Below are 124,727 nucleotides of genomic sequence, written 5' to 3'. Positions count from 1 at the left end.
ACACACACACACACACACACACACACACACACATTGTCTCTCACGTTGTCTCCTAGCCTTTATGTAACAGCTTGCTAGTATGTTCCAGGTTATCAGATTACGATCAGATGGGCCAAGAAAGGTGTCGCTCCCTTTTCCTCCTTCTTCTGTCCTGTGAGGCTTTTCATCAGAGTCGAGTGTGTGAAACAGCAGGATGGACGGAGAGCGTGAGTCAGTTTGCAGAGGTGAAGAGGCAAGACGGGGAAGAATTATCAGGACGGTGATTTGAGACGCATGTATGTAGAACGAGGGCTTTACGGCCGGCCTGTGACCAAGAGTCTCCTTAAAAGGCAATCCAGTCCAGGTGATTACCTGCGTCCCTCAGCCAATGACTGTGCAGCGAACACCTAATCTCTCTCTCGTCTACTTTCACACACACACACACACACACACACACACACACACACACACACACACACACACACACACGATCACGCAATGAACACTTTCACATATACGTGTAGGGCTGTGGCTCTTCAGGGAGCACCTGCAGCTGAATCCTCCATGAAGAGCTTTTTACAGTCGGTTACACTGGACGTCCTCGCAGCACATCAGCACACACACTGCAAGTTGTGTGTCTTCGTTCTACACATTTGTGCATGTGTGTGCATAGTTATGTAACAGCGTAAGGAAAACGCAGTGCCTCTCGACCTACATTTTTTGGGGAGTTGACTCTATTCCACTGCTTAGGGAATCCCAGATCATTAGCTGTAACACACACACACACACACGCACACACACACACACAAACGCACACACACACACACACACAAACGTACACGCGCACACACGCGCACACACATGCACGCCGTGTCCTCATGGCTCCATCCTTATTTATTTTCTTTCCTCCTATCTTCTGCTCATGAAACGTACCTTGAGCTTGCCCTTTAAAAGCAAGCGTTTCCACTTTAATCCAGTCGACAGAAAGACTGTGCGCGCACACACACACACCCACACCCACACACACACACAGTGGATAGGAGGGAAATGAGAGTGCAACCATAGGCCCTAAAGCTTTGTGCAAATCTCGTGGTCAATGCAACAACATCGAGGAAGAGGAGAAGGTCTGGAGAGAGGGAGCGACGCACTGCTGCCAAACAAGCTTGTTAACCACAAACACACACATACACACACACACACATACACACACTGGTGGAGTAAATGACCATGCTAGAGAAACACACCAGAATCTAGGAGATGAAGGAAAGAGTAAAGGACAAAATTAGTAAAGAGAGACAAAAGAGGTGACTCCGGCCGACAGTCGGCCATTACATCACCTCCTCCTGTTTCCTCTGGTCTAGTGTGTGTGTGTGTGTGTGTGTGTGTGTGTGTGTGTGTGTGTGTGTGTGTGTGTGTGTGTGTGTGTGTGTGTGTCCGGCTGGTGGAGGGAGGAGGGGGGCCAGGCAGAGAGGCCTCTGGGTGGTTGGTGGGAGGTGGAGGAGGAGCGGTGGGGGTGATTGTTGAGTCACAAGAGGATCCTGTATGAATCCACCTGATATCCCGGCCTGTCCTCCTCTAACTCTGCTCTTTCTCCTTCTCAGCTCCACCTCATTATTCTCCCATATTCTCCTCCCTTCTCTCTGTCTCCTTCTCTTTTTTTTCTCCTTCCCCTGACTATAAGCCTGAGGGTGGAGGTGAGGAGGTGGGAATGTAGTCGGTGGAGGTCACGAACAGATAAACAAGCTGCCAGGAATGACTGATGCCCGAGTTAGAATCTGTTGAGCTATTTCCTGTGTTGTGGGACCGCACATTCCCCAGATGATACCGGGACAAAGATCAGCAGACGAACAATTATAGTTTCATTCACAGGCTCATGTCGCACCTCTTTTTTTCCGTGTAACTCATCCTTGTGATTGCGTTTTTCCCCCACCACTTTGTTCCATAGTTCCTACATTAAATGCATCTTTGTACATTTGGTACGAATATGCATGTTATGACTGTTATAAGTTCAGTCTTCAACCTTTCATTGAGCGTCACCGTTCGGTCAAAATAGAATTCTGTCAAACATGTTCGAACAAATACGAACCTGCGCTACTACTGACTGTAGAAGCAAAAGCTGCGAAGCATCAACACGTTGGCATTGTGTTAAGCATTACTGTGTGTCTGTGTGTGTGTGTGTGTGTGTGTACAGCCTTGTGGAGTCAGGCGTGGCTGTAGAAAATACATAGTTGTGTTTGGGCCTTGAAACTTCGAGATTAAATGCAGCCAACAACAGCACGTTACTGACGACACAGTTTGCGAAGGATTTTTTGAGGGTGGATCAACGACATTAATGCAGCGCTGATGCGAAAGGCTAATTGAAGCTAAAACAGGAACTCGTTCATTCTGTTGGTTCATTTCAAGGAGAGAAATAAACAGAAATGGTCTGCTGGTGGCAGCGAAACAGCTTCAACTGAACGTTGTCCGAAGTGTCCTCTTGACCAACATGAAACACACAATGTAACGTGGTAGCAGCTTCAGTCCTTCCTGCACCGGCCCTGTCTGAGCCTGTAAAGTGGTTTCTGTGTCGATACCTACCTTATATGGTGCGTGCCCCACAGTGAGTTTAGAGGAAGTCCCTCTCTGTGACAGAAAGTGACAATGTTGAGGTCTTGGTGGACGGTCGGCAGCTGTAGGAGGCAGCACAGAGCAGCAGCCGCTGCAGCCCACACAGCAGTTAGCCTTAGGAAGTGGTGTGGAGCGCTGATTTTCATTTCTCCTCTGTCATTACGCGTGTTTAAACACATGCACACACACACACAAAAGGTATTATTTCACGCCTCGTTCCTCGCAGGGCCATGAGACGGTATGAGCAGGAAGTGAGGGCTTTTATTTTGACGTTTTTAATCATTCAAAGACACATCTCAGATCCTGAATTTGACAAAGTCGAAGGCGCCCACCTTTGTACACTTCTGACTAACACTCAAGACAGGCCACACATGAAGTACACACACACACACACACACACACATACACACACACACACACACATTTCTTCTCCTTCTGTCTGAGGAGGAAATTGGAACGTCCTCCTCTGCAGTTTCCACTTACTGAAACATTACTGAAAGAGAAGTGAAATCTCTCGAGTTGTGAATTCCCCTGTAACCACACACACACACACACACACACACACACACACACACACACACACACACACACACACACACACACACACACACACACACATACAATCATAGGAAGGCACATGCACTTAAAAAAAAAAGACACAGAGATGCACTGTTCATCGCTGACTCATTGATATACTCGTGGGGTTACTGTGGTTGCTTGCAAATGGGAATCTAATGGGGCAAACACACACATATTTACACAAACACAAACACATATCTACACAAACACATATCTACACAAACACACACACACACACATAATTTCACAGTCCTTAGGGGGGGAAGCTGCTTTCCTTGAAACAGCATCCCATGTGACCGGTCTTACATTCCTCAGATTGTTGTCATGTGACAAACTTAAAGATTTCCTTTTATGGACGTCAATGTTAACAAGGTGGGGGGGGGGCGTGGCCTCACTAATACACACCCAGGTCAACAAACACACAAAAACAAAGAATGCACATAATTACACATACACAAAGACACATACTGCTGCCAACTCAAACACCAACAAACCCACAAAGACAGAGAGACACACAAGCGGTGAAGCAGCACTGTCATCTTCCTCTCAGTCAGAGCCCCTTTACTGGAACAACTCAGACCAACTGCTCGGGTACAATACTGTATCTGTAGTGACTGACAGACCGTTAAACCAACATGCATGTAGACATATACAACGTGACTCCTGGGAACAAGGCTGTAGACGGAACGATAAGTCTCCAAATGCAAGACCAAAGTGATCCAATTCTTCTTCTTTTTTTGACATTTGGATTTTCCATATCTCAATTATTCTGTCAAAGGACTAGTTCAAGATCTCAGGAAACGTGTCGACGCTCTTTCTTGCTGAGTTGGGAGAAGAGGAGATGGACAGCGATCTAAATGTGTTCTGTGGCATCAGTCTCCTCCTCTTCTTCTGGTCTGCTTTGTGATGGCAGCAGACAAAGCAGCTCGTCCTTCTCCCTGAACCCGTCCCCAAGGTCTTTCTGGGCCAGATGGGCTATATGACCTCCCCAGTGTGTTGACCCCGTGGTCTCCCTCCAGCTGAATGTACTTTGAGCACCTCCACAGGGAGTGATCACCTGTCATAGGAGCGTTGACCTCGCCACTTTCTCCCTACTGCCAGGGCACAACATTTCAGCGAGATATTTATTTGCTTAAAAGTGGTCAAATTTGCATTTATTGAGTCGGAGAATAATGGAATTAACTCATCAAATACTCAGCACGTGTACATTTCTGATCATAAACCCCTGGCTAAAGCCCCATTCCAGGTCTCACACTGACGCATTACATCATGCTCTTAGCGATCGGCTGCACGACACCATGTTCTGCTGCTGCATAGCTGCGAGTGGACTTTGTCCGACCCTGGGCTGTAAAGCAGTGTGCTGCTGTAAGCTGAAAGATCGCTGCCATGAGTGATTAAGAGGCTTCCAGTCACACACTCTGAGCACACTTATAAGCACAGCAGGTAATACCAATGAGTGAGTGGCTTTTGAATGCACTAATGAGGAGAGGACGCTAAATCAGGGAGTGGAGGAAAACAGGGGAGGAGAGCAGAAAGGAAGAGAGGATCAAGAATGAGGATTGTACAGAGAACAAGAAAAAAAATGAAGCGATGACATGTTGTACATTGAGAAGAAGCGATGGAGACGGACCGGAGGGAAGGTGTGGCACTTTCTTCTGAATTCTCTATAGGCTGCACATTCTGCTGCCGGTCTGCGAGAGCCGGCTCTCCACTTCCTCTTTACCCCACTTCCTGTCTCTGCTGCTGGCCTATGCCCTTATATGGCAGCCACCGGCAGCCAATCGGCGCAGAGCAGGCAGCTCATTCAAACAGCGTGTGTGTGAGAGAGGAGCGGGGTGGGAACTGCAAACAGAAAATGAACACCATTGCACCATGCAAAACAATATAGCCCACGAACACACACACACACACACACACAGACACACACACACAAAAACACAAACCTGCCACCGGCTTAAAACAACAACGAGGGGCTACAATACAACAAAGTAAAGCAACGCATGCAAACTATACCCAGTGATTTAGGGGCACTGGGTGCACACTGCAGCACTGCATTGAAGGTGCTTTTTGGGTGGCAAACAGAGAGGGTGGGCTCTCGGTTACCATGCAGAGGAGAGTAGGGGGGGATAGAGGTGCTGAAATTCCTCTGAATACCCTTTAATCAGTGGTTGACACTGTGAATGATGTTCATCTAGACGGACACAGGAAGAGAGTGATGCAGCGATATGAAATGAGAGAGAAAGCCGGGAGGCTTCGACCGGCTGCAACGTTACGTAAGGAACGTCCAAACAGAGCCGAGTGCCAAGGACTGCGGTGCAAAGTGTATGGGCGTGTGCAGGTCGCTGACCTCTCTCAGTGCGTTGGAGCCGCAGCTGAGGGGGCAGCGATGGGATGAGGAAGACCGGGAAGTAAGAGCAGGGCCAGTCAGGAGGCTAAAAAATGTCCCGATGCGAGCCAATCGGAGGGCTGGCGGCTGGTGAAATGAGCCAATCTGAGAGGAGCAGCCCTCCCACCAGACAGAGACAGATGGTAGAGGTAGATAAGCCTTCATGGGTTCACCAGCATGCAAGGGGTGAATAAGGAATGTGTACGTCTGTGTGTGTTTGTGCGTCAGTGGGAGATAGAATTAGATACAGAGATAGATAAGTCCATCGCCCTTCTTAGATGGAGCCGTAAAGATAAAGATTTATGGTATATTTTGCACAAACTTCATAGGAAAACGTGTTCTGCTCCTTTTCCCTTGTGTGGACCTTGTTGTATGTGGAGGGCTCGATGGTCGTGTATACATTTTGTGTCTTTGCATGCAGTAAACACAGCAGGCTGTTTGTACATGGGTTCAGTTGTGACATTTCTCCGTTAATGGTTGAGGCGATGGAGGCTGTCATCAGTCCCTGGTTTACACGACACCTGAATGAAAGCTCACAACCTTAAAAGGCACCTCAGCCACTACTTTGGGCCAATAGGAGCACTGAACAGCAGGAGGAAGTGAGGTAGGTGCACAGGAAGGGGAAGAGGAGACGAGAGGACAGAGGGCCTGGTGTGTGGAACAGAAAAAACAAAAACATTTCAGAGAAGCCGCACAGCATGTGGTTATTACATTAGTTGGGCCATTACAGAGAAGCACCTTTTGTCTGACAAGACGTAGTGGGAGAACTGGGTTAGCACTTCAAACTATACATCACATTCATCTATAATAATCACACAAGTTTTTATTGATCAATTATTAGGGGCTGATGTTTAGCATTAGTACGTAGCCAGCGCACAATACACACTTTGTCATTTAAACTAACGAATTTCAAAGAATTTGATGTCAATTTTGATGAATGACATAAGATACTGGTCAGGAAGCCATGATGGGGTGTCACTAATACAATATGTGTGTGGTGTGTGTGTGTGTGTGTGTGTGTGTGTGGTGTGTGTGTGTGTGTGCGTGTGTGTGTGTGTGTGTGTGTGTGTGTGGTGTGTGTGTGTGTGTGTGTGTGCGTGTGTGTGTGTGTGTGTGTGTGTGGTGTGTGTGTGTGTGTGCGTGTGTGTGTGTGGTGTGTGTGTGTGTGTGTGTGTGTGTGTGTGTTAGAAGTGGGGGTTGGCGTTAAGGATCCATTTGGGCCGTAAATGGGAAGCTAATCCAATCGGAGCACAAACAGGCCAGCTGGCAGGCACAACACGCATGTTCTCGTGCACACACAAACACACACACACACACACACACACACACACAGCTGGTAACTGGCCTGTGCCTTGGAGTCAGACCGTCACCACGGTGACCCCAGGATCAATGACGCTGCAGACGACCAATCCATTGGCTGTATCACGGTAGACAGGGAACAAGGGGTGCAGAGAGGAAGGAGGGAGTGAGGCAGGAAGGGGGTGAGGGAAGAGTGGTGAATAGGGCTTCCCCTCTCCGAAACTCTGACCAGTCACAGATGGCAAACAATTGGTCACTTTTTAACAGGCTGCAAAGACAAGAGAGAAAGAAAGGGCATGTGGGATTAATGAATGAATGAAGAAAGAAAGAAAGAAAGAAAGAAAGGAAGGAAGGAAGGGAAGGAGAGAAATATTCAGCAGCAAAGCTTTGAGTCACTACGTCAAAAGTGTCGCCATTTTGGGAAGTATGCTTGTTTGCTTTCGTGCCAGAAGTTATGTGAAAAGATTGACACCACTCTCATAACTGTTCTGCTCCGGCCAAGAGCTGGTTAGCTTAGCTTCGCACAAAGACTGGAAGCACGGAAAAAAAGCTAGCTTGGCCTCTGTACACATAACAACATTTAACGTGTTTATTGATTGGCTTTAGAGGTGCTGGAAGGCAGATTGAATGACCTCCGTATGCTACCGAGCCGGCTCCCGAGCTGTTTCCTTTGTGCTCAGCGAATCAAAGCTAAGCTAAGCTGCAGTCTTAAATCCACTGGATGGATATAATATGGATATGAGAGCGGTATCAATATCGTCACCTGAATCTGAATCTCCTCAAGACAGTGAGTCAGTGCTTTGCTCTGCACCTTTCAACATCTCAAGGAGAAAATCCCGACATTGCTACATGCAGCTTGGCCTCACGTGACTCCGATTTGACTTATTACACAGACACACACACACATGTCCAAAGATGCAGTGAAGCAAGAGCGGCGCTCCTGTAAGTGACAAACAATGTGCATTTCCAACGTGATGTGTACTTCACCACCATCTTCCCCTTCTCCCTCCGTCTACGTCTTTCGCTTCACTCAGATTGCATTTGATGGGTTTTATCTCTCGCTCCCATTTCCCTCTTTAGATGTCCACATTTCCAGCCCTAGCTTTCAACCTCACTCAAGGCTAATTGCAACTAATGTTTTTTGTATTGAGCTGCAGCCTTGCAGTCTAGTAGCAGTAAGACTCAGGGCAGCAGATGTTTAACTCTGTCAGTGTGTGTGTGTGTGAGTGGATAATAGATATAGTATTCATGTCCACCCCCTATGGCCGGCTTTAACCATTAGCAACAGGCCTTTCATGGTTCCTCTCCCCTCCCCCGCAGACACACGTACACACCAAAAAATGCCCTTGTTTTTTAGCCTCGGCTGCCCAGTGCCATGAGCAGAAAGAGTCAAATTCTCCTTATGAAAGGAGCGGCAGAAAGAGGCAGAGGAGGAGACGCCCTAAATGGAGATGGAGAGGAGACAAGATAGCAGTGAATTAATCAATGATGGCCTTCTCAGGTCGAGAGCAAAGAGAAACTTGCAGCATCTTTACTTACTAGAGGAACAGGAAGCCACGGTGGGAGGGGTTTAGTAAGGCAAGGGAGTGGCAGCGCTGCAGAGCAGACAGTTTCTTCTGTGGTGCTGCCGGCCGGCTGGTTACCATATTTGAAGAGAAAAACCTGAGCTAATGACGTCACGCGTGGGTGTCACAACCGCTTCAATTCACTGGTAAACATCACGACTACTCAGGCACATATGCCTGGTAAAATGAGAATACTTGATAAGGCCTGTGTGTGTGTGTGTGTGTGTGTGTGTGTGTGTGTGTGTGTGTGTGTGTGTGTGTGTGTGTGTGTGTGTGTGTGTGTGTGTGTGTGTGCTTTATATAGTTGCGAGGTCAAGGTGGTTAGAAGTCAACAGAGACTGTAGTGTGACTCGGATCATGTATCCATATAAAGTGTTTCCATGAGCTCGCCTTGTCCTCGAAGATAGCATTTGTTTATGATTAGCTGTTGTCATTTTAATTTATTTCACCTTTGAACGACACACACACATGTAGACACACGTGCTACAGTAGTCAGTGGGTTACTAATTGACTTATCACATGGTAATGGGGATGCCTGACTTCAGCAGGCAAACAGCAGATAGTCAATGTGATCGCCTGTCATTCACTCGTATGATATAAATCAAGGCTGCTGCATGTGCTAAACACACAATGGACTTAATAATAATGAGGAGTCATACTGTATTTTTACAACGAGGCAGCCACAGATAGATTGAAAGAAGCCATTTATTGAAATAGTTTGACACCCCCTGGTTCGAGGCCTCGGCCTCTTGCATCCAGTACAGAAAACAGACAAGAGGTCACAACGAGCATTGAAAGGCCCACGGCGAAACAATGCACCTGGCTGAAAAAACCTTTGTACCAGCCGACTATGGCCCCACGATGGCTTCCGCTGGCGGCCGCTCGGTCAACGTGATTTTTCTGCAGGGGAGCATACAGACGAGGTGTTTTCGCCTCGGGCACAGGACTTTTCCAGTGAAATGACATGTCATTTACAGGAGCCCCATAACTCTCCCCGACTCCTAATGACAGGTTTAAGCCCGGAGCTTCCACTTGTTGCTCTCGTTAAAGTGTCACTTACTTTGATAAGTGTTCTATTTAGACAACCGGCACTCGTGGTAAGAGTCACTATACACAACACCTTGAGTGTCCGTGTATGAGATCCTCAGAAAAAATTCACGATGGCTCGATTGCATTCGGGACCTTGGCAGCGAGATACAGGTTCACAGTATTTCACCGGCCATAAACACACACACACACATACACACACACGCGCACGCACACACACACAGGCTGTTATGACACATGAGAGGAGTCTTCGCGGGACGGTATTCCAAGCGCTAAGATAGTAGAAATTCCCACCCAAGAGTGTTGACAAGACACCACTTAACCAGAGACCTCTCCTTTATTACCAGTAAGCTGTACACACACACACACACATAAGCTAACACATATCCTGTGTGCTGTTCACCTCAGATGACTGACAGCTGATTTAACACTGTAATACAGAAAAACAATGGGATCTCTAGTTTCATTTATTTTTATTCAGAAGAAGAATACGTCAGAATGCGTCATGGCATTAAATGTTTTTCACCTGTAGGCTGGGTCAGAACGGACTCAGTCATGCATGTGCAAACATATCACACACACACACACACACACACACACACACACACACACACACACACACACACACACACACACACACAAACACTGTCAGCTCGAAACAGTCCAGAGGCACTCCCTGTAGGTTAAGTATTCCCTAGTCAATCCCTGTTTATGCAAACAGCATCAATATGGAGGAGGAACCTCCCTCAGCACAGAAATGCAACTTTATCGCCAGTAAAACAAATATTAATGAAGAAACACGATTCAGGATCACATGGGTCACGCAGGGATGAACAAGCTTTGAGGATAATATGCAAGGCCTGTAAATCAATAAGCGAGCCCAGTAGACCTTTGATCACCTTGAACGGGCTTCCTTTCCTCTATAAACCCTCAAACATCTGTAAAAGACTCACCAGAGAGTCTGACTCAGCGTGGATGAATTGACAGGTTATCTCTTGATTGTTCGCTTTTATTGAATGTGTATCACCACCAAATGATAATTATTTTTGGAAAAGCGCAAATAGATTTTTTTTTACAACAGCCACCTTCATCTTTGCAGCCTATTGGAAGTGTTGAGCTGTGGTTGATTTAAAGGGATCGTTCGAAGCACGTGAAGGCGACAATAATGTCCATTTAAAGCCAAATTAACAACACGAATGGGGACAAGGTAGAGAAGACGTGAACAACAAACAGCTCAGGCGTTGCTGCAACCGAGAGAGGGGAAAGGGAAGTGGTAAAGGAGGAAGAGGAGAAGTGGCTGCATGTCTTAGCAGCCACTGTCATAGTGTTAAATGGCAAACGTGTGCACTCGTGGGTGGAGAAGCACCAAATGAAGAAAACTGTGTGCCAGATGTTATGTATTTATGTATTGAGGAAAAGATAGTTGGGAGAAGGACAGAGGAGAGAGAGAGAAAGAGAGAGAGAGAGAGAGAGAGAGAGAGAGAGAGAGAGAGAGAGAGAGAGAGAGAGAGGAGGGAGACACACACTGAAAAAAAGGGAAAGTGCTTAAAAATGGGGCGTCAGAATGTATGATAAGAAAAATGGTCGGATGGTGTGTGGAGACTTAATCTGGCAGTGACTCAGGAATGGAAATTTTACTAGCCTACAGGCCTGTGGCTAGCCTTCAAAAAAAGTCTGAGATTGTGTCACATGGGCCTCATTAGTCATGATGTGAATAAGGCAGAGGGTGAAAGGCAGCAATATATATTTTTAAAGCCCACCCTTACAGCAATGCAGAGGTCCAGGAAGTGGACCTCGTGCCAGGGTGTGTGTGTCTGTGTTTTATTTGATAGAGATGAATAAGAACAAGTAAAAAGGGTACTATATTACACTACAATAAACCTATATGTGTAACTCCTGCATCCAGCACACTACAAGCAGCGTTGGAGTCTGAGAAAGCCAGACCACCTTTTGTCCCACTGCTGGACCTCACTGCTAGCCAGCAAGCAGTTGCTGGAAGAAGAGGAAGAGCCCACGGCCATGTGGCCACGGAGCACACACACTGGATCAATAAATGAACATTAGCAACCAAGTTGAGTGGCCTGCGTGAGTGGGGACAGATCAGCTCCAACGCCATGCTCCTGTGTGTTATGTGTGTGTTTGACCTGGTGATGCTGTGACTTCCACTAAGCTCACAGCTGTTTTTGAAAGTGGACAGAAACATCAGCATCCCCCCCCCCTCTTTATCGTCTCGAATGACCAAATGTTGTCATGTTAATCTGAGAAAAAAATAAGTAAGAACGAGGGCAGTCTTTTGGGTAAAGGTCTCGGGCCTTTGCAGCCTTCGCAGGGAGGAGTCGCTGCTGTTGCGGAGCTTTTACCGTTATCCCATAATAACTGGGCTCTATGCGGCCAACGGCTGAGAGCAGGTGCAGGGACGACATTGTCCGTCTGATAAAAGTGTATACCCGTAGTTTAACTTCTATATAAAACTGTTTATCAAGAGATTAGCTTTACTAGGCCGCACAGCATCAATCCCTTCCCTTTTATTTTCTCCAATCCTTCGCTAATATCGCCTCCCTCTCTCTTTCTCTCTCCCTGTCTCTCTCTCTCGCTCTCTCAAATCGCGAGCGCCCAGTGCACCACAGTGTGCACGCGACGTGCCCCAGTGCATGACGCTGGACCAATCAGAGGGCGCCATTCCGAAAGTTTACCTTTTATGGAGAGAGCCGGGCAACTGACGCAGTATAAAGTACGTGTGCCCACAGCTAGCGGATTCACTCTGAGCGCCGTCACACGCAGCTTGTGCGGGATATCATTTGCCTGAAACCGGTTCCCTTAAAGCGAAAAGCCCCCCCACCCAAAAAGGTAAGGAGACAAAAACTATTACTATCACATTTCTAATTTAAGACTGGCGTTTTGTGTAAACAGTGAGTGGATTTGCGTGTTTAAAAAACAAAAAATGTAATTGTGAATTGTGTCTTCTTAAATGCGAAAGCTGACGGACCACGAGGCTCTTTGTCCCGTCAAACTCCAACGTACTGATGATTTCACCTTGCTTTTCAGAAAGCAATCACGATAGTTACTGCTTTTTTTGTTGCGTTAAAGTGCGCATTGGTATTTCCCGGAGACCGTTAGACTTGAGCTAATGCGACTCACAGGTGCTTTCTGCTGCAGTTGATTAACGGAAACCGTTACTCAAAAGATAACGGTCCTTTGGCTGCGTTTTTCATCGTAGTTAAGCAACATTTGTGCAATATTCCTGTGTCGGCTCGTGTGTCCACCCCCTCCCCCTTCTAACAGGGTACTCTGGGAGGCTTCTGAGTCGAGGTCGTCTGGATTCTGGTCCCTTTGTGCGCCCGATGCGGCGGGGTGTGACCTACTTTAGCACATTAGCTGAGCCATGCTAGCGCCGCCCTTCAGACCGGCTACTGTGGCACTTTGTTTCATCGAGATGATTTAATTTTTTATTAAGTCACTCACGTCTACCTCCTTGGGCGTGTTTAGATTTCACTATCATAGTGATTTATATTTCTTAGTATCACTCTAAATTGGGAAAGAAAATTTAAAAAAAATTGTAGGCCTGCAAAATGCATAAATTAGTGGCTTAATTGAATAACTGTTAAGGTTCTAAATGATTTCGGGTCTGGCCAACTTGCACATGAAAAAAGGGGCAATTGCGAATGACTAATCATCCACCCTATGAAAAGGCGTGGCTTTCTGGAAATGAGCATCAGTCGAGGACTTGTGACCCATTCATGAGTCAACGTATGAGTTAATTATGCAAGGAATTATTGTTCGCATTTTTATTGCTAGTGCTTCGGGGTTGATATGGGGCTTTTAATTAAAATGCGGAATTGATAGTAACGTACCCAGTCGTGTCACGATGGGCCGTTTCAAACTAGTAGGGCGGTTGAGTGACGCAGTCATATTGAAGCCAGGATTTCTGGTGGATGTTTAAAAACGGTTATAATTCAGCAACAGTGGAGCGGAGGAAGTTGACGGGTGAGCCCGGGTGGGGAGTGGTCGCGCGGGTCTGGTAATGTCGAACGTTCTTTTTTTCTATGCTGTCTCTCTGGCCGCGCGCCATGGCGCCGGTCGCTGCAAAGCTGCTCAAAACCGAACCATGTCCTTATATGGTAACAGAATGCAGCGCCACTTCCTTTTGTCTGGCTCGGTCGGAATGTGGGGCGCGAGCTCCACCCAGCGGCCAATCTCGTGAACTGTCGCTATTTGCCAACAGGAAGTTGGGAGTTTAAAGTGTTGGTGGTTGTTGGTAGGCGTGCGTGAGACTTGTCTTTTTTAACGGCATTTTCTTTTCTTCTCTCCCCCTCAACAGTTCAGCCATGGAAGATGAAATCGCCGCACTGGTTGTTGACAACGGATCCGGTATGTGCAAAGCCGGATTCGCTGGAGACGACGCCCCTCGTGCTGTCTTTCCCTCCATCGTGGGTCGCCCCAGACATCAGGTGAGGGATTGACGTCCAACCGGAAATAAAGCCTTATTACTAGACTAATTATTGATTTGAATACACTTGTGTAAATTTATTTTAAGAATGCATTATAAGAAATTCCAGTTTTATAATTTATTTTATGCCAGTTTAAAGTGGCTTCAGTTTTTCTACAATGCTATGAACTCAATTGAGATTCAGCTAGGCAATCTTTAAATAATATAAATATAATAATCACTAATCCAGTAGAACGCTATGTGCTATAATTATTGGTTCATAGTAAATGAAGTAAAGTAGTTTGTCTGGCGGAAGGCCCCGACAATTATGCATATTTGACAAACTGTATGATCTCTTTTTCAGGGAGTGATGGTGGGTATGGGCCAGAAGGACAGCTACGTTGGTGATGAAGCCCAGAGCAAGAGAGGTATCCTGACTCTGAAGTACCCCATTGAGCACGGTATTGTGACCAACTGGGATGACATGGAGAAGATCTGGCATCACACCTTCTACAACGAGCTGAGAGTTGCACCTGAGGAGCACCCAGTCCTGCTCACAGAGGCCCCCCTGAACCCCAAAGCCAACAGGGAGAAGATGACCCAGGTACAAACCCTTACTTGTGCACATCTTGATTAGCCAAAATAATATGTTAATGTGTTCACTGTTACAAACTAGTAGCCTCATTTCCTCTTTGGTTTCCCCTCCATTCCATTCTCACTTGCTCCTTCCGCCCCTCTCCTCCAGGACTTCTCTCCTATACGATGATCTATCATCAACAGGTCTCTCTTGACTGTGTGCCTTTTCTGCACTTGTGGCTATGTTTAGCTGAGTCAGTAGATCGGCACCAATAGACTCTGACATGCACAAGTGTGAAGGAATGTTTACTTTCTGCACTTTGTGTTTCTCTACTAACTTCAATCTTAGCCCCACACTAATGCATGTAGTGAGTGCAGTGGCCACAGAAGAAAATATTTCAGCTGTGATTTGTAAATACTAACGTGTTTTCTTCTCCCTTGCAGATCATGTTCGAGACCTTCAACACCCCCGCCATGTACGTTGCCATCCAGGCTGTACTGTCCCTGTACGCCTCTGGTCGTACCACTGGTATCGTCATGGATTCCGGTGATGGTGTGACCCACACAGTGCCCATCTATGAGGGCTATGCCCTGCCCCACGCCATCCTGCGTCTGGACTTGGCTGGCCGCGACCTCACAGACTACCTCATGAAGATCCTGACGGAGCGTGGTTACTCCTTCACCACCACTGCTGAGAGGGAAATCGTGCGTGACATCAAGGAGAAGCTGTGCTATGTCGCCCTGGACTTCGAGCAGGAGATGGGCACCGCTGCCTCCTCTTCCTCCCTGGAGAAGAGCTACGAGCTGCCCGACGGACAGGTCATCACCATCGGCAATGAGAGGTTCCGTTGCCCAGAGGCCCTCTTCCAGCCTTCCTTCCTCGGTATGTTTCTCAGCTTGAGCCTAACCTGCACTTGATGCAAAAAACACAATGTGTAACCCTTATTGTTGCCCTGCATTTAAACCTGCTAACATGTGTGTATCTGCTCACAGGAATGGAGTCCTGCGGAATCCACGAGACCACTTACAACAGCATCATGAAGTGCGACGTCGACATCCGTAAGGACCTGTACGCCAACACCGTGCTGTCTGGAGGTACCACCATGTACCCTGGCATCGCCGACAGGATGCAGAAGGAGATCACAGCCCTGGCCCCATCCACCATGAAGATCAAGGTGAGCTGATGTGCTACAGAGCTGGCAGACTGATTCTTTGTTGATGGCATGTCTGATGCTGCAGACCAATGCTTTGGTATCCTCACACTTTTCTTCTCTTCCTGCAGATCATTGCCCCACCAGAGCGTAAATACTCTGTCTGGATCGGAGGCTCCATCCTGGCCTCTCTGTCCACCTTCCAGCAGATGTGGATCAGCAAGCAGGAGTACGATGAGTCCGGCCCCTCCATCGTCCACCGCAAATGCTTCTAAACAGACTGTTCCTCCTCCCCCTCCCCAACCAAACGCCCAACAACTTCAGCTCTGTGCAAAACAACCACACACCACACATTTCTCATACACACTCAGGCGCAGAGCCTAGATGACCAACTCATTGGCATGGCTTCAGTTATTTTTGGCGCTTGACTCAGGATTTTAAACTGGAACGATATGAAGGAGACCGTAATGTTTTTGGCTAGGTTAAAAAAAAAGCACCCCAGGGTTCTGCAGTTGCATCTGGGGACTTAAAAAATGTACATTTTGTTTTCTTTTGAGTCATTCCAAATGTTTGTTAACTGCATTGTTCAGACACATGATTCCAAATGTTAACTGCATTGTTCAGACACGTATTCGCCTCTGTGAAGGCTGCCCAGTGGTTGGCGCATACTTAAACATGGTTGTAGTATCGCTTGTATGTAAATTATGTCTGGGTTTTTTGTACTTTCAGCCTTAAAAATATCTTGGTCCTGTTAATTTTTTTTTGTTTTTGTTATGCAAAACCCAATCGTGACCTCTTCTTCCCCCTGTTGGAGGTGTCATCCCCGGGGTGGTGGGGCTAGGGGTCTCGAAGTGATGGGGTAACATGGGGTGCCAGACCGGTGGGGCCAACCTGTACACTGACTAAACGATCCCAATAAAGTGCACATGTGTTCCGACATGACGTCTGACTCTTGTCTTCCATGTACTTCAGATTGTTAGCCTGTGAAAGGTTTTTGCACATAATGAAACTCGTAGTATATCTTTCCTTCACATGACTACATGCTGAAAGAGGTTATGTTGTAAAGATCCAGCTCATTGAAGTGATATTTTCACTGCTAGCATCTAGTCGAGGTCTCAATACAAATGTCCATGTAAGCCTCTAAACCGCTACTATATGAGTCTCAATACTGAGTTTTAAAGGATAATTAACTGAAAGTCCTTTTGCAAGGGTTATGTCTATATTGACCAAGGTGTGAACCACTGTTTAAGATTCATTTTCTTCCACTAAATGATACAATGTAGACTGACCTCGCTCCAGGCAGTGACTTGGGTTCATTGCCCACATAGCCTCCAGTTTTCCAGAGACCGTTGAGTTCCCGGTGAAAGATCGGTTAAAAGGACACGTCTCTCGAGGGAAACTAAAAATCATGATTCACTCATGTTCACATGTCTGCAACTGCTTTTGTCAGACAGAAAAAATACAAATACAGAACTGCACCTCACAGTCCTTTCAGTAACTACGAAGGGAACATGAATGAAATGCAGGCAGCAGAGATAAATACATGAAATGGGATGTGGCTGCTGCTTCACGGCTTCATGTTGTCCTCTTCGCTGCAGTGTTCAGCTCACTGGGCGTGAGGTGATGAATAAAGAATCATTTCTTGGCCATGAACGTTGCACAAGGAATGTGACTCGGTTAAAGGTGCATAACAATACATAGACACAAGGACACACCCAACTCACTCAGTCAGTCAAACTCGTGAAAAGGAAAGAGTCACTCACTTATTGTCACACTTAAGTCTTTCCCTCTCTCCTTAAGCCTCTCCTCATTACATCATTTGCAATCATGCTCTCTTTGTGGGACCAGCAGATTGTTTGTGAGCCAGAAACGTTCTGATGGAAAAGCGACTGCGGATGTTGGCAAAGTGGAAAAATGCTCCCAGAGGACAATCAAACTACAGTGATCACGCAGAGTGTGACAGCACCTATGTTACCTGCCTCAGGCCCTGCAAAACAAAACCACATCAGAGAACCACCGAATGACATTCTTGAACTCTGTATTCAGGACCTGAGTGTGAATTCACTGCAGTTGCGCAGTTTAGACGGCAGATGGCAGTGGAGCTCCATTTTATGTTTCCAAAAGAGGCGTGACTGTGCAGCGTACACATAAACTCATATTAAAGCTTCTGCATTGTGCTACAGCTGAGCACAAGCTGAGTTTTTGTTTGGTTTTATGAAATTGCTTCTTTGGATATCAAGTTAAATTGGATTGATAAGAAATGTAGTATTGGGGATGGTGTAATGAACAGAAATGACAATGAATACAGAAAGGAGTGCGTGCGTGCGTGCGTGCGTGCGTGCGTGCGTGCGTGTGTGTGTGTCCAGTACAGCAGTGAAAGAATGGATGAACGAGAAGATGATGCCGTTAAAATAACCGTGCGTGTGTGTTTTAAAACCAGCTCGAGCTCCACTACTGACACGTGCCCATTCCCTGTCCGCAGATAACAAGCGGATGGGCAACATTTGCATGTTACTGAGGGGAAAGAGGCTGAGATGGATGGCGCGGCCCCGCCCTCGTGCGCTGTGCATCATATTTTTCGGTGCATGACACCACAGATTCGGCAAAGTCACGCTGCACCCATCCGTCACGCTGTCCCACTTTCATACAGTAGTCCCGAGCGCGCGGTGGCACATGCTGATGTATGAGATGGCCGGTGCGCGTGCACGCAGAGGCGTTTGATCCGAATTCATATATGCATGCATTACATCCAGGCCGCCTGCTTCTCTCTCTCTCTCTCTCTCTCTCTCTCTCTCTCTCTCTCTCTCTCTCTCTCTCTCTCTCTCTCTCTCTCTCCCACACACACACACCCACGCCCACTCACGCGCGTGCGCACACTGAAGATGTGTGTTTGGTATTGGAAATGTATTCCATCTCTCCGCAGCCCCCCTGCCTGTGATTCTGCTGAGACTGCTTCCCTCTTCCCTTTTATTGCCACGCCAGCAGAACACTCACTGGCAGGGAAGCAGAGCTTGGCATGCATGCATGCGCGCGCGCGCGCGCGCGTGTGTGTGTATGTGTGTTGGGGGCGGGGGTTATCGTGCACGTGTGCTGGGCGCGCTGCCTGTGCAGGTGTGCGCGCTGCAGGTGTTTGCTCCAGACGCGGCACAGAGGGGGACCAATTTGTCAGAAAATGAGGCTTGCTGTGTTCCTCCATTTACTACAGCTGTGTTGCTTTACAGCGGATCCATCGGTCGGGTCACTGATTCTCCTCTCCTCCCGCACACACAAACACGCACGCACGCAGTTCCCGTCTTCCTCCAACAGATGGGGCCGCTGCGCTGACAGAGAAACTGCGTGAAACGCGAAGAGAAGGCTACTACTGCTGACAGAAGCAGGCCAGCAGGAATAATTGATCATATTGAAATACAGTAGCTGCTGGTTCTTGATTGCCTCAGAGTGATGTGCACTCCAGCGAGGGTGACGTGTTCACTGAAGGCAACGCAACGCCCCGCCCCCTCCTACCCCCGCCCCCTGTGCAGCTATCCCACCGTTTCATTTCGTTTAGTGTGGCAGTCTGATAGGGATGGAGTCTGACAGCAGATGTATTTGTGTACTGTTTCTGTCAGTGAGCTGCTGACTGATACAAGGCTTTTGTTTAATCTTTTGTTTTGTGTGATTTTTTCACGTCACAGACATATTGTGGAGGGTGAAGGCTCCCCGAAGCCTTCTATTATCCAGAATAGGTAATAACGGATTTGCAGCCGACTTGTAAGCAGATATTAAAAGAGCTAAAATAGAGAGGGAGCGGGTTGAATAGAGGAGTGGAGGCCCCTGCAGGCATTCTTCTATTATTTCTTTCTCATGAGGCATCAGCGGCCCTGACGCATCACTGCCACATATTTACTCAGCAGGAGATGTGTCTGCCTGCATCAGTGTTTCCTGACGGTTGTGGTGAGGATGGGTGGTTTTCCCCCCCAGAATAAAAAACCCCAACGATTCCTCAGAGCTCTAACCGCACGACTCAGGCACCAAAAATACACACCCAGCACCGCTCCAGCACCCTGCATGTCGACAACCCCCGCCCCTCCATCCCCCAGCCTGGGTTGAAGCAGCAGATGGGAATCACTTTGCTTTGACTCCTGTGCGTGTCCTCGTCTTGGTACCCGCTCTCCAGATAGAAAAGAGTGTTTGTTTCTGATTGCATTCAAATAGGATTCAAACGGCAGGCTTCTGGCTGTGTGTTAATGATGTGTTGACTGGGACAGCGTGCATCAATTAGGCATAGTAAGATGTTTTATGGGATTCCTAACCACAGGTCTCGAACTTGGTTGGATGCAGAAAGAAATGTAGGCCAATGTGTATCTATTTTGTGTGTGTTATAACAAGCTCGACGAACGTGTGGTGCCTCAGTCTTGCTGGAATAAAAAACTGCCATATATGCCATGTCTGGGTATACATGACCATAAACATGCATGCGTCCAATCGCATGCATGTTACTGCCATCGTAACTGCCATCATCCGATTGCAAAGTCATGGAAATGAGTCATATTTGTGAAGACAAATGTGTGAACCACAGATTTCCTTTGTACACACCCATGTCATACGACTACCGCTACACATTCAGATGAGTGACTGCCAGATTCTGCTGTTGGTCCCTCAGCATAGCCCCCCGCCCCCAGCTCACTATAAAACCCTGCAAGGCCCACCGTCTGATGATTGGCAGGTACCCCATGAGAGATGCATGTGTGTGTCGGTGTGTGTGCTTGAAGTGGGGGTCGGCGTGTGTGTGGTGATGTCAAGGAATATTGTATGAAATATGTTTAACTTGGAATTGATCGGGAATCCAGGCTTTGTCAGCCCATCCCCCTTCACCCCCCCTCCAGATGTGAAAACTGAAGTGCATGGTGCTGACGGGTGGATGCTTATGCAGGGGGACATCTCCCTGTTTATTTATTTATGTATTGCTGTGAGAGAGAGAGAGAGGGACTGAGCCCACAGCTGAATAAATCAATGCTGTCTGTGTGCTTCGGTCCCCTGTGGGTTAATGCAGCCACACGCCTGGAGACAAATCAGATGGTCTGGCCCCTTGAATTAAATCATGTATACCTGATCCTTCAGCTGACAGGACTGGATGACCCCCCCCCCCCTCCAACGATGATGTTTGGGGCTGGATGCTACGTGCGATCTGGTGTTCAGACCACGATAAACAACCAGAGGAAGAGAGACGCACACAGTGAGCCGCGAACACGGCTCTGGGATAACACATGTTCCCGTTCTGTAATCTCTGGTCGGCAGAGCAACAATGCTCTCTCGCGGCATGACAAATCGTCTGAGGTATTGCGTTGACTCAGCGGGGTTTCGTGCCGTAAATCACGGCTGTTGGTACTTTTCCATTGCAGCTGTAAAAATATATAATCTACCAAACAATCCCATCTGATCTGCAGTAACAGAGAGCCGAACCCAAACACACAGATCCGTTATCACCGTCAAACGAGGGAGGTTATAAACCACACAGTGCCTACTTAGATAGCTGCTGCAGGGAGTGCAATAAAGAATTATCAATATGTTTTTATTGGATTATTTGGGTTAAACAAATTATATTAATTCCAGCACCACGTTGCACAATAATAATTAAGGACAGTCACATGGCCGTAATAAAAATAAAAAATTACATTAAGATAATATCCTTAACCTTTCTCTTGTGTTAGCTTTCTGTTAGCATCTCTTGTGTTAGCTTTCTGTTAGCATCTCTTGTGGTAACAGGTCAGTTTTGATTCATGTCTTAAATCAGCTTTAAAATACACTAAGAACAATTATCTATCATCCAATGTGTTTCTCATCTCTTGGTTACCTCGTTAGGCTTCCTTATGCATGGAAATATTGGTTTTAATATTTTTGGTGGGGGTCTCTGGGCCTTTTCTTTGTCAGCATAAACATCGATTTCAATAAAATAAATGGTAAAATAAACCTCAAGAGAATCATATGAATAAATAAAAGGTTGTTGTGTTACCTGACTGTTACTGAGGGGTATTACAACACATATCCTAAATAAATGTGTTTAATATTATTTATTATTTACTATCGAAACATCTATGGTGCTGCAGGTCAATTTCAACCCATGTATATTTACTTCAAGAAAAAGGCTAAAAAGCATTTTTTTTCATTAAGGGGTCAAACTTTAATACCAACACAAAATGAAAAGCAGAACACCAAATGTGGATTTGAATGGTCAAACAAACAACAACCAATCGAACAAATCAAACAATCAGAAATCAATTACTAGTTCCAAAACTAATAATGAAATCAGAGTAAAAGTCTCTGTGTGCAAGAACTTGCATGTGTGTGTGTGTGTGTGTTGTGTGTGTGTGTGTTTTTTAGATGCATGTGTGGCAAAAAGTGACACTTTTAGTGTGTTCTTTGCAGAGATATTTCTTGCAGTTGAAGCACAAGAAGTTTGTCTTTCGGTCCTTACTGCTCGGGCAGACCTGACACCTCTTTCTTTTAGAATCCGGTGGCCTGAGTCGCGTTGGGTCGGTTCTGGTTGGCGTTGAGGCACGGCTGGCAGAGGAGGATGCGGGCGCCGATGCTCTTTGTGTTGCTGATGGCGTGGACGGAGCGCAAGGTGAGCTCTGCAGCTGTCTGACCAAGGATGCAGCGTCTGGGTCGTGGGGCACCCGCCCCCTTCGCTCGATGTGTGGCTTGACAAGGGAATTCCCCAGCTCCTCAAGAAACATCCTCCGCTTGCTTTTTTTGGTTGCGTTCCAGCCTTGGTGGATGTGGGTCCACAACACAAATGCATTACATGCAGACACATCGAGGATGTTGTAAAACACAACCATTGGCCATCTCCTGCTCGTCTGCTGGCATGTGTAGGTGGCAGTCAGCTTGTCCAGGTTGTCCACTCCTCCTTTGTTTTTGTAATAGTCGAGGATCATTGTGGGCTTTTTGTCACTTCCTGGTGACACGGCTGCATCTTTGTGAAGAGTCGACATAAGGATCACGTTCCGGGTTTTTTTTGGACAATATGAGACCACAGTGGTGGTGTCTGTGAAAGCAAACTTTGAGGAAAGTGGAGCCCTGTCCTTCTCCTGTAAGATTTCAGCAGGCAGCTCGGGTTTATTTTTCTTCACCGTGCCCACCATGGTAAGTTTCCTCCTGAGAAGCTCTTGCCCAAGGTCATAGCTGGTAAAGAAATGGTCACAAGTGATATTGTGACCCTCCAGTCCAGTCGTCATATCGAGGACCACGCGTTTTCCTTGGTTTTTCTCTGGGATGCCACTCGCAGCTTTGCCTGTGTAAATCTGTAGATTCCAGGCGTAGCTGGTTTTTGCATCACAGGCTGCCCAGATTTTTATGCCGTCCTTCCCTGGCTCACTGGGTATGCATTGCCGGAAGGGGCATTTTCCTGAGAAAGGGACAAGGCGTTCATGCACTGTCACCTCTGGCCCTGGGTTGAACATCAGTGGAAGGAGCTGCACCCATCTCTCCCAGACATCCCTGATGGGGGCAAGCTTGTCAGATCTTTCTCTGGTATCTCTGTTGTCGAATCGGAGGACTCTTGATATCATTTGAAAGGTCTGAAGTGACATTGTTGCCCGGAAAATATTTCTGCCTGTCGATGCGTCCCAGAGACTGTCAGTGGCCTCATTGCAGGATCTGTACACTCCAGAAATAAGGAGAACACCTAAGTAAGCATCCAGGTATACCTCGTCAATGTCTTTCCACTTGTCGCCATAGACCTTTTTCCCTTCAAGGTTTGTCATAGCAATGATGACTCTTTTTAGCGACGATGGCATGAATAGCTCAAAACATGTCCGGATGTCACTGACTCTGGTCACAGCAAACCTTGTGATTCCAGGGGTCATTTTGATGACATTTGCAGCAGCTGCCCTGTCCTGTACGACATGAGGAACTGAGCTCCAACAGATCTTACCATTTTTGGACTTGAATCTTTCAGCGGGAGCGGCTTCCCCAGCGGTGCCCTCCTCATCAGACATGTCGGTGTCTTCTGGATGATGCTCCACATTGTCTTCCTCCTCAGAAACCTGCTCATCCGTATCGCTCTGCTGCTCCATGTCCTCGTCCTCATTTCCCCCAAAAATATGATCCAGACCTTGTGTCTCTGAAAATCTTCTTGTCATTTTTGCATGCTGCAAAATGAAGATGTGCAATCTGGAAGTCACCAACTCTAAGTGACTTCAAATGTCTGGACGTGCGCGTCTTTGTTTGTTTTGTTTTTGTGCAGGTACACTGGAAAACAAGGCACAACGACAATCCCCTAAAGCTCACATGGTGGGAGAGGAGCTGGCTGTCAGTGTGTTGGCACTTATGATTTCACTTTTGGCTGTAATTATTGCTTTATAATCTTATGTTTAGTACTGGGTCGAAACCGACACTAACAACACAAAGGTCACAATTTCAACCAGTGTATTTTATAATTTAGTTTTATTTTGTTGAATAGAGGTTTCTGACACTGTCAAAAAGCCTTGATGCAATACACATATTTTATGTGGTTCTTTTATGCATTTAAAACCTAAAAACGGCCCCTAACACAAGAGGATGGTTACATTTGAGTTAAAGGAATGATGACGACGTTGTGAAAACACAACTGTGTGAGTTTACACAACCCGAAGAACAGCCAAACCCACCTCGAAGCGGAGATAAACCCCCACGACCGCTGCGGCACTTAACGAGGAGAAACCAACAGGAGAAGCAGAAGCCTCCTCCTCCTCCTGCCGGTGAGGAGGCAGCAACAATGGGGGCCTAATCTAGAGGCATTGTCTGAATCCCCAGTCGGAGCGATTTGGAGAACAAAGGGCCGGCTTGGTCCCCTCGGACGGCTCAGGACGGGACATCGCTCTGATCTCCGCCCGGTCTCTCCCTCCCCGGGTCCCGTCAGAGGCGACGGGCGCTGCGAGCCGACAGGTGGGGGCCCGGGACGCCGTGCGCGCGCGGAGCCCGGTGGTTAGGCGGATTTGCAACGAAAAAAACACCGGTGGCGTCGCGACTTTTACCGGCGGAGCCCAGTCCTGTAGCCGCTGCCGCCGCCAGCAAGCGTCCGCCCGCGCCTCCGCCGTCTCTCTCTCTCTCTCTCTCTCTCTCTCTCTCTCTCTCTCTCTCTCTCTTTCTCTCTCCCTCTCTCTCTTGGTGTCCGCTGCAGCGCTTCTCTCCCCTGAAGGGAGGGGGCGCCTTGAAACCAAGTCCACCCGCAAAGGGGGCGTGGCTGGACGAGTGTACAGGAGGGAGGGGGCGGGGCATGGGCAGCTTGAAACCGCCTCCGACTTTTTTTTATCAACATTTCTGCAACTATGTAACGTGGAGTGGTTCACCTCAGAGAAAATTATTGATGATACAATCCCGTAGGAGCAAGGCAGTAGCGTGCACGCGGATGGGTGGAGAGTGACAACTTTTATAGTTCAACCACCACCACCCCAATCCTGCATTTAGTATTATAGCATTAAATGAGTGCGCAACACTTGTTTTTCTCCCTCCTCTTCTAATGCAAATGTGTGTGAGTGTGTGTGTGTGTGTGTGTGTGTGTGTGTGTGTGTGTGTGTGTGTGTGTGTGTGTGTGTGTGTGTGTGTGTGTCCGCTACGCCTCGACTATACACAGATTACACACAGGGAGACATTCAGCGTTGCTTCAACGACAGACTGCTATGTGCATTTGCATATAGGCCCGCTGAAAGCCCGGCATTATTCCCGGGTGAGAAACGGTGTGGAGAATCACAGATACAGTGACCATGAATGACAAAACAATGATAAGTTTTGAACGCGTTCCTGGCTGACATGATAAAGACCCGGGGTGCTTTTGACCTGTTAAATTTGCCCCGCAGACCCACCAGAGCGCGTCGGTGAGCCCGTTTAACACGTAATTAATGACGTCTGATGAAAGTAAAGACGATGCATCCAGAGCCCCAAACGGCATGTCATGTTATTCATTTGTAGATGCAAATAAAACATGTCACTGTATAGACTTCTTCGCCTCCATGGATGTCTTGGGCATGCATCAACAGGCCTAATTGCTGCGCTATTCTATGTTATTGGCTTGTAACGCGTTCACTTTTCTCTCTGCCCCCTAAACCACACATCCATAATTACTGGCATGTTTCGGGTTGTCTTGGGGCTGCCAATGGGGGAAAGCAACGCCCCAACATTGTGGCCACCCAAAATGACATTGAATAGTGCAATATAAGAGGGATCTTAAGAAACGGTGAGACTGTCACCTCAAGTGTTTGCATTTCTTTCCTTTTGAGAGCATAATGGGAAAGTAACACACCGACTATTGGAAAATGATCAGCTGCTTCCGAGTGAGCTGAAGTGTAAACTGGGTCTGGCACTACATTAAAATTACAATATTGTTCAGGTTTTAGGGTAACAATGCGTACTTTCAGTTTCCCAATCTTTGAGCGTCTATTATAATTAGCGTGAAATGGGTGAGGGGGGGGGTGGCGGGTGGGGGTGGAGGGGGCTTGAAACTGGCCCCCACCTCTAGCAAAATGGAAGAAGAAGAAAAAGAAGCCCACTGCTTGTTTTGATCACTCAGTCTTGAAGGGAGAGGGGACCTTGAAACGGCTCAACCTCCTTGCTCCATAATTGGTTTTATACTGCTGGCGAGCGGCCAGCGTGTTTTTTTCAGTGTTTTTTTTTTTATTTTTTACGCCGAGGCTTTGATTGACACCTGGCACAGCCAATCCGGCAGACGCTTCGCACCACGTACTGGGCTGGTCCGGGGTTGGGTGGTAGGAAAGGGATGGGCGGGGCGTGCAAAAACAATGCTGTGTTTCATTGCTGAGGAGTTTACGGACGCGTCAGGGGCTCGCGCTCCCCCCCAAGTTATCCCCCAGTTTACCTTCGGACGAGCCTGTAATGGACTACTCCAGTTCTCCCAGCAACCTGGACGGATTTTGAGAAACGTTTTTTTTTTTTTTTTTACCTCCTCTCCACGGATTTTTCACATTCAAGTAAGCGTTTGGCATTCAGTTTTTTTTCTTCTCTTGCTTGTTTTTCGTCCCTCCAGCTGAAGTGTCCTGAGTTCTCGGCGTTTTAAAACAGTTTGGACCGTAAATGTGAGCGAAAAGGGCGCGGAGGTTGTTTTTTTTTGCATACGACATTTTTCTCTTTTTCTTCCCCTCCGCGGCGGTCGCCGGTGTGAAAGCGCCGCTTTCGAGACGTTTCCGCCGAGAAAGTTTTGCGTGTCGTTCAAAGGAACCGTGAAAAGTTTGAAACGTGGCTGAAACGCAGAGCCGCTGCGCCGCCGTGCCGCATGGATGACAACGGCGGAGGACGACTCTTCCCTCCCGTGTGCCTTTCAGAGGGCTTAGAGGCGACGTTTGTGTCCGTCTGCTGTGTTTCTCTGTCGATTAAAAAGAAGAAGCAGCTTTGCTGTGACCCATGAACGAGCATTCTTCAGATCCCGCCCGTCTGGATATCACGAGTCGCTGCTGTGATGTGTTTGCTTGCCTTTGAAAGGTTAACGAGACTTTCGCCTTTTTGTTTTTTTTTAACGACTAAAAATGCATTTAAGTCACATAGTTTCACTAGTGTTTATTTTTTTCGGCAATATGTGTTTAAAATATGGCTCCACGAGAGTCCTCGTCTTCCTCCCCTCGTTGCCTTCGGATGAAGTCACAAATGCTGCTTGTTGTTCTCCCTTAAAGTAACTTTTATTCTATTTTTTTCATTTTTAAAAAATAAATATATTCATACAAGACGTCTGTGGAGATTGTGCTTCATGACCCGTTTTGCCAAAAACGATTCAAATCGACGCTTTATTATGTTTTAAACGCATTTTGCTGGAGTCAGCGCTGATTAAACGGAATAAACCGCGGATTTATCACGTGAATCGCATTATTGCATCCTAACACCAGGAGCTCAAACTGAGCTCCAGAAGGTAGACGGTCGACGAGGCTGACATGCAACGAGGAATTAGTTTATTTTATTTTTTTAGACGGCGGACCGAAAGTGTTTACGGGCTGCGTTTTGATTTTCTTTCCTCGGGCAGCACCCGCGTCCACGCGCGAAGCAGCCCGGGACTCAGCGGCGCATACGCGGGGCGGGGGGCAACAAAACACCGCTCACCCCGCTGATTAATGATGCAGGCGTTTTGCGACCTTATTTATTTTTAACCCGTTTGAAATTTATATTTGATGCGCCTCCAGTATTTATGGTGTATTGGTTTACAGGGCGACGCGGCGACCGCAGCTATTGCTGGTTTACGGTTCAGGAGAACAGCTGGGCAATCGGGGAAAAAAAAGGTAAAATAGGGGCTGTTTTTAAATTTAAAAATGAAAAACGTGTGTGTGCGGTTTCCATCGCGTGGTCGCTGGGTGTTTGCAGAGCAGCTGGCCGCCTCCTCTCCCGGTAGGAGCGGAGCCCCGCAGCGGCGCTGCCTGCTCGGTGTGCAGCAGTGAGGCGGTGCGGGGAGCGCGCTGCTCGTCCGCGTCCTTTACATTAGATCATACTGTTGTGGATTTAAGTTAAAGCTGCGCGCAGAGACCCGCCGTTAGGATTACATCCGTATTTCTGTGTCGACCAGCGCGTTCGGCGTCCAGTTTTTTTGAAGTGGTTTTCCAAACTGCGTCATCGCACGCATTGACCCGCCTGCTCGCTGGAAAGAGGAGAAAAATACTCAAAACTAACAGTTCTCAATAGTTTGTTCAGTGTGCCTTTTTTCTTGGATTGTGTGTGTGTCAAGCGAGTGTTTTCTTGTGTTTTTATAGGTCAGCAGGATGGCTGAAAGGGAGCCCGAATCGCCTGGAAAACTAAAGACATTATTATATCCAGCTTTGGCTTTTTCCCCTTCAGAATAGGGGGGCTTTCCGAACGGACTATTTCTTTTCACAACTTTCCCCACTGTGGATAATGGATGGCAGAGATTTTGGACCTCCCCGATCCGTCCACGTACCACCCCCGATGTTGGCGGGGCTCGCAATGGAGTCTCACCGACTCGGAGCCGCGGCCGCAGCCGGGAGGATCCCTCCCTCGCCCGGACACTTGGGCGCGAGTCATCCGCCGCCTCTCCACTCCGGAAAATTCCTGCCATCGGCCATTAACCTACATCCACACCACAGTAAGTGTACGACGTTTGACTGCGCGAAGTCCGCAACGTGACTCGCACACACCCCCTCAAAAAGCACAAACCCTCAAATAATCAAATATTAACTTGAAATAACGCTGCGCAAAAAAAAGAGAGAGAGCGCCGTTTGCCCGTGGCATCATGTGCGGTAATCGCTTGGATGCCGCTACGCTCTTCTGTCGGGGAGAATGTACCCAGCCGTGGGTTTCTTAAGGAGGTGTGGCTGTTATAGAGCTGTGACAAGTTTCAGATGTGAAAGTCTTGGGATCGCGCCGAGTGCGCTCAGCCGCTGCGATGGCCGAGGCGCAGAAACGACTTGTGTGCAACAACACGGCGGCGGTTTGAAGGCTCACAGGGGCCGACTGTGCAGGCTGCGGTGTGGGTGTTGTTGCAGCAGTATGCAGGTCAGGGTGCAATGGTCTTGGATTGCATGTGGACCGTTACACCGTGTGTGTGTGTGTGTGTGTGGGTGGCAAAATTGTGACCTCAGAGGGATGACAGACCACCTCTATCTACAATGTTGAAGGGAAATGTCTGGAGTGTTTGTGAGAGGTAAATAAAAATGGCTGTGGTTCAGTCTTCTGTATTTGGAGTAAAAGCCACTCTCATGGAACATTTGGCAAATGGCTGATTCTGCTTTTACCTGCGTGCGTACCATTTCTGTTGGAGATCCTTTGGTGGTGCTTTAAGTACACCGGGGAGTCTGTGTGAGGGGAAAGAGATCAAGTGTGTGTGTGTGTATGTGGCAGGGGGGGGGGGGGTATGTATGTGCTTTTTTAATGAGCATACGTTGCGTTCAAACTGGATGGTTTTGATGTGTTTGGCCAGCAAACCTCCATGTTTTTGTTTACATCATGTAGGGGGGGGTGTGTCTATCCTTAGTCAGTAGATCATATCATGTATGTTATTCCCTGCTGAGCCGGTGATTTCCTCTTCACGTCCACTGCCCGCACAGCGGCTCCTGCTATTATTAATAGTAGGCAGGAAATAACACCGTGCAAAGAAAAAAAAGATAACGCTGCGTGTTTGCGTATGTTTTTTTGTGGTCAGTCAAAGGGAAAGTCAGAGGTGTGTGTGGGTGAAAGATAGGTCGGCTGTGTCTTTTTTTGCATGGAAAATGGAAAGTCTGACAAATGCTCATTGAGTTACTTACATCCCCCTGAAGTCATGACGCTGCCGACGGATACAATTACAGTTTCTCTGGTTTCTTTTCAGAGGCAAACCCAGGAGATAATAATATTCCTGTTTTGTGTGCGTGTCCCCGTTCCTCGTCGTTTGCGAGCGTGGGTTCAATGGATGCACTTCTTGTCACCCGGAGTGTGTGAGGTACCAGAGGTCTAGTAAAGCGAGGCGGTGCTCCCAGGGCAGGGCTCCGATGAAACGTTAATTTGACACACCGACAGAACACACATACCCACACACACACACGCACACGCACACACATACCCACTCACCTTGCACACGCGCACATGAGAGAGGCTGTCAGAGATGAAATCAACTCGCAGCGGGGAGCGTCGGGATGATTGATGGGTGCACCGTGGCAGAGAGACGGGCCGGGGCGCACCTCAATGCAGCGAGTTGAACTGATGCCGCTTCAGAATTATACGGAAATATTTGCAGGTTAAAATGATCGTGAAGTGTGTGTTTGCTGTGATCCACGCCATTACATTACTGGGTAAAGTGTGTCTTTGTAGCGTGTGTTTCAGTTGGGATGATGACACCTCCCACCTAGGCTCTGAAACAAGTTGGAAATGGTGTGTGTGTGTGTGTGTGTGTGTGTGTGTGTGTGTGCGCGCGCGCGCGCGCAAGCTTGCTGGGTTTGCAGCTACGGTGGTGGTGGGTTGTGAAGTAGAATTGACCCGACCGCCGGTCCATCCCAGATTGGCAGTTTAAACACTCCTTTTTAAAGCGAGATACATTTTATTCTGCCCACACACTGACCTCCCCCTCCCCCCCCCCCCTGGCTCTCCTCTCTCTTACGCACGCTCGCAGCCTCCGCCCACTGAAACACGCCACCGGAGGACGCAGGTCATTTAGCTTTATGGCGCCCCTCCATATCAAAAGTCCCCCACACTTTCCATTAACCGAGCCCGCTTGAGATCCGGGCCCCGTGCTTGTCATAACACCGCACGGCCCCACGGTCACGCGATAATTACCCGCTCGTCGCGAATGGCCATAATGCCCTTGTTTAATTGCAATAAACAGCGTGACTCCGGGGCTGAAGGAACCGGCTGCGCATCCACGAGGAGCCAAGGTCACCCTGCTTCTGTCTCTGTTTACATGCGTTTCGTGGGATTCAGTGCGTTTGTTTTGCTCCGTTGTCTTTGGCTGACCTCTCGCCAGCAGGGTTGACTGTTTATTGCTGCTAACGCGCCCTTATTTCCCAGGAGCCTCCCCTTATTGTCTGTTTCAGTTCACTTTTAAGAGGATTTCCACCTGACTTACCGGAGTAGAGTGTCTCCTCTTTTCCACAACTCAAGGTTGATGTGTGTGTGTGTGGGGGGGGGGGGGGGGGGGCTCAACATTTGGTTTAAAATGCATTGTGAACCTGCAAAGACTTTGTTGACACATTTGAGCTAGTGCGCTCTGTGTAGACGCTCTTTTCCTTCAGCAAATACCAGCAGCGTTCGTCTTCATTCACACTGGCTTTTATCTAAACACGGTGGGGTCTGAGTCACTGTTTATAGATGTGAAATGGCTGTAAATGGTCCTCTGTCTCGAGGAGGTTTGCCGGAGCCCCCCCTACCCTCCTCCCACCACCACCACCACCAGATTGAGGCCATCTGGCCCCTTCCCTCCCTCTGGCTCAGAGGTATAGGACCTGCACTCTACTGTCAACGTGAAAGGTTGCAGATTATTTCATTGTGACTCCAGATTCTGCACCTGGTTGTTGTGCGGATGAGGAGATTGAAGATTGCTTTCCGTTTGATCCACTTGCCCGGAGATCACTCGACAATCAAACGGCAACGTGAGATGGTTTCCCCGTGGGTTTGATCCGCTTATGAAGACTCTGTTCTTTGGAACCAGCAACACACAATGTTGCTGCAAACGCGTCACTTCCTGTTATCGGCAGCTTTTTCCCCGGTCATTGAGAGTGATGGAAATGAGGGACAAGACAATTTGACACGGATATCAGGCCGAAAGCCGGATAGGCAACCGATGAAAACTGTGCCAAGATATTAAATTCCTTGTTTACGCAAAAAAAACTCTTTCCGTTGATCAAGCACCCCAGAAGCATCGAGGCAAAGACATTCGATGAATTCAGAAGTCGCAGATGCCCGATTTATTTTAATAATGGTTAACAGTTCAGTAGATTTGCATGTACGTATTTAATTGTTGCATTTAGTTTCACAGTGTTTAGAAAAGCTAACGTTTAAGTTCAGTCCAATGTCGATCAAGCACAGGACGCCGACGCAGCTCATGAATTAATTCCATTAATTCATGAATTAATTCCAGGCATCGGCTCGGCGCCCAGGTGTCGGCACTGGGACTGGAAAAGTAAACCGTGTAGCCATGCGTGCACAGGCGGGATTTAGATTTAATCTCGGTTTTGTAGAAACGGGCTGCCGTATGGAATGACCTTACACGTTCTGGAGTACGGAGGAACAAATGTGTGTTTAATGAGGCAAAAATGTCGTTCAGGGCGCCGTCAGTCATCGGCCAAATTTAGGGGATAACTCGCCTGAACCAGCAACTTTTCGCCTCATTTCTTTCTCTCTCTCTCTCTCTCTCTCTCTCTCTCTCTCTCTCTCTCTCTCTTACACTCACACATTTTCAGTGTTCACCAGGGAGAAGCAGGAGATAGGAGGGCGACGTAGAAGCAAATGAAGGTGTTGCAGCGAGTGCAGAGAAGGGAAGTCAATAGATGAGGATGAAAACAGCTGAAGACAAATGGGAGAAGGAGTACTAAGTGAGCACAGTCCCTAAGGTGGAAAGCAGAGTTTTGCTTTCAAGGGATAAGAGCTGAGGTTGTTGTTTTTGTGTGTGTGTGTGTGTGTGTGAGAGGGGGCACGGTGTAGATGAGAGGATTGAGGTCTTGATGGGAATGGGAGCATGTGATTGTGCTTAGTGCAGTTAGAGCCGGGGTTTCCCCCTGGGACTCTGTGCAGAGAGAAAGGAAGAGATTTATCCTGACCACAACACATTCATACACGGTTAGATAAATGTGGTAGCCCTTCAGATGTTCTCTCGTTCCGTCGCACGCACGTGCGCGCTAGTGTGAGCGCAACTCATGCAGCGTGCGGGGCAGAGCTGGGTTGTCTTGGCCAATACCAATTTGTCTTCCACGCCCCTTGGTTAGTGGGTCCATTTACGTTAAAATTAATGCGCCGAGTGTGTGTTTATATATATATTCAAGACACAGACCCTTGTGTGCGCGTGCGTGTGCGCGCACATGTGCGAGAGAGATGTGGCTCGGACACGTCCCCTCTCAGATTAATTGAATCCTTCAGGAGAGAAAACAGGCCCCTTAAGAGAAAGCACAAGGCACAGTTGCCCTGCCACAATAAACCTGTCGGAGGCAGACAAACGAGAGAGAGACACACACACACACGCATATGACGCACACACACAGCTGTCAAATATAAGAATGATAGGCCCGTGTGTGTGTGTGTGTGTGTGTGTCAGTAAACGAGCGTGCTGCGGCATGTCGAAATACCCGAAGCATTAGCGAAGTCATTCACTTTGCCAGAACCCTCCCTTTAACTCAAACAACAGCCTTCACGCACACACACACACACACACACACACACACACACACACACACACACACACACACACAAAGGTCACACACTGCGCTCTGTCCGTCTGCGTGTTGAGTCTCTACTCGTCTCATTACATAAGGTTTATTATATTCCTCCCGGCAGACGTGGTGAAGATTCAAACTGTGTAGTGACACGTTAAGATGCGCACGGAGCAGGTTTGACATGCGCGCGTTGCATTAGCCGGCGCGGTATGTGCTTGAGCAGGTTCCGCCTCAAAGACGACCCGCTCGCTCCGCCGTTTACCGCCCGGCCGCCTTCTGCTCTCAAACGTCGCTGAGATTCACTGACAGTTGGTGAAGACGGTAAAACGATTGACTGAATGGCACGCCCGCTCTGTTTTTTTTTATGTCACAGGGACAATCTGGATTAATCGTAATCTTATCCATCGTGAGAAATGTCCCGATAACATTCATGCCGTGCTTCAGGAAATAATCAGATTGTTTCCTGTCTGTCAGCACCTCGGAGGTTTTGTCCCTGAGTTCATGATGAAAGTCCACCAAACCCAAGAGGCTGGTGTGGCTGGAGAAGGCATTTGCTCTCGGTTGTGTGCGTTTCATTGCAACTGTGCATGCCATTCTGCCTGTGTGCAACACTGCATAATTGTGCGTTTGTGTGTGCACGCGCACGCCTGTTTCCATTTGCTGGTACCGAGGAGTGTGTCAACATAACACCTGCCGTCTTCACAGGAGATGTCTGAGTGCAACAGCTTGACACACACACACACACACACACACACACACACACACACACACACACACACACACACACACGGTGTGTTTCCATTCAACTGTTGGAACAACTTTGCAAGAAAAAGACCAACAACCCCAAAGTGTGTCTGTTGTTGGTTCAGGTGAACTCTTTGCTGCTCTGGTTCGACTTGCGAGCGCTACATTTGTGTTCTTGAGTTGTGCGTGTTGGCTCACCGGTGTGTCTCACTGGGACAAAGAACGGAGCCTTTGTTATCAATGTTGTTGGTGACACTTGTGCTGTAACCACAAGGAAAGGCTTAACATAGTTTCCGGTTCATCTGTGCTTTGAAGGGATAATTAGTATAGCGGCTGTTTTTTAACCAGGGACCGGTTTCCCGGGCGGTTGGGTTCAGGATTTTCTTCATCTTGACTCGTGCTCCAGTGAACAATAGCCCGGTTTCCTGTAGAGTTCACTAAAATCGGCTGACTGGTTGGATGGCTTTTACCAAGCAGAAACGGTGAAATCAGTGCACACAAAGGGGGCGGAGCGTGAACCGGGCCGACGACGCCGCTTCGTTGGTTTTGTACGTTCACTCCAAGAAACTAATGAAGACATCGGATTGTGCACCGTTGTGTTAATACATTTGCAACATTGGATCACGAGTCACAAAAAAAGCACTTTCATTTGTTCACGTTTTGTGATCCGTGAAGTCTTCCCACAGTTCCTCTTAGCAGCTTTTGAAGTTGTCTCTTAGATATCAGGTTAGTGGCATACGTTTGTACCAGATCAGTTTTTGTTGTTTTGCCAACCTGTTGTCAGTTCTTTGTCAACAAACAATGGCGCAAAGTGAAACCACATTGCCTACTGACACACACCGCTAAGTGGTGTGTCGAGCTCAAGGGTCGTAACTCGAACAGAGACATTTTTAAATGAGGCGGAGAAACTGTTTGTGTTCAGCTTGAGCTCCCGAACGAACCCCCCTCTGACAAACAAGGCAGAAGGCAGAAAAACCAGACGTTGACATTTTGAAAGAATTAACGCACACACACAGATATGTGACGCTAGACATGTGTGCAAATCCTGCGACCTCTTTTTCTGCTTCCCTGTCAGGATTCATGTTACCAGTGTCGTTGAGCCAGTTAGCTGCAGCAGACTTTTACAGTTTGAATGTTTTCCTTGCAGGGAATAAAAACCAGAGATCAATAATAGAGATACCCTCCTCCCCCCCAGCTAACCCTGCTCTGAGTACCACTGATGGATAACAGATGGGTTCACAGAGTGAGTGAGTGTGCGTTTGTGTGTCTGTGTTTGTGGCAAAGACTTATCTTTCACATTTCTAAGGCTTTTGTACACCATCCAGTATTATTTTAGTTTTTTTCCCGGGATTCTGTTTGGTTTCAATGCATCGATTTGCGATCAAGACTCCTGCGTTGGAGTTTGAATCCTCCTGATTTATTTCCACCGCGTGGGCGGCTGTGTGTTTGAGCCCGTCCAGATTTGCCGCTCTGTCAGAATTGATCACCTGCAGGCCGCCTGCTCTCCAACATGGAGACGTACGATCTGAAAAATGGAGGCTGGAGAAGGTGTTGGGTGTCGCAGGGAGCGCGTTTCTTGGCAAACTGCTTTTCCCAATATGGCCAACTGACTCTTATGAAGTGGGAGTGAGTGTGTGTGTGTGTGTGTGTGGGGGGGGGAGAATCGAGGTTTGAATGGAGAGAGAGTAAGGGAGGAAGGAAGGAAAGGGCTGAAGTAATGAAAGAGTAATTCTAAAACATTTAAAGAAACATTTCCCCCTCAGCTACCCTTTGGATGTTGTTTCTGGAACGAGGGGAGCAAATGTTTTCCCTCGTTCGACCCCTCCCTCTTCTTCCCTTGAACTGTTCAGCAAGGGGAAAAATGTAATTTGGGATTGTTTTTTTGGGTCTTTTTTTTTTTCTGATCCCTGGCACGAAGAGTAACTCTGGACTGTATGTAGCTGTGTGTGTCTGTGTGTAGCACTCACTGCACTAACACATGGACAAAGGGCCTGTAGGCGGCTGTGATGCTGAGATTGATCCGCGTGTGTGTGTGTGTGTGTGCGTGTGTGTGTGCGTGTGTGTGTGTGTGTGTGTGTGTGTGTGTGTGTGTGGCCTGAAGGAATCTGGAGCGGCTGACATCCCAGCAGGACCTCCACATCCTTGACAGGCGGTGGTTGTGAGTGTGTTCATTGAGGTTTTGTTCCACTCACACACCAGGTATCAATTAGAAAAGGAAGAATAATTTGTTAAAGCAACATTGTCGGCACGTACCGTGACACACACTTGAGGAGGTGATGGAAAGGTGGCGGTGAAAATGAGTTTCCTAGCATGTTTAATGTTGGTCGTATTTTAACTCACATTATCGAATTACATAGCAAAAGTCTGAGCTGATGCCTCATCTCACACGTTGCACTCGTAATAAAAATCCCTTTTCACCGTTGCACCGCAAACTATAACAATACTTAAAATAACTGGAGATATTATGTTCAGTTTAATATAATATGTTGACGTCATCCTGTAAAAATAATGTATCACTAAAATGTATTTTTCATGAGCTACGCAGCAGCTTCAGCTGCATGGCAGTGATTAAAAAAAATAAATTAATAGTTTTTCCATTACCAGCATAATTGTATAAAGACTATTTTTCAATTTAAATTTAGCATATCTTTGAGACTTTTTTCTCATATCTTGTATTGTGTGTAACGTTTGCATTCTGTAGTTATCTCTCTTCAAAGTAGTTTTCATTTTCCCGTCCAAATTGGCGTCTCGTGTCGTGGGAGTGACGGGAAACAACGCGTGAATCCAGTATTGCTGTTTGTGTTTCTGTCTCATTGGCAACCGCCTCCTCTTCGCTCGGCTGCAGCTGCATCGGAGCCGAAGTTGTTGGTGATGTGAAGCAAAACGCTCCAGCTGCTGCTCCCACGACGAGCATCCAGCCGGCGTGACGCGGTGAAGCCGTACGAGAGACGCAGGAGGTTGGCGCCGACCGCCGCCATTAATCCAAAAATGCATCTTCAGAGCGGGACAGACGTCACTTCTGGTTTTGAATTTTGACTTGATGGAGAAAAGCCAAATTATTGATTGACATCCTGATTAAAACTGCGCACCAGGTGGTGGCTGAATGCGCTTGCTGCTGTAGTATTAAACCACGCCCACTCGTCACCAGCAACCACACTCGTCGACAATAAGAAATGTTCTCAATGCGCCAGTTGTAATAAATCACCAAATGTGTGGATGTGTGATTTTCCTCTGGATGCTGTTCGTGTTTGGAAGAACCAGAGCGAGTAGTTTAATCCCTTTCTGTGTGTGAAAACGTCTCCTATGATGAATAATACATCTTATTAGGCGACAGAGGCAGTAAAGTGTCTCCTTTTTGGAGGTAAAACCTCATTCAGTGTGAGTTTCCAGAAGCGTTAATGTACCGAGAATGAAGGGTATTCACTGTGTGTTTGTGTGTCTGTAGAGTCACAGTGATTGTGTGTATTCTTATGTGCACGCCTGTGGTGTTTCTGCCCATTTTCACACGTGCGCGTCTGCAGCTCCTGCAGGGTCTCTGACTCAAAGGGCAGTCACTGCGAAAGTGTTTGCACATGTCGCCTCACATGAAACTGCTCCCGACGACGTCTGTGGGTTGTCTTCAGGAACCGGGTCGGGATTTCTGGGAAGAGACGTGGCCGTTGAGTCTTTCAAATGTGTTTATTCTGTATTTTTTGGGAGCTTTTAGCACCACACACAGAGTGCCACACAGGCCCATTATATTGTAGAGAAGGCAGGACACCTCAACGGCCGATATCTCCACAACTACACAACTGATGCCGCAATAATCTATGTTTCTGAACAGAGCTACAGGTGAGAGAAAGAATGTGTATTTTAGGGCGATCCCCTTTTAAGCTACGCACACAGAGCTGTATAGAGCTCTGTGTGTGTGTGTGTGTGTGTGTGTGTGTGTGCCGCCTCTTGTGATTAATTGGAAAGCTGCATTTGCTATTGATTTTAAAATACTGTGTGCACAGGCGCTGACGGACTGCGTTTTTAATGTACTGATTTAGATGCAGGGGAAACTCGGTGAGCACAGCATGTCTCTCTCAGATTCCCACGGGACTAATACAGAATCTCTCTCACACTCACACACACACACACACACACACACATACAGTCCCTTCCCCCTCGGCCATATACAGACAGCACCCTTTCCCCTACACACATGGTTAGTTTTATCAGGGTAATGGCAGTGCGGGGGGGGGGAGACCTTTGCTTAACATGAAACCCTCTCCAGCTCTAAGGAGGTTGTGATTGGAGGAGGCAGTGATGGTTCAAAGGGTCAAAGTTCACCAGTGGTCACACACGCTGGGGGGTGGAGTCTAACAAAAACAACCGATAACCGTATCAGGCAGAGATGGGAAAGGGTTTGAAACTGGTTTTGATGGTGAAGTGTGACGTCAACGTGCATGATGACACATCTGTACACACATCCCTGTGTGCAGAAGGAGTGAAGCCAGGTTTCTGCATAATCTGAAATGAATGAACGTTTTGATTCAAACTGATTTTTTTGTTTAATCTGTGATTCACAAGAAAAACAAAAACCTCTAAACAGACTTGCTGCTACACAGTAGAAAGTATAAGTTTTAATTTCTCCCTGAAGGTTGACGAAGGGAACGCTGTGTGACTGAGTCACGGACCAACAATTAGAGCTGGAACAACAACTCAATCAATCAGCCCGTCGACAGAAACATAATCTGCAGCCACCTTGAAAATCGATTAATAGTTTTCCATTTTTCAAGCAGAAGCAGTTTTGCAGGAAAAATCCTCCAAAAGTCGCTGCCTCTCTTCGTCATACATCATCGCAAAATGAATATCTTCGGACAACTTGAGAAAATTGAGTGCGTCGACTCGGGCTCTGGGACGTCGTGATTGGCGTCTTGCGCTAGTTCTTTTGACGCGCCGTGGACCAAACCATTAATCGAGGAAATCATGAGCGGAGTGCCGAGCTCTCTCCTCTCGGTCTGTGTCTTCAGGAGAATTCAGAATTGAATAAATTAGTTTTTACTGTCGGTAAAACCTTCCTCACTTCCGCGGTGACCTCTGTGGGTTGCAGCCGTCCGTTACAGTGACTGTCCCCGTCCCCGTCCCGCGGTCTGTCCTGTGGACGCAGAGCGCATGTTGGCTCGGCGATAATGGGATTACAACCGACTGCTTCGGCACGGAAGCATCAGCGCGCATCGATTGTGGGAATCGGTGTGACTCGGCTGCCATTCATCAGTTCGGTCCTTGTGGTTGCCAGGGTGACTGACGGTCTCCATTCTCCTCCTCCAGGCGACGCCTTCCCGGCAGGCTCCAGTCCCTTCCTGGCAGGTTACCCCGGCCACGCCCCCTTGACCTCTGACCCCGCGTACAGATCGGCCAATCCCAGCGGTCTGCAGATGGCCCAGCTCTGGGCGTCGCACGCTCATGAAGGTAAATCGCCTGCGCAAACATTTTCTCTCTCTCTCGCTCTCTTTGTCTCTCTCTCTCTCTCTCTCCCTCTCTCTTCCTCTCTCTCTCCTGTCCGGCTGTCGGACTCAAAAAAAGAGCCTTGTGGTATTTTTTCACGACATTTCTCGCAGTGCACTCCTGCCCAAAGCCCAGGAGGCTCCTTCTCCTGCTCCTCATTGCTCACGCCAGTGGGCTCCTGCTCCATTTCTGTCTCCGGGCTGCCGGCGGCGCTCCTGGCTCCGTCCTATATGCGTCCCGCTTTCCTCCCGTCCTCCACCTGTCTCTTACTTTCTGCTGTCATGCGTTACTGTAATCCATCTTCCTGTCTCTTGTTCCTTTTATTTTTATTTTTTTTGCTTTATTTTTGTCCGCCGTGCACTTTGTCTCTCCCTCTCTGTCGCTCTCCCGTCCCACTTTCCTCCTGCGTGTCCCTCCTGACCGAGCCTCTGAACACAGAGACGCAGAATACCCTTGTGTGTCTAAAGCTGTGTGTCTGGGCCTCCCCGTGGACGCCTCTTGTCTCTGTGCTCTTCTTAAGACTTGTTTCAGTAAGTGATTGAATCTATGTTCCCTGCTGTCCTTCTGTGTCTCCTTATCAAATCTCGCTGGAGAAGAAGGTCAGATAGGAGGGAACGTATCCCGCAGTGCATTTTGGTAAAGGGAGAAGGACGAATTGATTCTATTTCGGGTTCATTTTTAAAACCGATCGCAGCCCGCGTGACACGGATCGTGTCCGGTGCTTCCCAAACGCAGCAAATCAGAGAGTGTGTGTGTGATTAGTTATTGAAGGTTAGGTCTCTATCTCACTGTCTTTGATTCAGGGGCGGTTCAAAGGAGGACTGCTCTGTGATTACAGGCAATTACTTTGTGACCCCTCAGCTGGTTCTTCAGCAGCTGCTCAGAGTCCAGAGTAGTTCGCCACGTAACCCGCTTTAAAAAGGGAAATTTGTGTTTTTACACTTCAGCTTCTGTGCTGATTAAACAATCCGGATATAATGTGTGAAGCAGTGAGCTCAAGAGGTGCTGATTGGGGTATCCGGTTGCCTTCACGCAGATCCAGGCTAGCTGTAGTGTCGTCTTTATGCTAAGCTAAACGGCAACTTGCTTCACTATTCCTTTGCTGGTCGATAACATGCGTCCCACGTCTGCTGTGACTTCAAACTGAGTCCAGCGTGGGAGAGGCGGACCCCGCCGCCAACGATGTCACATCCTCAACAGAGGCGTCCTTAAAGAAGGAGACGACAAAATATGGCTGTTGCAGAAAAAATGCCGACCATTAATAACACCAAAAATTTAAAGGACTTTTTTCTTTTTTTTTTTAATTCTGCTTTTGACTATAAAAAAATCTGATGAAATAAAATCATTTTCAAAAAGTCGATCGCCTGTTCATCCGCTCTGACTTTCAGGCCCATGCCCAGACACGCCCCGGCAGACTTTATACTCAGCCAGAAGACGCGGGGATGAAGGCTGGATGGACCTTTTGATGCTCGTCTTAAAGTTTAGCCTCAATTGAGGCTGAAGTTTCAGACGCTAAATAAGCTAAAAACCTCCCGCTGGCTGATGAAGCCTCAGAACCGACTTGCTCTGATAAGAGCGGAGTCTTTCACGGCCTACCAGAGTCTTAGTACCTGGTGGCTGGCTTTCACAGCAGCTAAAGTTACTAAAAGCCGGAGACGGTTCAGGGCAGCAGCTGAGAGGCCGACTCTGGATGCACCGGAGCTGCTCGGTATCAAAGCTGTTAAGAGATCAAGGTTAGCTGTTGGGGAAACTTGTCCCGCTCGCCGGCAGTCCCGTCACATCATTCTTCTTATATTTCCGTCTCCCTGTGCCTTCCCCCTTCACCGCTGACACCCCTGCCACACGCCTCCTCCCGCGTCTCCATTTCTGCCTCTTGGAACGGAGAGCAGACAGATTATACTTCTGCTGCCCCGCCGCTTCATGCTGGTAGCGGCGGCGGCGTCTTTGATATTTCTTGGAGTGGCCGGAGTGTGGGAACAGGGAATGTCTCACCCTCTCTGGGTGGCGGTCCTTTCTTTCTTTTTTTTCCCCCTTCACATGGTGACACCAGCCAGCGTCGGAGTGGCAGGCAGCTCGGTCCTTACACAGAAATCCAGAGCACTGCAGCCGGCGCGAGGCTTTGTCTATATTAAGACCTGGTCTCTGGGAGCAGCAGCTGGCTGTCGGGCAGAACATCTCGCTCAACATCCACCCCGAGCTGAAACAACAACACAAATTGTTGCGGGTGACGCGGGGTCGACTGTGACCCTGTCATTAAAAACCGGGAGTTCGGGCACGAGGTGGAACATGATTTAAAAGTCCTCAACTCTGGTGACGAGTCTGAGCCGTAGCTGAAAGTACGAATCCACACCGCTCTCTAACGGTTTCAGTCAAGACTGCCGTCCTAACCTTTCATTAGGGCGGGATTTAAATCATCGTGTCAACCATTGTTCATATTCATAATTAAGTCAATTCAGGTGGCTTTTTGCGTGCAATTAAAGATCATTTTCATTATCAATTAACCTTTCCAATTTTTTTCTGAATGAATCATTTGGGCATATATATATATATATATATATATATATATAGATAGATAGATAGATAGATATAGGGCTATAAATAAAGTATACATGAAACTAAATCCGAACATGTCTGGCATTTCTGTGGACGTTTCCAACATGGCTGACAGTCGGCTCCGCTGCTCTAGAAGCACTAATGTTCGGTTTGTTGCGTAACAGCGGGAGAGGCTTTTAAAACCGCGTGCGTCACATCTCCAGGGGGTCGTCCGGTAGCTCCTAATGGTCCTCGTAAGAATTTCAAGGAATAGAAGTTGTTGCATCGTCTCAGTATTTCTATAAACGACGTTGTCTGTGTGTTTGTGTCTTCAGGCTACCCTCCGCTGCCCAGCAGCCTGTACTCCAGCCCCTACCTGTCCCTGGGGCACCTGGACCCTCCCTCGCTCTCCCAGCACCCTCTCTACGACTCGCATAAAGGTCAGTCGCTGTCGACGGCAAATTTAGTGCACAGACTCTCTCGTATCCTGACGACGCACGAGTAGACGGTAAAGTCAAGCTTCCCCTTTTGGTGAGAAGACTTGTTGTTTGTCGTGGATCAGAGCCAGGAAAGGGCCACGTTTAAGCTGCTTTCATTCCTGTTTTGTTTTCACGCTAACATGTAGAGTTTGTCCTGGATATGACGGTTGCGGGTCAACCGCTACTCCGTTAAATATTTATCCTGCTGACCTCGGCCCGCGTGATGCTTTTTGGGCTCTTAATCTTCATCTGTTCATACCAGTTGGTGTTCATGGAGTGTGTGTCTGTCTTTTTCTAGGCTCATGTTTCTTGCGTTGTGTGTTTTTTAGAGGGCTTTTACCTGCCAGCCCCTTTGAGCCAGTTGCCTCTCCACCCTCCGTCTGCCCCTCCGGCCGCCCCCTCCAGCTCCACGCCGCCCCAGAGGACGTCCCGGGACTCGGGGGTTAGGGACCGCCCCTATCGGGTGGAGCGGGAGCGGTCCAGAGAGGAGCAGAGGCCGCACAGCGTGGTGGACCTGACGCAGGATGGGAGGAGCGAGGAGGACCGCCGGGCGAGGAGCGGCGACCGGGACCGAGAGAAAGAAAGAGACCGGGACACCGAGAGAGACCGGGAGAGCTGGCCCTTTCACCCCCACCCCCACGAGCAGAAGCCCCACCCGCAGCCCTCCGCGGTGCGGCCCAGATCCAGGCCGTCACCTCCACGCCACCCCTTCCCCTCAGGCGGGGGTGGGAGGTTTCACGGACCAGAAACAGACAGAGGGGGTCGGGAGGAAGAGGGGGGCTTGCGGCCCCACCACAACCATAACTCTAACGCGAACTCTAATAACTCAAACTCCCACTCGGACAGGCAACGGAGGAATGACTCCGTGGCCACGGCGGCCGGCAACCTCCACGTCTCCTACGCCCTTCCTCCGGCGCTTCAGCCCTCCGGCGCTGGCCCGCCTCACCCCTCCACGCCCAGGGAGTCCATGAGAGAGCAGCGGGTCAGCGCGCCGACATATGTGCCTTCTGTGGAGGTTTACGACGAGCGCGTTGGGCCCATCCAGATCGCCTCGCAGGCTCGCGACAACAAACACCGGGAGAGGGAGAGGGAGCGGGAGCGAGAGGGCGACAGAGACAGGGAGCGCGAACGGGAGAGAAACAGGGAGAGGGAGAGCTACAGGTTTCCTGAGAGGAGCCTGATGGAGCATCCTCGACTCTCACAATCCGGCGATTCAAGCAATCAAAGAGAGGAAGGTTCTGTCATCTGTTCCAACGGTTCGATCGGTAAACGAGGTCAGGACGCGTCTTACCCCTCGAGTCAATCACGGTTCAGTCCAGAAACCAGGGACGTCTCTAAACACTCGATCCGATTGGGCATCGAGCGGGCAGGGGCGGAGCCTAAGTGGAACGCCATCAGCCCGTTGGCCAACTACGCCACAAGTCACATGGCTGCGCTGGCAGCCCAACACGCACACACGCACTCCTCCCCCCACGGCCAGCCCAAACGCACACAAATGTCCCATTCCCCTCACACAGCGCACCGGCCCGCCAGCAACACACACTCCGCCCACAGCCACTCCCCCCAGACACACCCCTCCCAACACGGACACGGGCGTGCCGGGGAGGAGGGGGGTCAGAGACGCTACCTGGACCCATCGGCGCTCTACCGACCCGGGGGGTCGCTGGCCGGAGAGCGAGCGGGCGGAGCCGGGTCGGATCCCACAGAGGTGTCAGCCATGCAGAGTCTGATTAAATACAGCGGGAACTTTGCCGCGGAAGGTCCGGGGTCGGCCAGGCACGCCGCGGACGGCCGAGGGCCCTTCGGGGGTCTGGCTAACGTCGGGATGGACGCGGAAAGGGAGAGGGAGAAAGAAAGAGAGCGGGAGAGGGAGAAAGAAAGGGAGCGGGAGAGGGAGCGAGACAGGGGGGAAAGAGAGCGAGAGAGAGACAGGGAGCGGGTGTCCGGAGGTCCGGGGTCGTTGAGGATGCCTCCCCAGCTGAAGCGAGAGCAGGAGCGGCCGGACAGCGCCCGCTCGTTCGGCCGGGAGGCGGAGGGGGAGGTGCGCCACCCTCCGGTGGGCATCGCCGTGGCCGTGGCCCGGCAGAGAGACAGCGGCAGCGGCAGCAAACAGACCAGCGGACCCTCGGACACGCAGAGAGGCCTGCTGCAAACCGCTATCAAAGGTAAGCATGTCTCTCGTGTCATTGTGTAGGAAACCACCTCGTCACTGGTCTACCGCTAAAAGAACTTTCTTGCATGTGAAAGATAGCGGCGCAAAAGGAAGTGAGCCATGAATGACTTCTGCAGTTTCACACTGGAATACACTGGAAAATTTATTTTTCCAGTGTATTTCCTGCTTCTGCTGTCAACTCTCTCCCAGCAGGAGCACTGCGGGGAGCAGAGATCCCCTTAGTTAAATGAACCAGGAGCAAATGATTCCTCACTTTGCTCCCCATGAATAATGGAGGATTCATTTTCTTTTGGATCAGAGTCATGTTTCCTCAGCCCCCTTGTTTGACTTTGAGCTCTTCATCCACGATTGGAATCGTAGAAAAACGACCCCCTCGCCCTCCTCAAATCACTAATTATGTCATGGGTTGCATTTAGTGTGAAAGGCTCCCTTTTTGGCGAGTCTTTGGACTCTCTGTGGTGCATAGCAATGCCTGCCGTACAGCGCGCTCTATTATTGTACGCCAAGGTCATTCAGCGACAGTGCTCCCTCTCCATCTCGCTGTCTTTCTCCTGGTTTCTGTTTCTCTCTCGGCTCCATGTTCTCTCCGTCTCTTGCTCTTTTCAGTGCGTTTGAATGCCTCTCTCCTTCCCCGCCCTTCCTTCCTCTCTGAGAAGGCCTTTTGTGGCGGCGCTCCCTCCCCGTCCCACCTCGGGCCCCCTGCTCTTTCTCCACTCTTTTCTTCAGCGCTCTCCTCTCCCACCACCCTCTCTGCATTAAACATGTCATTACAGAGAGCTGCTAAAAGCTACAAACAAGCCTTGAATTACAATAAGACCATGGGTGCGTTGCTAAGCAATGGAGCACTCTTGTGTGTGTGCGTGTGTGTGTGTGTGTGTGTGTGTGTGTGTGTGTGTGTGTGTGTGCGACAGCGTGCGCAAGTGTATATGAGGAGCCGCGTATGCCTGTTGTGGGCGTTTATTCGTTTTCTTGCCTGAGCAGAGCGATTGGTCTAAGAGCGTCACTCCCTCAGTCTGAGAAGAGCTCTAAATAAACAGGACGATTCACACAGAAACCACAATTAGATGGAGGGATGGATGGAGGGAAGCGTGGGGGGGGCGGGAGGAGGAGGAGGAGAAGAAGAAAGGGGGAACGGCTAATGATAAGAAATGGAGAGATGGATTTAGATCAATAGGTTGATAGACGGGAAGAGAGAGAGAGAGAGAGAGAGAGAGAGAGAGAGAGGGAGTAAATAAGTGAACAGAGTGAGAAATAGAGGGGGAGAGGGGGAGAGAGAAGGAGAGAGAGGGAGAGAGATGGAGAGAGACAGAGACAGAGAGAGAGTAAATAAGTGAACAGAGTGAGAAATAGAGGGAGAGAGAGAGGGAGAGAGAGAGAGACAGAGAGAGGGAGAGAGAGGGAGAGAGAGAGAGAGAGGGGTGTGCAGCGCTAATCGCTGGCTTACTGATGCAGAGAGGATAGCATGTGGGACAGGCTCCCCGTAACCTTGGTAACAGTCTTGAAACCTTTCCCGCGGAGCATGTCAGGGATTGTTAAAGTCCCTTGTCCCTTTACGGGCCACACACACACACACTCACACTCACACACACACTCACACACTCACACACACACTCAGAGCAGAACTGACGGGTTCAGCTCACTCGTATAAAAGCCTCTCTGCTGCTCGGGGGACCGTCCGTCAGCGTGGACGAGATGGAGGAGGTTAACGGCAGAGAGCGCGAGGAGGAGACCCTCATGTTTATTCTGGACTGCTTGGTTGAGTGCGGCTGCTCTCCATTTTTCTTTTCTTTTTTTTACTCTCCATCTCTGTCTTTTTGCCGTCAGCCTTCATAGGCAGCGCAGTGTGTTTAGGGCTGCGAGTGTAGTGACACAGTACTGGTATGTTGACTCCTGTGGCACCAGACTATTAACTGATGAGGGCTGACACTCGGGAGTGAGAGCTGTCACTCAGGGTGTGTGTCTTTGTGCAGTGTGTGTGCACACACTGGCCCAACATTGTATTTTTAGCTTCCACTCTCTTGTTTTGACACGCTGTGTCGTGTCACCATTATGCAGCCAGCACACCTTGTCTCCCCCGCTCCTGTGCTGTCACCCTCTCGCTCCTCTTTCCCCCCTCGCCACATTATTGCCTCCTCTTGCCTCGGCCCTCCTGTCCATCTCCTTTCACGGTCTGCATTCGTCTCTTTGATGCACATTACATGTGGGATCAGGGTTTAAGCGCTCAAGGAGCCTCAGCGATGCAGCCGCTAAACATCTTTATCTCTGCCCCGAACCCATTACAGATGAGGAGCGAGGAGAGGAGCGCGGCCGTCACCACGATGACAGACTGCTGGCCAGCCGGCTGGAGCGCGAGCAGGAGAAAGTGCTCAGGTAAAAAGACGTCGACCGTGGCCCCAAAAAAACAAACAATGCACTCTTAGTTTTCAATCGCACGCCTTTTTTGTTCATTAAAATCTAAATGTTCACACAAAGTGTCTTGTTTTCCGCCCAGAGAGTCCAAGGAGCTGTCGGAGTTCACTCAGATGCATCCTGGCCCGATGTCCAGCGGCCTGACGCCCAGTATGATGACCCCCAGCCTCATGACCCCCAACCTCATGGTCACCGGAGGGGCTGGCCTGGCAGGGGCGGGACGATGGCCCCCCGACCCCTCAGCGATGACCTCTCACCCCTGGATGCCCCGACCTGGAGCCCCCCCAGTCTGGCTGTCCAGCTCCCCGTACAGTACGTGGACCGACATGTGACTCGAGACACTCGCCGACTGCGACGAGCTCGTGTTTCGTTGTTCCCGAAATCCCCCCTGTCGTTCCTTGTGACACCGTTTGTGTCGAGGCTGAGGTCAGGCACGGTTTGTGATTTCAGTTTAAAAAAAAGAAGACGATTTCAAAGAAGGAATCGGCACTGATTCTTTATAAACAATTAATCTCCAAGTCATTCTCAAGCTAAATGACGAACATTTTGATTCTTGCTGCTTTTTAGTTGTCTCATAATCTGAATATCCGTCTTGGCTTTTGGGGTGTGAGCGGACCCTTTTATGTTTCCACTCGGGTCGACTGAGCGATGTGGACGAGCCGCACAAAGCGGTCGTACCCGCAGCTCCTGCCCTTTTCAGAGAGCATTCATGTCTGGCTCTCTTGTCAACAGCGTTATCTAACTTGGTGCTTAAGACTGAAGAGTCTAAACCAGTTCAACACCAGAGCGTGGCATGCTTATAAAAATTCTACATGCGCCTGTGTAGCCTCTCGTGATTGGCGTAGCAGGAGAGGGCGGCTCCGTCTGTCTCTCGGTCGGGCCGGAGGCTCTTCCAGCAGCGGCCTGCAGGGGTCAAGGCCCACGGACATTCTTGATCTTTGCAGGACATTCCTGCTTCTCCAACGCTCCAGAAATAACAGTGTTGAAACCCACACACACACACACATACACACAAACTCTCACACTTGCATACTTGTGTGCGTTTAAACGCAACTATACGCACTTTATCTGAAAATACGGGAACACAAACATAAATGTGGAGTTCCCCAAAGGTTTCTGTCTAGACACGGCAACAAAAAAACACTCAAAAGGCCACTAAATGTGTTGTGTACTCACTGATGTAAGTGTCTATGGCTTCAACGTGGGTAAATACTGATGAGTAATGATGCTGAGCTGAAGTTAGTCTTAGCTGAGCTGTGAAAATGTCCCCACCTATTCTCAGTTTCCAACATATTTCTACTTTTTCCTCCCATTCAGGCCTAGGTCCTTCCTCACTCCACCAAAGCCTCCCCCCAAGATACCCCCCCTCTCTGCAAGGCTCCATACCCCCCCACTACCAGTTTGCCAGGGACCCACAGTCTGGACAGCTAATAGTCATCCCCACTGAACACCTGCAACACTACGGTATGAACGCCCTTCTCTCTGTACATGCGGGTGTATATTTTATTGATTATCAAATGACTATTTATTGCATTTTTTGCAAGAAGACATGATTGCCATGTTCATTTTGAAACAGATGTTCGTGCAGGTAATTCCTGAAAACAAATGAGCTCTCCAACGAGATTGACAGCCTCCATATGTTATCGTGGACGGTGTCACAGTAGTTTTTGCTTTCTGCTGCTTTTACAGCACAAACGAGAGAGACCGTCTTGACGTGCTCGAAACATGATTATCCTCTTCTGCAAAGAGAAAACAAACTTAATAGGAAGTCTAAACGGAGACCAGGGACACTTGTGCAAGGAGTCTCTATGTGAATGGATCTGTTCATCCAATAGCTTCGTTAAAGATATTGGATGCATTGTTGAAATAGTTGGCTAAAGGTAATGGTCCAACACCGGCTACAATTCTTCATCTTCAATGTGACGCCACTGACACAGCTTACCTCCCCATGCCCTGCTCCATCGCCCCGCAGGAGGTGATGTACTGGAGCGTGGAGCCCCGGTGTGGTCGGGGGTGTACGGTACAGGCAGCTCGCTGCAGCATGCAGCCCAGCTCCAGCTCCTCTCCCAGCAGCAGATGCTCCGGCAACAGGAGCTGCTCATGATCCAGCAGCACACGGCGCAGGTCCTGGAGCTGCAGAGGAACGCACAGCTCGTGGTGAGTGGACTTCACGCTGCGCACGCATCAATAACTGCACATCATTCAAACCCCATGTTCAAAACCATCTACATACCTGTGCGTGTATATGGGACATATCCAGCTACGTACCCAGACGCGGACATAAAACACTGCGGCCCTGTAGCCGCAGGAGACTTTTATGGGCATCACAAACACACGTCACATCAACAATAAACACAAAAACATCCTGGAGACGAATGGAGGGCTAGAAGTGAGACAAATGATATTGCACACTCTCATAAACCCATTCTACGACCTGGTGAAGAGTTACAGCAATACTATAATAAATAAAGTACAGGGCGGATATTCTGTCTTCTGCTTGTCGTCGACTAATCCCATGCGATACTCTGACTTCCCTACATTCCCTGTCAGTGTCCCTCAAACCCACTGCTTCATACTGAACACTTCAATCTTTAAAAACTAGGTCACGAGTATGTTTTTCATTGGGAAAGAAGGAAGCTGATGCACACCTGCCACACATTTTATAGTCATCGTAAAGTTGTGTAACGCATTCGATAAACGGATCACACGGCACATCCTGCAGCTGCAGGAGAAGACAGGCCAGGAAGTCTAAACAATGCAACCGCTCGCTCATGTTTATGCCCCGAAGCAAACGTGTGACACGTCCTCCCCCCCTGTGTTTCAGGAGCGCTTAAAGGCCAGCGAGCACCGGCCGGAGATGGAAGACAAGGCGGACAAGCGGAGCGCCGACCCCAAACCTCGGCCCTCCTCCATATCGTCCCCGTCTCCCTCGCCCATCTCGCACCCCCGCAAGCCCCCGCTTCTCTGTCGCTCGCCGACTCCGTCTACCTCCTCCCTCGCCCCTCTGCCGCCGCTGCCCTCGCCAGTCACCTCCCTCAAGTCGGAGGAAGGCGGGCTGAGGGCGTTGTCCCACCCGCCGACGCCCCTGCCTCACCCGCCGTCGCCCCGCTCGGCCTCGCCACCCCCGTCCTCGCCGCGGCGGCCGAAACTGGAGGTGGGGCGGCGGGAGCAGAGAGAGGGACAGAAGGCGGCCTCTGCTCCTTTTCAAGGCATCTACTCCGGTGAGTCTGGAGGAATCTAACGACTGAACATTGAGCCACGGGCCGCTCGGCCGCAAGCGAGATAGACTTGTTGTCGTTACAGGTTGTTTCTCAGCTCGATTATTGCCCTCTGCAGGGAAGTGTCTCGTTGGCTCGTTGGGCTTCAGACCGCTTGTATTCTGCAGGAATGAGATGGACCGTGCGTCTGATAGTTTAAACTATGGAGGAATGTTTCATCTATTTATGACTCCTAACTTTTATTTCTGCTTTCACATTCATGACAGATCACCCTCACGGTTACCCGTACCAGTCCATCACTGCCCCATTTGGCTCACCTTTCCCCCCCTATCACATCCCAGCTCCCATGGCGGCAAACACAGAAGTTGTCCCGCCCCACCGCTCCCGCTCGCCCGCCTCCGCCGCCCTCTTGCCCTCAGCCCACCTCTCAAGGCTGCTGGACGCAGACGTCAAGCCGCAGAAACTCGAGTCGTCCAAAACGGGCTCTTTCCTCAAGCAGGAACCCGATGTGGAGCGGCCTCACGACATGACGCCAGAACACCGGGGTCCTCTTCGCCGCATCTGCAGCCCCGCGCTAGCTCGCCTGGACCCGGAGGACGACGGGGAAGCCCCGAAGCCCCAGTCTCAACCGCTACCTCTGCTTGTCCCCAGCCCTCCACGGCTCCTCAGTGAGAGACCGGAGGAAGTCGGGCCGGAGGAGAAGGAAGGAGGGCCGATCAAAATGGAGGCGTTGACTTATTCCTGCCAGGCAGCTTATCCCCCGCCTCCTCCACTCTTGGAAGCAGAGATCATCCGAGATCCAGAACAATATCCGCCGCGCGTCGCCGCAAATTTGGACAGCCGGGGCTCGCCTCAGATGTGTCCGACGCTGGAACAATTCACCAGCGCCGCCTGTGAGCGTGAGCAGCCAGACGCAATCCACTCGCACACTCCCAGTCCAACAGAACGCGTCAAAGAAACTCCCGCTTACCCTCCTCCAGCCTCCAACTCGCCGCTCCCTCTGGTCATCGGACCCGAGGACCCCATGGCTGGGATGTTTGCTCTGCTGGCGGCCAGTGAAATGGCCCAGGCCCGCCCCAACACCCTCCCCACCCTGACACTCTTACCGCGGCTCGGCATCTCTTCCATCGGTTCGGACTGCAGCAGCACGGGGGCTCTGGAGATGGTGGCGCTGGAGGGGATGGCCCTGCTTAGCCAAATGGCCCAGCGAGAGATGGAGCACATTCGCCTGGAGCAAGGTGAGTGCGGAGGAGGGCGAGAAGGAAATATAGGAGAGGAGTTGATATTATACATTAGAATAAACATCAACAAAACTTTGTTATGTTTTTTGTTTTGTTTTATATCCTCTGTCGCATTCAGATATGACATTGGAAGGTCTGGACTATCTCCTGAAGGCAAGCAGACAGATTTTGTTGGAGGCCATCGAGAAGCAGTCCCACATTGATCTGCCCAGAACGCTGGACCCCAACAAGAAGTACAGCTGGAGGCAGAGGAAGGAAGAGCCGGTAACCTGGAGACACACACACGGGTCACCCTGAGGTGGTAAACAGTCTTTGAAAAATCATGACACCTTTTTTTTGTTTCCCCTCTTTTCTCTGCAGCTGTTCGGTAAAATGTCTCTGGACGTGCTGGACGCGGTGGAAGTGGAATACCGCGTCCACCTGGCCGAGCTGCAGAGGACGTACAAGGAGAAGCAGAGAGATCTGAGCAAGCTGCAGCGGCGCAGAGACAAGCGGTGAGCTCACACGCTTCCTGCAATCACCACAATGATCACACTCGCCGCTGTGGCTGCACGCACAAAAACGTGTTCCCACGACTCCGCGCCCAGACAAAACGCACGCCTATAACTATTTTTATGTACATGTCAGTGAGCGGCAGGAGGATGAGAGGTGGAATCTGACCAGGCGGGGCAGAGGGCGGCCCAGGAAGAGGAAACACTTGGCTACACCTCCCAAACTGGACAGCAGGCCTGGAAAGTGAGTGAAATCTCCACCTTAATCCAGCTGTCTATTTTTCTTTTTTTTTCTTTTGTGTTTTGGTTTTCCTTGTTTAGTTTTTGGTTGTGCAAAAACAGTGCAAATATCCCAATGTGGCAGGGTGGGTCGGGCGGTGCAATACTCTGAGGACTCTGAAGCTGGCGACGGACAGAAGAAGAAGTTCAGAGTGTCTCTAGAAGATGAGGAGATGGAGGCAGGAAGTGGGGTAGTAAAGACTAACAAGAAGAAGAAGAAGAAGAGCTGGAATGATCAGGAGCCATCCACCAGTCACGGTCTGGAGGTAGGCGTCTTGCAGGTGCACGTTTTAGGCTTTAAGGCTCTCAGTGTGACGCCGGTGTACCGAGTGCTTAACAAAGCGGTCCTTGTGGTGTTGTCAGTTGTTGAAGGTGAAGCGCGCCCACGTGTGTGAGCAGGAGCAGCTGGCGTCGGACCTCGACAGAGCGCTCTCGCTCTCGCAGCTCGGCTCGCTCGGCGCACCTCGAAAGCTCTCCAACCCCAAGTCGGACAAGCCGAAGGGCAAGTCTGCGGAGGGTCGGATGAAGGAGCGCGGCATCCACCCGTCCGTCAAAGCAGAGAATCGCAAGATGGACGCCAAGGCCTCCGCTTCGGAGACCGTCCGGAGGGCGAAAGGTCAGAAGAGCGCCGCTTTGTTCTCGCCAATGAGATCAGAGCTCAGCAGCTGCTCCAACAGTGAGTACCTGAACCCAGCGGCTTCGTACGAGTCAAGCCGCTAGAGAGGAACCGGTTGGTCCAAGTGATGTTTCACCATCAAAACACAGTTTCACGTCGGTTCGATCACGCCACACTCGTCCGTTTAAAACCGATTTATTGGTTCGTTCCACGGTAAAAGTATTCTACCGTACACATCTTGTCGTATGGAGAATATTCCTTGAGTGACCTGGTTTTAAAGGTAGAATATCAGGTCATCTAGTGGGTCTGACCGTAGCCGAGTCCAGGATTTAGAATATTCTGATACAGATCCAGGTTTAGATTGACGATTGCAGAGTCCCGATGGTGCTGGGAAGTGGCCTTGGTGTCTGACTCTTTCACGTCATGAATCATTAACCGTCCTCTCTCTGCACCAGACTCAGACTCAGAGGAGCACAGTTCTGCTCGAGGGGGCTGGCCCCCTCTCTCAGGGACGCCGCGCTCTCACGGCAACCCGGCCAGGAAGAGGCGATCGCCGGCGTCGCCGACCTCCCCGACCTCCCCGCCGTCCGGCCAGAAGGCTCAGAAGAAGAAACACAAGCACTTATCGCTGCTGCTGGAGGAAGCGGGCCTCAGCTCCTCTGACGACTCCTTCGACCAAGGTTACTGACCAAATCTTACAGCTCGCCGTAGAGTCCCACAGAAATGTGTCTTTGAGCCTCGTCACAGCTTGTGTCTTTGTTTGCGTTTCACTGCGACAGCTGTTGTCAGACTGTGCTTCAGCTCGACGATCCCTACCTCTCTTTGCTGCTGGCTTCTCTATGAAGTTGCCTTTTTAACAAACAAAAATCTATTTCTATGGTGTTTTTTTTTTTTTTTTTTTGTATTGCCTGGATTGCGAACCGTTTTTTGTAGCATTTGTACATTGAAAAATTGTGTGAATTGTGAGATTCTTTCATAAAGTTGTATTGCAGTTTGGTACCTATAAGCTTTATTAAAGGTGTTGATTTGATTGGCACAGAAAGCAAAGCGCTGTGGTCCTTGTGTCTGCTTCATCTGTCTGTCCGTCTGTCAGTCTGTCCAGCTGCACCGCACACATCCTTTAGACTGCTCTGTTCCTCAAATATCCCGTTTGACCTTCTGGCAAAGGTTGGAAAAACACTGTTCTCTATGCTTTACATTTGGGGAATCATCTAACATGTATGTATATATATGATTATATATATATATATCATGCGTAGAAGATCAGTTCAGAGCACACAAAGCCGATTCTGATAGGACGGATAAGACGTTTGTTTCCTGGTCAGTTTAAACGGTTGTAAAGCAAAGAAATAGTTGGATCTTTGGAAATTTACTCATCGTGTACAGCTGATGTGGTCTAGTGTTGTGGGGGAAATAAATGCATCACGACTCACTCCAAACGTCTTGACGGCACCAATCCTATTAATATGCTGGGGATATTTGGACAATAGAGCCCCTCTGTGTCTACTAAACCTTCAAATAACCCTTTTTACGTTACTCTCTCAGACATCTTGCTTTGTCCTCTCACCTTTCCCTCCCTCCTTGTCCTCCCTCCCATGATGCGTTGAGTGTCTCTCAGCCTGTTCCATGTGCTTGTGCTGCCGCCGCTGCTGCGTTACAGAAGCTTGGCAAGGACTAGCGCAGCCTTGAGCCGCGCTACCGCTCTGCAGCTAGTGGCTCGAGCCTTGCTTAAGCTTGACTGTGCTAAAGGCCCCGCCCCGCCCCGCCTGAGGCCACACCCCTGTCACCTGCTCTGTAAGTAGGAAGTGCCCCTTCCTCTATTCTTTATTAACTGCTAACATGGACCGTGCTGAAATTAAACCACACACACACACAGAATATTAACTTTTTTTCCTTTTTCTTTCCTTTTTAATTTTTTTCTTGTCCTCCAAAAAATAAACCTCTTTGAGAGCCGTGGTTGCCTCCACTTCCCCAACTTTACGGCTTGCAAAAGTTCACACGGAGACTTTTGGTGCTGCGCTGGGAAAGAGGATGTAGCCATGGTTACTCGAAGCTCATACCAGCATTACGAACCGAAGGGGCCTCACAGGGCTGTCCTCTCAGCGCCTGCTTGCTGTATCGTCTGCCTGCTTCAGTTAACACGCAGTGGATTCACAGGACAACGTGTACGATTCGGCTCCTAAAAGGAGTCCTCGTTTTGTAAATATGTATTTCAGTCTCGTCTGGAGCCTCAGCAGAAGTGAGCAGTTTCATAAAAATAAAAAAAAGCCTTGTAGATCAAATCAAGGTTTATTGTTTTAGCTGACGAGGACTCATCCCCTAAAGATCTTTTAGTTTCTGCTGGCCTCTGCACGCTCACAGAGACGAAAACTACTCTGACCTTCAGCCGAGTGTTAAAGGATGTCTAATTTTACGGCTGCTGTTTTACTCTTTGATGTCGTTAAGACAACAACAACAAGGAAAGACGGTCTGTTGTGCTGTGAATCCGCCCTCAATGTTAACACTCTAACCCGTGAGGAGATGCTTCTCTGTTGCCACGAACCTAACTGCTAACAACTCGACAAACAGCTCACCAGCCGAGTGCGCGCCTCAGTGTGTGTGTGTGTGTGTGTGTGTGTGTGTGTGCTGGCCTGTCAGACTTGGAGGAAGAAGGAAGCGGTCTTTTCACTTCTCCCTGTGTCACTTTCCCCTGAGGTTTTCCATTTTTGTAAATAATTAATGGTGTGTGTCCTTTATGGCTCAGATGCATGTATGTGGTAAATCCCATATTTTCCTGCTGTATGTAGCTCACACAGCATTACAGTGTGAGAGCAGGCTGCAGGGGTTTGGACTGTTGGCTTCATTTAGTCTTTGTGTTTAGAGTGTTGTCTTAAAGATGTCTCTCCTCAGAAGTGTTTGTGTCCAGTCAGTAGGAAGTGATTTGACCTTTGGTCCGGACCGAAGCTGCAGCCACAGTCGTCTCTGAGCTCATCGTCTTTTCTCTGAAACAGAAACGTCCGAGGATGAAGACGACTACGACAACGAGGAGGAGGAGGAGGAGTCTGACTCGGACGAGGACGGCGGCTGCGAGGAGAGCGGCCTCGGTCTGCTGGCCAGGTTTGCGGCGAGCGCGCTCCCCGTCAGCTCCACTCCATCCAGCGCGTTCCATGACGGCAAACAACGCAGCAGGCAAAGCACTCTGGGTAAAAAAAATACGTCATTTTGTAAAGTAGCAAGAGATGAGTGGATAGAAACGGTGAAGTGTCTTTTTCCTCGTCTTGAAACCAGAGCAGCTCGTTCTGAACAAACGCTTCGTCTTCTACGACGTCCACACCTTCCAGTCTGATCGTGATCATTTCTTTTTGTGCTTGAGCAGGTTTACCGCCTGAGCGATTGTTGAGCATTATATTATTGATCGTTGGTTAAATATTAATTTATTTCTAATTGTCACATCAGGCTGCAAGTAATGATTCAGTCTTCAATTATGTATTAGTTTTAAATTGATCAATACTCCTATTCACAGTTATTGATTTAAGAAAATCCAACACCCGAGTTTATTACTGTGTGTGTGTGTGTGTGTGTGTGTGTGTGTGTGTGTGTGTGACAATAAGAGTGTTTCCACCCTGTGACCCTGTCCTCTGCTCCATCAGGGTCATCAGAGTGCGAGTGGTCTGACTCGGGCTCGGACCTCCGCCTGAGGAAGTTTCCCTCTCTGCTTCACGGCAAACGCTCCGCCCCCGAGCTCCCGCTGTTGCCCCCGGCAACCCGCCGCATCGACCAGACCAGCCCCTCCAAGCGGGACGACGCGCTGCCGGCCAAACGCAAGCCTCCGCCCAAACCGCCGACGCTGCTCTCGCCGCGGCAATTCAGCTTCGACCTCGCCTCCCCCGGGTTCGGGGGCTTCAGCGAGGACGAAGGCTGGACCCGGCGCCGCAGCGAGAGGATCTTCCTCCACGACGCCACCGCCTCGGCCAATCAGACGCCGGCGGCGGTGGCCTCTTCCGCCAGTCAGAGCTCCTCCTCCAGCTCCGCCCCGCCCCTCACCCCGAAGCCAGCCTCCAGACCCAAACCCTCTCCGCCCGCCAGGGAGGGGAAAGACGTGGTGAAGGTGCGTCAATAATTCATCGGGTTGTTAATCCCCAACTGAGAGGAGCCTGAAGCACAAAGACACTCGTGTCCTTCCTTCCCACCTCTCCTTGCTCCTCTTCCGTTTCTTCTGTGTTAGTTTCACTCGCCGCCTCCCTCAAACTCTGGTTCCCTCACATCCTTTTGTCTCCCTCGACACCTGTGTGTGTGTGTGTGTGTGTGTGTGTGTGTGTGTGTGTGAGTGTGAGAGAGAGCATGTGTTTAAGTGTGTGTGTCATAGTGCCAGCAGGGTTTCCTAGTACTTCAGTCACTGCAGCACTCCCCTGCTGTCTGTGTCGTGTTGCTGACAAGAAAGGACAACTGCAGGCAGCATCCCACCCTCAGTGTGTGTGTGTGTGTGTGTGTGTGTGTGTGTGTGTGTGTGTGTGTGTGTGTGTGTGTATAGACCTGTCCACTACGTCCTCAGTGCAGTCACTCGTATGCATGGTTTTAACTCTGTGTGTTGTGACTTTTGCAAACCAGAAAAAGAGGCCGAAGGACTCTCCTCTGCCGGTGAGCCCGTCCGCTCTGTGCAGCCCAATCACAGACGTCCCTGCGCCTCTGAGCCTCAGCCCGGCACGCAAGAGCCAACCGAAAGCTAAGCCAAAGGCCAGAGAGGTCAGTGGGATGATGGAGCAGCTGTCTGTACGGGTGTGAACTTAATTATCCTGGCAAGGACAAAACCATAACGTTTAAGTCGTCAGATTGAAGTGTGTTTCATTTCTTTTCACACGTGCACACACAGTAACGTTAACGGATAGCTTGTGTTCTTCTGTTGGTGAGAAGAAGAAGAAGAAAAAAAAAGTAAACCTCTTGCAATGTGTGATTTCTTCCAAAGTGTTGCATTACTCTCCATCTGCCACCAGCCACAACTAGAGTTTGTTTTGGAAACAACTAAAGGCAGCTGAAGTGTGTGCATAGCTCTTTGTGGTGGTGGAACAGCAGAGAAAAGATTGTGTATTCAACAGCATAAGTGTTGTAATATGTTACTGCTTCACTTTGAAAAGTTAATTTATGGTGCGTCAGCCTGCTAGTTTGGGGGAGGGGAGGAGAGGCCGCCTCGAGTGCATCCGCTGCAGCAGGAACACCGTACAAAATAGTTTAATTTAATTAAATTGTATTTTATTTCATAGAGCCCAAAATCATAAATCTTCCTCAGAGGGCTTTGCCGTCTCGGGACCTTCGCATCGGCACAGGAAGAACTCCCCAAACCCGATCTTCCTGTTTGACTTCTTGGATATTTAGTGCTGTTAAATTAAAGCTCCGTTGTGTTTTTTTTGCAGCCCTCCAGAGGCGCGGTGAGCCGGCTGATGGAGAGCATGGCGGCGGACGAAGACTTCGAGCCCAACCAGGACAGCAGCTTCAGCGAGGATGAACTCGTCCCACCGTGCGGCGGCGGCGTATCAGAGAAGTCCTCCCCGCCTGGTGAGTACACACAATAACAGCACCCACCGCTGCTTCCACACACAGCCGTACAACCGCTAACGGAGCCGGTGTCGCCGTTGTGTTCAGCTCCAGTGCAGTGTGTGCTGGATAAGGACTCTCTGGTGGACGGACTCCGAGTTTTGATCCCGATGGACGACCAGCTCCTGTACGCGGGACACGTGAACACTGTCCACTCCCCCGACATGTGAGTACGCCTTTTAAAAAAGCCTGCAGCCCAGTGATGGATGTGCTGACTTTTTCATAGTGGAAACGCACACATCTGTTTGCACTATTACGAGCGCCGAATCAATCAGTGCTCTCCAATTTTTGTCCCCGCGGACGTTTGTTGTCCTTGATTCCAGAAGCACCTGATTCAGCAGCACTTTGCTGGAGGACGAGCGGAGAACCACCAGACGTTTAAACTAAAGGATGTTGTGAGGAAGCGTCTGCCGGTGCAAACCACTCATCTTACTTAGAAGTTGTTTCAATAGAAAGCTAGAGCCTGCTGCTGGGCGGCTCAGCTTGGCGTGAAACGGCTCGCCCAACTCAATTGTTGTTTTCACGTTTTTGGTTTTTGCACCGATTAAACAAACTATTCCTCCGAATACATCAAAAGTTGCACGCACACAAACTAATTTTGGTCATTTAGCTGCCGCTCAAATCCGGAGTGGCTTAATTAAAAGAAAACAAACAGACTAAAGCCCTGTTCAGACGGGATTAATAATCCAGGGGAGTGTGGGTATTAGTCACGCTCTGCTCCCAGCAGTGTTTGGCACACAGACTATAGTGGTAGTTGGTGAAAGACAACACACTCCCCCGGCCTGCCGCACATGAAAGCGGTCCGAATCAGGTTAAAAGTCGAGTCCTGTCTCTGGCAAAAGAGACAGCCGATCTTCCTCTTGAGGCTCCGGGCTCCTTTTCCTCTCTCACCCACAACGTTTTGACCCCGATCCCCTCGTTTCCTCCCTGCAGTTACAGTGTGGTGGTGGAGGGGGAGCGAGGGAACCGGCCGCACATCTACTGCTTGGAGCAGCTGCTGCAGGAGGCCGTGAGTTAACAACCCTCTGCATTTGTGCTCGAGCTCGTAAACGCCACGCCTCCGAGACTCTGTGAGGAGTTGGAGACCGCGCACCAAGTCACCGGCGATTCTTCCCCTGTGTGCAGATCATCGACGTGAAGCCCCCGTCGGTGCGCTACCTCCCAGAGGGAACCCGCATCGCCGCCTACTGGAGCCAGCAGTACCGCTGCCTTTACCCCGGCAGCGTCGTCAACGGTGCGGCACCAGCGCAGACACGCACCCGCCGCGCACACCATGAGATGCATGATCTACTCACACTGGCAATTTAATTGTAGCTGTCCGCACAGACGGATATAAAAAGATCTTTACAGAGTATGATTCAGCACCGTTTATTACTTTAACTGGCTGGACGGTAATGGGAGCATAATTAGTCTGAGCACTTTCTATTCACTTTGCTTTACTGCAATGAACGATGAGCAATAACGCCGAAATAACTGGGTGTCACCCAGTTGTAGGAGTCAAAACAATTTTTTTCTGTATCTGAACTGTGTCTAAATCAAATGGCCTCAGCTTACTTTTGACCCTTTTTCCGTCCCGTAAACAGGAAGCTCCGATATCGACGAGAATGACGATCTCATCACGGTGGAGTTTGACGACGGCGACACAGGCCGCATCCCCCTCTCCCACATTAGACTGCTGCCGCCGGACTACAAGATCCACTGTGAGCGCACACACACACACACACGCACACGCACACGCACACGCACACACACACACACCACAGGGATGATGAAGTCTCACATTTTAATTGCATCTTGCCCTCACTGCTTGGTTAGCAAATAGTGTTGCGTGTGTGTCTGTGTGTGTGTGTGTGTGTGTGTGTGGGGGCCTCGGTTCACGCCTGTCAGCTTATGCATGGACGCTATCTATTTTCGTGTGTGTTGCTGGTTGTAGCATAATTGTTTTCCCGGTAGAGGGCTGCTAACTTACAGCTGTTCGCCACTATTTGAACTGCTGTGTGCGGATGTGTGTAGTTCATCCTGAGACGTTGTGTTGCCTGGTTCCGCCTTCATGGCCGTCCACTTTAAATACTGTGATGACAACCGGGCTTCCTGAAGGAGAGAAACGACACAGAGCACCAAACACAGTGTCAAATTCCAGTATTTTCTCGGCGGCTCTTTGTGCATATCTGAAGCTGGCGTAAATATTTTCCTTTTTGCCGGCCAGGTGCTTCCAATATGTTGATGTTTTATGAGGGAGTGAACTCTGCACAGTGCACACACACTCAAAGCGTAAAAATATCCAATCATCTTGGCGGAGGTTTGCATGTAACCGACAACAGCACAGATTTATTTACAGCTTCTCTTTTTTTTATTGCATCAAAGTGCAGCAGTCATGATGAGAGCATGAAGAGCATACAGTCTAAATATTTCCCACGCACCATAAAGCCCGATGGCTCTGTGCTTCTGTCCAGGCGCCGAGCCGTCCCCGGCGCTGCTCGTGGCCAGCTGCTCCAGGAGAAGAGTTCGCAAATGCAGCAAAGAGGGCAAAGAAGCGGGAACAAAGCTGGAGGACAGCGCTCCGAAGATCAAAGGAAAACCCGGCCGCAAACCCAAACCCAAACCAGGTGAGCGACTCAAAGTGCTTCCTCCTGAGCTGATGGATGGATGGATGGATTGAGTAAGAAACCTTGTTTTCTTTCCTCGGCCTACATGAGGCTTTATGCTTGACTTTTAGTATCATCTATATTCCACTTGATATTTGTTAGTACCAACCTCCCGACCCGCTGCTGATCCTGCTAATAGATAAAATCCTGAGTCTAATTTAACTTGACTCCAATGCATCAGCGACAGTGCTGCTGGAAACGATGAGTTTCGTAGAAATGATGGTCCAAACGTGTCAAATCTGTAAGAACTATCGATGAAATAAACGGTAATGTTTCCTGTGGGAGGTAAAAATAATGGAGGTGGCGCTTAAGATAAAACTAGTGAGTTGTACATTAAGTACTGCCATCACGTTTGCTTTCTTCTTCCAGTAATTCCCAGGGACCATTAAAAGACATCTCCTCACGTAGCGGAGCCAAACGTGTGGGCATAACGTAGTAAAATGATGACTTTCACATTATTTGCCTCAGTGCTTATTGTGGAAGAGCAGAGTTTCTCTTCTGGGTTTAAAAAACAAGCTTCAATACGACGAACTTAAAATAAAAGATCTGGTTCCTCGGCCTGCTCTTAGTGCTTCTAAAGGCGTTCACGAGGAGTCTGTTAATCGCCCGTGGACTCCAATATGAATCCAGATAATGTTCAGGCCCATTTATTGCCTCGAATGTTGTCAGAAACAAATGAAAGTGTTACTGTTCCGCTGTAATTGGAGAAAGTTTGCTTTGGCTGGTGAGACAGCAATAAATCTTTTAAATCACTAAAACGACGCAGAGGAACCTGATGTGTTCTCATCTGCTGTGACAGTTTGAGCGAATATGAGAAAAAGTTATATAAATTTATATAATTCGTGTTGATAATTAGGATTAATAATAGAAGTGAGTTCCATGCAGTTTGTTGCTTTCCTTATTTTTACATATTTATCATGGAGACAAGTAAAAGGGTGAAATCCAATGCAGTGTTTGATCCTCTTAGTATTTTGATTAATGTTTTCAAAACGGGACCAACAAAAATAGCTGCAGGCTCAGAGAGATCTTTCATCAAACCTCACATTTTTGACCATGCCTGTCATCTCTGATATCGGTTCCACGAATGTGCTCCAACAGCTCGGTGGTTGTTCTGTAAAGCTCAGGGTCTATTACTCTCGCTGTAATAAATGGCATGTCTGATGTGCTGACGCTGGCCTCCTTTCTGCTGGGTAAGCACTTCTCAAATGCAATGTTTCTTAAGTCTGAATTGTTGCTCGTTTGTCATCTGGTCCCAGCATGCGAGGCTGCAAAGACCACAAACATCACCAAGCCACACAATGAATATGTCAGCACATCCGGCCCAAACAAACAGAGTTCTTAAACCTTTTTGTGGTCTTTCCTTTCTTATTTTTCAGAGACGTCTTTGAACCCAGATGGCCGAGAAAAAGCCGATCCTCCATCTTCCTCCACGCCGCCCGCAGAGCGACCCCAGGCTCCAGCCAAGCCTCCCCAGGACAGGACGTCCTGCGTCCAGAAGGCGGCTCTGGAGAAGCCCCGACCCGCCTCCCGGCCGTCAATGGGGACCCAGGCAAAACCATGCCGCAAAGGCTCCTCCACCACGTCTCCGGCAAGTAGCCCCACCCTTCCCAACCCGGGGCCCAGGAAGCCCGGCTCCGCCCAGCCTTCTGCTCCTAAACCAGCCCGCGCTCTGCCTCCCTCGCTCTACCCCTCCACCTATGGAAAGGTCCTGACGGTGGATCTGTACAGCGAACCCAACCTCAGCTCGTACAACAGCCAGCGCAGAGAGAGAGAGAGCGGCAGCGGAGTCAGCCCCACCGCCATCAGGCCAGTGTCCAGACCCGCCATGGCGCCGTCATCTACTGCGCCCAAGTCGAGCGCTTCGGCCACGTCCAGACCCGCCTCTGCTCCACCCAAAACCAAACCCTCCTCGGACCACCACGGCGGGTCCAGACCCAGCCACAGCTCTGGACTTCTACCGGGTCCCATCTCCAGGCTGTCAACAGGCAAACCTGGCTCTTCGCTGACTCCCAGACCGTCATCGTCATCTTCACTGTCGTCGTCATCATCGGCCCCGAGACCCAAACTGAAGATGCCGTCCGACCAGCTGTCCTCCAGACCGAGCTCCCTCTCCAGGCCCAAGACCAACCCGGGGCAAAGTGAGGCGGGCTCAGGGCTGAGGCGCAAGTCCCTGTCTGCAGAGCCGCTCGTGAAGCTCGACCACGAGGGCGTCACCTCCCCCAAGACCAAGAAGACCAAGGCTCTGATGTTGCTCGAGGGTCGAGGCGTCAGAGGAGACCACGCCCCCATCGCCACGGCCACAGCCAATCAGAAACTGCTGAAGGCTCGGCCAAAGGTCCCGGAGCGAGGCTCTGGCCTGCAAGAGAAAGACTCCACCTACAAAGCGCCGATGCTGGTCAAGGAGAAGGCAGAGAGTCGAGGAAGTGCTGGCAGAGGACAGGAGAAGGACACCAGAGAGGAGAAAGGGAAGAAAGAGGAGGAGGAGAAGAAGGTGGAGAAAAGAGAGGAGAGAAAGATCAAAGATGAATCTCAGAGTAGCAGCAGCTCCGAGTCGGAGGAAGAAGGCGAGAAAGGCAAGTTGAAGAAGAAAAAGAAGAAATGCACCTCGAGTTGCTCGTCGTCCTCGTCGTCCTGCTCTGGTTCCTCCTCGTCTTCTTCGTCATCGTCCTCTTCGTCATCGTCTTCTTCCACCGATGACTCTTCCTGCAGCTCAGATGAAGAGAGGACCCCAACGCCTCCACCAGGCCCCGCCACCCCACCTCCAGTGCAGGACAGGCCGAAAGAAGAGACGAAGGTAGAAGAAGAAGAAGAAGAAGAGGAGGAGGCGGAGGAGGAGGAGGAGGATGAGGATGAGGAAGAGGAGGAAATGAAGAAGGAAGTGGAGGTTAAAGTGGAGGAGGAAGAGCTGTCTCCTCTCTCGCGTTCTCCCTCCCCTTCAACCTCTCCAACTCCCTCTGCTCCTGCGCCCGCCAAACCTGCTAAACCGGCGACGGGGAAGGGCTCGGGGCAGCGGGGGCGTCCTCCCAAGCCGAAGCCCAGCGGGGCCGAGGGGAAGGTGGGGAGGCCGAAGCGGAGAGAGGGCGTCCACCTCCCCACAACCAAGGAGCTGGCGAAACGCCAGAGGCTTCCCAGTGTGGAGAACAGGCCCAAGATTTCAGCCTTCCTTCCAGCCAGGCAGCTGTGGAAGTGGTTTGGAAAACCCACTCAGGTGAGAAGAAAAACCAGAAGAGCGACGCCAACTGTCTTCTTCCAAATATCTCCTTTCCCTCTGTGACCAATCTGTCCTCTTCTGACCCCACAGAGACGCGGCATGAAGGGCAAGGCGAAGAAGCTCTTCTATAAGGCCATCGTGCGCGGGCGGGAGATGATCCGCATCGGGGACTGCGCCGTGTTCCTGTCCGCCGGCCGGCCCAACTTGCCCTTCATCGGCCGCATCCAGAGCATGTGGGAGTCGTGGGGCAGCAACATGGTGGTCAGGGTCAACTGGTTCTACCATCCGGAGGAAACCAACCCCGGCAAGAAACTCATCGACAAGAAGGTAGGAGCCCGAGGCCGCACTCGGCCGCACTCTTCAGGATGCACGCCGAGAGCTTTTTAACTTTCTCGCGATGAGGGAAGAGACCACGTTTTCCATTCGTGAGGTCTGGTTGAACCCGTGACGACGGGCGCAGAACGGACAGGGAAGCCAGTCGACCGAGGCTAAGCCGCTTTGTGAAGAACTTTTGTCTCTGCCAGGATTTGAAAAGGTCATAATTATAAGAATAGTCTTCACATTTCATCACTCTTTGTACTTTGTGGACACGGTCCCTTGAGTTTTGAGACCAGTTCTAGAAATCACTGACTCAACTGGATCCTCCTGGAGCTGCAACGTCGTCGCCATTGTTCAGTCACACGACTCGATAAATCACTATCGGAGAATTGTGATTTGTCACTCGGTCAAAGATAATTTAGTTTTGTAAGTGTATTTCTTCTTTAATAAAAGAAGACTTACATTTCAGGAAATGTAAGTCATGAAATTGGAATTATTTAGTTCAATCTCGTAACTAATGGACCCTCCCTTCTTAATTTTGCTCTCTTATTTCCTCATTGCAATACATCACGCTACAGTATCATTAAATAACCATGAGATCACCACGATGAGGTCGATCATGACTTTTTTAGTATTTAATCTGTGATTCGGTCATCGCTGTTGTCAGACTGAAGACATTTTTGTGTCCAGTGAGTTTGAAGCTTTTTGCTAAAACGTGTCTGTCCTCTCCAGAACTGGGATCAGATGTGTGGCCAGTCTTTACCAGCAGCTCTGCACTCGTCCATCCAGAGGAAGGACTTCATGGAGGTGAGCGAGAACGAGGCGTTGTGCAGCTCGCCCGTCACACGACCCTCTGACGTACCGTAGCGTGTGATTGTGGGTCAAGTAAAAGAAACGTCTCAAAAGAATGAACCGCTTCAAGTAAAAACATGAAGCTTTAACGCTTTGTTTCTTTGTACTCTCGGCGATCTGGAAAACCTAGAAACGTCATGAGATTTTAAAAGGTTATTTGAAGGCCTGAAAAAGTCCTTGGGGGAGGAGGGGCGGGGAAATCCCAGAAATTTAGAAAAAGTTACGGAAATGTGATATATTTACGTCAATTTACGCAGAGTTTAAAATAATTCATATGCTTTTAAAAGAAAGACGCTCAAAACATAAGCATCTATAAATGTTTATTCCCATAATCAAACTGTTGTCTCTCATTCATTTGTTTAATACTTACTGTACGCATCCTCATTAGTTTAAATACTACATTTCATCACTTTTTTCCGTTTACACCGAGATTTCACAAAATGTTTAGTCGTGGAAATCCATCGGTCAGGATGTGTATGACGGCTGCCTCTGCGGTTCACCGTCTAGTCAGGAAAGACTCATGACCCTCTGCCTCCGCAGCGCGCCCTCTACCAGTCGTCCCACAGCGACGAGAACGACGTGCAGACGGTCAGCCACAAGTGCCTGGTGGTGAGCGTGGAGGAGTACGAGCAGATGACCCACACGCGCCGCTACGCCGACAGCGAGGACCTGTACTATCTGGCCGGCACCTACGAACCCACCACCGGCATGATCTTCAACACCGACGGCGTCCCGGTCATCTGCTGAGCGGCGGCGAGCCAGCTGAGCGGCTCTCCGGGCCTCGCGAGGAGCGAGCTCCCGAGTCCAATCTTTTTTCAAATGAAACTCGACCGCTCCGGCGCCGTGATCCGCTTCAAACGGACGGGCGTGAACAGCTTCGACTACCGAGACGGGAGACGCCATCGACAGTATTACAAGGAAGGAGTCCCCTGAAACCTTTTGCACACGCGGACTCCATCAGCGCTGCGCTGCTGGTTGTGTTCACGGGAACGCTCGAGTACACACGAGCCCCGCGGCCTCACTTTCGCATGTAAATAAGCTCATGAACACGCAATCGCACCTGCACAGACACGTGTAAATACTCACCGCCACGTAATACACACACAGTTATATAGAGGGAAGTATGAGTGTTTTATTTTCATGTAATAGATTTATGTCAGAGTACTTTTTTCTAAAGAGGTTAACAGTCGAGAAGCTTTAATGAACTGTGAATGATGATGAGGAGGAGGAGGAGGAGGAGGAGAGAGGCCCGTGTCCGGACGGACAGACGGACGCACGCAGACGGCGGTGATGTGACGTTGTGATTATGATGTTGCCGTGGTGATGTTACAGTCATAAATAAATGTATCTACAGAACAGCAGGAGCGACGGACAGAGGAAGAGACGCACAGAGAGAGAAGTAGAGACTCCTTCCATTGCTGTCCAACGGAAAGCACTCAACACTTAACGTCTAGCCTCCTCGAGTTTAACCCCTTAGTTCCCCTCGACAATCCTGACTCGCGAGCTGTCCGTGTGCTACGAAACCCTCCGAGTCCCTCAGAGACTCAGGCCTAAAGAGAGGGGGAGGAATCTTGTACGATTGAGAGCACTTCCCATTTTCATCTTTAGTTCCTGTTCTTAAAGGAAGAATCCACCCTGAGAAGATTTAAACACTATGAAACCAGCTGCTGCTGAACGAGCATGCGGGGAGACATGGACCTGAGAGGAGCGAGAGACTCCAGAGTCAAAGAGACGCAGCGTAGCTCCAAGAGTCTGTGTTTGAGAAGTAAACGTCAACACTTGATCACAGAGGGACTGGATGCACTGCACGCTGATGCAGCGGCAGTGAAGCAGGCCCACAGGGTGGATTTGTCCTTTTTTTAAATATTATTTTAAGGTGTTTTCAGGGTTGTAAACATTGCAGTCGATCCAAGATGCATCAAGGTCGTGGCGCTGATAGGCGGCATGAAGCTGCCAGCACTGATTACATCATGAGCATAACTCAATTTTAACAGTTATCTGCCACAGTTTGGCTCCATCCATTCGTTTCGGCTGCAGTGTTTTCGACCTCTAAGTGTCCCGTGTGTTGGATTTTCGTTTTTTCGTTTGCTTCTGCTGCTTTATGGACATCGAGCTTCGGTCGCGTTGCTGCCCTCCAAGCGATCATCTGGCATGAGTGCACTTTGAATGAGCTCCGCTGCAGAGGGCACGTTGTGAATGGGAGTCTTGTCCGTCTTCCTCGAGTATTCACCCAGCCCCGCCCCCTTCGAGATAGACGCAGGTAAACAGACACGCCCCCCTCTGACGCGTTCTTCTTTTCGGTTTCTTTCTGCTTCTTTCCACGTGCCTATAGTTTAAGCGTTTTTAGTGTGAGACTGTTGAATGTCGTGCTCAGGGTTGTGAGCGTTTGGGCGGCCTTACGATAATGACGATGATGACGATGATGATGATACGCCAAATCTCTTTTAGGCCCCGCCCCCTATTCCTCCCGTCATCAAAGTAATCAGATTAGTGTTTCCCCCGAGAAAGGCCTTTTAGCTGTGATTTATAATTGAAATCCGTTCCTGAGCTTTTAACCCACTTTGTTACACTAAAGAGTTTGTATCAGATCTATATGCAGTATATAGAATACTATGTGTATGTATATATACATCTATATGCACACACAGTGTATCTGCGATTATCATGTTGATTTTCTTGTGTTACCACGTTGCCCTCTCTCTGCTTCGCTGCAGAGATTGAAGATTGTCTTGTTGATATTCAATAGGTTTAATATTTTCTACTCGTTTGAGATCTTTTTGTCTGATTTCATGATAGGCTATGTCACATGTGTCCTCACTCTGAGACGGCTGCGTAATGTCTGGAGGACGGCTCGAGACGCTAATGTTGTTCTTGTGACGCGTTTCCCATAAAATGACAAAAGACGTCTGCCAGTAACAGTCGAATCAGTCCGGGGAACGACTGATGATGTGCTGCTAGTATTGAAAGTGGTTTAACAAGGTACCGAGCGGCTAGAAGGAGTGTTTTTTCTGAGATTACCCGATTGATTGATTGCCAGAAAATCTTATCTGCTAAAGCCCCACCTGCTCCTCAAGCCTGCTGCTGCAGGCGGAGGCTCGCATGTCTGCAGACAAACGCTGTGAGTGACAGTCGACCAAAATGGATCTCCGGCTGGTATCTCAGCTGTGGGAGCGTAATGGGTTCACGGGTCGTACCGGTGTTTGCAGAGCGAAGGTTCACGTGCCTGTTATGAATGTTTGTTTACCCCTGGAGCTGCTGAAGCTGTGTGTGTACGTGTGTGTGTGTGTGAGAGCGAGGGAGGGAGCGTGATAACACATCACACTCTTATCCTCTGGTATTACCACACACATGCACACACATGCACACCTTTATAACCCTTTTGGGTGTGTGTGTGTGTTATTGCCTTCCAATCTCTATTTGCCCCCCTATCTCCATCCAAAGCCCAGCCTTAGGCCTTTAAACAGGGTCCAACTCTCTCTCACACACACACACACACACACACACACACACACACACACACACACACACACACACACACACACTGCCCACTTCGCCTTCATTTTCATGTGGTGTCATACGTTGAAAGAGCCTGATTTTGCAAATGCTCTCTTTTTTGCTCACCGTTTTACTTTGGCTTGTCTTTGAAATGTTTGTTTTTGCTGTGATTTATATTTTCAACTGTTTTTTTCTGTTGTTTTTTTTGCATGTTTCCGTCGTTTGTTTCCCCCTTTGCTTCCCCTCTCTGAACAATCGTCCACGTCTCTCAAGCAATACTGCTGACAGGCACTGGGAGCTAGCTGCTAGAGAGAGAGAGAGAGAGAGAGAGAGAGAGAGAGAATAATGGGAGAGAGAGCAAAAGAGAGAATGGGAGAGAAAGAGAGAGAGAGAGAGAGAGAGGTGGACTGGAGGCTGGTTCTTCGTCTGCTGTTCCTTCGGTATCGTTATTGTCCTGTTACAGAAAAAAAGATTATTTTGAAAATAAATAGAAAAAATATCTAAGTTTTGTAAATGATCCTTCACAGTCGAGTGGAGCAAAAGCTATCAGAATATACTTTGTACACATGTCTAATCTTGTAAAAATGCAAAAAGAACATTTTAGAGATAAATGAAACCAGATATATCCTGTCACCCTATACTGTATGTGTATGGTTCCTTTTTTCTTTTTTTTTTTTACAGACAGCAACCACGTTTATCAGTGTTTCTTTTGAATTGTTTTAGTAACTCGATATTTTATAGTTAATCAATAAACAGATGGAACTGTACCTTTTGGTGTTCTGTGCGTCTCTGGCATGAAAACAAAGCTCTTTCCTTTCTTCAGGCTTTTCTCTTTGATGTCTTTTTGATCACATTTGTGTTTTCCTTTAAACTTCTAAAACATCTGCCCTGTTGCCTTTCATCATCTCTGATGCGCTGTTCACTTCACTCCTCTACCTGCAGGAAAGGAGAAGGTTTTAGTTACATCTTCACAAAGGAAAAGTTTGCCATTTTGGGAAACATCCTTGTCTGCTGTCCTGCTGAAGGTAATAAGAGAAGACTGACAGTATCTGTCTTCATAAAACAACTGTAACTGCTTAGCTTAGCAACTCACTTCCTTCTCCGCAGCTTCCACGAGGAGAAACCTCTCCCTCACCTGTATTAGCTGCTCTTATCTTCTTTTTCTTTCTTTGCTGTTGGGCCTGGGACCAGTCTGCGTGGACTGCCCCTTTAATCAACAGTGGACTCCATCAGGCCTCCATTTTGGCAGTAATGAAGCTGCTGGTTGTGATAAAATGGAGGAAAGTTCAGCTTCCTCTGCTGAGCTGCAGAGCCGACCGCGGGACACATTTTCCACCGCTGACCGTTCATGACTCTGCCCTCAAAGAGCTGGCAAGGGTGTGTGTGGGTGTGTGGGTGTCTTTTGAATTCCTGTGTGTGTCCACGTGTAATCAAATCTTTGCTGACATGAACTGAGTGTGTGTTCCTGTTTCAGTGGGAGAGCAGCCGTCAGGGGTTCAGTCGCTTCTCTGTTTCCCTCAGAGGACCAACATCAGCATAACTTCAGAACCTGCCGGGAGCTTCCTCTGAGACACGCACACACACTCACACACGCACACACGCACACACACACAGATACACACACACTCACACGCACACACACACACTCACACACAGATACACACACTCACAGATACACGGAGAGGTAGCCACACGTTCAAACACACACTTCCAACTCTACCTCAGCAGCGCCTCACACACCCTCTTGTTGTGGGTGTGTCAGCTTGCTGGCTTCTGATTGGCTGACGTAACATGAAGCGACGCTTTCTATTGGCTCGGCCTCCATTGCAGCGTAAACACCGGGGGCAGAGGGAGCTGACATGCAAGTGTGTGTGTGTGTAGTTGTATGCGCCTGTGTGAGTGGCTGAACTCATTACTGTTGAATCCCCCCCACCTCTCATGTCTTTACTCCTCTGTGTGTGTGTGTGTGTGTGTGTGTGTGTGTGTGTGTGTGTGTGTGTGTGTGTGTGTGTGTGTGTGTGTGTTCGCTCGTACACACTGGTTTCCCAGGAGACAGGTATCTAAGTGAGGGGGCGTTCAAACGCACGCTGAGCACAAGCAGCCTGAAAGGCTTGTTATTCAGACGGCAGAGACACAGTTTGTCCTCTGGTTTGTCAAGAAGGGAAAGAGTTTGTGTATTTGCTTCCACACTAACCCTTTCTCCTCCTGTCTTTCCTTCATCTCCACGTCTGTCACTCTCAGGTTACGTGCGTTGTGTATTTACTCCTCTGTTGGATACAATAAGGAGGTTAGATGTCAAATACAGAACAACTACTATGAGACACCTGAAACCTGAAATAGTTATTTTCCTTTTGTTTTCCTGTAATAGATATTGTCTGTTAGCCGGTGAGATTGACACCGGTCTCAGAAATATGTTCATTACAACGGATCAAAATAAAGGAGGCGATATCCGAAGAAGGTTGCTGTGTGAATTCTGGAGGTTAGAAAGGTGGCGTTTGAGAGCGTTTTACATTAAAATTATTCAAATGTTTATAAATGACTCTAATGGGCACAGTCGCCCCCTGCTGGCTCTATGAAAGAATGCAACTTTAAGGCACTTCCTCGTTGACTTCACTTCTTGGACCCAGAGGCCGCCCCCAGTGTTTCGGCGGGGTGACATTGAGTAGTTTAAGTTAGCTTCTCGATGTGTTTGGGTTTTAGTACTCAAAGTTCTTAGCCAACGCAGGTCATGCTAAGCTAGGCTAGCCGTTTCCCTTGCTTCTAATAATCATCACTTCCTGGTTCCAGCTCCACGTTTGACGCACAGACACAACGGCAGTATCAACCTTCTCATCTCACGTCCATAATCATGAACTCTAAGCTGTGAATAGTCCACAGTTAGATGTTTCAGTGCTGCCGTGTCGCCTGAGAGATGAGGATCAAACTGTTTGCGTGTGTATCCTACGCCTCGAGAAGGAAATTATAGGAAATACCTTTGTACTGTATCAGTTTGTATTTTCCTGTTGATCACCCAATGACCACTGAAATAGGACATCTTTCCATATTATCCATTTCTCTCTCTCTCTCTCTCTCTCTCTCTCTCTCTCTCTCTCTCTCTCTCTCTCTCTCTCTCTCTCTCTCTCTCTCTCTCTCTCTCTCTCTCTCTCTCTCTCTCTCTAAAAATGTCAACGGAACATACAAATATTAGTTCAGAGCGCTATCCCACATGGAAGTGTGTATGTGCGTGATGTACCGCATATCAATTTGCTATCTATTATTCATGCTGTCTTTGTATTTCAGGGATGTCTATTTTCTCTCGCTCTCTCTCTTACACACTCTCACACACACATGCTCCACTGCGGTTGTGGGTGGGACTGTTTTGAACCATTTGAAATGATCAATTTAAATTTAAAATATATATATATATATAGAACTTTTGGGTTTAGGCAACACAACTACTTGGTTAGGTTTAATAAATAAAAACATCATGGTTTGGCCCAAAATCCCATTAAAACAAAACCAAAGTACTTGTGTGATGTTGAAGCAATAAAACTACTAGGTTATGTTTCGGCAACATTCAGCCGTCACCCAGACCCACAAGGACTTCCTCTGACTCGTGAAACTCATTTGTGATCCGTCAAAAGTCAAAGTTTTCCGATGCTGTTTGATTTGCACGCGTGGGACCTCCACACAAGCGCTTTGATCTCATTTGTGCTCGCGGATTATGACATTGATTTGCTTTCATGTTAGGCAGCAAAGAAAATACTTCCTCAAAACATAATTCAAAATGCAGTTTTGTTGTATGAACTTTAAGGAGACGGGGATGACCTTCTGATGAACCGACGTCTCATCTCTGTTGTTCAATATGAAGAGAGAGCTGAACTCGTCCCGCTCCAAGCTAACTAGCTTAGCTTAGCAGAAGAAACAATTGGAGGGGTTATTTCTAATAAATTACTTCAATTCATTGTATTGTAGAGTAGTGTATTACATTAATCAAGGTAAGGTAATTGCAGGTAAATGCATTAAACCCCAGGCTTTACATGCTCTATGTATTACAGATAATCCAGTCAGACTGAACTCCTTCATCTCAACTCTTTGTGTACTTGTTACTGCTGCAGTTGTAGGGCGGTATAGACCTTGCATGTAGCAGTTCACAAAATGTTTTAGGCATCATTTTGAGCAGGCCTTAGGGGCAGAAGAGTCTCCTCCAGCTCGAGGACGCCACCTGTAGGAGAGGGCCAACGCTCACCGCGCAGTTTTGTCGTATCAGATTTGTATATCTTGTTACTCGGGGACGGATTGTTTTTTATCGTCCTCGTGCCGTCCTTCTTCTGAGATTGTGTCACTGGACACACGTCTGTTCTTCCCCTGTGCTTCTCTTTCTTCTTTTCTCCCGTCTCATTTATCACCTCTCTCTCTCTGGAGATCCCTCCACACCTTCATGTTTCAGCCTTTTTTATTTTCATCGCCCTCTCTCTCTCATGCCCTCTTCTTTCTCTTTCACCGTGGTTAAAATCTTGCTTGTTTCCTGAATTAGCTTTCTCTTTCTGATGCTCTTTCTCGCTTGTTTCTTGTATTCAATTCATTTCAATTCAAAGAAAAAGTCATACTTTTATTGGAAAAAGTTAAAATAGTCAAAGTTGGTCAGAGTATAGCGTGTTAAATAAAGTTCATAGTATAGTGTGTCAGAACAAAGGTCGTAGTATAGCATATTAAAATAATAATATAGTATCTTGAAAACTCATGTAAAAAATGAATAAAACATCAGTAATGTATTATAACATAAGACAACGCAGACAAAGAGGAGGCAGACGCAGAGACAATGCAAGGATTTCATTAAAAAATGCTTCTCATCTTGAGTCCAGCACAACTGGTCGGTAACAGCAGGAACTCAGGAAAACAAGCAAAGAAATCCAAACATAAATGAAGACAAACTAAAAAACCAACTGACTCAAGACGGGTCTATAAATACACAACAAACCACACAAAGGTTGGCAGACATGAGGGTCTGATGGGACTAAAACATCACAGGTGATACACAGATTAAAGGAGGGAAAAGCACAAAGACAGGAAGTCAAACAAACAGGACACAAGATGCAGGGAACTTCATATGAAGTAGGAAACAGACTCAGCAAAAGCTGAAGATTATGAGTTTAGGAGTTCACCACGAGACTCTGCTGCGAGCAGAAGACTCGTCTCCAGCAGTTTAGGTAGTTTAAGTTTGCATTCAAAGTGTTGTATGCTTTTAATAATCAACAACATGAAACTCAACACAGCTGGCAATGAGAAAAATAAACCGTATCTCAGAGATGTTGTCTCGGTGTGTTTAACATTCCTTTTCTTCCCACACGTCATTCATCGAGGTCGCTTATCTAAAGGAGAGGGCAGAATAAAAGCGCCTTTCTTAACAAGCAACACAACAGGCAGTTAAATGTATAATATGCAGCAACCGCCTTAACCAATGTAGAGAGAGACAACCTTTGACCCACTAAGTGTGAGGCGGTGTTTGTATCTCTGGCTGTATTTCCTCTTTTCTTCCTTGAAGGCTCTTCAGTAGTGCGACCGTGTGACCGGTGCACCTGCAGCCGGCTGTACAATAAAAACAACCTTGATGTGTGGGAGGAAATGAGATTATTTTTTGCACAAATTGGCCATTTAACCCAAGTTTCTGGCAAATACCGATGATGACAAGTCACAGGCAGACAGATAAATCTGGCATTCAATTAGTGAAAGGAAGCTGTGAGTTCACCAGGCACAAAAAGAGCAGCAACACTAGAGCAGGTTTTAGTTTTATCATCGTCTGTTTCCTCATCCCGAGACATTACAATCCATTTAAAGAGCATATATTGACCTTTAAAACATAGCACCATTAAATCCAAGACGCAGTCGGAGTGGAGAGCAGACTACCAGACCTCCGTTACCCTTCCACTCCCTTTCTATCTTCCTCTTACTCCTCCATCTTCCTCCTCTTCCTCTCTACCGTATGTGGAGCAGAATGAGTAATGATCAGTTGCTCTGTCACACACAAGAGACTTTCTTTCCCTGCAGCTACATCCAAAATTAGCACAGACACACACACACACACACACACACACACACACACACACACAGGAGTAAATGCACACAGACCCACACCCAGATAGGTTCATGCATGCACACACACAGACAGACTTTGAACTCTGCACCATGAACAAAAGATAGAAGAGGTCCTGCTTGTATGCTGTGTGTCTCTGTGCTGCAGCAGGAAGGTCAAAGGTACAAAAGGAGAATTTCCCTCTACGAGAACTTTGTAGGCTCTGTGACACAGATATGATGCTAAAACAAACACACAACCTCTGATCTTGGGTACAAATGCTCTACAGTGTCCATTTATTCCCAAAGTCCTCGCCCTGCCCCCTTCTCCATGTTCTCTGAGCTGCAGCTCTCTCTGCTGGAAAGAAGCCGTTAATACAACTTTACCGTCCCTCACTGACCCCTGCAGGATGAACGCTGGTTTCTCTTGCCCCCTCCACAGCACAAAGCATTCAGCTCTGAAAAAGTGATCAAACCCGCTGCTCTTGTTTCATGCTCAACTCGAACCCAGATCACTCGACGTGATACGACTATCAGACGTTTATGGTGTTGGTTGTTTTTGTAAAAGAGAAAGAGGTGCAGGTCTGTTCTGCTCACAGCTGTTTAAACAGGAACAATCTGACTGACTTGATGTGGCGTCTTCCTGTTGTGAGAGGCACAAAGGACGTCTGAACTCCTTCCATATGACAGCATAAATCACAGATGTACACAACTTTATTGAGCTCTGACAATGGCACGATGCTGCGTGGGCACAGACAGACGGTTGTGAAACTGAAATCATATGACATTCAAAAGAAAAACTCCGTTCACATGATTGGGGAGTTTTGCACCTTCACCTATAAATTAGCAAGTTCTGGAAGATATTAGTCACATTTTGATGATGCGATGAATCGAGTTTGTTTTGGATGAATAGCGTCAGGAATCAAACATTAAGAGCTGAAAGGCCACAATTTGCTTCAATCCTGCTTAACCTTTAGTACTTCTACTGACGTATCGAGCCAAAGATCATGAAAGCAGCTCTGCTCGTGGATCATTGAATGGTACATGTACTTTTGCAAAAATCTAAATTAAACACCCAAAAAAGGCTTAATTTTAATAGTTTAATAACGATTCAGTCTGGATCACTATTAAACTGCCATTCAGCCGCTATTCTTCTTCACAAAAATCATCTGCAAAATACCTTTTGTTGCAGTAGATAGTTGATACGAGTCTGAAGCGTCTTTAAGGGACTCGTCTTATCTTCTGCTCGAGTTTCCTCGTGCAGCTCAACCTGCGCGTCTCTGGCAGATCACTGCGCGGCAAAAAAGGTTTACTTGTTTCATGATAAGGTCATTTATTTAGAGTATCTTAATCATTTACTAATTTTACATTAAAAAAAATGTTATTAAGAAGAAAATAACTGGCAATTTTTTGATCTTGATGGAATAGTTTTCATTTTGGGACACATATACTTATTCCCTTTGTTGCAGAGAGAGATGTCGCTCTCTTATGCAGTAAACACAAAGCTGGAGCCAGTAGCCGCTTAGCTTAGCTTAGCTTAGTTTGGCTTAGCTGATAGACTGTAAACATTGGGGAAACAGCCCGGCTCTGTCCAAAGGTAACAAAGTCTACTTAATGATCCAACTGGCATAGGCACTAAAGAGTAAAAACAACAATTTGACTTTTTACTTTTATGTTTTATGTGCTGAAGGCACATAAAATGTTGACTTGTAATATTATTTGCTGGCTGTAGTATCAATCGTCTCATCTAACTCCTGAAGAAAGTGAATACGTGTATGTCCAAAATGTCCTTTAAATTAACTCCAAGGGCTGAAAGAAATGCGGGTTTAACGCGCCACCCTTTGAAACGTGGACTCTCCATTTCTTAGATGTCCCCAAGGTTCCTACCAGAGAGAGACAGAGAAGGAAAGAGACTTTTCATGTCCTTTAACGACACATCTGACCAAAAATAACTAAAAACACCTTCAAACGCAACCGCTCTGCGAGGAGAAATGCCTCCGGCAATGTGACACCGGCAGCTCAGTGGGACATACATACAGTAATGAGGTGAGCTCCCAAATGGCCCCCGACCGTTCCTCAGACAGCTCTGACATTAGGCTCCGTTCTCGCCGTCACCTACATAATGTAGCGCGCTTCACGGCTTTCTACACTGAGGCCGGTTTCCTTCGTAGTGTTTAAAGTCTGAACTCTGCAGAGATCCACTCATCGCTGAAAAACTGATCCAATCCAAAAGGAAACGTTGGGGAAGGAGCTGCAGGCTGAACAAAAGAAAAGGAAATGTGTTTCTCCAGATTGGTTCTACTAAATACAGCTACAAAAAATATGAATCTGATCTTTTCTAGTGGCATTTATGAAAAAATAAGAGCTCTTAAACGTCTTGAGTACATTTCATTCTCTGTATTTACAGCTTTCATCCTGGTCAATGGTTCACAGAATTACATTCTCTCTTTTCTCAGGACTAACACTGATCAGAAACAGGCAGACGTTTTGGCACGAATATGTTTCCTCCAAAAGATCCCACATCATCACATGAATGTTACACACAGACGCCGTTCAGAGGGACACAAACCAAGTTTTCAAAACCACAACTGCGAGACACGGCTGTCATGCTACCTCATCTGGTAAATTCGTACCAACATTTGTTCTCTTTGCATCCGTCGGACGGTTTGAGAAGAGATGTGGAACCAAATGAAACAGACAGGAAGCCGGTCATTTTCTTCTTCTCCCGGCAATATTGTAGGTAAACGAACAGAGAAGCTGCTAATGCACATAACCTTAATAACTCCATATAGTTTTAACATGTTTTTGTTTTTAGATATACTTATAAGGCTGATGAGAATAATGTTCTTCATCATTGAAAATAAATACAACGGACACGTTTTTTAATTCAGACAGAAACCAGCTGAGTGGAGACGAAATGGACTGGAACGATGCTTTTAGATGAGGCAGGTCAATTGAGTTGAAGTCCAGTTGATGCATGAAAAGGATGGATTTTTATCATTTTAATATCTTAACAACCTTAGAGAGAATCAGGTTTTGACAATATTTTGTCTGTCATTAATTAGAAAAAAAGTAATTTCTCATCAGGTGAAACAAAATGAAAACAGAATTTCCTCGTTCTCTTCCTGTGTTACGATGTCAATGTTCTCACTTCTGTGGGAAAAAATAATTTTGGAGAATTTAATATCAAATCTTTGCTCTTCCTGTAAATTATTACATTTTTTCTGATGACCATTGAACTCAAGGCCGTGTACTTAAACATATCCAATCAGATGGGATTTGGGGCGTCTCATAATCCCACATATTCCATCACCCTCGAGCTTCGGTTTCACAGTGAATTAAAGTGAGCTTTCCTGTTGCTCTTGTTGCAGTGTTTAAGAGGTTGTCAGACATTATAATTCGGAAACAGCTGAAACAACGGGTCCAGGAAAACCCGCAGAATATCAACAACGTGACACACCGTCTCCTCCAAAACTCTGCACCGTTTGTTCCCTGCAGCTAAAAGCCACTTGACTTCACACTGAACAAATGTCAGCCAGTCGGTTCGCACACACAAGCAGACAACAGTTTCACTGTGAGACACTTTAAGGGCTCCTGGCGTCCAGCTCCTGTTCTTCAGCGGACGGTTCATCACAGCACAGCCGTGACATTTGAAGGTCGGAGGACCACCAGACTGGAGAACGACACGGTGGAGAAATGTGCTACGTTTTTACTGTTTAACATACTTTCCTCCTGGTTTTTTGTATCTTATTCCACTTCCTCTATCCAGTGAGCGGCATTGAAGCGTGATCTGGAAAAAGGAGAATACATCTCTCGGAGTATAAACATGAAAGAGTTCTTTGCAGATGTCTTTTCGTGCTCTGCAGCTGGATTCGAGTCCACCAGTCTCCGCTGCTTCTCCTGTTTGCAAATGGCATGTACGTGTGTGTGTGTGTGTGTGTGTTTACATCTGTGATTGTGTTTTAGTGTGTGTGGATATTCAGTACCCGGTGGCGTTGGCGTATGTGTGCATGTTGAGTGTGGAGGTGTGTGGTCCTGGTCCAGGAACCGCAAAGCTGTAAGCTGCGTACGCCACGGCGGAGCCCACCATCAGGCCGGTCATGTAGGAGACCGTCATGGTGTTCCCTGGAGGGAGACAGAGAGCAGAGAGTTTATACACCTGTCGTCATCAATATTTCATTATTACTCAAACTAAATGTAGGTAAGAAGCAAGAAGACGACACGTGTTTTACCAGCAAAACACCATAAACCAACCTCCACAACACTGAGGAGGAATTGTACAGTTATATTCATGGACTACTGTATTTCCTTTATACAAGCCCTGCAACGCAGGAAGTCAAGTGTTAAACACATTATATTATATGATAGCCCTGGCACAGAGATCGCCATTTAATGATAAGAATCAAGACTACAGCTTCATTAGCGGCGCTGCTTTTTTTAGCTAAATGCTAATGGCTTTGCTTGCTAATGTGCTTACAACAGCAACATGCTGATGTTTAGCAGGTATAATGTTCTTTCTCTTAGTTTAGCGTGTTAGCATGCCACTTCAGTACATAACTGGAGCACGTTTTGCAGTTCGTTCTAGTGGTCCAGTAAAACTTTTATAGCTAACCTGTGACGTGGTCTGGGTTTATGGTTGTTATTTTTAAACGTGACATTTTGGAAAATATGCAAATTTGCTTTCTACTTGAGGTTTATATGAGAAGATTGATATCACTCATACGTCTGTATGTAATATAAAGCTACATCCAGCAGCTAATTAGCTTAGCGTAAAGACTGGAAACAGGAATAAAGCCAACAATCTATCTACAAACACAGTTTAACACAGTTCACTCATTAATACTTTTTTTTTTTTTTTTTTACAAATTGTCTGTCAATCAACTAATCCATTAAGAGTTTGATGCTTCATTTTTGTAGTTGTTTCCTCTGAAATTAGACTAAAAAAAAGAATAAAAAGCAACACAACTATGCCAACTTTGGACATACAAAAACGAACCCATTCAGAGGTTTTACTCACCGGCCAACTCCCGCTGTTCGGGCGGCACTTTGCCCGCAGCGAGGATCATCGGCACGGACCCGAAGTAGCCGTTGGTGACGCCCATGAGGAGGGAGAAGAGACAGGGCCAGGCGGGATGGGACAGGGTGGGCGCGCTCGCCGGGTAGACGCACATGACGAACAGGGGGATGAAGACCACCCTCAGGCAGGAGAAGAAGAGCAGGCGGCCTCCGGACCAGTCGTACGGCAGCGCTGCAAGGATCTGAGGAGAGAGCGGGGGAGGTTTCAGTGACGTGGGGGTTGACGTCTGCTTTCTCTCCAGACATTTGCTTGAAATTAAAGTTTAAAATGATAGACAATCAGTCCGTTCCGAAGTCGCTCTCTGAGACATGTTTAACTCGCTGCGTATGGCACTTTCAAGAGAGCACAATAAGTGACGCAGTTTTTTTCCACTCTATTCTTTGCTTTTTCTTATCAGGAGTTTTTTTTCTTTTTACCTCTTAGCTACCTTAATTTTCCTCTCTCACTTTCGATATAATTTATCTCCTCCCGCCTTATCTTTTTCTCCCCCACTTTCAACAAAATGCAAACTTTGCTGTGAAGCCAAAGTCAAAGTGTGCAATCAGAACAACTTTCACTTTCAAAGTTAAAATTATGACTTAAGGACACCAGATAAGGTTTAATTTCTGAATTTTCGGATAAAGCCTTTGAGCTAAGTGCAATTATCCCAAAATAAACCAGACTTTTTTTTCCATTCTTCCTAAATGGAGCGACTCCTTTAACACTTTCACAAGGTCGATACCAGTGTTACAGTGTGCCTTTGTCTCTTTGCTGCTGCTGTTGTGCAGCCGGATGGATGGAGGCCTACAATTAAATCCCAGAATCTCAAGAGGTGTGAAATCATAGGGATTGCCAAGAGCTATGTGAGTTTTCGAACATAAATGATGAGGTTACAATAAGACATTATGAATGCTGGTATCCGACTCCATCAAGTGTGTTTTAGGGCAAGGGCATATTTTCCCTGGTGATTTTTCATATTTGATATTTTACAGTGTCAGTTTGATTCATTAAAGACCGCTGCGTCCTCTGACTGAAACCGCTGAAGTCGACTCTTTATTAAACATGAAAAAACCTGCTGCGATTAGAATTACTGAAGTCTCATTGAACTCACCTGACGTCATCAATATTTCATTATTGATGACGTCATTGATGACGTCAGGTATTATTAATACAATCTCGAATGGTTTCTATATATAGATTTTTTGGATTTCACTGTTTCAATCAATCAAAACTTTACGACAGACTCAAGGTCCAGAAAATACAAAAGACATCAAATAAAGTAAAATACATCAAAGCACAATTAAAATACACAGACCAGTCAATGCTCTATAAAGAGAGAGCTGTACCAATGTCTCCACAGATGGGACTAGTGTTTCTTTGTGATCTGTTGTTATTATAAAAATATTGATTATAGCTGCTTTAGTTTCATCTTTGAAAGATAAATGATGTTAATAAAAAAAGTGAGCTCAGTTAAACTCAGTTATTAGCTGTCAAACACAAATATATCTCTGCCTTTCTCTTCAGATGACTGGATCTATAAAACATCCTCCAAACTGTCATTAAAAATGACTTTTCCCCCACTTTAAATAAATGATGTAGTTCATTAAAATGAGACTGTAAAGAAACCTCACCTTGCCAACAAAGTCGGACATGTTGAAGGTGGCCATGATGAGGATGGGCAGCCACTCTCCTAAGGTGGGGTTTCGTATTTCTGACTCCAGCCCGGGGAACAGACACAAGGTGATGCTGTAGGTCACTGCTATGGACAGCATGTAGGCCCAGATCACACGGGCCACCACGTAACGATGCAAGATCATGTCTGGTTAGAGGAGACACACACACACACACACACACACAGATACACACAGGGTGATATTCAAAAGCTCTCACTTGAGCAGGTTAATCTCTAAGAATGTTCCCCTCTTTATGAATCTACAGGTGATGCATTCACATGGACATCCATCTCCTGGAGTCAGAGGGTCATCGAGCACTGAGTACACAGGACATAAAGAGAGAGAGAGAGTACCGCGGACACCAGGCCAGCTCCTCCTTATCTTGGCTTTCGGGGCATCGAACCGCACATACGTCCCTCCCTCAAAGTCCTCGACCACCTCCTCTGTCGGGGTCGGTGCTGTCCCACCATTTCCCTGAAGAGACACACACACACACACACACACACACACACACACACACACACACACACACACACACACACACACACACACAATAAAACAAACACATGACAGGCAGAAAGACCTCTGAGCCCAACAATTCAATTACAAAACTGAAATATAAAACATATGACCTCTTACTGATCAATTATTTAAATGACTTGGGTACACATCCTCACTTTGCTCCTCATCTCCCCCAAAACATTTCACGGCTTTTTGAGGGACATCAACAGTTCATTGATAAAACACTAGAGGTAGCCACCGCCCCGTTGATAAACATGTTCCCTTGCAGTGTTCAGGTGACTTCATATTATCAGCGTTTCTCATTCAGACACCATGACATCAGCTTGTTATGGCAACCAGTGTCAGAGATGATGACCATGAGTGATGCAGGTTGATGTAATGATAATGGAGACACGACAGGATGGACTGTAAATAAGCTAAGACACACACACACACACACACACACACACACACACACACACACACACACACACACACACACCCACACAAAGTCTAAACATATGTTTCCTCTTCATCCAGTATACATCCTTTTATTCATGCTTTTTTTTTTTTACTAAACACACCTTTTCATATGATCACACACACACACACACACACACACACACACACACACACACACACACACACACACACACACACACGGATGCATTAGTTGATTGGAGGGACTAGCAGGCCAGAAGGCACCACTCTTCTTGATTATCCCTTTGCATAGATTGCTCAGTATCTCCAGGCAACCAGAACAAAGAGCTGCCTGAATCAGCCCCCAGATGCGGAAAACTACACACAAACACACAGACACACACATACACATGACTATCAAACACAGGGGGGCGTCCTTCACACACTTGTATTACGCGTAATGGCGGACAAACACGCACACATGAAAAGATGAGAGCCTGAGGTGATGTGTCTTCCTTTGAAGGCTCTGAACACACACACACACACACACACACACACACACACACACACACACACACACACACCAGCTTCATGTCTTTAGGCGCCAGAGTGCTGCTTCAAGCATGAATACAAAGTGGATTTCCCACTTCTTTCATTTTTCTCTCATTTCTTTCTCTCGCTCGGTCGTGTTTCCCCCGGTGTCTCATCTCTTTGCCTCAACAGTTTTCTTTCACAGCCTTTTTGTGTTCAGTGTTGTGACTCATTTTCTTTCAGTTCACGAGAGGCCTCAACCTCTCCCTTTCTCTCTCGCCCTTTCTCTCTAAAACGGCACCTTTCCTCATATTTTTTCTGCATCACCACTTTCATCCATAATATCCCCAAATCCCGTTCTCTCTCTCTCTCAACATCTCTTTCTGAACAGCAGCCAAAAAGCAGCCCAGCTTAAATAAATGATACTGCATTTTAAAACCCACACGGCCCTCCATCCCCGTGTGCACGCTCCCACTGAAGAACCGACACACCCACACACACACCCACACACACACACACACACGCACCCACACATGCACGCCTCGCAGAAATCAACCAGGAAATGGGCGTTGCATGACATCACAGTTTAGAGGTCTAACATTTCCTCCCTGCCGTGCTGTTGCAACATTCATGACAGATTAAGTGAATGTCGATTAAACTTTAATAAGAAAATCTCATGAGATGTGAAGAGGCGTCAGGAAGAAACACAAAAGTGAGCCTCATGGTGGTGCTAGAGGAGAAGTCAGGAGGAGGTGAACGCCTCAGTTCATCTATCAGATGAGAGCTCGACTAAATATATTCAGCATATACACACACACACACACACACACACACACACACACACACACACACACACACAGTCGAGCGGATAAGCTGGCCACAAACTTACAAATCTTACTTCCTCTGCGGTGACGTCGTGGTGAACTCGGTATCCCGTCCCGTTGTCGTGCGGGTCGTGACCTTTGACCGGCCCTTTGCCCTGGGCGTGGCTGGTGTAGTAGCGGACAAACTGAGAGCGGCGGACCAGCAGGTGAAGCAGGAAGCAGAGCATCTCCATGCTGATGGAGACCAGGAAGAAGATGAGCGTGTTCCTCTGCTCGTCCGGGATCAGCAGCTTGGTGAAGATGCGCGAGAGGGAGATGATGACACCTGCTGTGCCTGGGAGCAGCCGAGGAGACAAACAAAGGGGTGAGGCTCAGGGACGAGCGCGTGCAGAGCTTTGCCTGTGTGAGGTTACTTACTCTCTCCAGTCATCACCCCCTGCGTGTACCTCTTGGGCAGCATCCCCATGTAGCCATAGAAACTAGACTGCTGCACTGGGGAGGGATGAGGAAGTGTTTATCAGTCAACATTGTACCAACATCATTCACTGAGAGGCACAACTTCCCGCAGGTTGACACAGCACGGCGCCGCTAATCGAAGCCTCGCGACCGCCGGCTGAAAGGCTCTGATCACACTCACTGGGGCCAGAAGGAGACGGCCCAGATCATGACATCATCATGTCTTCAGCAGCAGCTGAGAACTGAAACCTCGACTGACGCTTGTTCATTGGACGGCTCTGACTGAGCAGCACCGCTTTGCTTTGCTCTCTACTTGATGGACAGGAGGCGGACTGAAGGATATCACCAACATTTTAACCGCCAACATTGACTTATTATCACCACATGGCTTTTTTTTCCTCAATTGCTTTAGCTATGTTTTTTTATAGAAAAAGTCTCAACAATCTCTAAACTGTAAGAGCAACTCTCACAACTGTCTCATAGGACAACACGACTCCATTGTTTGTCTGCTGAAGGGAACTTACCCAAAACGTTTCATTCTCCAAAACCTGTTTTTCTGTCAGTAAATTGGTCAAAGCCACCAAAATGAAAAGTCATTGTTTGGTTCTACTCTTTGTTGACGCTGACTGCTCACTGTGCTAAAACAAGACGTGTTGCTGAGCTGAATGCTGTATGAACTGATACTGGTTGATGATATAAAACATTGTTATGCATAGACAGACAGACAGATACCTGTACATCCGAAGGCCACCACCCCCACTGACACCAGGTTGACGATATAAGCCTGCCTGGTGGTGAACTTGGCCAGCCACACGTCAAACACACTGACAAAGATCAGCGGCCCCAGAGCTAATATGTAACCTGCAGAGGAAGAGACAGACAGACGGACAAGTGGACAAGTGAATGAACAGGTCACGTTGCGATGGCGTGACGGAGCACACGCTGCACGGGGCCGTCGTGACAGGTCCCATCCTGAGTTTGTTAACTCCAGAGACGAGCTCTCCAGCAGACGGCACACTTCACAAGACATTTGCTCAAGGATGCAAGAGAGCTTTGCTCTTACATATACATACAAATATGTAATGATTTCAAAATGATCAGAAACATTATTTTTAAAGAACATTTTGTTCATATGGGGTGGAGGCTGACTCGCTTTAATATTTGCAAAGATGTGAATTAGCATTAGAAATCAGCTTTTTAAAGAATAATTTGGAGTTGAATCTCTTGGTACCAGGCTCAGACTTTCACAAACCTGATGCAGAATCGGCCTCAATGTGCATGCTTGCATCTGAAGGGTCTACATAAATAGCACAGTGAGTTCTCTTTAAAAATGTTTTGAAAGCTGACAACAAGACTGAAGATGATGCAAGTTTTTAAAGAAGAAAATACCAACGCTCTTGAAAGGCTCTAGCTTTGCCCCTTGTGAGTTCACAGTCTTGGGCAGTTAGTTTGAAACATTTTATCAACAAAACCCACGGGGGAATCGTTTCTTTTTCTTCTTTTACTTTAAACTGTCTTCTCCATTTTTGCTCTGCGCATTCTGCTCTGATAAGCCACGAGGTTCATAAAAGAGTTCACAAAAGAGTAACAGCAGACGTTCGCATAATGAGAATTATTTTCACAATTAAAGCTCGGCCTGCGAGTTCCTGCTGGACTCACCCACAGTGATTCTGGTGTGCAGGCTGAGTCTCTCCACCAGCACGTTGTTGAGGATGACGGCCATCAGAGCCACCAGGATGTACGTCAGGCTCATGTCGAACACAATGGACGTCCCTGACACACACACACACACACACACACACACACACACACACACACACACACTCATTGGGTTTTGATGTGCAGTCTCCGGGTGTGCGCGTGTTTATAGAAGTCCCACATTGTCTGGCGGTGCAGTTCCTGGGTTTATTCATGCATTTTCATACCTTTAAACTTGTTGTGCAGGTAGTCCACGTCCGTGATGAAGCTGTTGTATGGGAGCAGGAAGCCCACGCCGGCCAATAGCATCGCGAAATAGATGCCATGGTAACGGTCGTCAGGGATCGGCTCCTCGAAGTCTGAGAGGGAAGGAAGGAGTCAAGGGTTGAAGAAGCATGACATCGCACTCAAACGGCAGGGATAAAAATGACTTGAAACGTATGAATTAGGTCTGCAACAAAGCTCGTCAGGACGCATGGAGCTGCAGCAGCAGGAACGTTGCTGTTGCAACGCAGAGATCCATCAGATCAACGGCTGCTCAGACTCGCTGCCAGAGGAGCTTCACGTAGAAACTGGACTCGAGCAGCTGATTCTGTTTATTGAAGGGATGTGAAGGTTCTTCATCTCCTTTTCTTTCCTCATCCTGTCAGTTGACTACTTTATGTTTTTGAGCATTTCTATTTTTCCTCCGACTGAAGGAAAGAAAAGATTTATTTGAGACGACCTGTTTCACTTCTTAATGCTACATATAGTTTATTATTATGGTACCTGGGACTGTTGCATTATTTTGCTTTTCATCTGATGATTCATAGAACTTGATTCCTTGATTATTCTTATAAATAAAAGCCTTCTATAACCACACGTGCAATCGCAATAAATACACCACATAGAGTTCCTCACAGATTCTCCATTTCTGCTGTTCAGATGGATTCAGTGACAGAAACCTGGCATGAGTTGTGTAGTTAGCAGTTAGCTGTGTAGCAGCGAACATCGCTGTGGACGCACTGACAGAAGGAGGACCACAGCCTGCAGAAACTCAAACCACATTAGCAGGAAATCAACTGACATGTCGGTGCAGCAACTGACGGGATGGAAATCTTTTATGGTTTGTCTCTTTTTGACATATTTCAGGACTGTGTGACAATCTCTGTGGATACTAATGTTTTATTTGAACCCTCCCTCTTTTCTAACCCTCTTTAACCCCTTTTACTTTTCCTGAAGTCCTTCAGTAGCACTACAGATTGTAGGTGATGAACTTTATTGACAGGATAGGATTGATTCAGTCTGCCTTTTTTTAGCGACAGACTTCTGCAGACTTCTGCTGTGTTCGCTGCACACTGAGATATTGAGGCTGACAGCAACAGACTGGCAAAGGAGGAAGAGACTCAAAGAAGAGAGGGAGCTGTCTGCAAACCTCAGGGCCCTCGCAGTGGGCCGTGTCCTCGGTCGCTTGTGATCTGATTAACGTGCCCTTTGTGCAACCTGAGTTACCAGGCAACAGCAATGTTCTCTGAACAGGCCTGCATCCTGTCGGGTGTTTTACACATTTCCTCTCTCTGTCACTGTTTTATTCTCTCAGCCTCCACACACACACACACACACACACACACACACACACATACACACACACACACACACACTGCCAAAAGCATGTAAAAAATATAATATGTCAACATGACGACTGGTTATCAGTGCAGTTTGTGTCAGGAATGATTTCAAAGCGTAACTGAACTCTGGATACTTCTCACAAACTGTCATGATATTGTAGCTTGTGCATAGTTCAACAGAGGGTGAAATCTTTCCTGGAAACAGTGGCTTCAAGCCTCTGGGTGTTTCCGGTGGAAGCGTGTGATTGGCATGTAGCGTGGGAGTCGCCAGATGACGCAACGTCAACTACGAGATGTTTTTTTTTTTCTTCTTTTATCAGCGAGCTTTCGGTCCCTCTCTGGTTACGCAGGAAGCTGAAGCTAACTACGCTAACTAGCTTCCACCTGGTGCAATCAAAGCTAGTTGTGTAATGTTAGCACCGTCAGCTTCAATGTCCAGTTTTTCATTCATGTAACTAAAAATCTGTTGAGTCGTGTGTTGTGTGTTATAGTCGATAAAGGGTCATGCGTCCAAAATGAGTCACAACAAATGTCTTTTCACTCAGGATGTATACGCTAAACTAATTACTCAGCATAAATTATTTTCATTTTTCACTATGGAATATAATAATAGAAATGAAACACCGAGATAAGATTGCTAAATTAGTGGATATATATATATATATATATATATATATATATATATATATATATATATATATATATATATATATATATATATATATATATATATATATCCATCTACTCTACCTGATACATCTCTTCCCATCCTTCTTCTTTTGTTTCTCAGGAAATATAAATGATACATTTTACAAATAGGCAAAGTTACTTAGGGTTTTATTTTGGATATAACAATTAAATTGTGTCTAAAATCTTCATCATTTCACCTAATTCCCTGCAGTGGTCCAGGTACTATGGCACGAATGGTTAATATATACATGATTTCCTGTTCCACACCGGTATGTACACACATAAAGATTATAATGTGAAAATGTGCTGCTGCTCCACTCAGCGTGTTGTGAGACAGAGAAGTCTGTCGGTCTAAACACACTTTGCTGGTGCTGGAATTTTGGAGTAGAAGACGGATATTCCTTGTTGCTTGTCTATTTATAAGACCAGCACACACACACACACACACACACACACACAGAGGAATAGAAACCCCCTCACCGGGCTCGGACAGCGCCAGCACTCCTCGCTCCGGGGCGTCTTTACTGATCTCCTCCTCCTCCAGCTGGTACGAGTCGAAGCTGTAGCTCTGCACCACGCCGCTTTCTCTGCCCTCCCTCCAGCCCTCCCTTCCTCCATCCCTCCATCCAGCTCTTCCTCCATCCCTCCACACGTCCCTCTCCTCGGGCAGCTGGACCGGTGTGGGCCTGCGGCGCTCCGCCCCCACCGAACCCATCTCTGTGCTTCAAGTGGCCTCGACACACACACACACACACACCCACACACACACCCACACACACACACACACACACACACACACAGCAAACTTTCCTCTCGATACTACAAGCTACACTCTCTTGGGAGCGCGCATGTCAAACACAATCCCCAAGACACCTTGAAGGAGAGCTCAGGAGTAGAAACGCAGGAGATCTTCAGATGATGAGGATCTGCAGCGGGAGACAGAAGAGGAGACAGAATTAAAATGTAAAAGAAGAGGCAGGGACCAAAAATAAAATAAAAAAACATACTGACAGTGCCTTGCTGATAGTGACAAGAGTCAAGGTTATACACTCCAAAGAAAAGTGTGTGTGTGTGTGTGCGTGTGTGTGTGAATCTGTGAGAGGCATATTAAATGAGAGAATCGGTGACAAAGGATGCGCGATGACAGACAAGGTGGGCGAAGTTGCAGCTCTGCATTCAACCGGCACCACAACACACATCATGACTGTCGAGGAGAGACGACACTGACACAAAATAAACAGCTTTGATGAGCAATTAAACAAAAGCACCAAACCTCTATCAAGCTTCTGAAATGTGAAGGTTTGCTGTTCTTGTTTCTCTTCAGAAATGTTGCGTTTGACTGTAATTCAGACAAAACAAGCCACCTCAAGACATCGGTTTGGGCTCGGGCTGAATTGTGACGAGTCAAGTTATCTGCTGGACTAAGAGTTAGTTAAGAATAACAAGTCAGGACATAGACAACAAAGTAGTTTTCAATAATTCAGCTGACACAAAGCTTCTTATTTAGCAAAGTAAAGTAAGCTTACAAGTGTAAAGAACTGTTGATGTTTATTATATTTATCTGCGTGAAATACGACCATGGCTGAATACTGTCATGATGGAGATTAGTTGCTTTATTAATTAATCAATTGTTTGATCTATAAAACATGAGAAAATCCTGCCAGATGCCAATACAATGTCCTAAAGATTGAGTTAACATCTTTACGTTGCTTGTTGTGTTCAACCAAAAGTCCAAAACCACAAAATATTCTATTTACAGTAATCAAATATCAAGATGGTTTCTGATCAACTTCCCGAGGATAATCGTTTAAATGACTCTATCATGCAACACCGTCACCATAAACATGCCTGGAAGAGTAAAAACCAACTAAAGGAGCTGAACAGTAACCTGCTTCCTCTCACGCGGGTCCACAGTGAACTGTTATTGTTACAGTCTGCATCCATATGAACGGGTATTGACATTGTTCCACACACAAACACACACAAAGGAAGCACAAAAGCCCATCTATGTGCACACCTGTGTGGCTACACAAACGCTGGAGGACATCTGCACAATTCAGCTCTGTCGCCACACATCAACCCCGAGGCCTCCCTGCAGCCCGACGCCCTGCGACGCGGCTGCTCTGCAAGCAGGAAGCAGCTCGGTCACCGGCCCGCTCCGCTTTCAGGGTGAGAGCTCATGTTGAACGCTGCAGGACCAGATGCTGTGAGAAGCTCTCGTCTCTGCAACGTGGGTTCATCCACGGCCTCCAGTCAGGATGCAGAGGACCGAGGAGACGCGTCATCAAACTGAGGCTCCTCCTGGACGTAAACACTGGGAGCTTATTGAGAAAAACTTCTGTGTGTGTGTGTGTGTGTGTGTGTGTGTGTGTGTGTGTGTGTGTGTGCGTGTGTGTGTTTGTCTTTCTTTTCTGTTATCTCACAGTGATGCCAATTCACTTCCCCTAACCATCTGCAGTTTCCTGTGCAGACTGGAGGCGGCGCTCTCGGCCCTCCCTCCTTTGCATTAAAAGGCTCCAGCCTGCGAGCATAATTGAATGAATTGCAGTGTAATATGCAGTTTGTATTGTTTACATAAATATTAATGGAATCAGCATCGAGAGTGAGCAAAAGCACTTGATGTGACAGCTAAATCCCCGACATCTTGGAAATACTTCTTAGTGTTCAATGCATTAACTCCAAATCAATTAAGGTCACGTGTTTTGCGTGTCCGCTGGACGGGCGCGTGAGAGAAATTGAAATCGGGAGCTCATAGAGCCAAAAACACACGACGGCGGGGCAGCGGAGGACACGCGGAGATGCTCGCTCAGTTATTCCGCTTCTTCTTTTCCAAACCATCATTAAAACGATCTTAATCAAGCCCAACAAGGTTTAAATGTCGCGTGTGTATCCCTCCGTGGGGCTTTGACTGCGACCGCGGTGATTTTTTTTTTGTTGCCTCCAAGGGAAAACAAAAACACACGAACAACAGGTTATGAACGGCCCCTTTACCTCCGGTGCCTCCGCTCGCGCTCCCCCGGTTTCGTGCCGGCTCCTCCCCGCACAGCAAGGAGCAGCGAGAGACCCTCAGCAGCGGGATCCTCGAGCTGGTCTCTGCCGGACGGACCTGGTCCCTCCTCACTCAGCCCGTCTCCATCAGACACAAGGGAAGCCCCGGTGCCGTCCTGCCTGCGAGCGCTGCGACGCACCATCCAGCAGCGGAGAGGAGGGAGCGGGGATGGAGGGAGGAGGAGGGAGGGAGGGAGAGGGAGGAGAGAGAGAGAGGAGAGGGAGAGAGAGGGAGGAGGGGGGATGTTGCCTCTGGCTGTTCATCTTTTGCAATCAGTCTTTTCAAACGAGTCGAGGATGAAACCATCGAAATGTTTAATGACGGTGTTTTCCTTCGCGTGCGTGTTTCCACACATGGGAAGTAGAAGAATACATTTCCAGGGAGGACATTTAGTCAATGCATTACTTTTCTTCTGCAGGCTAATACAACTTCAGAAGCTCCGTGAGCGAACAGAGCAGATCCCAGGACATCCTGCGGCAACGATAAGAAGTTGACATTTTTAATTCAAGATGTGTCTTTGTCTCATTTTTGTCTTTTATTCCTTTTTATTTGGCTTTATTGGCACCATGTGTGTGTGTGTGTGTGTGTGTGTGTGTGTGTGTGTGTGTGTGTGTGTGTGTGTGTGTGTGTGTGTGTGTGTTGCCGAAGCACATAGATAAGAAAAACTGTGGATATTAAAGAAAAGAAAAAAAACAATAGAGGGAAAGTCTCTCACACACACACACACACACACACACACACACACACACACACACACACACACACACACACACACACACACACACACACACACACACTTCTGGCACTGGAGCCTCTGTGTGATTGACAGTTTCATCAGTTTAGTTCAATATGCTAATGCTTTATTATTGGCAGGGGCTCCGTCATATTGCACTGGAGGAACAGCCAGATGGGAATTAGCTAAATGGTGTCTCTGTCTTTTAGGTGTGGAGTACAACAGACCCAGGATCTGTTGCTTGTGTGTTTGAATACCGTTCTTATAGGCCCCGTCTTTTAATGCTGTCACATAAAAGACACATTTGATGTTTTGACTCTGCTAATGCCAAAATTCAGCCTGAGTTCTGGCTCAACATCACAGAGTGCATCGAAGATCAACGGCTCATCTGATGCTTCCTGAAGAAGATTTTCCCCATCAGTCATCAGTAAACCCAATCACTTCTGGTGAATTATAGCATTTACAAATGATGTCATGCTGATCTTCAGGAGATTACGTACAAAGAGCATTCACTTTGGTATCCTCCGGTTTCTATTTCTGATTCCATCAAAATCCTGCACACTGCTGGCACATATTGGAGGAGGCTAAATTACATCCAGTGATATATATCGTGATGAGAGAAGACAAGTCAATATAAACTGTAGGCCCAAAACACATGCACTGTTACAAAAGACAAAGTGTATTGCTAACACGTAGCCTCCTCTTACTTTTGAAAAGACTCCTTTACTGGACCTGCAGGAGATCTCCATACTGCTGGTGCTCACGTCGTCCTGGCTGCAGCTTCATGGGTCTCACACGTCATGCTATCCTGCAGGGTTTTATCAGGATGAGAATCAGAATCAGAAACATTCACTGTCATGTTTTCACAGACTAGGAATTTGTCCTGGCGGGTGATGCATGACATTAAACAATAAACACAGTGCAAGGAATCAGATATTACATTTACAATAGAGTATAGCATTAAAATAAAGTGCACAGACAAACAGATAACACAACTTTAAACAATGTACTGACAGCAGATTTAGAACAAAACAAATTACAGCAGGCTTTGAGGGTTTTGCATCATAAACTTTATTGTAGAAAGCTTCACTGTAGAAGCCGTACACACGTTTAACCTTGTGGCTGAACAAATTGCTGTCTGCCTGTTTGTGGAGGTACTAGTGGCTCTTTAGTGAAGACTGAAATATCACAACAACTATTGGATGGATTCCTGTCCCCCTCAGAATGAATGAATGACTTTACATGAGTGCCATCGTCAGGTAACCCGACCTGCAAACGGTTTGTTCCACATCCGAGGAGCCATCATTGGAAACATTTTAGAAACCGGCAGGCACTTGAAATGAAAATAAAAATACTCGGAAGGCGATTGAATGAAGCGTCTGTCAATGAAACTCTTACAGAAGCCACTGAGGAGAAAAGCGAAAACCTTTTCCCCGCTGAGAAAAGCCTTCAGTATCATTCTTTGCTCTTCTTTCAATAACACACAAAAGCTCTCCAGTGTTGATAGAAGCGACGCCACTGCACCTCTTCAGCAGCCTCCCTTGTTGTTCAGAGTGAGCAGTCGCCTTCCTGTCGAGTGTTGCCTCACTCACACCTGCAGGCCCACATCTGGCCGTGCGGCTCCTCACAGGGCACCGATTGGTCCGCGCTGCTGCCCGGACGCATGCAAGTCTGGCGGGATGGATCTTCGTGTGAAATGTGATCCTGTGATTCACGCGTGACCTCGAGACAATGAGACAATCCAGCGGCCCAAACGCAGACGTGCCAAACTTAACAGGAACACACACCTGCGCAGCGTGCTCGCGCTGTCATTGTGAGCACGCTGGCATGATGACATGAGCATTTAACTCAAGCTGGCAGTATATATTTAGTTTATAATGATGTTTATTTTAGGGTTTTAAATGTGCAATAGTTAAAATTGTCATTGCAATGCGTAGTTTTGCAAGTTGTGCTGGCTGGTGGTTGAGTTAGAGATGAATAAATAAAATCATATTTTACTCATCAACTGCATTTTATGCAAACGTAAATAAAATGGAGGATTAACATCTGCCATGTGAAGAATGTTTACACTTTTGGTTTTCTTGTATCCTTGAGCTCTAAACAGATGGGTCAAACGCATTTCCTTCTTTGAAAACATTTGCAAAGATTTCTAAATAGCAGCTGCTATTTAGAAATCTTTGAAATCCGAAATTGTTTCCATTTTATTTTATTCTTCTGTTTGCAGCATTTTGTTGTGTCACCGGTGAAAGCCTGAAACTCCACAGGGAACCTTTAAATAAAGTGCTGCTGTGCAAACGTTAGCGATTTGAGAGACCGAGCTTGGAATTAAAATACCAACAATTACACATTGGGCCAAAATCAGGCCTAAATATATTAACACAGAAATGATACTTTACTCCGCAGGTCATTTCAGTTCCACATTGCTATCCAAGGAAATGAAGTCACAATGTACAGTAACAGTGACAAACAAGATGGAGGCCAAAGAAACACTGAGACATGCTGACTGCATTGGAAACCGCTCAGTCCACACAAAGAAACAACACTAATCTGTGATTCATCAAGCGAATTGTCCTTTATGAGACATACAAACATATCGTGTGGCACAGCGGGCGTTTTGACGCTGGTCCACAAAAACATTCTTGAAATGAATTTAATCTGCGTAAAATCCTCTGGATCAACAGGGCGATGTTTTCTGCTTTATCTCTTGAGCTGGCTGCTGGTTTACCTGTCTGCCTCTCACTGCACCTGTCTGTCTGTCTAGCTCTCCATCTCTCTCTCTCTCTCTCTCTCTCTCTCTCTCTCTCTCTCTCTCTCTCTCTCCATCTCTCTCTCTCTCTCTCCATCTCTCTCTCTCTCTCTCTCTGTCTCTCTCTCTCTCTCTCTCTCTCTCCCTCTCTCTTTCTCTCTTCTTCTTCTTCTTCTTCTTCTTCTTCTTCTTCTTCTTCTTCTTCTTCTCTCGTGGGAAGCGTTGCAGCTCTGGATCTATGCTAATAGTTTATCGTGTTGTTTTAGCCCAAAGCAGTCTGTCCAGTTACTCAACTTTTTGGGGTTTGTGTGTGTGTGTGTGTGTGTGTGTGTGTGTGTGTGTGTGTGTGTGTGTGTGTGTGTGTGTGTGTGTGTGTGTGTGTGTTGTGTGAGACCCATTTCTCTGTGCAGATCATTGTAATTAATGTGTAAAAAAAGGTTAGACTATGTTACACCTCTTTTTTATACATGGAATTATTTTTCTGTACAACCCACAGCCGGCAGCACAGACTGAAGCGTCTATAAGTGTGTGTGTGTGTGTGTGTGTGTGTGTGTGTGTGTGTGTGTGTGTGTGTGTGTGTGTGTGTGTGTGTGTGTTTCAACCGTTTCATTAATGTAAATATTTACATGCATGTGTGTTGGACTCCTGCGTTGTGTATGCATTCATGTTCGACTGATTTACGGCCTGTATATCCTCTATTACACTATCTCACAGTGTGTGTGTGTGTGTGTGTGTGTGTGTGTGTGTGTGTGTGTGTGTGTGTGTGTGTGTGTGTGTGTGTGTGTGCGTGTGTGTGTGTGTGTGTGTGTGTCTATCTCTCCAGCCCCTCATCTATCCCTCCTTCCAGCCTGCTAAAGATGCTGAGCCTCACCAGTGTCTAAATTTAGCTGCCGGTTCAATCAATGACGGCAGAACCACAGCGTCATGACTCTGCATACTGATGGTACGACTGCCTGCCGCCACCTCCCTTCACCTCTGCTGAAGGAGATGAAGAAAGGAGGAGGGGAAGTAGGCAAATTAGAGAAATGAAGGCAAGAAAATGAGAGCAAAGCCCCCCCCAAAAAATGACAACAAAATCAAAGGGAGAGAGACAGATGGGGCCTTAATCCTATCTCACGGTGCGAGGAAGACAGGAGGGAGAGAGAGAAACAGGCACCGGGAGGCAGAAGAGGAGGAGGTAATGATGTGCATGATGAAAAAGAAGAGAGATGAAAGGAAAGAGACATGTGTAAAAGCAGAGGAGGAGGGATTGAGGGATGTAGACGGTTGGAGAGAGAGGGAGGGAGATAAGGGGAGATGGAGATACAGGGACAATATGGATGGAGACAGAGAGAAGGAAAGCAGAGAGAAATGGGTTCCTGAGAGATGGGAGACCGAGGGAAGAAAGGGAGAGAGAAAGAGATGCCAGGGGAGGGAAGAGAAAAAGAGAGTTCACACAAGAGCCGCTGGAGGAAGCTGCAACAGACTGCAGCGGCCGCTCGGTCGGTGTGCGATGCAGCCGAGTGGATTTGGAGGGAAATGAAAGCCAAGAGGTGTAAGAGGAGGCGGGAACAAGGTGCACCGAAAGGAGAAAGAGTCCGAGCAAAAGAGAGTCTATCGACTCTATTGAGTCTCTATCGAGTCTCTACTGAGTCTCTACTGAGATGAGAACAAGTAGTTTAAGTCATTTGACTTGCACTGAGCTCTGTGGGCTGGAGGGAGCTCAGTGAGTCACTGCTTGCCGGTGTTACACCAAATCCTGTCACCCGTCAGAATATGTGACCTGATTAGGAATGTGTCCATATTATTCCCCGAGTATTTAAGGAATATTTTTTTTAAAACATTGGATAAAAGCTGAGAGTGAGTCAAGAAGCTCAACACAGACACACATACACATGTGTTCTGTCTATTTTTGCAGGCGGCACAGAGATACACACTCGCACAGGCACATAATCTCTCACTGCTCTCAAAGTATCTCTGTATCTTTTTCTCTCCCAGGACTGGCATACAAATGCAAACACACTCAAACAGAGTAGACGCACACACTCTTGCACACCCATGCACGTACACACACACACACACGCACACGAGCTTGCGCTCTAAGTTTCCAGGAAAACCAAAAAAGCGCCTTGAGCACTTGGAAAGCGCTCGCTGTAAATCCACACTCCAGTTATGTTTGGCTGTGATCTGCTCTGTGCTGGAATTACATGAAGGCTGAGCACAGCGTCTTCTTCTCTGTCTGTGGCACACAAGCACAAACACACACATCATCTATTCTGATAAGGAGCCATCTATTGACACCACTCTGTAATTTATCACTGCGTCCTATTTATTCCATCCCATGGAGCTAAAACTCATTTATTAAAGCAATACTTTGACATTTTGGGAAACGCATTCAGATTGAACAACATCTCTCTCATGTCGGTATGTGAAATGTGAAGCGACAGCCAGCACCTGGTTAGCTTAGCTTAGCATGATTAGGATATGTACCGTACAATTAGAGATTGGTATCAATCTTCTCACCTAGTTTAATCTGCACAAGAAAGTGAACACATGTATCTATCAAAATGTAGATGTATGGAGGGATGGATAGACAGACAGCAGTGAATACAAAGAGGCGGCGAGAAGAGATAAATCTTCATTCTATTCATAGTTCGGCTCTGTTTTGCTGTTTCCTTTCATATCTGATCCGTGCTCTCTGGAGAGATTTGTCTCTCCGTGTGTGTTTTTGTTTGTCTGCATGTGTGTGTTTTCTCTCTCAGTCGGTTCGAGCTTTTAAACATGCTGAGCACTCTTACACTCACATCAATCTCTCTCTTTCTTTCTCTCTCTCTCTCTCTCTCTCTCTCTCTCTCTCATTGTCATCGTCTCCATCTTACACCGGTAGTTTATTAAAGGTTGCTATGTAACAACCGGCCCATTGTGCATATTTGTATTCGGGGTGTGTGTGTGTGTGTGTGTGTGTGTGTGTGTGTGTGTGTGTGTGTGTGTGTGTGTGTGTGTGTATGTGTGTGTGTGTGTGTGTGTGTGTGTGTGTGTTGTAATTCTATTTTTCTCCGTCCTCAGCTGCAGTATTTTCGCAGTAAAGCAATCGGACCAATCTGTGTCTAATCTTCAGCGGAGGCTTAAGGCCATGTCTCCTTCACCGTCCAGTGCCACGCAGACGACTCTGTCAGCCAGTTCGTTTGGTCCTGCAGTGGGACCCAGAAAACACTGCTTGACGACAGAAAACACACAATTTAGAAGAGGAACATAGGAACATAGGAATCCAGATTAAACCAGAAGAGTTTGCTCTGTGAGGCTGTAGCACAGCGGTGCTTTGAGCTAAACGCTGGTTGACAACATGTTCACAAGACGATGTTAACATGCGTGTGTTTAGCAGGTGTAATATTATGCTCAATCTCTTGGTTGAGCATGTTAGCTCGCTAACCTTTGCTAATTAGCAGTAATCACAAAGTGCAGAGGAGGCTGATGGGAATTATCAGGCAGTGATTAGTTGTGCATGTCGAATTTGAATTTTGACCGTGTGATGGCGCTACAGGAGAGTTAATCAGCGTAGAGACATTACAACTGATTTGGAAAGAAAAAGGTGTCATTCAAATGCAATCCAGGTGTTGCAAGCTTTTTATTAAGATTAAGAAATGTGATCTTGGAAATATTTTCCATTTGAAAGAGAAAGAAATTCACACAAAAGCGCGCTGCTCCTGGCTTTATATAAAAATCTGCTCCGTCCTGCTCTTTATCTACTGGCCTGTACCGTTACGTTTTATGGAGACACATAACGGCGTCCTTGCAGTAACAATGAAAATTGATGTTATGTTCAGAATTAATAGGGCAAAGTGAAGGAGAAGCGGAGTGCCAAAGATGTTGCCGGCTGTTTCTGCTCCGGGGCGAGGATAAGAGGGTCAGATCCAGCGTGGAGGACAAACACAGCACCACAAACACACTGCTGGAATCAATGGGGCTGATGCTTGTTAGGAGATTGTGCAGCTGGTATTTAGAGTAGTGGAGTTGTTTTTCTCCTCAACCCAAGGAGAAAAGGACACCATACTGGGATAACAGGATATTTATCCACGTGAGCATGTTTAAAACTAGTTGCTAAAGTGGCTAATTAATGGAATGGAAAATAATAACAGCAATAATAGTAATTGATAGATATTAAAAAGTCTCTATTAGCCACTTTGGGGCTTGGTTAAACCATGAATCTTGACATCTCCTCTGTCCTCTGTCAATGTTCAGCAAAGTAAATGCAGTCTGCAGCCACAGCAACACTGAGATGCCCTTGAGCAAGGCGGAGTATGAATACCGTCGCTGTACGGCTGACTGACTATACAGGATGAAGTCTGCTCCTTACGCACAAATTAGCGACAGGCTGGTGAACATAGTGCAGCATTTAGCTGCTAAACAGCCAGAGACTTCCCCAGGAGGTGGAGACCAACACCAGAGCTTAAAGGAGAAAACATCGTGGACGCACTTTGTAAATAGGCAACAAGTTCTTCATAGCTACTTAAAAAAGGTGCTGAGATGTTTGTGTTGCACTCACAGCTTATTGGACTGAGCTATGCTAGCTGTTTCCTCCCTCTACCACTCAATATGCTAAACTAAGCTAACTACGCTAAGCCCCTCCTGGCTCATGGGAGAGATACAACAGTCTTCTCATCGAAGTCTCGGACAGAAAGCAAATAAGAAATACACATGAAAGTATTTCTCTAAAAGTAGAAAGAAGGTCAGGGTCGAGCTCATCCTCAGCAGGTGAAAAGGTTTACTCCGACAGACTTATGAAGCGTAGTACCATGTACACTTTGTCAAGGTGAAGTGAGAATAACTACATCTTGACAAATAATTCCACCACTTCTTCCACTACCAGATTTAGGCAAACTTTGAAGAGAACTGCAGGTCTGTTTCTCACTGTGCTGTTTCGTATTCAGCAGAAGAGCAGCTTCGATTAGTCAGCGTCCCATTAGCGGCCATTACATTTAAGTGTGTGAGTGAAAGTGGATGGGAACCTTTGATTTAGTGTCTGAAGCCAATATCGCTGTGAGGAATGAAACGGTCCCTGTGGAGTCTTTCTTCACATGTAGTATCCTCTTTCCCTCTCTCTTTATTCATCCATATCTCTCTCTTTCTCTCAAACACACATAGGTGCCTCTGGGACCCTCATCAGGCCAGCGAGCTCCTTTTAGCAGCTCCCCCGGTGATCTCCATATCTCTAATGAGACTATTGTAGTAAAAGGAGGGTTGATAAATCCATTTCCCACAACCCACTCCTCCTGCCCGCCTGTCTATCAGTTTGTCTCATTGTTGCCCGTCGTTCCACCTGTGAGCGCTCAGCCGGGACAGAGGGGAGGAGAAAAGAAACACACAGGTCAGAGAGAGGAGGAAGAGATGGCATCCATGACAGGGAGCGGGTTAAGAGAAAAAGAAGAGAGACACCGGAGGGCGAAACAGAAATAATACAGAGGAGAGGAATCGATGTGATGGGAGAGACGAGAGGAGGCGGTACGGGTGAGACAGTTACAGATGGGGAGAAGAGGAATCAACGGAGGGAGCAGAGGAGTGTCGATTTGAAAGAAAACACAATGGGAAGTCTAAAAAAAATGGAATGAAAGAGGAGGTGGAGCGTGAAGGATGGATGAACAGGGAGTGACTGGGAGAGTGGCTGCTTAAAGGTCATGTGTGTGAGAGAGCCGTGTGCAGAGAGACGTGGACTCAGTCCTCCTCCCTTCTTTCCTCCATCCCCCGCCATCATTCGTCAACTTTATTCATAACACCGACAGGTTTACAAATAAACTTGGGTTGGGTCCATCAGACAACGAGCATCTCCTCTCATCGGTCTAAATCCAACTCCCTCGTAAACCCCAAAACATTTGATAATAAACATGATTTAATCCAGCTATCAAAGGCCCCACCTCTCTCCTCATATTCTCCTCATTTGTTATTGACCAAGCCCACCAATCAGTTCCCAGATATTAGTGTCTGTGTGCGATGTTCTGCTGGCCTGTGGCCCAAACTCTGGTTTCCCGCTCGAAGCCTCCCTTCGGGCCAGTACTTGGACACGACCCCGGTCACGGTGACTGTTTGGAAACACCTGAACTCTTCACCAGCGGACGTCCACAGCCTGAGATACGGCTCCGTCCTGTTCTTCTGACTGCTCTCGACAACAACATGCTTTTCCTTATAAAATGTTCTGATCGTTCGTGAGCTGCACAAACTCTTAGACAGGCCTGGCTTCTGCCAACAACATGTACACGGGAACATTAGGAAAGTGTGTGCTGAAGTGTTGTTGCAGTCGTTGCTGGTGCCGCTGTTCTTATGAGACGTACAGCTACTCATTGGATTTAATATCAACTCATGTGGATAAAACATTCTCTCATATGTATGTATATGGCCGTGACAACATGATTCTCTAAAACATTTTTCTTCCACACCTTCCTGCTATCAGTTCATCCTTTTTGTATTTACAGTCTCCATCTTTGTTCTGCCATCAACCTCTTTCATCCCTGTCTTCTCTCTCTCCCTCTCTCTCTCTCTCTCTCTCTCTCTCTCTCTCTCTCTCTCTCTCTCTCTCTCTCTCTCTCTCTCTCTCTCTCTGTCTATTCTTCACCCTCCCTCCCTCTATCTCTTATTCTATCTCCCTCCATCTCTCTCCATCAGCTTCAAAGAGTTGTCTCTGTGGCAGACCTCGAGGGCACCTGCCTCTTGAGGTGGAATAAAATCATCCGTTCCCTAGTGCTTTGTGTGTGTGTGTGTGTGTGTGTGTGTGTGTGTGTGTGTGTAGCTGGTACACACTCTGAAGTGCAGTGAGGCCCTAGGCAGTGCTATAACAAACAATCTAAACCAATGAGCATGCAGGTGAGCCTGGACCACCGGCTCCTTCTGGTCTCTAAATGAGTTTATGTTGCAGTGTTGTCGTAACCTTTACAGTCCAAATGAAAATGTGTGCGCTCGTGTCTATCTCTGCATATTTGCACAGTGTGTCATACGGCTTTGTATGTTTGCATCTGAGTGCATATGTGTGTGTGTGTGTGTGTGTGTGTGTGTGTGTGTGTGTGTGTGTGTGTTCAATGAATGCATTTGGGAGTCTGCCACCTCTGTGGGCGAGTGCTGGCTTCTCAGCGGCATCGAGTGAGATTGGATTAGAGGTTCAGTGTGTAAATCAGACAGAAGCAAGATGTTGGTTAAAACAAGTGTGTGACGGAGTGTGTCCTTCATGACTAGAAAGAGCAGACTGTGATGTTTTCTGCCCAACTGGGCACCTTTTAATTTAATTGGGCCTCTGTTGAACAGTTATGCTCAGCTTTTACAAGGCCGTGTTTTTGTTTTTATTAGCTACTTTCAAATTAGTACAGAGAATGACTGCACTCATATGTTTAGCAATTAATCTCATGAGTACTTGTGTTTAAAAGGAGTCGCTCACATTGATGAACCTTTAGGTTCATCAATGTGAGCTACAACGTGAGCAACAATGTGAGCTACAATGTGAGCTACAATGTGAGCTACAATGTGAGCAACAATGTGAGCTACAATGTGAGCTACAATGTGAGCTACAATGTGAGCACTACGGAGAAGTATAGCACCAAATATGCAGCCCCTCAATATTTCATGGACAAAAGAACATAGAAAGCAAAATTGGCAAAACTGGAGAGGAGAGGACAACCATTTGGGTCAACATCAAAGACTGAAACCTGGAAAAGATTCATCCATGTTTAATACAATTCCGTTTTTAATGTTACTAATTGTATATAGACATATATATATATAGACATATATATATATATATATATATATATATATATATATATATATATATATATATATATATATATATATATATATATATATATATATATATATACACAGATAGATACTGTTGGTTTGTATGTGGTGAGTTAGAGAGAGAAGCAGTGACAAGGATGAAGAGAGGAAAAAACTGGGTGGAGGTTGGATATCTATATGAGTCCCCCATCTAATTAAAGTCATTAGAGTGAAGCAGGAAAATCTGTCAGATAAAGGAAATCGGTTACCGCTCAGTCTTGGATGAATGCCAAAACCACAGGAGATAGAACGAGAGAGAGAGAGAGAGAGAGAGAGAGAGAGAGAGAGAGAGAGAGAGAGAGAGAGAGAGAGAGAGAGAGAGAGAGAGAGAGAGAGGTCTTTATTGATCGGTGGGCGTGTTGAGAAGGGACCTGAACTACCACATCACCATCTCTGACACTCACCTACACAAACACACGAGCCTCAATAAGATGTTCACTATATCTTCAGGTGCATTGTGTGTATCGGTGCTACTGGCTGTTGTGCTGCTCATTGATTCCTCTCGTTTGAAAAAAATGTTTTTCCCTTGATAGATTGTCAAGAGACTGTGTGGTAAACCCTTCAGGTTACAATTTTAAAAATGTATTAGATCTGACTTGCTGTTTTAAAGGAGAGAGAGGTTTAACATGAGGTTGTACAGGAAACTGAGGAATCACAATAATGTGTATATTTAGATACCTATAGAAAGCTGGATCCAAGTGTTCTTAAAATGTGTTAACATATAATAATGCATACAGTATATGCAAAATATACTTTGATTTTAAGGATAAATCCAGCATTTTCAAAGCTGGATTAACTAAATCCTTACCTTACCTGTTGCTTGATCTCTTTACAGCCATCTTCCTCTTTAGGCCTCATGGGGTCACAGCACCCACAGAAACGCCATCAGGCCCCTGAGCGCCACAGCCTTGAAGCTGGTTCACCCTTTTCTGCCCTTAGTGTACCTGAATAACTGCCATTAACGTCTTAAAATAATTGTCTTGCAATAAAAGATAAATGTCTTGCAACATGCCTCAATGGATCTTTAAATACATCTACCGGTAGTTCGTTGTAATTTGTGATCGTGTCTTTGGTTCCTGGATGCCTGCGTTCAGTGTGAGACTTGTGGTTGTGTTTGTTCTGCTGCCCTCTAGTGGAAAGAATTAAAACCTAGATATTTTCCCATAATGCACTTTGCTCATTGTATACCCATCATTCCCCGCGGCCAGCTTTTCGCACCAGTCAAGATGGCGGACAAACCAGGTAACACAGCGTGTCCTCTGCCAAAAAAACACAATTTGTGTCTGTTTTGTGTGTTTTGTTGTTGGTATATTGTACGTTTTACAGACGCTGTGTGTTTAGTTGACAGACGGACCGTTTATTAATCGTCTTTAAGGCTTTTGGCGGACTGAAGGCCGCAGTGAATCCTTTAAGATACGTCAAGGACTTTGCGTGTCATTGCCGGTTTTGCCGTTAGATTGAAGCTGTCAGTCGTTTTTGAACATGTAAACCTCGTGCCTGGTGATCGAAAGCTTTAGATGGGACTTCCAATTCGGCCGGATCCGTCATGATTACGTTGTCTTTGCAGTTTCTATTGGCTAGCTTGCACGGTAGCCTGCAAACTGCTGCACGTTAACTTTACCCCAAACTCTAATGTCCTAAAATCCTAAAAACGAGTTAATTTAAATGAAACACTAAGGCAGTGATTTGACTTGCACGGGGGTTGAACGTTGGGCCAAGAGTGCCTTGTTCAAAGTAACCAAAGTAGCTAAACATGAAGTGTCAAAAGTTATCTCAGATATGGAAAGTTGATGTAACAATTGCAGAGTCGCTTCATGTGTGTTCATTTTGGACAACGTGATCAAACTGTCTCTTGTCTCCATTTGTGACCAGTTGCAGTGATTGAGAAGCGGCTGATGGACGTGAAGCTCCGGGAGCTGGGGTGCTGGCTTGGAGGTCGAGACTTCACTCCCAACGGCCTCATTTCAGCCGTCCGCAAGGGTGAGCCGACCTGTTCGGACACAAACTCAGTTGTGGACCCAAAACACTTCATTAAGGGAGGAACTATCTGTTAAAACGTTTTAATCACAAAAAGAGTGCCGCAATCACGATAGTTGACTTGATTTAATCCATTGCAATGGGGTCAAGTCCCCTCAGTGGAAACCTTTAAATCGTATTTTTAGTGACATTAATTAGAGTGACAATCACACTGTGGTTTATGCTGTTTGTGTTTCTCCCCCAGGCCACGACAGATACTACAACAAGTACATTAACGTGAAGAAGGGAGGCATTGGCGGTGTCACTATGCTGCTGGTTGGTTATGTGGCCTTGAGCTACATGTTTGAGTACGACCACCTGAGTAAGAATTTGTTGTTCTTCTCCAATATTGTTCGTTTCACTTCACACCAACTAAACTGGCATTTAATGTGATGTCCTTTTCCCCCCATCTTCTCTTCCAGAACATGATCGCTGGAGGAAGTACCACTAAGCCCCTTCAGCAGTTTTCAGGGGTGAAGCTTTTACCGCTTTGTTTCCCCTGTTCTTTCTACTCTCGGCTGTGTGTTGAATATGTGACTATTGTGACCAATAAACAATACTAAGATGTATTCATGGGTATCATGGTGGGTGAGTGAGAGTTTGTTCCACTTATTAAAGGGCATCTAAATGTCAGCTATCAGGAGTTGAGTTACCTCACGCTTATGTGAATATAAGTACAGGTAGATCTGTAACAAAGACATTTATTTGTAAGACACTGTACAGACTTCCAATACAACTTTGCAATTCATCGCTGAGAATACGAACGACAAAGGGCTCCCTAGTAAGAAAAAAATTCCATGGATTTAGGCTCTGATTAATTACAGTAGTTTGAGTAGAAACATGAATTTACAATCCTACTGGCATTTATCACATTCATTTTTTTAAAGTTTTTATTTTTATTTTTTATTTGCACAGAAGAACAAGAAGTAGGAGAATAGAACGACTGGTCTGTCACTGATGCAGTCACATGACCCAAGGAAACGCGTATATCCTGTAAAGACGCTGCAACATGTTACAGCACTCCACCCCTGTTGGACTCTGAGTGCGATGTCTTCAAATATTCAGTGTGTTTCACAGTACAAATGTAGAAAACAACGAAGACTCCCGCACAAGTCATTTGACCACAGCCACACCGATTGTGGCCTCATCTGTTTTTGTTCTTCCATGTATCCACAAAAAAATAGAAATAGCCGTTTCTTTTTCCTACTGCCTGTGTCTGTATAAACTCACAGTGGCAGCCAAAGTCTTTCAGTTCAACCTGTGAAGCAATTGGGCTTCCTGTCATCTCCTTGGCTCACATTGGGAGGACTCAGCATCGTGGGGACCTCCAGGCTGAAGGCTATTGTCCACTCAGAAAGGCAAGATGGCCTTTGGTGCATTTGTTGGCATAGTGGCCCTTCTCGCCACACTACAGAGAAAGGGAGGACAAAACATGGACAATACCTTAAAAGAAGAAATCTGCTGGTGATTGCAACAAATATTCTCTTCTCCTAATATTTTTTTTCTCCACTCGTATGGACAGTAAATATTTAGCTAGAGGCAGCAAGCGCTTGGCACAAAGGCTGGAAACAGCGGTAACACAATATGCCTACAAGAACCCCTAAAGATCAAACAATCAACATTATCACATTTTCTTTCTGGGAAAAAAACTAAGATGTAAAAACTATAATTTTAATTTTACCCATCCTTAGTAATGAAGGAGCTTTGTGGTGCTGTGAAGCACTGGGGCTTTAATGTCTTGCTCAAGGACACTTCAACATGAAACTATGGGGAGAAAACAGGGATCCAACCGGCTTCCTTGCTAATCTTTTTGCCAAACATTAGATATTTTTTTGTACATATATAACTTTATTTGCATTGTTTTAACAAAGTGATTGCACATGTTATTAGTTTTTGTCAGATGCAGCAGTCTGGTTTACTTGAAAGGGATTTCAATTTTCTTTAATCTATTAATTAAAAAAGAACAGATGGAGTCTAAAAAGTTGGACCATTTTGTTCCAAATTTGTTGGGGCGGTGGGCCCCGAACATTTTGCTTCCTCCAAAGTGGGGCGTGACAGAAAAAGTTTGAAAACCACTGGGTTAAGGTCTCTACTTTTCCTTGGCTTACTTATTATGAATTACTATGATCTTAGTTTATTTTCTTTAAAAAAAAATAACTGTGCAAAAGTAAAGAATAAAAGCGAATGCTGGCCGTAGCTTCATATTTACTGAGAAGACACAAGTGTGGTTTTGATCCTTATCAAACTCAAGACAGCGAATAACATTATCTGAATGTCAAACTTTCTTCAGGCATTACGACTATAGTGAGAGACGGGTGCCTCAGTGGCGATATTTAACACACACACACACAAGCAGACAAATGTTCAGAAGTCTCACCTTATAGCAGGTGACCTGGTCCAGTGGCCGAGGCCCTCTGTTGCCAGTCATGTTATTGTGCTGATGAGGAGGAGCCATTGGCATGTGGTTCTGTGGCCGCATGCCTGGACTGGAGTTGGTCAGCTGGATGAGAGAGAGCGACGAGCGGCCGATCGTAGGAACAGGCTGCAGCAGGAAAAAAGATCAATCTTTTCAAATTAGCAAGTAAATAACATGACGCAGGGCACTGAGGCAGTGGCTTCAGCAGAGGTGTGTTAGTGTGTCTTGGTGGTTGTGTATGTTTACTCTCACCTTTGACTGGTTATGGATTTGTTGTTGCAGAGGAGGCTGTTCAGAAGCTCCCATAGGCAATTCAAAACGAGGGCTGTGGAGGAACATCTCACTGTTAATCTACATTTCTGTCAGGGGAAGTCTCCAATAATTTAAATTGTATTGCTAACAATAATAAATAAGACATAGATAGCTGCTTTTAATTTTACCTGCAAATAAAGACATTTCTATTCTGTAAGAATCAAATAAAAAGGATAACGTACTGCATAAATTTACAAGTTTTTCCCTCCGGACAGAAGCCCACCAGATAATTCATACAGATCACTCTCCTTGTGTGTCTGTGTCTGCAGTCAGGACCTTTGACAGAAAGATTAACAGAAGTAGTAAAATTAAAGAATTCAAACCTGTGTCGGGAAACTATGTTTATAAACAGTGTGTTAACATTAATACTGCTGGAATGTTTCTGTGAGCAGGACGTACCGTGTTTGCAGAAGCCTCGGTCATACCAGGGACAGTCTTTGATCTTGGACTCCGGATCAATGTGCAGGAACGGACATTCCTTGTTGCTGCACTCACCTGCATGATTTTAACACAAATAAAAACAGGGTATTCAACTGGGGATGCAAACACAGTCCCTGGGCTCATCTTGTGTGATTTCATGAAACATCGAGTTCACCAACCAAACTTGGAGTAGAAGTAGCATTCAGGCATCTTGGTCATGTCGTATTCATGGAGGAACTCGCACTGGTCTCCCTTCTTACACAGACCTCTGAGCCAGTGCTTACACACCACCGTCTTCTCTCCACTGATGTGACGGAACGGACACATCCCACCTGGAAGCAAGGAACAAATAAAGATATAACACAAACGGTGGTACAACTTTCCTAATTCACAACACTCCAACCTGTAAAGTCAGTATAACAACAGGCTTTTAAAAATGGCCAATACCTATCATCAATAATTTACTGAGCTAGGCAAATTTGAGCAAAGAAATGACACTTGTTTTGTGCAAAAGATTGTGCATTAGAATACATCCTCTGCTTGGATCTTTGAGCAGCAAACTCCTTTTGTATTTTTCAATGTCTACTGCAGCAATCCCACCATGTCAGCTTTCATTTATCATTCCTTTTATTTTAGCTCCATTGGAATTGTTATCATCATATGGTATCATATTTGTTTTCAATCATTTTACCTGTGGTTATTATTTTCTTGACAAACAAAACAATATGATCATAATACCACAATGTGATTCCCCTGAAAAACAAATCAAAACTTTAAAAAAAATGTTTGTATGTTTCAGAAATGTACTATTGTTTTTGTTTTGTTATGCATTTAGTGAATGATAATACACTATCCTTTAATATTTGTGAATGGCGTATGTGATGTCAACAACACGACCAGTACTTATATGTATCTAAAAATGGTCCAATTGCATTGTGGGAAATGTAGGATCCGGTGTTTTGAAGCTTGACTCGTACTAAAAAAAAAAAAAAAAGTCGGCATAACTCTGTCTCCGCTGTTTCAGTTTGAAGCATTAGGTTTATAATGCATCTGTTGTGAGTCCCCACCTTTATTTAATTGAAATACTAACTTGTGTTTTTAACTCACCTTTCTGACACGCTGCTCTCATAAAGAACTCGCACACAGCAGACCCGGACTCTGCGGGGACACACAGTATTATGACATGAACACATTGAGGGGACACAAAGCTGACATAAACGTCCACACACTGCCAGGTGTCAGCGGTCACCACCGGCCAGGTGTCAGCGGTCAGCCGTCTTTAGCTCCTCTCCGTTGTACCATTCACTCGGAAAGTTTACCCACTGCGGCTAAGTACCAGCTAGCATCCCAGCACTTACTGTCCATGCCGGGGAAGGGCAGCGGCTGCGCCCCGAGCTGCTGCTGCATGGCCAGCTCCAAGTCAAACTTGAGGTGGTCCACGGTCGCCAGCATGTCCTGCATGTCTGCGGTAGTCGGTAGCGCTCCGGTCGAGAAGATCAAGATCTAGCTAGCTCGAGGCTGCGCTAGCTCGGTAGCTAGCTAGTACCTTCTTCCACAGCCAGCTAAAGTGGCTAACGGGGCTAGCTCGGCTAACCAATAAGAGAACAACAATCGGTAAGCTTCCTCGTGAGAAACCACAAAACGCTGCTGCTGTTCTTCGCTTTGTATGACAGTTTTTTTTAATGGGAAACACGCTAACATTAGTCGGTCTCTGACTTTGTATTCGTCACAAACTGCTCTTCGTTCGCAACCAGTTGGTTCTCAACGGTGGATGGATGGAAGGCGCGCAGAGTGACCTCTGACCTCACGGATTAAGGCCAGACTAAACGAGCACCGAGTGCTTTGGTAAACACGCACCATACGGTCTTTCTTATCAATAATACTTTAAGGAGGAAAAAGTAAATACATTTAAGAGAAACTGTCAAAAGTTTACATTTACACTAACGGTACATTAACGTTATTCCTCTCAGAGCAAACAGAATAAACCCAAAAATAAATTTACATTCATTATTCAGATATTTTTTTCCATGTCTCTATATTTGAAAACCTGTTAACCTTTAACTGTTTAAAAAATGGCGGTCTAAATACCAACTTTTTCACACTAAAAATAAACTTGTAGATACATCATTTGTAACAGAAGAATAAATGCATGGTGACATGAAAAGGAAAAACATGTTGTGCTCGCTTGAACAATTGTGCATTCAATTTCGTTATTTGTTCTTTAAATTAATAATGAACTTAATACAATAGCATATTGCCATAGTTTTGCACTTTGTATACACTCTATATATCTGTTATATGCTTGGATATAATACTATTTTATTTTGACTTTAGGATGGGATTTTTGTGTGCAGTGTGTTGTAAAATTAGTTACATTTACAAATTAACCAATAATACTTAAAATAATTTAAGAAATGATTCAAACTAACCAATCATTATGCAAGGATTTTGTATGCAATAATACAATTTTTATTTGATCCACTCATTTCTGGAATTTATGAGATATGGCAAATATCAGGTGATTTCGTCATGATAACTTTAGAAGAGAACAACATGTAGTTTTTTTAAGACAACAAATTACTTTGATCAGATTCAGAAGAACCCTTCTGCACAATTAATGCTGCAACTTTACAGAGGAAAGCATGTCAGATAGCAGTTCTGCTGATATTGTTCATGTCACCAATTAATACGAGGTATTGCAGATATTTGGATTAAATAGAATGTCACTAAAATATGAATGTGTTGGTTTTATTTAAACGAGGGACTTTATTGAGCAACAGTAAGGTTCTTACGTACACAGTCGAAGGGCAAGCTAAATGTACGTCTTTTAGGAGGCATGATCAGAAAGGTTTCAACTTTCATTAATCTGGTTGGGGAAAACTTGTGTGTTGGGAGGGGCGCTCTCAGTGTGTGTAGCAGCAGGAGTTGATAGTGAATGTGCTGGATGTAGAGGAGGAATACGCATCTTTGCTACACACCTCTTGCAAAGGGAATTTCCTCTGGCAGAAGCTTCGGGTGGCGCTGGCAGTAGGTGGAGTGCAGACAGTGCAGGTTGGTGGGAAAGGAAGTAGGCGGAGGTACGGGCTGCATGTGCATGTACATGAAGTGTAACGGGACAGCTGTTTGAACGTGGATCTTGCTGGATTGAGATGTAGGTGGAGACTCAGGGGGAAACTGCAGAATCTGTTGGTGCTGGGTCGGCGGAGGTAGTTGTAAACGGTTGTAGACCACTGAAGGAGGCTGTTGGTGGAGGTTCGGTCTGCAGCCAGGATCTGCAGATGTAGGCGGCAGCTGCAGGTAGCTGGAAGAGACTGTAGGTGGAGGTTCAGGCTGCAACTGCGCTCCAACTTCCGCAGCTGTGGAAGGCACTTCAGCTGGTTTGCAGAAAATCTTTGTGTTATGGCAGAGTATTATTATCTTAACTTAACCAACAATTCTTAAATTTAAAACTACATTATTGTTTTTTACAGATGTGATCTTATATGATCATGATTTAGTTCTGAGCTCTTTTGTGGCGTTGTGCTCTTCGGGTCCCCTGCAATATCCTCACCATGAAGGCCAGGATGTATAAGACGTCCACATGTACCAGCCTGTCTTCACCCACTGACCCTGTCAACGTGGGACAATCCAGTCTCCCCCACAGATGAGAAGGAACAGAAACTGAATCAGAATGATACATGTGAGTTCAAAGTTGACATTTGAACAAATTAAGGTACATTTTTACTGAGAGCGAATGTGATAATTATCAGATACATTTTTGGCACAACATACCTCAACATATCATCCACGTCACGGCAGAGTTGCTGCTCCTCTGCCACTGAACAGGTTGCCTCGGGATCAATTGTGAAACTTTATTGATCCCTTCACCTTTTTCTCAAGCGACACCACCAGGACTTTAAGTTGTCACAGACTACCACAAACCTGCCGAACTAATAGGTTTCCTATCAGCCTCAGCTGCGCTTAATGTCAATGACCAAACAGCAGCACGCTGACACACCAAACTAAGATAGTTAATTTGGTAAGCACTTATTTTCTGAACCTCGGCAAAGCGCTGTCATTGTGAGCTGATTTAAACATTTAGCTCAAAGGAAGTGCATTAGTCTGCAGCAGTTTTCAGTTTAATTGAAAGACAACACACAATATCTGTCGTTTCATTTATTATCGATCCTTTAATTAAATGCAACAATTATTTTTTGTTTTTTTTCAAATTGTATTCATTATATTGTAAACATATACAGTATTAAGACTCATGTCTGGGAGGAATATACATGTTTTGTGCTTCAATCCGCACTACAGTGGAACAAAACTTTTGAATTGTAAATGTAATACAATAAATTACATTTAAAGATTAAAGCCTGAATGTGATCGTACTATTGGAGACCAAAGCAACAGCAGAGGATGTATTCTGCAGCAACAACGCTGGATAATTTGAGGACAAATCTTTCTTTCTATTCAGAAAAAGTCTTTTCCAAGCTGAAACCGAACTGTAGTGAAATAAGGAGAAAGTATCTTGACTTTAGCAATGACATATTAACACAAATATACAGAATAAAAGAACACACCAGCAAAATTTGGCATCTGTTTTTTTACTAATCGTCATCAGTCCGGCCCTCTACAGCTCAGGTAGGCCCGGCATGGGGAACTGCCCGGAGAAACTCTCCACCTCGGCCCTGATTTCTGAGACCCGCTGCTGGAACTTCTCTCCCTTGGCGAGCGCCTGAACAAACTCCTTCAGAGTGGCCTTGGGATCCAGGCTTCTCTGCACCTCCAAGGTCAGCTCAATACCTGCAGGAGGAAGGAGAGCAGGGAGGGCTTTCAGATTCCAATTTAATTCACGGGAAAACCCGTTTTGTTTTTTCTTTGTTTTCTTTTCAGTGAATAGTTCTACGTACTACGACAGCCTCAGTTGAGGGAGCTAATCGGAGAGTTGAAACAGTTAAAAAAAAAAGCTTTTTAAGCTATCTAGATGTTAATTTAACTGGAGTTTGTCAGGGAAGAGGGAGAGAGAGGACCACCTGCACAATCTGTGAGCTCTGCAATTTCAGCTTTTATGTATACATACATTTTATAGATATAGGACAATTAAAAGAATACCTCTGTGAATGAACTCGGCCACCTTCTTGAAATCATCCTCCACCATGCCTCTGGAGGTCAGAGCTGGAGAGCCAAACCTCAGACCACTGGGGCGCAGAGCGCTCTTATCCCCTAGAACACACGCAAGGGTGTCACTTTACACAAATATGAAGCTACATTCACAGAAACAAAGGCTGGACTTCTTTTCCTCACACAAGGGCCAACACAAGCTGCATGTTTAATTATTAGTTCAAAAACACAGACACACTGTACCTGGACAGGTGTTTTTATTACAAGCAATGGCACAGGCCTCCAAAACCTTCTCAGCTCGTCCTCCATCGGTCCCTTTGCTGCGAAGGTCGAGCAAGATCAGATGGTTGTCAGAGCCGCCTGCACAGGAAGAGAAGAAGATTGTTAAAAACTATGCAAGACTATGAAGTTATCCATTGCCATCAGAAATCTGTTACAGCCCCCTTTTCATGTACCAGTAAAATAAAACAGAGACATCGAGCACGGAAGATCATCATATTATTTGAAACCAGATGAAAAAAAGATTCAACAGGGATATATGAATGTTAAAGTTAGTGAAGAAGTGTGCAGCACGTCTTATTTATCACTTAGCATCTTGTAATTAGAAGAAAAACAATCTAAGGGCATGATCTTGTAATCATGAAAATGATGGTGCATAATTATGAGAAAAAATAAATAAATATGGGGGGAATATCAGTTCGAACACAATCAGTCGGTCCTTGAACACCGCTTCATGGGGGTTTCAGAGATTCAAGTGTTTTTCTTGTAAACATGTTCTAAAAAAAAACACAAAAAAAAGTACTAACCTGAAAATGAACATAAAATATCCCCTTTAAATAAAAGAGGAAATAAAAGCTTTTCTTTGAGGTAAATGCAATAGCATCCGACACTCTGGATACGTTCCAGCTTCATTTTTGTTTGCAGAGCGGCACTGTGGCACTTACCAGTGACAATCTTGTAGCCGTGGTCGATCAGCGCATTGGAGAGAGATTTGCAGTTCTCAAGAACCTGCATCTGGTAGGCCTTGAACTCTGGCGTCATGGCTTGCTTGAGAGCAACGGCAACACCTGCCAGGGAAAGAACCCTGAATGAGCCGGACGCTGAAACGATTGAATGCCAGTCGAGAGGAGACTAAAGAGGAGAGAAATCAAAGGGAGGAAGATGACGAGGTGAACCTGCAATAGCGTGGTTGTGTGGTCCTCCCTGCAGCCCTGGAAACACAGCCTGATTGATCAAGGACTCCAAGTTGTACAGAGTCTCCTTCCCCTTGGCGTCGACGCTCCGCACGCCTGGAGGAGGGAATCGGAGAACACAGGGCAGAAAAATGAACAAACAAAAAAGTATGTGTGCAGAGAAAAAACAAGACAAGTGGTTTGTTTTGGCAGAAGCAGCGTATTCCTTCTCCACCTTTCCTGCAGAAGATGAGTCCGGCGCGGCAGCCACGCAGCGTCTTGTGTGTTGTCGTGGTAACAATGTCACAGTACTCAAAGGGTGAGGGCACCACTCCAGCAGCCACCAGCCCGCTGATGTGAGCCATGTCCCCCATCAAGTATGCACCGTTCTCATTGGCGACCTGCTTCAGGCGGCCGTAGTCAAGGTTGCGGGAATAGCAGCTCGTTCCTGGAGAAGAAAGAGACGCGGGAGGTGAATGGGATGTTTTTTGGGTGATTTTGAGAATAAACTCCTCATGTCATTGTTTGTTTTAGTGTGTGAAAGTAAGAGTCACAGCAGAAGTACCTGCAATGATGAGTCTGGGGTGGAACAGCCGAGCGTTTTCTTGCAGTCGGTCATAGTCAATGTAGCCAGTTTCTGGATTCACCTGCAACAGAAGAACCGTCTCATTAGAGACACCAAATCATCCGATAAGCAATACATACATATTTGCCCATAATTAAACTGAAACAACCTAAAATCACTTTGAATAAAAACATCTTTATTGTTTTAGGTTTCAGATCACTTTGAAATCGTACATTTTATGTATTTAGCTTTTATACAATGTGCTTTGAAGCACACAAGGATCAGTAATGTTTTAACTGTACACATTTTAAATACATGGCAGCACTATTTCCTCCACAATAAGAGCCTTGTGCTTCAGTCCTTATTCATCCCATAATGGCTGTGTGTGTATGTTGACAACTGCGTGATTGTTTTGCACCTTATACGGCATGGACTCAAAGAAGATGGATGTGGCGGAGATTTTCTTCTTCTCAGTCATGAAGCCGTGTGTCAGGTGACCTCCGTCAGGAAGGTCCAGGCCCATGATCCTGCCGTGGGGCTCCACCACGGCCGTGTAGACGGCGAAGTTAGCAGGTGAACCTGAGCGGGAAACACAAGCAGAAGCTCAACAAATAGAAAAAGAAAGTACAGGGAGGAAGAGTTTAAAGATATAAATTCTCATCACATCAATAAGACCCCAAATATTAAACAGAGCTTAAAATGTTCAATCACTATTTGATACCCGAGTATGGCTGCACGTTGACGGCCCATTGCTCAGAGTCCAGACCATAGGTCTCTAGTGCCCTCTTCTGACAGAGCCTCTCCAGCTCGTCGACATGCTCCGTACCACCGTAGTACCTGAACGCACGGATCACACAGAGCGTTACTGCAATACTCATCCGGTATTAAATTGGGAAGAGAAAGCAGAGTGCGCCACCTACAGGCTGTAATCAAACATTAGGGATTCATAGAGAACTGGATTCAGTCTGTTACCTCTGACCGGGATATCCCTCAGAGTATTTGTTGTTCATGCAGGAACCCAGCGCCTCGAGGACGGCTCTGCTGGCAAAGTTTTCTGACGCTATCAGCTCCAGACCGTACGTCTGCCTGCGCTTCTCTTTTTTTATGATGGAGAACACCTAAAAACACAAAGATTGTACCGCTCAGGGGACAACAACAATGCAAAGGATCACTAGGAATAAGTCTGCCGTCACTTGATCCAACTGGATCATCACTCAAGACCTTCTACTCTTATTTAAAATACACTGAACACAAACCTCAGAGTCGTTGACGGCCAGAGGCTCCAGCAGCATCTTGTTGTGTGAATCCCACATTTCTTTGCTCACAGCAACATTGTGTCCATTTGATATAGACATGGTTTCTTCGTTTCTGGTCACACAAAGTGGAAATCTAAAAGAGGAAGATAGTTATCTGTTTAGAGACCAGATATGAGCCAGATAGTGAGACCACTTTTTTTTAATTGAAAAATAGGAGTGCTGCTGCTGACACACATTCATGTTAACTTGTTAACTGACCTGAGCCTCAGACAGAGCAGCAGTGGGACGTTAATCTTTGAACCATGAAACAGGCCGATAAGCAAATCAACTGCAGAAGCTGTCGCAACGCGTTACTAGTTAACTCAGAAGACCTCTGAGGCTTTACAGCCGAGCTCTCAGGGGCCAACTCTGTTATCTGATGCTGGCCGTCCTCTCTACACTGTCTACAAGTCACTGCAGGTCACTCATGTGTCTGTGTGTGTGTGTGTGTGTGTGTGTGTGTGTGTGTGTGTGTGTGTGTGTGTGTGTGTGTGTGTATGCATTATGCATGCAGGCCTATATGAGGCTGGCCATCCTCGCTAAAATGTCTACTTTACAAATCACTGCAGGTCACTCGTGATCTCGTTGACTTTATTATCTGATCGACTGACCCAGAAGCTGAGCAGCAAAGAGGAAAAGTTGCAGATGTGTGAAACGTTTGATAAACACAAGATAGCTTGTGGTTCTCCAACAATATAACTACACAAGCAAACAGTTAGCCTTTAAAATTGGATATATACTATACATATATCTATATTTCTATATATTAATACATTATATATGTTTATACACACGCACAAACAGTTACTAGACATTACATAACAGGAACCAGCTGGCTGACACTCACTCGGTGTCGCTGCCGAAGAGCAAACCAACCGAGCATGAAAAGAGTAAAATGCAAAAAGCTGAGCCGGTTCTTCGTGTCATAAATAATTTCTACCCGGCAACAGAAACGTTTCCATTTCGCCCACAGTGACGTGAACGTGCACGCGGCGGCTCGCTCACCAGTGGAGTGGAGGCTGTCTCGCTGTCCCGTGAAACTCTGGAGACCGCGGGGCTGGGACGAAACGAGGCGTCTCTGCGAGGAGAAAGTCCGCCAAACTTTTCACCAATCCGCTCGTTTGTTCTTTTTCTTTTGGGTTTTGTCCAGCGCGTGAGGCGCACTACCGCCCCCTGTGCTCTGCTCGGGGTACAGACTCTGACCCGTCAGAATTTGGTTTTACACCGGTATGAACCAGCCGAATAGAAAGCAGAATAAAAAGCAGAATAAAAAAGCAGAATAAAAAAGCAGAATAAAAAAAGCAGAATAAAAAAAGCAGAATAAAAAGCAGAATAAAAAAGCAGAATGAAAAAAGCAGAATAAAAAAAGCAGAATAAAAAAAGCAGAATAAAAAGCAGAATAAAAAAGCAGAATAAAAAGCAGAATAAAAAAGCAGAATAAAAAAGCAGAATAAAAAAAGCAGAATAAAAAAAGCAGAATAAAAAGCAGAATAAAAAAGCAGAATGAAAAAAGCAGAATAAAAAAAGCAGAATAAAAAAAGCAGAATAAAAAGCAGAATAAAAAAGCAGAATAAAAAGCAGAATTCTCTGACTACGCGTTAAGCGCTGTGTCCAGTGTTTTCATGCCTCAGTATTTTAAACCTATTTTAAATGTTATACTTCTCTCACAGTTGCTTAAGTGTTACTCATTAAAATCTTTGACAAAGTTAATAAAATATATACATATTAGTATTATGTGATAATAATCTCCTGAGGTTTAATTTGTATGTGAAATGATATACAGACGTACACACACACACACACACACACACACACACACACACACACACACACACACACACACACATATATATATATATATATATATATATATACATATATATATACACATATATATATAGATATATATATATATATATATATATATGCAAATATATATAATATATGTATATATATTATATATACATGTACACACACAGACACACACAGACACACACACACACACACACACACACACACACACACACACACACACACACACACACACATCTACTATGTCTGAGCCAGATTGACCAATGACCTTTTTTTTCAACCTTTTTATCTTATATATTATCTTAACTGTTCAGTTATTCTGCAAAGCCTGCTCTCATTTTCACATCAGTGGATGCAGCGTGGACTCCTGCAACCTAAAGCTGGTAAAAGCCTGCTCGAACTCAGTCGGGACAGTTTTCTCACAAGGAAATAAAGCAAATAAAGAAATGTACACATTTTACTGGTTCCTTCAAAACAATCTGAAATATTTTAATAAGTCAGTTATATACAATGTAAGATCCCAAAAAAACATAGCGGCAAAGCTCAGTTAGCAAAGTCAGAAATGTACCATGACAAGTTTACCGTTACTAATATCATGTACAAGATCATCAGTTAGAAGGGGGTTCATTCAAAGTGCACATGACGACCCGTGTATTCTCAAATGCAGCTTTACTCCCTGGAGGGATCAACAAGGCCAACATATACACAAACCCTCTCTGGTTTCTTCGCAACCATTTTCCAAACAACCATATGTAACAGAAATATTATTAAAATAGTCAAATATGTATATTGCACCAGTCCGTGAACATGTAAAAAAAAGCCTCTGATAAATTCTCTGCATCATTTCATGGAGAGGGAGTTTATTCCTCTTGCTGCCGCCGCTGCTGCGTCTTTTGCTGTAAAATAAAAGAGAGACACAATCAGCTTGACAACCTGACAAACTGTGTTTCCATTTCAGATCATTCAATATGGTAATCTGTCATCTTTCACTGGAATCGTATTGTGATTCAATCATGTTGAGATGTCGTGACACACATGGATCATGAGACGCACAAAGTAACTTGAATTCCTCAGAAACTCTGACGTGAAATATTTGGAGAGAATATCATTTGTGGAGTACAAATTAGTTTTTACTTTTGCTCACCTTTTTTCTCTTCTTCTTTCTTTCTTGCCGCACCTTCTCTCTGTTTCTTGATGATGGCGAGACGAGCGAGGTCAGCTTTGGCCTGGTCTGTTTTGCCAGCCAAGTGCAGCTTCATGTAGCGCTCCTTCGCTTTCTGCTTCTCTATATCCTCTCTGAGGCAGAACATGTGTGTGTGTGTGTGTGTGTGTGTGTGTGTGTGTAAAAAAAGTTAGAATCAAACATGTTGGAGTAGAAATTTACAGACATAAAATGAAAACAGAACAAACCCATTCGTCTTTTTCGTGTTGATGTCATAACCAGTTTCAGAATGTGCTAGTAATCAGTTAAACTGATTGTGCAATACTGTTGTCATATTTTTGTACCTTATTTTATATATTTTCTTATACTATTTGCATTGATAGTAATGTTTTGCAATGTAAGTTTATTGTAATTCTGTGTGTAAGGAGGACCCAGCTAAATAAGCTTTTCATTGTATAAAGTAACTGTTATCTGTGAATATGACAATAAAAATATCTTGAATCTTGAATACTCTCCAAATGTCATGCATGCAACTTCTACTGTGAGGATGTTTTTACTAAATACTATATACATTAAAAACAAAGTTTTCAATGTCACAGCAAGCACACACCTCTCTCTCCTTGACAACTGCTTCTTGGGCTCGTCCAGCTCAATCTGCGTCACCTTCTTGGACTTCTGAGCCACTCTGTTGGGGTTCTCGATCTCTATCAAGCCCTCCACACCCGCTCTCCTCCTCTGTAAACACATCACAACAGCTCGTACAATATGAAGTTAATGCTTTGAATATAGCAAACCGTGAACAAATGACAAAAACTTCTGTGCAGGAAAAAACCTTACAAGGGGGCTTCAAATGTGCACATCAATAATTAATAACAAATGATGTTACTATCTGAATGTGTGTTTGGTTACAGAGCATGGGAATGACAGAAACAGTGTGGCGGTACATCTGAGTTTTCATCGTCGCTGTCTTCTGAGTCTGATGCCGGGAGCTTCTCCTCTGCTACGTTATTCTGAGCTGCACCTCCGGCCTCTTCTGCTTCCTTCTCTTGCTAGAACACATGGAGGAAGAGAAGCGTCAGGTTAAACACATGCATTGAAGACAGGGAATACATACACAATCTGCAGTTGTTTTCTTCTTTTTACTCCGTTCAAACACACCATCGGCTCCTTTCACATCAATCCCTCTCTTCCGGCTGGTTGGAGGGCACTCCAGCAATGTCAGACATAAAGATTAGTTTACACAGATTACTCTTTCCATGGGAAAGATGTTATTGAGGTACATTTTGGGAAGTGTTGGATCCACTCTTCTTGACCCAAACTTTTGAGAAAAGCTGAGCACTTGTCTGTGACAGTGATTTCAACATGAACATGGTTCAAACAGTAGTTGAATGTATTGCGATCCACCAACCTGTTTCCTCTCTTTCTCTGCCTTCATCTGGGCGTCTATCTCCTCGGGGCTGGTGTACGTCCTCATGCGACCCTTGTTGCTACCTTTCCTCCCTGCATCAAGAACCATGATGACAAATTACACCTCACACAGAAATGCATACACCGTGTTTAACATGGGTGAAAAACAGCAGGGGCAACCGCAGAGAGACATGATTGTGTAATAATGCCGTTACAGTTCTCATGGCCTTTTTTCCAGTGCTTGTTTATGACCACACAGTAAGTTAGAGAGGCATCTCTTGGACCACTGCCTGTTGTTGGGTCACTAACAGCAGGTTAACAAATGTGCAAAACTGATATCAAGCGGGTTTTAAATCCTTCTTACCTCCTTTGGGCATTTTGAAAAACAAATCCTCTATTTATAAAATCTTTATCAACTAAATACTGACAGAAAACACAAGTGTCAAAACAGTACTACGAACTGACAGCTGGCTTGTACTACTCAGAGTATGGAAATACTCTGAGTAGTTCAAGTATTTGCCTTTTAATAAATATTCAATACAGGGTTTTCCCCCAACGAAATAGTGAACATATGTATTGCTATGAACTAAATAATGCACATATTTCCATATAATTTGTAGTTATTTAACTAAAGACGTGAATTTTGAAATACACTAACATAAAACATGCTGTTTATTTTTAGGCAATTTGCTCGTGGGCTAAAGTGATGCAATGTGCCAGGAACGACGGAAAGACATTGCTTTAATGTGTACACTGACCCAAATAAACGTTACCATGAATGTAAATAGTGTGTTATGTCGAGAGACGATTGAATAAGTCATCGCACGCAGTTAAATGGAAAATGTTTATTTGCCACGGTGACGTCATTCAAGCGACAAGAAGGTCAAATGGACCCCACGTGACGTCCGATTTTAGCGACGAAAACGGGTTCGCGAAATCAAAACGAAAACACGGAGAGCTTTTGTTCTCTATTCATATCAAACAGAGCAAAATGCCCAAAGTAAAGAGAAGTCGGAAACCGCCCCCGGACGGCTGGGAGCTCATTGAGCCCACTTTGGACGAGCTGGATCAGAAAATGAGAGAAGGTGAGCCGCGAGAAGACGAAGATTGTCCCGATGCCCCGCAACACTTTGCCGTCGGGCTACAACCACAGCACGCAGTCCGTGCGGATGAAATGGTCACTTTCTTCACTATGTAATAGATTTAAAGACAATAGACCCGTTTAGTCTTATTTTTCAGTCGGTTAATCCTTGGGTGATGTCTGTGAAAAGGTTTTTGGCTGACATTTTGAAAATGGATAACCAACGTCTGCTGATCGCTAACGACAGTAACGCGACTGTAGAAAACTTAATCAACGGATCAAACGACCGGTGCTAGCTACTGGGGAAGTGGTTGTAATTCAGTCAGACGCAATTGTTTATCATGTCTGTAATTTCCCTTTTTCTGTTGAGTGTTTACACCATAAGATGTCCACGTGTTTACGTACGGCTCTACCAGTGAGCGCTAATGATGAGGACATTAGTGTTACAGCATGTATGCAGTTGTACTTAAGACAAAAGTCTGCGTGCAACAGAAAATGCCCCCAAACACACAACCTGGTCAATACAGATGGAAACCTGCACATAGCGCTGACCTCAACCGCATCCAACATATATTTAGGAAAGTAGACTAATGGTAGTGGAGGCTGTTCTCGTAGCATCTCTTTGTGGCACTTCTCACCTAGAGGTGCGTTTGATTTACCCAAGCAGGTGCACAATTCATTTCTGCTTTCCAAAGGTAACCATCCTGATTTTTTTTCTTCTGTTTTCTAGCTGAAACAGAGCCTCACGAGGGAAAGCGAAAGGTAGAGTCCCTTTGGCCTATTTTCCGACTGCATCATCAGCGGAGTCGATACATCTACGACCTCTTCTACAAAAGGAAAGCCATCAGCAGAGGTAGACCGAGTTTCCCCTCTACCTGGCGATTGTTTCCAACTCCACTTTGTTTTTTCTTCTTCCTCTTCAGTCTACTTCACCATTTGATATAATCCCTCAAATTCATCATGAAGAAATTGATTATCTGTTATGTGTATTTGAATAACACTTTATCCCTACATGTACTGTAGACATGCCATGATTTCAGCGACGTTTTTTTTGTTTTTGAAACATTTGTATATGCACAGGACCAAACATTTTAAACTCAATCTTAGTTACACGTTGTTTACTAGATTCCAAACCAGGGTTGTCCTTCTGTGTGTCCCCTGACAGAGCTGTATGACTACTGTATAAAGGAAGGTTATGCAGACAAGAACCTGATTGCCAAGTGGAAGAAGCAGGGCTACGAGAACCTGTGCTGCCTGCGTTGCATCCAAACCAGAGACACCAACTTTGGAACCAACTGCATCTGCAGAGTCCCCAAAAGCAAGCTGGAAGTCGTAAGTCTGAAATAATTTGAGGGATTCTCACTGCAGTCGTTTGCTATTATCAGTGAGAAAATTCACATGATGCCGTATGTGATTGTGTATTCATTTCCTGTGTGTCCTTGTGATCTAAATCTAGCTCTTTTTGTTTCCTCACTGCAGGGAAGGATCATTGAATGTACCCACTGTGGATGCAGAGGATGTTCTGGCTAAGTGTTAACCTCCCGTCTCTTATCCGTTGGGCATCGGGTCACCCAGCCACCATCTGTGCACTCAAAACCCCAAAGCAACATTGTCTTTATTTCAGTTGGAAACAAATCACGGATATCTTTGCCATCATCCTCAGTTGCCTTTAAAGGGGTCAGTTTTTGATTAATGGGGAGCAAAGGAGAATACAAAGAGGGGCCATATTATATGACTTACTTTTGTTTTTCTACTTAACGAAAGCCCTCAACTGTAAAAGCTCAAAGTAGAAAGTTGAGGTCAGCTGTTTCTGGATAAGGCCTGTCATTCCAGCTAGTTATATCCACTGTGAGGTCATTTTAAATTCAGTTTTTCATTTAACTTGAGGGCTGGGAGGGAGGTGAGTTTAGTTTTGAAATGTCATTGTTTTAATCCTCAACATGTTGTCTTCAGTGTTCTTGTGTAATTTTAAATAAAACAATTCTGATTTACCTGAGCTTACTTTTTGTATTTTATGATGAGTGTGAAATTAAATTTAGACTCAAGTTTCATTGTTCTTGATTGACACAAACATTTTCTTGAAGTAGCATGAATCAATAAAGGATTTTATAACTTTTCTCTCAATATTTTTCATTCATCTGATCTTTGAGAGGCTCAGCTCCTGTACAAAAGGTGAAATTTAGGCCTCAAACGCAAAAAATGTAGCCAGTGGCTACTCGAGATGAAGTATATGGTTGTCAGTGACAAGTTTTCTGATTTGGGAGTCTCTTAAGCCAGTGGTTCTCCACCTTTTTAACCTTTTTGGTTGAACAGATGTAATACAGTGCTTTGCTATCAGTGTTTGATTTAATATAGAATATATACAATTCAGTTTATGAACCTATACTTACATTTTATTTTTTTAATTGCCATTTTTAAAAGTACTTAATAGATGCACATTTTAAATATAAAAAAATCTCACGTACCCGCATTTGAGAACCACTGCTTTAAGGTACGTCTGTAGTAATATCAGGTTTTTTACATTCTTATTGCTAAAATGGGAACACATAGCTGCCCGCCCACTCAGCCTTTCCCTGCATGACAATATTATTGTGATATTGCTGCAAACATGTTCTTGTATAATTTATTTACTGCTACTTTCTCCTTCAGTCCACCACCTGCGGCTCCTGCGGTGCAATTAGTTGTTTTCACAGATGAGCATTAATTATTCACGACACCTCAAACACTCGCACATCCGTCATCGCGAAAGCAAGTCACACAGATGGAGTGTTTGCAGTGAAATGATGATCTCGTGTCCTAAAGTCATATTCACCGTGATCACCTAACTCCCGTGTTATCCAATCAATCCACATGAAAACAAAATGGATTCAAATAATTTAATGGAATTAATGAATTTCAGCAACATTTATATAAGAGCATCAAGACATTCACAACGTGCTTCTTTAAAATCACTGGCAACAGCGACGTCTCACAGG

General features: G+C 46.5%; 9 protein-coding genes across 15 annotated transcripts in view; 4 read left to right on the top strand and 5 right to left on the bottom strand.

Annotated features, from left to right (window-relative positions):
* Positions 1–12,154: 12,154 nt before the first annotated feature.
* Positions 12,155–16,557, top strand: actb2 (actin, beta 2). The gene is made up of 6 exons (XM_068578235.1): positions 12,155–12,309; positions 13,781–13,910; positions 14,253–14,492; positions 14,909–15,347; positions 15,458–15,639; positions 15,747–16,557. The coding sequence occupies exons 2-6, from the start codon at positions 13,788–13,790 to the stop codon at positions 15,888–15,890; spliced, it is 1,128 nt and encodes a 375-aa protein (XP_068434336.1). The 5' UTR covers positions 12,155–12,309; positions 13,781–13,787; the 3' UTR covers positions 15,891–16,557.
* A 5,161-nt stretch (positions 16,558–21,718) lies between these two features.
* LOC137786916 (piggyBac transposable element-derived protein 4-like) lies at positions 21,719–24,602 on the bottom strand. The gene has a single exon (XM_068579058.1). The coding sequence runs from the start codon at positions 23,736–23,738 to the stop codon at positions 21,972–21,974; it is 1,767 nt and encodes a 588-aa protein (XP_068435159.1). The 5' UTR covers positions 23,739–24,602; the 3' UTR covers positions 21,719–21,971.
* Positions 24,603–26,401: 1,799 nt separating this feature from the next.
* tnrc18 (trinucleotide repeat containing 18) lies at positions 26,402–68,979 on the top strand. Of its 4 annotated transcripts, none has more exons than XM_068579596.1 (30): positions 26,402–26,561; positions 28,320–28,669; positions 39,459–39,599; positions 42,503–42,607; positions 42,976–44,811; positions 47,102–47,189; positions 47,311–47,540; positions 48,546–48,692; positions 49,201–49,385; positions 50,053–50,449; positions 50,713–51,684; positions 51,806–51,951; positions 52,048–52,181; positions 52,315–52,422; positions 52,543–52,723; positions 52,821–53,133; positions 53,529–53,753; positions 56,064–56,255; positions 56,703–57,160; positions 57,661–57,795; positions 58,461–58,602; positions 58,690–58,807; positions 59,575–59,650; positions 59,767–59,875; positions 60,225–60,341; positions 61,095–61,247; positions 62,663–64,494; positions 64,588–64,824; positions 65,548–65,622; positions 66,208–68,979. In XM_068579596.1, exons 2-30 carry the CDS (start codon positions 28,462–28,464, stop codon positions 66,412–66,414), a joined length of 9,267 nt encoding a protein of 3,088 aa, XP_068435697.1. In that variant the 5' UTR covers positions 26,402–26,561; positions 28,320–28,461; the 3' UTR covers positions 66,415–68,979. The 4 variants fall into 4 exon arrangements, with proteins under 4 accessions (XP_068435697.1, XP_068435701.1, XP_068435699.1 ...); XM_068579598.1 differs by lacking the exon at positions 26,402–26,561 and adding an exon at positions 26,604–26,666; XM_068579597.1 differs by lacking the exon at positions 26,402–26,561 and adding an exon at positions 27,484–27,854.
* A 9,034-nt stretch (positions 68,980–78,013) lies between these two features.
* On the bottom strand, positions 78,014–91,824 carry slc29a4a (solute carrier family 29 member 4a). 2 transcript variants are annotated; one of them, XM_068579466.1, is made up of 11 exons: positions 91,661–91,824; positions 89,150–89,595; positions 86,600–86,731; positions 86,334–86,447; positions 85,407–85,535; positions 84,636–84,710; positions 84,284–84,552; positions 82,296–82,416; positions 81,901–82,088; positions 80,231–80,471; positions 78,014–79,338 (listed from the first exon to the last, which is right to left on the bottom strand). In XM_068579466.1, exons 2-11 carry the CDS (start codon positions 89,382–89,384, stop codon positions 79,193–79,195), a joined length of 1,650 nt encoding a protein of 549 aa, XP_068435567.1. In that variant the 5' UTR covers positions 89,385–89,595; positions 91,661–91,824; the 3' UTR covers positions 78,014–79,192. The 2 variants fall into 2 exon arrangements, with proteins under 2 accessions (XP_068435567.1, XP_068435568.1); XM_068579467.1 differs by having other exon boundaries at positions 84,293–84,552.
* Positions 91,825–104,178: 12,354 nt separating this feature from the next.
* Positions 104,179–105,586, top strand: atp5mf (ATP synthase membrane subunit f). The gene is made up of 4 exons (XM_068579088.1): positions 104,179–104,233; positions 104,864–104,971; positions 105,213–105,329; positions 105,430–105,586. Exons 1-4 carry the CDS (start codon positions 104,218–104,220, stop codon positions 105,456–105,458), a joined length of 270 nt encoding a protein of 89 aa, XP_068435189.1. The 5' UTR covers positions 104,179–104,217; the 3' UTR covers positions 105,459–105,586.
* Positions 105,587–105,692: 106 nt separating this feature from the next.
* Positions 105,693–109,931, bottom strand: cpsf4 (cleavage and polyadenylation specific factor 4). Its single transcript, XM_068578860.1, has 8 exons — positions 109,514–109,931; positions 109,263–109,313; positions 108,335–108,487; positions 108,135–108,230; positions 107,918–108,011; positions 107,676–107,748; positions 107,385–107,549; positions 105,693–106,415 (listed from the first exon to the last, which is right to left on the bottom strand). Exons 1-8 carry the CDS (start codon positions 109,614–109,616, stop codon positions 106,347–106,349), a joined length of 804 nt encoding a protein of 267 aa, XP_068434961.1. The 5' UTR covers positions 109,617–109,931; the 3' UTR covers positions 105,693–106,346.
* A 2,373-nt stretch (positions 109,932–112,304) lies between these two features.
* shmt1 (serine hydroxymethyltransferase 1 (soluble)) lies at positions 112,305–117,425 on the bottom strand. 2 transcript variants are annotated; one of them, XM_068578225.1, is made up of 12 exons: positions 117,296–117,425; positions 116,252–116,384; positions 115,968–116,113; positions 115,717–115,832; positions 115,414–115,574; positions 114,996–115,077; positions 114,666–114,878; positions 114,434–114,547; positions 114,203–114,325; positions 113,502–113,618; positions 113,250–113,360; positions 112,305–112,940 (listed from the first exon to the last, which is right to left on the bottom strand). In XM_068578225.1, exons 2-12 carry the CDS (start codon positions 116,348–116,350, stop codon positions 112,768–112,770), a joined length of 1,455 nt encoding a protein of 484 aa, XP_068434326.1. In that variant the 5' UTR covers positions 116,351–116,384; positions 117,296–117,425; the 3' UTR covers positions 112,305–112,767. The 2 variants fall into 2 exon arrangements, with proteins under 2 accessions (XP_068434326.1, XP_068434325.1); XM_068578224.1 differs by lacking the exon at positions 117,296–117,425 and adding an exon at positions 117,138–117,257.
* A 1,146-nt stretch (positions 117,426–118,571) lies between these two features.
* Positions 118,572–124,727, bottom strand: part of pdap1b (pdgfa associated protein 1b) — an 8,067-nt gene continuing 1,911 nt past the window's right edge. Inside the window, exons 1-6 of one of the 2 annotated variants that reach the window (XM_068578226.1) lie at positions 121,036–121,150; positions 120,673–120,764; positions 120,209–120,313; positions 119,875–119,999; positions 119,247–119,398; positions 118,572–118,998 (exon numbers count right to left, since the gene is read on the bottom strand). In XM_068578226.1, the coding sequence (XP_068434327.1) occupies positions 118,943–118,998; positions 119,247–119,398; positions 119,875–119,999; positions 120,209–120,313; positions 120,673–120,764; positions 121,036–121,048 (543 nt within the window). In that variant the 5' untranslated portion in view covers positions 121,049–121,150 and the 3' untranslated portion in view covers positions 118,572–118,942. Of the gene's footprint in view, positions 118,999–119,246; positions 119,399–119,874; positions 120,000–120,208; positions 120,314–120,672; positions 120,765–121,035; positions 121,151–124,727 lie in introns of those variants that run through there. The other variant, XM_068578227.1, reaches the window with a different exon arrangement.
* On the top strand, positions 121,482–123,743 carry bud31 (BUD31 homolog). Its single transcript, XM_068578938.1, has 4 exons — positions 121,482–121,756; positions 122,483–122,605; positions 122,918–123,084; positions 123,232–123,743. The coding sequence occupies exons 1-4, from the start codon at positions 121,513–121,515 to the stop codon at positions 123,280–123,282; spliced, it is 585 nt and encodes a 194-aa protein (XP_068435039.1). The 5' UTR covers positions 121,482–121,512; the 3' UTR covers positions 123,283–123,743.

This window comes from Clinocottus analis, unplaced genomic scaffold (assembly GCF_023055335.1).
Source record: "Clinocottus analis isolate CAN_PGR_092001 unplaced genomic scaffold, fCliAna1.0.p SCAF_16, whole genome shotgun sequence".
NCBI lineage: Eukaryota > Metazoa > Chordata > Actinopteri > Perciformes > Cottidae > Clinocottus > Clinocottus analis.
Note: the sequence above shows the minus strand (reverse complement) of the source record. Positions and strands in the feature narration are given on the sequence as shown.

What these genes read in the sequence shown, in the direction of transcription:
- actb2 (XM_068578235.1), top strand. Translation starts at nt 13,788, where the DNA reads ATGGAAGATGAAATCGCCGCACTGGTTGTTGACAACGGATCCGGTATG. An exon ending in TGGGTCGCCCCAGACATCAG is followed by an intron (nt 13,911 to 14,252) that starts GTGAGGGATTGA and finishes TCTCTTTTTCAG; the next exon opens with GGAGTGATGGTGGGTATGGG. An exon ending in ACAGGGAGAAGATGACCCAG is followed by an intron (nt 14,493 to 14,908) that starts GTACAAACCCTT and finishes TCTCCCTTGCAG; the next exon opens with ATCATGTTCGAGACCTTCAA.
- LOC137786916 (XM_068579058.1), bottom strand. Translation starts at nt 23,738, where the DNA reads ATGACAAGAAGATTTTCAGAGACACAAGGTCTGGATCATATTTTTGGG.
- tnrc18 (XM_068579596.1), top strand. Translation starts at nt 28,462, where the DNA reads ATGGATGGCAGAGATTTTGGACCTCCCCGATCCGTCCACGTACCACCC. An exon ending in TAACCTACATCCACACCACA is followed by an intron (nt 28,670 to 39,458) that starts GTAAGTGTACGA and finishes CTCCTCCTCCAG; the next exon opens with GCGACGCCTTCCCGGCAGGC. An exon ending in GGCAGAGGAAGGAAGAGCCG is followed by an intron (nt 51,952 to 52,047) that starts GTAACCTGGAGA and finishes TTTTCTCTGCAG; the next exon opens with CTGTTCGGTAAAATGTCTCT.
- slc29a4a (XM_068579466.1), bottom strand. Translation starts at nt 89,384, where the DNA reads ATGGGTTCGGTGGGGGCGGAGCGCCGCAGGCCCACACCGGTCCAGCTG. An exon ending in CCTGCACAACAAGTTTAAAG is followed by an intron (nt 86,448 to 86,599) that starts GTATGAAAATGC and finishes TGTGTGTGTCAG; the next exon opens with GGACGTCCATTGTGTTCGAC. An exon ending in GGGGGTGATGACTGGAGAGA is followed by an intron (nt 84,553 to 84,635) that starts GTAAGTAACCTC and finishes GGCTGCTCCCAG; the next exon opens with GCACAGCAGGTGTCATCATC.
- atp5mf (XM_068579088.1), top strand. An exon ending in CATTTCAGCCGTCCGCAAGG is followed by an intron (nt 104,972 to 105,212) that starts GTGAGCCGACCT and finishes TTTCTCCCCCAG; the next exon opens with GCCACGACAGATACTACAAC. An exon ending in GTTTGAGTACGACCACCTGA is followed by an intron (nt 105,330 to 105,429) that starts GTAAGAATTTGT and finishes CTTCTCTTCCAG; the next exon opens with AACATGATCGCTGGAGGAAG.
- cpsf4 (XM_068578860.1), bottom strand. Translation starts at nt 109,616, where the DNA reads ATGCAGGACATGCTGGCGACCGTGGACCACCTCAAGTTTGACTTGGAG. An exon ending in GCCCTTCCCCGGCATGGACA is followed by an intron (nt 109,314 to 109,513) that starts GTAAGTGCTGGG and finishes GTGTCCCCGCAG; the next exon opens with AGTCCGGGTCTGCTGTGTGC. An exon ending in AAATCCATAACCAGTCAAAG is followed by an intron (nt 107,550 to 107,675) that starts GTGAGAGTAAAC and finishes TTCCTGCTGCAG; the next exon opens with CCTGTTCCTACGATCGGCCG.
- shmt1 (XM_068578224.1), bottom strand. Translation starts at nt 117,217, where the DNA reads ATGACACGAAGAACCGGCTCAGCTTTTTGCATTTTACTCTTTTCATGC. An exon ending in TTGAGTCCATGCCGTATAAG is followed by an intron (nt 115,078 to 115,413) that starts GTGCAAAACAAT and finishes CTTCTGTTGCAG; the next exon opens with GTGAATCCAGAAACTGGCTA. An exon ending in CGGCTACAAGATTGTCACTG is followed by an intron (nt 113,619 to 114,202) that starts GTAAGTGCCACA and finishes CTTCCTGTGCAG; the next exon opens with GCGGCTCTGACAACCATCTG.
- bud31 (XM_068578938.1), top strand. Translation starts at nt 121,513, where the DNA reads ATGTTTATTTGCCACGGTGACGTCATTCAAGCGACAAGAAGGTCAAAT. An exon ending in AAGGAAAGCCATCAGCAGAG is followed by an intron (nt 122,606 to 122,917) that starts GTAGACCGAGTT and finishes GTCCCCTGACAG; the next exon opens with AGCTGTATGACTACTGTATA. An exon ending in CCAAAAGCAAGCTGGAAGTC is followed by an intron (nt 123,085 to 123,231) that starts GTAAGTCTGAAA and finishes TCCTCACTGCAG; the next exon opens with GGAAGGATCATTGAATGTAC.